Here is a 126025-nt window from a genome sequence, read left to right as displayed (position 1 = left end):
AAAGGGGGGGGGGGGGAAAAAAAAACCCTTTTTTTTTTTGGGGGGGGGGGGTTTTTTTGGGGGGGTTTCCGAAATGGGGGGGAAAAAAAAAAGGGGGTTTTTCCCAAAAAACCTTTGGGGGGGTTTTTTCCAAAAAATTTTTTTTAAAAAAAAAACCCAAAATTTTAAACCTGGGTTTTTTAAAAAAAAAAAAATTTTTTTTTTTTTAATAAAAAAAAAAAAAAAAATTTAAATTTTTCGGGAAAAAATTTTTTTTTTAAAAAAAATTTTTAAAAAAAGGGTTTTTTTAAAAAAAAAAACCCTTTTTTAAAAAAAATTTTTTTTAAATAAATTTTTTGAAAAAAAAAACCCAAAACCTTTTTAAAAAAAAAAAAAAAGGGGGGTTTTTTTTTTTTTAATTTTTTAAAATTTTTTTCCAAAAAAACCCCTTTTTTTTTTTTTAAAAAATTTTTGGGGGGGGGAAAAAAATTTTAAAAAAAAAAATTTTTAAAAAAAGGCTAAAGAAAAAAAAACCCCGGAAAAAATTTAAAACCAAATTAACTTTTTACCCCTTTTTAAAAAATTTTCAAAAATTTTTTTAAAAAAAAAATTTTTTTTAAAATTTTTTTTTTTGGGGTTTTTTAAAAAATTTTAAAAACCCCCTTTTTAAAATTTTTCAAAAATTTTTTAAACCAATTTAAATTTTTTAAAAAAAAAAATTTTTTTTTTTTTTTTGGGGTTAATTTAAAATTTTAAAAACCTTTTGAAAAAAAAATTTTTTAAAATTTTTTTTTAAAAAAAAAAAACCCCTTTTTTTTAAATTTAAATTTTTTTAAAAAAAACCCTTTTTTTTCCCCTTTTAAAAAATTTTTTTTTTTTTTTGGGAAAACCCCCAAATGTAAAAAAAACCCCCCCCCCCCTTTTCCCCAAAAAGGGTTTTTCCCCCCCCTTTTATTTTTTTTTTTAAATTGGTTTTCCTTTTAAAAAAAAAATTTTTAAACCAAAGGGAAAATTTTTTTTCGGTTTTTGGGTTTTTAAAAAAAATTTTTTTTAAAAAAAAAAATTTTAAAAAAATTTTTTTTTTAAAAAAAATTTTTTTTAAAAAAAAAAATTTTAAATTTTTTTTGTTTTTTTTTTTCCCCCTTTTTTTTTTTGGGTTTTTTAAAAGGGGGTTTTTTTAAAAAAAAAAGGGGGGGGTTTTTTTTTTTTTAAAAAAAAAAAAGGGGGGAAAAATTTTTCCTTTTTAAAAAAAATTTTTTTTCCCCCTTTTTTGGGTTTTAAAATTTTTTTAAAATTTTTTTGGGGGGAAAAAAATTTTTTTTTTGGGGCCCTTTTTTTTTTTTCCCCCCCAAAAAAAAAAAAAAAAAAATTTTTTTTCCAAAAAGGGGGGGGAAATTTTAAAAAATTTTAAAAAAAAAATTTTTTTTTTTGAAAAAAAATTTTTTTTTTTAAAAAAGGGGGCCCCCAAAAAAAAAATTTTTTTAAAAACCGGGGAACCCCCAAAAATTTTAAAACCCCCTAAAAAATTTTTTTTTTTTCCCAAAATTTTTTTTTTTTTAAAATAAAATTTTTTTTTAAAAAATTTTTTTAAAAAAAAATTTTTTAAAAAAAAAAAAAATTTTTTAAAATTTAAAAAATTTTTTTTTGGGGGGTTTTTAAAAAAAAATTTTAAGGAAAATTTTTAAAATTTTAAAAAAAAAAAATTTTTCCCCCAAAGGGGGTTTTTTAAAAATTTTTTAAAAAAAATTTTTTTTTCCCCCCCGGGGGGGGGAAAAAAAAACCCCCCTTTTTTTTAAAAAAAAAATTTTAAAAAAAAATTTTCCCCAAAAAAAATTTTTCTTAAAATTTTTTTTCCTTTTTTAAAAAAAAGGGGTTTTAAAAAAATTAAAAAAATTTTTTTCCCGGGTTTTTTTTGGGCCCCTTTTTTTTTTTTAAAAATTTTTTTTTTTTTTTTTAAAAAAAAAAAATTTTTGGGGTTTTTTTAAAAAAATTTTTTGAAAAAAAAAAAATTTTTTTTTTTAAAAAAATTTTAAAAATTTTTTTTTTTTTTTTTTTTTTTTAAAAAATTTGGTTTTTGGAAAAAAAATTTTTAAAGGGTTTCCCTTTGGTTTTTTTAAAAAAACCCCCCGGGGGGGGGTTTTTTATTTTTTAAATTTTTTTAAAAAAAAAAAAAAAAAAAAAAAAAATTTTTTTAAAAAAAAAGGGGGGAAATTTAAAAAAAAAATTTTTTAAAAGGAAAATTTTAAAAAAAAAAAAATTTTTTAAAAAAATTAAAAAAACAAAATTTTTTAAAAAAAAATTTTTAAAAAAACCCCCCGGGCTTTTTTTTTTTTTTAAAAAATTTCCCCCCCCAAAAAAAAAAAGGAAAATTTTTTTCCCCAAAAAAAATTTTTTTTACTTTTTTTTTAACTTTTTTTTTCCCAAAAGGTTTTTTTTTTTTTTTAAAAAAAAAAAATTTTTGGGGTTTTTTGGGGTTAAATTTTTTTAAAATTTTAAAGTTTTTTTTTTTTTTAAAAAATGGTTTTTTTTAAAAAAATTTTTTAAAAAAATTTTTTTTTTTGGGGTTTTTTTTAAAATAAAACTTCCCCTTTTTAAAATGGCCCAGGGGGGGTTTTTTTAAATTTAAAAATTTTTTTAAACCCCCCCCAAAAAAAAAATTTTGGGCCCTTTTTTTTTTTTTAAAAGGGGGGTTGGTACGGGGTTTTTTTCCCAAAAATTTTTTTCCCCCTTTTTTCCCCCTTTTTTTGAATTCAAAAAATTTAATTTGGGAAAAAACCCCAATTTTTTTTTAAAAAAAAAATTTTTAAAAAAAAAAGAAAAAAAATTTTGTTTTTTTTTTTTTTAAAAAAAAAAATTTTTTTAAAAGGGGAAAAAAATTTTTAAAACCCCCCAAAATTTTAAATTTTTTTTCCATTTTTAAATTTTCCCCAAATTTTTTAAAACCCACCCCCCCCCCAAAAAAACCTTTTTTTTGGGGGGAATTTAAAATTTTTTAAAAAAAAAATTTTGGGTTTGAAATTTTTCCAAAAATTTTTAAAAAAAATTTTTTTGAAAAAACCCTTTTTTTTTTAAAAAAAGAAAAAACCCAAAAAAAAAAAAAAGGGGTTTTTTTTTAAAAAAAAAAAAAATTTTTTAAAAAAAAAAATTTTTAAAAAAAAATTTTTTAAAATTTTTAAAAAATTTTTTTTTAAAAAAATTTTTTTTTTTTTTAACCCCCTTTTTTAATTTTTGGGGGAAATTTTTTAAATTTTTTTTAAAAAAAAAATTTTTTTTAAAAAAAAAAAAAAAAACCCCAAAACCCCAAAAAATTTAAAAGGTTTTTTAAAATTTTTTTTTTAAAAAAAATTTTTTGGTTTTTTAAAAAAATTTTGGGGGGGTTTTTTTTTTTAAAAAAAAAATTTTTTTTTTTTTAACCCCCAAAAAAAGGGGGGGGTTTCCCCTTTTTAAAAAAAACCCCCGGGGGTTTTTTTAAATTTTTTTTTTTATTTTTATTTTTTTTTTTTTTTTTTTAAAAAAATTTTTTTGGGGGGGAAAAAAATTTAAAAAAAATTTTTTGGGGGTTTTTTTTTTTTAAAAAATTTAAAAAAAGGGGAAAAAGGGAAAAAAATTTTAGAACTGCAGTCAAAACTGGACTCCTTACAGCAGACAGCCGGGGAGGCTCGACTCCTGAAAGACGAAGTAGATATCCTTAGAGAAACTGCTGATAAAGTGGAAAAGTACGAAGGAACGATTCAGTCATACCAGAAAAAGCTAGAAGAACTAGGTGATCTGAAGAGAGAATGTAAAGTTTTAGAAACGAAAAATCTCAGTCTTCTTGAACAAAATGTAGAATTAGAAAAGGTAAAGGTTTGCTTCATACTTCTAGAAATAGTGTTTTATATTCGCTGCTTTATACCCCTTCAGATTCACATAATCATGATTTAATCCTTTTAATGTGTTACTCATTTTCTCCTCCCTGCATAACTAAATTTGGCTATTTTGGCTGAATTCTGTATTATGTATATCAAAATAAATCACACACAATACATTTTTGTCACTTCCCATGATAATGTTCCATATATTTTCATGTCATAGTAGGTACAGGCTTAGGCATGTTTCAATTCCTAGAAATAGAACCATCATCAGGGCTTTGTATATTAATCCCTTTTTGTCACCTAGCGATACTATTCATGAAACTTATTTGACTGAGCGAAATTAATTCACCAATTTGAATTAAAATTGAGAGAATTGTATTTAAGTTGGTTTTGTTGAAGGATTAAATTGTATGTTCGTTAAAACAGGAATTGAAGAAATCAGCTACGTGGAAAACGCAGGTTGAAGTGTATAAAAAACAAATAGCAGAGCTTCATAGCAAATACAACGAAGAAACTAAGAGAGCAGATAAGTGTGAGTTTGACTACAAAAAGGCCTCTGAACAATTAAAAGCGGTTTAAAAGAGAGAAAGAGGTAAGTGACATTCACTTCTTTATTCTATATCCTATTAGTATTCCTTAGTTATGATGTTACTGTGAAAAATTAAAAGCCGGCTATATTGAAATTACCTGGAGTTTTCCCCCATAAGAAAGTTTATACTTTTTAAATATTTGAAAAATATGGGTAAGAAACGTTTTTTTAAAGGATTATGAAATATTTATTAAATTCTAAAAAAGCGTTTGGATGCTTATTAATTACATGTTTTAAGTGAAACATCACTCATAATTCTACAGTAAGGTTATGAGGAGGAAGTGCATGTGAACTAACTTTAATTTTATGAGGGTGCAATCCAGATAACCGCCAGTGAAGCTGCCTCCTAATTATGCCATAGAAATAATTAATTATAGTCACACCTCAATACATCAAACAAATTCCTCAATAAATTTAATTTTCAAAATTGAACATGGACTCTCTTCTTCATGTTATTTTTCCTCTATCAAAGCTCATACAGATAAACATCTTTGATAAATCATATTTTCACGTCTGAAGCATGAGATCAACATTTTTAATATATATATATATATATATATATATCAAAGTTTTAGGAGGTAACCACTGTTTGTATTCACTATGTGATTACAAATTTTTGATGTTGAAACATGCAGCCGCACCCCAACTCACTGCATGCTATTATGTACTGCTCCAGTTTGATACTGAGCTTAATCGAAGTCAGTTTATTGAAACATTTGTTTTACTAAGATAAACAAAGGGACAATCCCCTGAAAAATATTGAAAACATAAGGTCGTAAAACAGTACTTACTCGTTTCTGAGGTGCATTAGAAAGCTTCCCATGCAAACAAAGGTGCTTTTTTTCAGTCAGGGGTACCAGAATATCGTCCCGGGCGCGTTCCCTCTTAAATTGAACATGGTAAAACAGCCCTAGGGCTGTAAAGGTGGACAGGAAGAACTAGAATATTTACAGTACTTCAGGGCTTACTATTCTGAATGAGACAGGGAAAGTTGAATCAGGTTATATCCCTAGGGCTGTAGCATTGGGCTGGTGGGCAGGAAGAACTAAAATATTTACAGTAGTTCAGGGGTTTTTTTTTCCTTCCTGAGGGAAAAGGACAGTTTGTCCCCCGCGCTTAGTCCTAAAAGGACCTTTGCGCCTCCTTACTTTAATTTTGTGCCCTCAAAGACCGAGGCTTTTGCAAAAACCAATCAGATTTAAGGGCTCCTGTTCTCTAATGTCCTTGGGGCTGAGGGGATATGCTCCCAGGTATCTTTTCCGAGTCTCTACAATGGCAGGACAATCTAACCAAATGTGCTCCGCTGACTCCTCCTCCTCTCCACAGAGTCTACATTCGTTACTTTGACTAAGGCCTACCTTGATCACCTGGACACGGCCACTTCAGGAAACACACCTAAACACTCTAGGTTTACGAAATGAGGACTCGGAGTGTAGACTCTGCAATAAGTCTGAAGAGACTGCAAAACACATAATACTGGGACTGTGAGAGACTGGGAAGCAAGGAGAAGGGCTCTTTTCGGTGACAAACAACCAGGCGGACGAACCAGATGCTAGTATCGTGGGAAAAGCTTCTTAGCCTAATTAAGGGCACGAAGATAGGCTTACCCCTCTAACATCAAAGGGGCACACAATAAGCTCAGGTTGACGTGTGAGGATCTATGAATCCACCCCAAATATCCCAAAGGAAAAAAAAAAAAAAAAAAAAAAAAAAAAAAAAAAAAAAAAAAAAAAGGCCTACCTTCATAGGTGCTTCCTCAGAGGGCCATGTCCTGTCAACACTCCTAATATCAGTCTTATATCCTCCTTATTCTGGTCTAGGAGAGCTGTTCACCCTTTAGCGTAAGGAGAGATAAACAATTTGGATAGTCTTAAACCTGAGGCTCTACTCTAGTTTAGGGGTTACTATTCTGAATGAGAAAGGGAAAGTTGAATCAGGTTAGCGAACTTAACAATCTCTTAAACAAGATACTTGTAGAGGCCATTGAACTTCAGTGTTGTTTCCAAAATTGTATTGTTCTTTTATTATAAACTACTTCAACTTGATGTGTAAGGTACAATCAGGTTATCATTGTATCTATGTCTGTGTGTGTAGTGTGTGTAATTGTATCTATCCTCAAAAATCTCCAATCCGATCTTATATTCCTAACAGATATTGCATTTAGTCATCATTAAATATTCTTTAATCGTTTTACTGCCATTGTCCAATATATCAGGTGTCATTAGTTTTTGCCAGAAACACTAATGCGGAATATATCAGATAATTGCCTTTTTTATTGTCCATGGCTACTTTATTTCCAAACGCTGGAGTATTTGGAGTTTCTGAGCAAGGATTGATGAGAAATCCCATTCTATTGGATTTGTATTTTTCCATGTTATGTTATTCTATCAGTGGGAGTGTCCAGAAACTGAGATTTATGCGACATGTCAAGTAGGGGGAAAATATTCATAATGCAGTTATTTTTCAAGGTACGGACCTTCAAACATTGTATATAATTTGAACATTTAATCTAGTTTATAATAGTATCATTCTCATAATTTTAGTATGAGATAAAAAATTAATTAACATGTGCCAAACATATTTTAATTAGATTTTTGTTTTTCGTGGCCATTACTTTTTTAATTAAATGATGAGTTTGTTTCACATTGAAACTTGTTATTATTATGTGTGAAACATCATTTAATTATAAGTAAGTAACATTTTTAAAATCGAAATTTAATAAAATATATAAGAGATACAACATTTTTCATAAATGTAAGCATTGAAACTATGTTTCCTTCAGCAATCCGGCCACTAACAATAAAAAAAAGCTGGCAGTTAAGTGGTTAATGAAATTTAACGTATGGAGAGTTACTTGGGTGCAAAACTATAATCTTTCACATATAATTGCTATGACATACAGTAGAAGTCAGATATCTGAGCCGCTTGGCTAACCGAGGCCGTTTTAAAAATGAACTATTTTTTATAAGAATGTACAATATTACGCTTGGGAAAATTACGGGTTACGGAAAACTGTGGTGTCTTGCCACTCTGTTTTATTGCCTCTACTGGCTATTGTTAATTTGAACAATAATGATACAGGGTTAAAACGCACCAGTGGGTTGCAGCCAAGTAGTAAGTTACATTTACTAAAGAGTGGCGTAATGATGATAATCATAATCAGATGACAGATGAGTTTATTGTCATTTTGGTCAAACAACAACAAATATGAAGAAGACGATACAGACGTAATGATCCCTGAATTTTCTCGTACTTTTATGATCTTAGAAGCAACTATAGGTTACATCAAATAGCAAGAGGAGACCACAGGCCGTGATCAAATGTTTCTTCAGCATTGACACAAAATTGCGGCGAAGAGGCAAGAGCTTATAGCAAAAATCGATAAAAGACTTGCAAGTAGTAATATTTTTATTTGTATTCAATGTAACAGACAGTAATTAATTAATTTATTGTTTAGATAATTTTGATTAATCATTCTTGAGTTTTTCTGTAAATTAAGATATTTTATTGTTATCTCTGCATCATCCGAATATTTCCGTATCTGATGTATTCCATTTTCCCTTTAATGGTCAAATCAAATCAAAATTCTTTAATTTACATATTCTTTGAGAATAGTATTTAAGTCAAATTACAATAATAACAGTAACAAGAAAATAACTTTTAAATACATTAAAAGTCAAAAATCTGTTGATAAAATTCTTCCATAGAATAAAATGGACGTTCGATAAGCCATTTGTGTAATGCAGGTGGTAGCTCTCTTTCATTCTTGCTTCTCAGATCTGGAGGTAGGAGGTTGTGAAGTTTGGTTCCCATGTATGGCGGTTTCTTCTCAAACTGAGTCGTTCGGTGTGCTAGAAGATTGTACTGGGTGCTGTTTCTTAGGTTATATTGGTGAACTTCGCCTCTTCTAGTAGGGGTTTTTGCTATTGCATGTATCACAGCTTCCTCGATGTAGAGAGAGACAACAGTAAGAAGTCCAAGTGATTTAAAAAGCTTCTCTGCAGCTGTCGAGTCTTTGCAGTCCCGCGATAATTCTGATTGCTTTTTTCTGTTTCTTTGAGAACCTTTTGCATGTTTAGTGGTTGAAGTTCCACCCCAGGCTAAACAGTCCGTATCTTATGTGTGACTCAAAAAGCGCAAAGTATGCCACCCTAATTGTTCTCTCATCTGTTGTATCCTTTATCCGTTTCATCGCATAGAGGCTGGAGCTAAGCTTTGTGCATAAATTATCCACTTGAGGCGTCCAAGAGAGGTTCTTGTCTAGAGTTATGCCCAAGAATTTATGCCAAGAATGGTCCGGTTCTGGTTCCTAGAACTTCTACTGCAACCTCCAACCTACATATTGTGTTTTGAGTGAATCAGCTATTTTATAATCATTAGGGCCTTACAATGTTACAATGCCTTTATCTTAACTCTCCAACTGATGACCGACGGCACAGACGTTCATTAATACCACTTGTGAACTGATAAAGACGGCACAGCAGTCTGTCAACTTTCCATTATTATTACCCGAAAACCGTTTAAGTTATAAAGACATAACTTGCACCAGTCGAATCCTCTACATATAAATACCAATTCATTTGATATAGTATAAATATTCCTAATATTACTCGTTGTCAGCTGATATCAATCCAAATGCCGCACGGCATACAGCTGACGGACTATGCAGCTGATGACGCGCTTCACGGCCTTGACTTTCTTTGTTGCTACTTATTATGTAGGCTAGTTGTTTATAATTAAATGTTATGTTGTGAAATGGGTGATACTCGTTGTTTCAAATTATGTACGTGAACTATTGGATGATGAAAATATTAGTTCTGATGATGAAAGTGGCATATCGGCAAATAAAGTGTATGATGATATTTCATTGTCAGATTTCTTGTCAAGTAGTCTGGATGATTATAAACCGGTGGAGTGTAAGTTCGGTTGTTGAAATTGATTGTGACAGTGAAAACAATTAATCCTCTTCAAAAACAATCTGATATTCCTCTTGTCCAAAGAATTCATGAAACACCAATATTGATGCTTACTGCCAAAAAAAGTAGTACTTACTTTACATTTGTATCAAAAAATTGTTTTGTTTTGTAAATAAGTGTATATATGTTACAATATTTCTGTACACTACAAAACTATGTATATTTTTTACAGTTACAGTATCTTACTACCTCAAGCCATTTAAAAGTTTAAATTTAGAAAACAAAAAATTTACAACACACATTTTTGAATTACAGTATGTACAAATAAAAAAAAATAATACTCTAGTAAGTGCATATTTGTATTATTTGACATTTTCCTCTGATTTTCTAAACAAAAACTTGGTATATAACACTTTTAGCACTTAGCATATATTTTTGAAAATGTCCAAAATATATACTGCGCAAAGACGAAAACCAGTGTTTCATTCTGGGAGTTCCTTATTATCAGTCGGAGAGTTAACACTATTATTAAATTCAACTGAACGTTTTAAAATCCACGTGATGATTTTCAGTGGGTCAAAATGTATTCATAGTAATTTGTACTTCCATGAAGGTTCACTTTGTTACAGAGCCTGATCAGTGAAAGGGACCTGCTGCGAGAAACCAACGAGGAGCTGCGATGCTGTCAGTTGCAGCAGAAGGAATGTGGAAACCACTCCAGTTGGGCAGCTACCTGAAAACATCATTTCAGTGACAGAACTCACGTTAGTTTTTTATTTTTATTACAGACATGTGGTTACAAACTCTCATTAATATTAAACATTTAAACTCAACTCATAAGTCTTATTGATACATGCTAAATATACAAAAAGCATGTACAGTACATACCAATTAATACGGCATTTAAAACCAGCTTTTGTAACTACTGCCTATAAAGATTCCTAATAGTTTTAACAGCTTAAAACATTTGTAAATAACATTGTCCATTGAGAAAATTATATTTTCTGTTTTGCTATTGTTTACAACAAGCCTGTTAGACTGAAACCACTCAGTTGCTACCTTCATTGCATTTTCTTGTTGTTTTATTAAACCATTAAGTGTACTATGGTGATTTAGAAGAGTAATATAATCAGCAAACAAGACTGACATACAGGGTAAATTGAATGCAAAATCATTAACTGCAACGATAAATAAAAAAGGACCTAGAACCGAGCCTTGTGGCACGCGAATTTGAATGGTTTTTTATGAGAGGCAAATTAGAACCCTGAACAACCATTTGTTTTCTATTTTTCAAATAAGATACTAACAAATTCAACTCACTACCTTGCACACCATAGCAATAAATTTTACTTATAAGTAACTCATGAGGTATGCTGTCGAAGGTTTTAGACAAATCAATGAAGGTTGCAGATGATGTTGCTTTATATTCAAAATTATGAATAACATTACCAACTAGAATTTCTACAGCTTTTGTAGTATTCAGTCCTGGTAAAAACCCAAACTGCTCTTTACATAAGAGACCATTTAGCATGAAAAAGTGTTTTGTAATTGGTTTTTGATACAGTATTCAAATATTTTGCTAAAAATAGGTATTAAAGATATGGGACGATAACTGGAAGGGTTTGTTTTAACACTCTTCTTATAGATAGGAACTACTTTTAAGGAAATGTGTTTTCAATTAACATTCGATTAAATAGATAAGTTAGTGGTTCAGCTATGACACTGATATCTGTTTAGTAATCTTATTCGAAAAAACCGTTAGTAATCTTCACAACCAGATAGATTTAATTCAGAAGCACACTTTAGGACATCTTCAACAACAATTACTTTCCAAGCCAACAGTTCTCTTTCACTATTTTTTACATTGTCATAACAAACTAAAACAAAGCTTCTAAAATTCTTAAGTTTTGGCGTAAACCAGTTCAATGTTTGGCCTTTTTGGATTTTTAACTATAACTTCTTTTAAATAACATGTTTCTTCATATACACTAGTCAATCAATTAATAAAATAAGACAATGCCTCATCAACTATATAAAAAAACTGAAGCCTAGTCCAATCTACTTCCTAGAAGTAGTTTATTAGAACTATCAATAGCGATAAACGTCATCACTCTTATTGTTTTGTACATGTTATTAGTTTTTTACAGCACATTGTATGTTTGTCAGATTAGATTTATATAAGCTAGCTAAGATGCCAGCATGGTCAGACAGGTGAGGTTCTACTACTCTACATTTAAGTTTTCCTGTATTTATATTAGTGATAATGTTGTCTAAACATGCCTCTCTTTTGTTTTTTCCAGGTTCAAGCAATACATATTGTAAGTGTGTAATAAATTAAGAAAGGACTCCTTTTCAAATGATTTTGTAATTATATTTATGTTAAAAATTTCCTGAAAAAAAACTATGGTTTCTTTGTATGTTTGTGATAAAAATTGTAAAAGTGTATCTAGTAAACAGAAGAAAATCTTAACATCGGAATCAGGTGTGCGATAAATAGTTACAATTAAGAAATTTTCTTTTTTTAGTAAAATTGCTGAAGCTTCAAACACAAGAGGAAGACAGTAGTTTTCCAAGCTAATTATCTGAAATTCCATCCCTACCCTGGCATATACACTGCTTCCTCCTCTTATGAGGGGAGGTTTTCTGCAATAACTACTGGCCTAAATTAAAACTTAGTGGAGGATATAAAAGTAATTCCTCTTCAACAAGCCAATGTTCATTAATTGTTATTATATTGATATTTTACCAAATAGTAAACCTCTACTATTAAATTATCCACACAATATATATATATATATATATATATATATATATATATATATATATATATGTATTGTGTGTCAAATTATTCCTCATACAATCCATCTCATTTCTGGTGGCAATATCATAAATTTCTTATACTTGAGCATAGGTATCTTTTAGAATCTGACATACTGCCAAAATCACATTTATGGAAACTTCCACAATGTTAAACCAAATTCTTTGCTATTAAAAAAACCGTGCTAAAAGTTTAAAAAGCTCTGGAATCGAGTCGGCTGTTTCCCAGCTATCCAAGGAACGTTTTCGGTGCGAGGCCAGTTAATATACAGGGTGACCATTAAGTCTTAGGACGACTTTATAACTTTTAAATGACAAGAGATATCACAACCAAATTTGGTATACCGTTACTAGAAATTGTAAGCTACTTTTCTGTGTACATGGTGGTCCGCTTAGTTCCTGCAACAGGGTAACACGGTATGCTTTGAAACCAGACTTCTTTAATAATTTGCGAACTGATTCACGACCTATTCCATGAGATTGTGCTGCTGATCTAACTGATTTGTTTGGATTTTCAATGAAAGACTGAAGAATGTCTTCGTCTGTCACAGTACTTGGTCGTCCACATTGTCAGACGGCCGAAAGGAAACGTTTTGAACATCTACTTTTAAATGAGTTCACTAAGTATTCCCCTTAACTTCTAACAGCTACAGTATTAGTTATTTCTTATGTAATAATAGTATTAAACATTTTTTAAACTTTGAACAGCGATTTCTTCCGACTGGATCAACCTTTTGAAGTCCGGTTTGCGGCATTGTTTTCAGTTCAAGTAGACATTTAAAATGATGTACAACTCAACATAGGCTGTCATTAAAGATTTTCTTATAACCCCCGACGGGCCGTCCCCTAAAGGTGAAAATCCGACCACCATGTACACGGAAAAGTAGCTTACAATTTCCAGTAACGGTATACAAAATTTGGTTATGATATCTCTTGTCGTTTAAAAGTTATAAAGTCGTCCTAAGACTTAATGGTCACCCTGTATGTAATTCAAGGTCAAAAAAAGAATATATGTAAATACTTTAGTACAATGTGGTTACTCTTTTCTTCATTATAGTATAGTTTTGATACTTATTGGTGCAATAACAAAAATTCAGTTTGAGCTGTAGGATTCAGTATTTTTACATGTAAGAATTTTCTTATGTTGCAGTCAAAAAGTTCTACTCCTTGAGCATGAAAAACAAGAAGCTTCGCCTGAACCAAAGAACATCAGAAGATGAGAAGCTGTCAGTGGTACAGTCCCTGCTGGATGATGCCAAGCAACAGATTAACCAGTTGAGGCTTGAGAACAGGTAAAATGGTAGTAGACTTAGATACAGTACAGGTCTTTATCGTATAATTGTTTTAAGTTTAGATGTGTTAACAAAACTAAAGCCTAATCGAAAAGTAATAACTTTATTTAATTAAGATTAAAAGGTTAAGTACAACACTAACACAATATTTTTACAATTGCAGACATTTTAATGTGGTGTTTTTTATTACTCAGAGTAAAAACAGTAATCAAATTATTATTAGTATCTAGGCCAAGTGCATTTTGTTGAATGTTAGGGTTAGGCTTAATTAAGTTTTTTATCAACTATAAAAAATCCTAGACACTGTATTTGCAAATTTAACTTAACAAAAAATCTAACTTATTTACAACATGGTGGATGTTTTTGAACCCCAAAAAATAGTTGTTCAATTTTTTAAATAACAAATTTCCCCAAATTCAAAGTGTGCACTATTTTACTGATGGCTGTGCAATGCAATACAAAAAGTGCAATTACTTTTAAACCTTTGTCACCATCAGGAAGACTAATTTGAAAGCATTTTGGCCGGTCTTTGCATCAAGTCATGGAAAATTTCCCCGTGATGGAATAGGGGGAACATTGAAACATCTAACTTGAGAAAGTTTGCAACTTTGGCAGTCTAGAGTAAAAAAAATATATCTTTCTACTTGCTGAGAATATAAAGCTTATCTACTTGCAGGCAACATTACATCAGCAAGGTAAAACAGTACCAGGCACTCGAGGTTTCCACTGCCTTGATCCTCTGTCAGGCAGTGAAGTTTGCACAAAAGAAATAAGTGCAGATTCAGATTTGCTTTTGATTTTTAAGTTCAGTGGGAAACGAAATCTCTCTGAGCTATAAGTATGGAACAAATTTCTTATGTAGCTTGTGTATATGGCAACCATTGGTTTATTGGGATTATGGTTTCAAAAGAAGAAGACTGATATAGAAATCAAATTTACGCATCCTTTTGCCTGAGCCGCATAGTTTTACTGGCCACATCAAACAGAAGATAGGTTGTACATTATTGTAATGTATTTTAATTTAACCTAATCCTACATTGCCTTGTTTTTTTTCTAACTTTGTACTGAAAGGAGTTACAAAATACTGAAAAGTTGTTGTTATAAAAAATATTGTTATGGTGTATGCATCCATGGATGAGAATTATAAAGGTACAATATTTTGCCAGTACTTAAGCATACACTGAAATCTTATCACCATGTTGTACATGACGAATAAGTTTGATTTTTTTGTTAACATATGCAAATGCAGTGTCTAGGATTTTTGTATAGTTGATCAAAAATTTACATTAATCCTAACCCTAACATTCATTTACATTGCTTTGGAGCAAGAAAATGCACTTGGCCTGAGTACTAATAATAATTTAAAATTATTTTATTTATTAGGCCACGTTATAAGGCTTAAGGCTACATTAATATGTCTGTGTCTGTAAAAAATATTGTTTTGGTGTTGTACTTAACCTTTTAATGTTAATTAACTAAAGTTATTACTTGTTTTATTAGGCTTTAGTTTTGTTCAAACTTATATCAATCGTACGATAAAGGTTTTCTGTTTTAAAATTGGTTTTACATGGTGAAGCTCAAAAAATGCCATGAATTGTATTGTTTTATGTGATTCTATGCTTTTTGTAAATATGAATTTTTAAAAAATGCTTGATTATTACTCTGCCTTTTTAAGATATTGTGATTTTAATAAAGCACCTTTTCCGTCCCTAAAAACACTTAAAGCATTACCAAAATATTTTTTTAAGCCACATAAATAAAGATAGCTAGGATCTATATATTTTTCTGAAAGCAGCGCGGTTTTCTTAATAATATTGTAAAGTTTCCTTATATTTACGCTATAAATGATAAAAATACAAATTCTTTTAATTGAAAGTACAAGTTCTTCTGGAGTCCTCGGTATATGTAAAAACGCTTGCCCAACCTTTAACAGCCTAAAACAAAAACGAGTTGATTTAATTACTTTTTTTTAAATTGCCTTTTTTTACACGTATGGTGATATCACACTTTGGCTTTCCAAATTTTTAGCCTGCAAAAATGATACTGAATGTAGTGACGGTAGTTAATAGATATGATCACTGTATAACAACTTTTGCTCAGGTGAGCATTTAACAGTAGTCAGTATTTATATTTGACTGTCTATTGTACATTATAATCGGTCTCAGTCAATTTAAAGAATGCATCAGGTCATAATCATCCATGTCACAGGAATGATATTCTTACTAATTTTAACTTTTACAGCTATCCCTTCAAACGTTTTTCTAATAACATTAAAGTTACTACACATGTGCTCTGCCATGTTCCATAAATTTGTAAATGTTAACCCTCTCCTGCTCGCAAGGCATGAATCGGCACGGCCACCACATAGCCACTGCAGCTTAAACGGCACAGATCGGCACGCACTGCTTTACCCACTAGAGCCGATAAGTGCTGCTCTCGAGTAGAAATATTTTGTACTACTACGGGTTGTTTGCTATCAGGAGACCATTTACTTTAATTTTACAGTAGATTTATTCCATTATTTTGCTATTTATATTAGTTTTGCGGAAACAATGGCGGGTTGTAGTCGTACACTTCGTGACAGTGAAATCGATCTCGTTATTAGTAGTGATTGCGACGATTCAAGTGAGTGTAGTGATGTATCACCAGAGCCTTGTGAAGTGATTGGTGGCATTGAGGATGTAGTTCGGAGTGATCACAGTGGCAGTGGCAGTGACGGCGATCCAGACAATGACCTTCACCAAGTAACTGCGCAACAAACAACCCGGCGCGGCGCCCAGATGTCCGTGTGTGCCCACTCCCTGGTCTCGTACAATCAACTTCATTGAACCAATATATAGTAAAATAGTTAATATATATAATTATAGTTAATTACAATGTCAGAACGTGTGTAAGTTGAGGCGCCGTGTATTTTGACCGAGCGCGACCGGCAGAGCGAATTAATTTAGGTTAGAAGCACTGTGAGCGCCTGGAAACAATACGAGCGGGGAGAGGGTTAAAAGAGGTATTGATCTGTTGTTGTCTCCTCAATAAAGTGAATTCATTGTAGTATTATTGAAACGAGAACAAGATATGTTTAAAATAATTATTTCCTATGGATCATTAAGTTTGAATCAATTTTTTATGTATGTATTTAATAGCTTTTTTAAGATATTTTGGATTATGCTTTATGAATTGCCATATAAAACTAATCTTGATATATAATGTTCTCTTTAACCCTAGAAGTGGTACATGCCACACATGTGATGCATTTACATACTTTCGTGTTGTATACTTTATCGTTTCTATATGTATTTGAAGTAGTCAATTTTATTTCATCGCAATTTTAACCTTTCAATGTGGATCCTGTTACGAAATGTCAAAACTCCCAAAGAATTGATAGTAATATTACATGATCAATGTTTTTAACCCTCTAAGTGGCAAGCGCCGTCTGAGACGTATGATTCACGCCGCCGCGAAGTGGCAAGCGCCGTCACAGCCGTCGCTTCACATTTAAGGCCGTTGCTCCGCAACCGTCTATTATTTTTAGACCTAGTTTGGACTATCGTATTCTCCATGAAATTGCCTATACATATCATATAGTATAGCGTGTATTCATGTTACTAATGTTTGCTGGCTTAAATGATTCCGACGGTTTTCGTATGACCTGGCGGCAGACGAGAGAACAGCTGTCTACTCGTCTCGTCACTGTTTTGTTTGGCGACTTTGCGTACTGTTTATTGTCAGTATATTATTGTTTATCGCGCTGATCGTGTTACCGGGTAAATGTTTAGGTTATTCGTTCGTCATGGAAAATGTTGGGGTACTTTGGGATTATACCGACTACACCAGTATGAGGAACACAAACAAATAAATTTTATAGAAAAAAAAAACATTATAGAACGAAAAAGCAACTCTTCACTTACAAACTTACAATGATTATTAATTATTAATGGGTTTCCTGTGATGCCCAGAAAGCAGCAATATCAAGGATGAGTGAGTCTAGTGGATTTCCGCCTTCAGCAGCAACTGCCGAGCCGACCGCAACGCATATTTTAGATGTAGGCAACTAGTCATGATCTTGTAAAAAACGAATGGGTAAATCCCAAATTCTCATAGTGTCATCCATCACCAATCTATTACACACACACAGTAAAACACGGAAGTACAACAAAGCGACAAGACACTTCGGCACGAAAAGTACAAGAATGCGGCGCACAAGCTGAACGGGCGGCGAGAATCTGTAGTCACGTTATCTACTAGATCGCTCGACTTTGACCTCTATCTAAGGATGGGGAGGGGTTTGCGATAAGACAATTCCTGTTTTAATATTTACGAAATATACTGTGCTATGACAAACTAAGCCACTTTATACTATTATAGGCCCTACACTACTGGGAGGAAAATACAAGCCCCTTCTAGTGACTCGGGAGTAAAAAAACCAGTTTATACATAGATTTAGTTTTTCCCATCTAACTTTTTTTGTTGTTGTAAATAGAAAAAAATGTATAAGAGGTAATTTGTTTAGAATAAAATTGTGTATATTCTGTGAATTTGACATTATTTTGTAGCTCCAGTAGTTTCAAAAGTGACGGACAGTAGAACTTAAAAATTATTTTTTCTAAAAAAACTTTTTTACACATGTACAATGATATTAATCTGAAAATAATGGTAAGGCAACCAAATATTATATTTATTCTTATTTTATAGTTCATAAGGAAAACAAAAATATATATAATGTTGCTAGGTTATCACTTAGATAATATTTTCTAAAAATAAGTTTTACGATCACGGCAATTTACCCAAAAAACGGCCTGCCACTGAGACCACAAATGACCGCCACTTATAGGGTTAAATCATATCTTGTTGTGCAATTGCTAATTTAATGTTGCAATCGTGTATTACTTAATTTGACCCCTACTTTGGTATTAATAACACAGATCCCCACTAGAATTCAAAAAACTGTATCAAATAATTTTGTTTATTAAAGTTTTGGGTCAAATATGTATTTGAGATTTTTTATTTTATATACTCCAAGTTAGATATAAAACGGAATTTGTAGTTGAACAAAAACAAAACGTTCACTTACTTTTTGAAGCGTTAAAAAAATAATGTTCATAATATAAACATAAATTGACAAAACTTAGTTCTCTGTTCTTTTTTGGGAAAAAATTATGTATAATATGTTAAATTTGTAGTAGTGGTTGTAGTTATAGTAAGCTATATATACGTTAACAGACACCCTGAAACACTGTGCCACTACAGTAAGTTTGTGTACCACTTCTTGAGTTAAGCAACTAAGCGTCCTTTATCATTAAATAGCAGCCAAACTAAAAGCTAACACAATAACGAACTTACTTACAGTGTTGTAAGATAACAAAAAATAACAGTAGTAATAATTTACCATTTTAGTGCTTTCATCATAACATACAATTATTTCCACGAGCATAAAACAGTACAAAGTCAGTGTAAGCAATGCTACTGTATGTTAAACCATAACATCAGCTTTCAAAGTAAATTGTCGTCACAAAGACACAGCAACTCACAAACCAAAAATATGATATAAGAATACAAAACTTTCATGTATAAGAGAGTACATATAAGTGAAATTCATAGTGTAGATGTCAGCAATTCCAGTATTTTTTCGCTTTAATACGGAATATCACTTACAGCAACCCTAGGCACTTAAAGGGTTAAAACCTGGAAGTAATTTTTTGTGTGAGTTCTCACATTTTAAAATCTGTGGAAATTTTTTTTGAGAGTTGTCAAAGTAAATAACATTAAGATTAATTATTTTTCTTTTACAGACAAGCTAACCAACGAATAATGGAGCTTGACGGGGAAGTTAAAGATTTGCAAGAGAGAGATCAAGAAAGTTCATCAAGTCTGAAAGTGAAAATAAAAGACTTGGAAAACAAACTTCAGCAGGAAAAGGAGCAAAAGGCAGCTGAGTTGGAAGAACGAGACATGGCTCTTGCAGAAAAAAGTAAGCTAATTTTACAAAGTAGGGTTAGTTCCCTGGATTTTGATACCAAAAACCAACTAACAAACTTTAATCTAGGGATTTTAGAATATGCTAAGAAAAATTCAATGTTGATTGATACAAATATTTTATTTATACAGTGTATGTCCCTTAAATACAATAAAAACCATATAAAATATTAGTACTTGCCATAAAATTCTTTGATCGATTTTTGCCACAAGCTCGTGCCTCTTTTCTCTGTCACGATGTTGTGCCATTGCTGAAAAACATGTCATCGTGGGTTGTGAATAAGAATCAGAATAACAAATTTTAAGAATGATTTTGTCTGTTATCTTGTAATGTTGAAAGGATAATAGGATATCATACGTTTTCCACCCCCATACTGTTTTTGCTCGGACTAGCAACGTGCAGTAGAGCAATGCAAAGTGTTCTGTACCCACGCAAATCCAAAACAAACTCATTATCTTAAGCATAATAATCTGCAGTTCGGATAATCTTACTTCTACTGTTCTAATCTCTTTAAGTGTTTGCTGACAAATCACTTTCATTACTAATCCTGTTAAATTACAGTAGTTTATTTATCGTAGCTGTCAGTAAATAAATTTCATGTTTTGCTTACACAGAACAAATAATAACTTTGATGCAAGAGACCATTAGCCAGAAGGAGCAGGAAGTCCAAGAATCGGAGGATAAGCACAAGAAGTACATTGAGAAAGCTAGAAATGTCATCAAATCTATGGACCCAAAACAAGTGTCACCCGTGGACATCAACATTCTCCGCAATCAGCTGCTCGACCGCCAGAAGATGTTGTCTGATCTCGAGGTTTGTGGCCAGTCATATTTGATCTTTTTTAGTGATTACATGTCACTACATACATAGCTGACACGTATTATGCTTGGAAAATAATGAGTTTTAGTGGTCAAATAGATGCAACTCAACTGTGTTAATAACTGTGAACAAACAAGGTCTTTAATTTTCATAGATTAAGTATAAGATAGTTTTCCTTTGCCATAATATTGACAAAGCAGAAATTGATATAATTAATAACACTTTATAGTATATTAACTGCAGTATGTGTCAAGTTTATCCTGAAAAAAAAAACAGAAGAATTTTAAGAAAAACATATCAATTTGTCACAGTAAGTAACCAACATTAAAAGAGTAACTGATCTTTGTCTTAAACTTTTGAGGACCAAAGGACACATTACCCATGTTAGTATCTGCAAAAACAACCACATGAAAAAAATCACCCAATTGAGTGTTTTGTTACAAATACCTTGGGCCTTGGAAACTTCATTTCTCTAGGTCGTAATCATTCTGATTATTTTTTTTTATTAAGAAATGGAAACAAGCAATGCTCTATATTTTGGATTAAACAGCTGATGATAGTAACTGATTATGTATAGTATGGTTGTGAATCTCTCTCTGTGGCACATTTAACTTATTTAATTGCTGTTTGTTGTGGTTGTATGCTTTCTTTATCGTACTTTACTTTTATGCATGATTCGTCTAATAAGGATGCCATTCAATTTTTTTTGCATACAAGATATGTATTAACAGAGCAGGCAACAAATAATGCGAGATTTAAATTGATGTCTAGATTATTTCTAGAAATTTATGATGTTTGTAAAAGTTTTTCTGGTTTTTTGCAATTAAAGAAAAACATGTTTAGTCACAAGACAGCAAGGACACAACTAAAAACTCCATCTAGTCCGTGCTCTAGCCGTTGCATCGCCAACAGATTTTTCATCGCCCAGCTAGTACGGGGCCTAATAAGTTTAAAGATCTAATAGTGAACTTTAGAAGGTTGCGAAAAATGAAGAAACAAAAAGTAAATAGTAAGGTAACAGTTTTAGCCAAAAATATTGTTTGGTTTATCTAAAAGATCCAAGAAGGTGAAAAAAACTCGAAAGGATGGCTGATGAAGACTTAACTGACAAAAATACTCAAAAGGTCAATGAGGAAACAAACAATTAAATGAGGTAGTTGAAAACCTGAATTTGAGGTTTCATTTAGTTTAAAAGATTCTTTAGGTTTTCTCAGTCCATTTGGCGTTCATGTGACGACTGGAGAAGATATAAAAACAAAATCGAGTGACTTAGTTCTAAAATATGAGAGTGATTTGCAAAACTAATAAGTAGATTATAGTATTTAATTCATAATCTTAAGTTAATATATACTATAAACTTTGTAAAATTGTCTTAAGTTCCTTTTCTAAAAAATGGGCAGTCGCTTTTTCTAAAACAAAAGCAAATTGCTGTTGATGTTCCCAAACCTGTGAATTGCACTGCTATTTTTTATATTATTGTTACAACTATTGCAAATGCAAACATATTGTTATATTTTACTTTTAAAATATCAAAGCTTGTGCTGTGGTCTACAATGGCATAATAAAGTTAGTCAACCATGGATTTGGATGAGGTAATCCAGTGAAACTATACTTACATTTTATAAGTTAAAAATCAACTTATATCTCACTAAAGGCATATAATTAGGGTTACATAATACTATTGAATGGCCATTTTCGTGTTTTACAAAATATATTTAAAAAACACTCAGAAGTTTTAAACTGTCTAAAAGTAAACTTAATGTCTATAAATCTGGAAAATTAAAAATTCAGTATATACAAATTTGTGAATCTATCTACGCGTGTTTAATTTTGGTTAGGTTAAATTGACTCTTTTAAGTTTAAATTTGTTTGTTCGTTATTTACATGAGTCTGCATTACAAATACGTTTCTTTCATTAGGCTTCAGGTTGTTTTATATTAGAGTGTGTTATACAGGCAGGGTGTCTGTCCCTCGACGAAAACTTTTCCAGATTTTTGAAACTGCAATACAATACTTTAAATGTCTCCATAATAGTTTAAAGAAATGAGTTGAAATTTTGCAAAACTCTTACATTAACACACCGTTATACTAACATAAAAACGTTTAGGCGTATTAAAATTACAGCAGTTCTAAAGCCAATGTAATTTTCGTAACTTGTAAAATGGCCAATTAAATCGTGTTAACAACGTTTTGACGCAGTGTGAACAGGAAAACAGAGGGAAATCGTGACACAGCCTTGTTAGCTTAAAAATAATATTTTTATAATTTAGAACACATAAATATTTCTGGAAGCAAGTATATGTGTAGTTTTAAACATCTTGAAAACTTTAAAAGGTAATTAAAAAGGGTTTATTTTTTATTTGATACATATTTATTCAGTATACTACATGGTAAAAACGTAGTAATGGATCAATCACTTTATTTAATTATAACACAAATATTACCCTTTTTTGGTTCTAAAGCATTTTGCATTTTTATACTCATTAACCCTCCATCGGGCGCTAAACGGAGTTTTCCTCCGTGTATGTTTTATTATTAAAAATAGTACTACTTTTCTGATGTCGGCAGTCGTTTCCCGCAGTGTACTTCACGAGCATCTTTCGGGGAAACGAAACAATACCCTCCCGCTTTTATTTATCAAAATGTGTCAGTATGAGGTCTACTTCCGTGCGTGACTGGACGATTCCTCCGTGAGCGCCCGATGGTGTGTTTGTAGTGCTTGGACGAAATCTCCGTGAGCGCCTTATTGTGTTTAGTTTTTATGTTGTAATAATCCGTGTGCGCCTAAATGTGTGACCTGTGATGGTTTCTTTTTAAATTATACCATATATTTTATTTGAATTTTTTGAAATGGAGAATGAAGACGAGAGACTTGTCAGTACAGTACCAGTGTGCTAGGGAACATTTTAGTAATGATTATGGAGTGAACATTGCCGTTATAAGAACCAGAAGGAAAATTTTTTTTGAAATTTTGTGCAGTGTGTAAAAAAATTTTTAGTAAAGAATAAATTTTTATTTCAGAGCAATAATTGACATTACAATTGTATAATATCTCAAGAATTGAAGTAAGTTGTTTTGTAAGAAGTTAAAAACTAAGTTAATTTCCATACATATTTAAAGTAGGTTAAACATTTTTACAATTAATTGCATTATTCCTTAAAATTAATCATGTTGTTATTATACAATAACATTTTTTAAGATTTTGAATTTCTTATTTCGAAAATTCATTACATAAGAGTGTAATTTTTATTATATTTCTAAAAATGAATATATTACATTGTAATTAAATCAGTATGAATATTTAAACAAATAAAAACAGTTTAAACGACTATGATATCCATTATTCGCCAACCTGGAGGAAACCTCCGTGAGCGCCTGATGGTGTTTCTAATTTTAAGCGCCCGATGGAGGGTTAATATTTAATATAATATATTAATACTTTTATAAATTTATTACAATAATTTACACTGATGATATTTCGTATATACTATAACAGGTATTCACATCATTTAAGTACTTATTGTAACTTCATTTTACAGTAATGAATTGTTTGTGTGTTGTAAGTATTCTCCTTTAAAACCATCAAGCACATGTCTTACAACCAAAAATGCCAAATTGAATTGAAAAATAAATATTCAACAAATATAATTTTTCAATTTCTTTGTTACAGAAAGAGTATGAGAAAAGTAAAACCTTAAAAGAAATGGAAGAAAAACTTATATCTACTGCATTTTATAACCTTGTAAGTAAAAACAATTCAATTAAATGAAATACTGCAGTGCTTTTATATGTTTTGTGGCGCTTTCTTACAAGAATAAAATGACTAACAATAATTTAGTTTAATTTCAATATTTGTAACATAGCTGTTTTTACTTATGTACTAATTGAATCGGATACAGTCCAAATTGTTAAAATTATTAGGGAGAAAAATACACATTTTTACTTTAATTTACTTACTTTTTTAAATATTACTAATGTAATTGAAGTTATATGGATTTTATTAATATAGCTACAATAATGCAAGTAATGTGGTTATGTTCTTTAAAAATGTAGATCTACAATTAAATTGATTTCTAAGTAATTAAATGTGAATCATAATTGTAACGGTACAGAAAAGAAATCCATCACATAGTATGGCATGCGGTTAAAATTATGGCTCTTTCTTTTTTTAAACAGATAGTTTAAGGCTAACCATTTAATTCTTTTGTGACCAAACCCCCCCCCCCCCCAAGCACCCAAAGCTGCTATCCTTGTTTTGTTTGTGGCATGTCTATAAATAAATTAGCGATGAGTTTTCTTTACAGAGACTGAAGTGATTTCATGGAAAATGTTGTATTCTTTGATATTATATGAGGATGACTAAAATATAAGCTTAAAATTCATGCATTTTACTCGTATTGCTTAATGAGCTGCCCAGTGCAGAAACTCCCATATCACTGTTTAAATTGAGTAAAGGTTGAGCATAGGTATTAACATTATCCATTTTGCAATCTTTAGTTGAATTCTTCACTTATAAAGATAACACAGGAGTTATCATTCTGCTCGAAACCCAAGTGTATGCATGTTGTAAGCAGTTCAATATGGGGCCAAAATGCAATGAAACATGCAAACCACAGTCATTTATTTATATTCTAGCAGTAATAACACAAAACTCGTGCTTGGAAATTCTTTAAAAATGATTTAGTTTGTGATACTACGGTTCAGCAAGATATTAGCCAGGTGAAACCAATAAATCTTAAAATATTTTCCTGTTAAACTTATTTCTTAGAAGAAATAAATTATTATTAGTAGTTACCTCTTCTTTACTACGTAAAAAATCTTATCAATGCTGTTTCCAAGGAGATCAAAGAGTAAAGTAGTATGGTATTAGATGGCGCCCAACGTAACCTGCGTCAGCTGTGTCACATTGCTGTAGAAGTCTTATTTCCTTGCAGATCAAAGAGTAAAGTAGTATGGTATTAGATGGCGCGCAACGTAACCTGTGTCAGCTGTGTCACATTGCTATAGAAGTCTTATTTCCTTGCAGATCAAAGAGTAAAGTAGTATGGTATTAGATGGCGCGCAACGTAACCTGTGTCAGCTGTGCTACATTACTGTAGAAGTCTATTTCCTTGCAGATCAAAGAGTGAAGTAGTATGGTATTAGATGGCGCGCAACGTAACCTGTGTCAGCTGTGCTACATTACTGTAGAAGTCTATTTCCTTGCAGATCAAAGAGTGAAGTAGTATGGTATTAGATGGCGGGCAGCGTAACCTGTGTCAGCTGTGCCACATTACCCTTTAGGTCTGTTTTCAAGGAGATCGAAGTAGTGTGATATCAGGGTGACGACATGCAATGAAATCTGTGTCAGTTATGTGCCTTTACTGTATAGGTCCGCTCCAAGATTCGCATATCCAAGTACCCAATCTTCAGTCAAATAATCTGATGTCTTTCCAGGGTCAAACAAGACACAAGGAATTGGTAGACCAGAGGCTGCTGAACCTTAGTCAAAGCCAGTCCTTCCTCGCCAGACAACGACAGCCCACCAGCCGTCGCACGCAGCTCAATTCTAAATAGCGGTTCTCCACACTTGTAAACATATTCTTGTAAATCAATGTACTTACTCTTAGGGGCATCACTTCACTTAAAAGTGTGTATTGTAAGATACGAGGGTCGTCCACAAAGTAACCTCCGTTTTGGAATAAAAAATAAACCAGTTGAGATACAAAAAGTTTATTATATAAGTGTTAAAACTACAGCTTTTCTCTACTTTTCTACATATTCACCATACAAATTCAAGCACTTATCATATCTTTTAACAGTTTTTGAAATTCCGTCTTTAAAAAAATCTGCCGCCTGAGAACGTAGCCAACCTATCACAGCGTTTTGAAGCTCTTCATCACTCGCAAACCTCCGAGATGCAAGCCACCGCTTCATGTACGGGAAAAGATGGAAATCACTGGGAGCCAAGTCCGGGCTGTAGGAGGGGTGGTCAAAAACGTCCCATTTGAACTTTTCCAAAAGTTCTGTTGTTCTTTGAGCTGTATGAGGGCGGGCGTTGTCATGGACAAACACAACACCAGTTGTCAGAAGACCACAGTGCTTGTTTTGAATCGCTCGTCGTAGCCGGAAAATGATCTGAAAGTTCCGAGATTGTGAAGCGACGGTTCTCGCGAATTTTCTCATCCACTTTGTTCACCAAGTCATCACTGACGAGAGATGGCCTACCACTCCGGTCTTCATCGTGAACGTTCGTTCTTCCATTTCTAAAAAAACGAACCCATTGACGGACTACATCTTTGCCCATAATGTTTGGGCCATACACCGCACTCAATTCACGATGAATTTCAGCTGCTGTGTAACTTTTCGACCACAGAAATCTTATTACACCACGCACTTCACACTTGGCGGGATTTTCTATCACGGCGCTCATGTTTTTTACGTTGTAACAAAAGAACGCGCGATCGCACGATGCTCTCCCTTGCACAGCTAGAAGCGTACTGAACGGCTGCGCACGCCGATGTAAGAATGGCGGCGCTACCCCCACTACTTATCGCGCTACGCCCAAGCGGCGGTTACTTTATGGACGACCCTCGTATAATGATTTCTTTTAAGTCGTATAATTTATCTTGTATCATATTGCAGATATTTGTGTATCTCTTCAAATGCAAGTTATATTCATTGCATATTTAAGATGATAATGTAGTATCATATTATCGACATAATACAACTGTATTTTTATCAAGTAAGACAGTGTTTAAAATTCAATGAATTTATTATTTTTTCACTCCGTTTCTTCTCATGTTACAATTACTTACCTACAGTGATAGTGATGTCCCTATTTATCCTCCGATGTTCTAACTGAATGTACTGGTGGTTTCTTCAGTGCTTCAAAATATATCTAGTGCCTTACGTCACTAGTGATGTGTCTTCACCAGAATGACTACATTATTCAATGTAAAATATATTTTTAAATTTGACCAAATATCAAAACAATATCAATTAGACGTTGTTGGGAATAATTGGTATTTTGTGATTTCATGTAATACATTGTAAAGTGTTTAAAGTTTGTAGGGCGTGTAAAAAGTGTAATAATCTAAAGTTTATAGAGTACGAAACAATAAGTGTAAATAAAAATATTACAAGACTTAAAAACATTAGGCCTACTAATTCTATAAAAAGTGTAACTCAGTATTCGTATACATTTGTTTTTTGCTGATTTCCAAGCTTATAAATAATTAACTAGTACAGTAATAATAAAAGTTTTTCTATGTTTAATTGTTGGTGTTTAACTCACCAATAAATTTCAAGTGAAAAGTCAAAAATCACTAATCCTAATATATTACAGGTAAAAGTAACTGTGTAACTAGTATTCAAATGAAGAATAGCCAATTTAGCATTCAAATATGGATTTCAGTAGCAGTACCCGGCTGTAAAGCTTTTGAGCACCGGTTACGATTCCCTCTTTCTGTTTCATAGAGAATGCAGAGTATACATACCATATATATGTGTGAGTAAGTGAATTGTAGAAACAAATCATGTGCTTACACAAAATTTTAAATAATTTGCTCTGAAATAAGGAGACTTTGGTGATATTTCATAAAATTATGGATCTTAATGATATTGTGTTATTAGGCCTATATGGTATTTGTTATTACTTCATTCAAATTCAAGAACAGTTCAAAATGTTATACAGTGGAACATTTGTAGTACAAGCCTCAAGAGATGTGTGGATAAAATTGAATTATCCATAAATTAAAATTACAAAAGTTTTTTTAAAGTAACTGAAACGAGACGTTTTAACTCCTTGATATTTATCATCAAAAATCTTATTGTTATAAACTTATGTGCTTTATGCACTGCATTTTTAATCTGTACTAATATATTATTACAAAAAATACACAAAATGTAAGTTGTTATCCAATGAGAAAATCATTACGCACTCTTTGACAGAGTTTTTAAGCATTCACTTTGACAGACGTGTTGCAACATTGATTGCTAAACAAAGATATAGTGAGAAGGGATTGTGTTGGAAGAATTGAACTATTCACGATTCTGATTTGTACATTTAATTAAAATTATCTATGTCCCACTGTACAACAATGCAGTTCGGGTTTATCTTATTAGCTTTTAGATCACTAATTTGATGTTCTTGTGGTTGTATGTAACCTAAAAAAAGGAACACTCGTATGTAGCATACATTCCTGACCCAGTCATAAATTATTCTTTAACTTCTGCCTTTTCAACTTAAATTCCCTGTAAGACCAGATGTCTATTCAAATTTCAATTGCAAATAAATTTACGGGTAATAAATTTTAATTGTAATTAAAAGTATCCATCATAATATTGTTTTTTCAAAACCATTACAAATGCTGTATGGGAAATTTCATAAGCAGTTTATATCCATAGTTATGTTTACAAACATTCTGGAATCTGGAAATAGATAAACTTTTACCTCACAAATATGTTCTTTACTTTTAAAAGAATCCTTGTCCACAAATATGAATTGCAAAATTTGTTTAACTGAATTTGTGTCTTCTTTGAAAAGTGTAAAGGATTACATTTATAAAAAGTCATTCTTGTTTGAAAAGCATTGGAATTTTAAAGACCGTTGTTGATTCATCTTATTCAATAAATTTAATCTCCAATTGACCTAATGGATAGACAAACTGATTCTGGTTTTACAAAATTAATTCATCATTGTTATATTATGGTCATGTATCCAAATTATGAACTCAAATTAGAATCCATTCTGGTAAAAGCATTTAGGTGCCCCCTTCTATTTATTTATCTGTGAAAAATACTGGTGTTCATGGTATAGTCATAATCCTAAGAGTTGTTAAAAAAACCACATAGATGTTTTTTTTTGTATTTTGATCTTTTATTTTAAATTCCACTGGCATGTCTGTTTATAGTTTTGAACTGTTTCTCTATTCTTATTTTGAAAATGGCTTCAAGTGACGTTATTTACTACCAACCCTCAAAGAACATTAATTTCATAATTTTTCTTTCATTATGAAATTAATGTTATTATCTTAGCGATAATTTTTTTAATTTTGTAGGTAGAGGCTAAGGAGCATAATTTAATACAACGGTTTTGAGGAAAACGTTATATACTTACTTGTAGTTGTAAGACTTGAAAGAATTTTTAACACTTGTTAGTCCTTTTTTTTAATCATGAAGACATATTTTATAGCGCAATTTAAATATCCGTGTGTTAAAGTATAGAGAAATGTGTAACAAAAACAATGTATCCTTATTCTGTCTTCTTAGCCTAAAAGATTTATTGTGAAATTCCCATAATTGGTCATGAAACGATTCTACAATGTTTTATTGCACATGCACAAATTTACTATTTTGTGTATTGATCCTCATTGACTATTTGATTAGCCATCACACTATTGTACGTTAAAATAGTAAGTATGTGCCATATAAAATTGCAAGAAAATATTCATTACCATACTGCTAGAATTTCGGTATTTATCCCTTTTGGCTTAGGAGGACAGAATAATGAGGTTGTGTTACAACCCATGAAGGACTGTATAAATTGACACATGTCACAAATTATTTGTTGATCAAGAAGTTGAGTAGCTCTGTGTATAATCTTAGCACTTGAGAACTTGTGGTATTGTGCTGTTTACCTTATAAGTTTATTTTGTTAGTTCACTGTCACTAAGTAAAGTCACATAATTACACAAACACAAAAAGTACGTTTCAGATTTGGGCTCTAGGCCTGTTTATTTCCATCTATTTTGATTGATTGACCCACAAAATTGATGTGCGGCATCAGAATTAATTTATTGTTTCATAGATCTTGAGAAAACTCAAAATCAATTCAATGCCAACAAAATACCTCAACAAAAATTTTTGGAATTGGTTGGCTAATGTGCATATGCCTTAGAAACCCAATTTTTAGGAAAATTACCTCACTCAAAATTCTTTGTTTGGAGTTTGTTTTTGACGATGGAAGGATTGTGAAGGAAACAGGATTTTTTCTGGACATTGCCATCGTCCAGTGATATAAAAAATCTATGATTTTTACTCCAAATGTTTGCTACAACAGCAGACTATTTTTGTTTTCTTCAAAAGATCTAAGCAGAAGGTTTTGAGATCTTTGTTTGTTTTTCTTTTCATCATCAAACTCCATGCCTAATTAAAGAAAGTATGTTGGAGGGTACATAAATTTATTGTTCAAGGGTAACATGATTACTAAACTGAGGGAGGTATACAATAACTCGTTGAAAACCAGAAGAGCTTGCAGTTCAACAAGTCTGTAGCAATAATGATAAAAAACTTTAGGTGGTTGATAAATTTGAAGTTACATTATCATATTTACTTGTGCACTATTTCTTCCAAATTTTTTTGGTTTATAGCAATCAATGAGGTAAAAGATTTCCAGGAGTGATCAGAATTTGCTAAACAACTTCAATATGAAGTTTGAAAGACTTCTAAGGAATTTGTGAGTATTTGCTTTTTCAGTTTCTAAAAGAAATATTGATAGGACCATTCGTACTGTATTAGGAATCAGTTGAATAGATATAAATAGATAGACCTTGAAACCAAATCTGAATTAGCTTTTTTGAATTTTATGTTGTGCAAATATTTGAGTGTTACATATGTATATATTTATTGTTAATGTGCAGTCTAATTTATATTAGAATTGTGTACAATTTAATTTATTAGATGTTGGTTGTTTAAATGTGCTGTAAGGGTGGTGATATCTTTCTTCTTTGGATACTAGATTCACATAAATACACAAACTGCCAATTTTTAGTCATTACAGGTTGCTATATAGGTTGATGACACTAAAACTCTTTTGATATTCCGTCATTGCATTTCTTTGTAGAAGAGTGAAAATTTCTAGCAGGGTGCATAAATCTAGAGAAAACTAATAGCCAAAAATAGTTTTTTCTTGCCCATTTCCAATACTTTACCTTGTTATAACTAACATTAATTTATTTAAGACTGCTGAACAAAGCCTCCTTTAAAGAAAGTCAAATAATACATAAAATAGTAAAGGTGGACTTAATTATTTACTTTTGAATCTCCACAGTAAAATATTTTTAGTTCACATGTTATATAATCTGTACCAATACTATAAGATTTGGTGTATTGTTTGTCCTGTGTTTTACGGAGCTTGGTTTTATTATTCATAAATAAACATTAGATATGTAGATTGAGTATAAACTTTCATGAACTCATCCTAGAAAATTAATTTAATAATATACTCCTGGACAAGTTTTGCACCACTATCATTTTATATATATATATATATATATATATATATATATATATATATATATATAAAGTTTATTACAGATTTATCAAATAAGGTTACTATGAATCTTTCTCTTGTATTTTGTACTTAGTAAATAAAAATGGACAGAAATAAATTACAAATGCTATTTTATTACATTCAGAAAATTAATACAACAAATAGGTTAACTAAGATAAATCAGGTTTAAGTAGGAATACAGATTTTGAAGATGATCTGGTTTACATTTTCAGTCTATTTATCAGTGTCTCTGTTGCTCTTCAACCACTGTAGTTTGTTGCACCTAGGTTGGTTTTTTATTCAAAGTGCCCAACATGTTTCCGAACTCTGATGGCTACTCAATCATGTCTATACCAACCTCCCTCAGATAGTCTCGGACTCCTGCAGCATTTCCATGCATCAGTTTGAAGTGAGGACCAGCAAATGAAAATACAAGTTCTTCTTCTAGTATGTTTGCGACATATCTCTGTGCATTTAAAGCTGGTGTAGGAAATGCTACGAGCTGTGTGCGCGTGTCAAACTAATACTACCCTAAAACGTAACTAAATCCCCACTAAAGGGTATCCTAGACAAGAAACACGCTTAGGTAATCTCTCACCCCGTCTTTTCCAGAAACGCTGATGTCCATCTAGAGAAGCTACATTATTTACAATATGATTTAAATTATTAGGATGGTATGAAACTTTTGTCCAAGAGTGTACTTAAAGCTTAAATAAATTAAAGTAAATTAACTCTATAATAATAGCTTTAAAATTAACATTATTCATTAATAGGCAGACATAAATAATAGCGAATAATAAATTAATACATTGAGCCTATTTTATAGAGACCCTTCAGTTTTATAGAACGTTCTCTGATTAAGTATGAAGTTGTAGTTTGACTGTTATTGCAATTAATGGAAATTACTAATGGGTGTTCCTCAACTTAATTATTTCCCAGTAATTTAACAGTGTATTATTGCTTATGTATACAATTAAGATGAATATGTTGTATGATTTTGATGTTTTTTTGGTTGTTATTCTCAAAATTATATGGTTTTTCAAACACATTAAGAATAAAATTAAGAATCTTATAAAAACTATACAATATTTTAATGAGTACAGTCTCTTGTGAATGTCCATTGTAATGTAATTATTTGTTCCTATTGAGACATTCTCCAATCATATAAAACAATGTTGTCAAGAGCATTCTACTCAGTATTGTCTTAGATCAAATCCTCTACAAGATCTAAATAAATCATTTATGATCTCTTTCAATAATGGTTAAATTTATTAGTTGAATTATTTCTGCTATACATTTTACTTGTTGAATGCAACACAGTATTTTATAATATATATATTTGTTAACAATAAAAATATGTTTTTACAAAGTAGTTGTGATTTTTTACGATTCTTCCTTTTGTTTTTTTTTTTTTTTTCAGGTTTAATGGTTGTTATGCGTTCAACGTTTGGTTATAATTAAACATTCATGAATTTAATTTACCTGGTACTGATTACTTGTTGTAAAAGTTCCGTAATATAGTAAATCAGTAGTGAAGAAGCAGATGTGTACATTACACCAAACTGTACGTTTGTTTAAATTGTGAAATTGAATTATGTACGAGGGCTGTTCAAAAAGTATCGGCCTTTAGTAATTAAAAGTGCATCATTGAACTAGAGCTACAAACTTCTAATCCCCTTCAAAGTAGTCTCCTTGGTGATAAACACACTTCTCCCAGCACTTCTGCCACTGTTCAAAACATTTCTGGAAAGCATCTTTTGGAATTCTGTTTAATATCTTCTCTTTCTTGAAATCGAGTCCCTTTCAGGGACATTTTCAGCTTAGGAAATAGCCAGAAGTCGCAGGGAGCCATGTCATGGGAATACGGAGCTTGGCGAACCAGAGGTGTTTTGTTTTTTTAGCGAGAAAACTCTAAATTAGATGTGCAGAGTGGGCATGTGCATTGTCGTGATGGAGCTGCCAAGTTTTTGTTGCTCATAGATTTGGTTTTTTGCGCCGCACAGTATCACATAGGTAACGAAGAACCTCAGGATAGTATCTTTTGTGATGGTTTGGACATATGGTGTGTACTCATGATGCACCACTCCGCTGGACCAAATTGCTGAGCTTTTTTTTGGTCTTGGAGATGTGTGCTTCCTCTGCGATGATTGCATCTTGGTACCCAGGACATATCTATAAATCTAGGATTCATCACCAGTGAACACTGTGTTCAGGAAGTCAGGGTTACTGTTTGCACTGTCCAGCATGTTTTATGCAATTTCAAAGCGAAGTTGTTTATGCTTCATTGTCAGCAAGTTTGGAACAAATTTATCGGACACTCTTCTCATTTTCAAATCCACGATTAAAATCGAATGTACTGACCCAATGACAGAAGGTCCGATACTTTTTGAACAGCCCTCATTTAGTGGAACCCAATAGCTTAAATTGCAATGCTAAAATCTGCTCAATAACAGAATATTTTCAGTTTTGATAACACAGGATTATCTTAAAAGTACTTCTGTAACATTTTAGTTGAAAATCTTGGTAAACTGAGTTTTTATCACATCAAGACGAATATAAACTTTATAAAAGAAATTAATTACAGAACTCTTATACAGTAGAAGTTTGGTTATCTAAGACACTGGATTAATCGAGGCTAATTTGTTTTAAAATTTTGCATTGTTCAAAATTAAGCTGAAGATACCATGTTCGTTTTTGAACATTACGGCACCTCACTGTACCGTTTGCATTGTTGTATTGGCCGACTGCGAACAGTATAGAACGCGTTCTCTTATTAGTTGCAGCCGGGTAGTAAGTCACGTTTACTTACTTCACAATGAATATAAACCAGAATTGACAGACAAGGGTGTTGTCAAAGTCGTTAACCATCACCAAAAAGTAAGAAGAAAGTGTTTAAATCATTCCTAAAATGTATCAATGTGATGGTTTGAAATTCTTGGAAGCAGTAGATGACATTGAACAGCCTGTGACAAAATGTTTCTTCAGCACCGGCACGTAAAACTCATCGGCAGTAAAACTTTGCAGCAGAGATAGGTTGCAAGAGCTTATAGCAAAAATCAACCGAAGATGGTTTTGCTGGTATTAATATTTTTTACGATTTATATTCTAAGTAATACAGTGATTTATTTGATGTATTGATCAATTAATCTTGATTTTTTTACTGTTAATTAAGATTTGTTCAATCTCCATGTAATTTGAATATTTCTGTATACAAGGTATTCCCAGTCCTATTTAGCTCAGTTTCTTAGAATTTTATTTATTTTGAAAAGGGTGTCCACCCTACCCGGAATTTAACGGACCGGGAATCTCTTACAGAACGGGGAAATTCTAAAAGAATTTCACTTCCAAGAACTTATGAAGTCAAAAATAATTGGTCCTCCTTTGATTAGGATGTGATTTTCTCAAAACATCGACAATAGACGATAGACAATTGCTTTATTTTCGTATTCATTAAGAAAAGAAATGGCGTCAAATATGATAAGACATATAGTCAAATATTACTAATTCAGATAAAAGTTGCTAACTAAATTAACATGTTCAACTGACACAGTTTAGGTAGCTATTTCTTTAAAACATGATAACAGTTTTACCCAAATAACAATTACAAAATACACATATAATTTACGTAGTTACATTGGTTATATTCTTGAACTCTTCAAATATATATTGACCTTCCAACAAGCCACTTAATAAGTCTTTTCTTCAGAACCTGCGGTGTGCTGGTTTTGAAGTTCTTCGGAAGCATATTATAAACCTTCACTCCAGCATAAGACGGCTTCTTGGCAAAAAGAGCTGAGTGATGTAAGGGAAGACTGAAGTAATTGGCCCCCCTTGTGTTGTAATCATGGATGTCACCATTCCTCTCGGGACGTGGTGTGTAGGCGTGTAGAATCACTTCAGTAATGTACAGAGTTATCACTGTAGGAATTCCCAAGGTCTTGAAAGCCTCTTTGCAGCTATCTCGAAAGTCTAGATCAGCCATGATTCGTATTGCACGCTTCTGTAAAACCAACACTCGCTGGATATTCCCTGCAGATGATCCACCCCACAGTACTATACCATAACGAATGTGGGTCTCAAACAGAGTATGGTATGCGGTTCTTGTTGCAGTAGGTGTACCAATTGATTTTATCCTCTTTAGCACAAAGAGTGCTGAGCTGAGTTTTTTGCATAAGCCGTCTATGTGGCAGTTCCAAGTCAACCGGTCATCGATCACTACCCCAAGGTGTTTTGTGGTTCGTACTCTTTCAAGGTTGGGTGGAGCATGAACTTCATCATTATATTTACCAAAAGTAAGGCATTTTGTTTTTGATGCGTTGAAAATTAAATCGTTCCTAAGGCAGTATTCCTGAGCCATATTTACAGATTTTATGGTGTTCATTTCTAGTCCTGGAACTGACTTCCTGTTGCTTATTAAAACTGTGTCGTCTGTATAAGAGACAGGGTAACAGTGGTTCCCCAAGTAGTCAGGCAGGTCACCAGTGAAAAGTACAAATAACACAGGTCCCAACACTGACCCCTGTGGAACCCCTCTCCTCATAGTCATTGGCTTAGATTTTTTCAAGTTTCCCTCAACAACTTTTTTTATTTCAACGATCTGCTTTCTTTCGTGCAAATAACTTTGAAACCACCTGAGTGGTATTCCTACGACACCTAGGGAATTGATCTTGGACAGAAGCACTGCATGGTCAAGGCTATCAAAAGTCTTGCTCAGGTCCAAGAAAACACCAGCAGCCGTATTCCCATCTTGATGTTCAATAAGATGTATCAGTCGTATTGTCCATAAGATGTTCAATAAGGGCACTCGTAGTTGATCTTCCTGAGATGAAGCCATGTTGCCTTGGAGGTAGGAGGTTGTTTGTTTCAAGGTGTTGCAAGAGACGTGAAAGCACTACCTTTTCAATTATTTTCGGTATTGTGGGAACTAAGGAGATGGGCCTGAAGTTCTTTAATTCCTTTCTACTTCCTTGCTTGTATAAAGGATAGATTTTTGAAATTTTTAATTCTGTTGGGAAGACACCTCGAGTCAGCGACTTGTTGATAATATTGACGAGAGGTTGACTGATTTCACTTCTACAGAACTTCAGCACTTTAGAGCTTATTCCATCAATTCCACTAGATGTTTTTGATTTGAGTGATGCAATTATTTTAAGTACTTCTTCTATTGTTGAAGGTTGATATTCGAATAATGTTGTTGCTGCATGGAATTTTGGTTTATGGGTGGCAGGGGCCCTTATCGGGATGTTGTTGGACAGGGTCGTCTCTGCAGCATTTATGAAATGCTCATTAAAATATTCTGCAATTTTTCCCAGATCCTCAATGGTCTCATCTGCAACGTTTAACTGCCACATTACATCTGAGACATGTCTTTTTGATGCCCTTTCACTGTTGATTATATTCCAGATCGTCCTGCTTTTGTTATCTGATTGGGCAATAGCCTCTTCATTTGCTTGTTTCCTGAGGTTTTTTAACTTAAGATCATATGCCTTTTTCTTTTGAAATGCATTAACTTTATCCTCTACTTTTCCAGTTAGCAAATAATTGTTGTGGGCTATAATGAAAATAGATCTTAAGTTATCAGCCTCTGGATTGCTAACCACGCAGTTGTTGCGTTTCCTTTTCTTGTTTCGGGTTTTCTTCAGTGGACAGGCGACATCAAGTGCAGTTGTGAAAATGCCAATAAAAGTAGAGTAGGCTTCCTCTGGGTCAGGTGCTGAATAAACTTTTTTCCCAGGATTGTAAATCACGGAGTCTTTTAAGGTTCAACAGGAAAATTCTTGTCCAAAAATGTCTTGTACAGTGTTTATCTGAGTATTTTTCCCTTGTTCCACACGATATGTCTAAATCTACAGATTTGGGCCAGTATGGTTCTTAAGATTATGTTGTGTAAAACTTTTACATCAACTTTGTCTTCATCGAGGTCTGTCATACCATATCGATTGAGGTAGCAATGGTTTGCAGTTTTACTCTTGTTGGAGGCAAAGAAACTCTTGAAATGTATGAAGTGAGGCAAGTAACTCACCAACCGCAGTGCTATTCCTTTTGTTTAGCACAAGTACTATTGTCATTGATGTCCCCTAAGAATGCAGAATCCCACAGTTCATGCGAAGGGAACGTCCCCGAGTGCAATTGGCCAACTGTGTGAAGCCTCATCTAATGGTGCAGAAGGAGAACGGTATACCCCAATCACATTCAGTACCATGTTTTTTTTTTCTAACTATGATATTTTTATCCTTGCCATTTCCAACATAAGTTTCAATGCAGTGACTTGATATTTGAGACATTCCACTGTCAATGGCCAATTTGTGGGTGTTTTGTAAATAGCTGTGCCTCTCCCTTTCAGATGGGTTTTTTTCCGCAATACACAGCTACAAGTGAGTAATCAATCAAGGCGAACATCCTTTGCACTTACAGAAGAAGCTTAGCCATGCTCTGTAAGAATAACTATGTCCGCTGTTCGATTTTTAAAAAGTGATTCAATCTGCAGTCGATTTTGTTTTAAGTCTGTCAATAGTTTGGTGAAAGATTTTCAATATATCTTTTTTAGAGTTTTGTATTCAGGATCAACTCTGTCACGGGATTTCTTGCTTTGTTTGGGGGGGGTGGACGTGTGGGGGGGGGGGGGGGGGGGGGGGGGTGGGGGGGGGGGGAGTGGGGGGGGGGGGAGGGGGAAAGGGGGGGTGTGGGGGGGGGATGTGGTTGGGGGTTTGGGGTGGGGGGGATGGGGGTGGTGGTTGTGTGGGTGGCGAGGATTACCCTTAAAGGGGGGGGGGGGGGATGGCAGCCTGAATGTCAGTCTGCTCCTTATCTGCTGTGTCGGATTGATTTTTTAGTTTGTGTCAGGTGTATGGGGGGTTCTTTTTGGTGGCAGTCGGGTTTCTAGTCAGACCTTTCTGATAATAATTATGGTTTGTCCTCGGTCCAGGAGGTTGCATTTACCTTATTCCAATTTATACCTTGCCTTAGTTTGGTGGTTAGTCCCTGATATTTTATCAGTAAATTATGATTTTTTGAATAGAGAAATACACCTTGGTCATGGGAACCTTACCCCAGAAACCTGTGAGTCACCTCTTCGGTTTTGGAGGTGTATATCCATCCTCCTGGCCAAGCATGTGTCAACAGGTAAAGTATTTATTATGTGTCTAGGAAAATAGAGCCAGATGTTGACGACATAATCCATCGAATGATTTAGAATTGGTTATTCTTGATCAACTGGTGTGTTGAATGTTCAACGTCTCTTCACTATACTGTTATACCAAAACAACATAAGTTGAGATTAGGGAAGCATTATTTTTGCTGTGTTAAGTAAATACAAGTGCCTTGGCGTCAGGGGGGGTAGAGGGGGGGGGGTCGGGTTGGGGGGGGGCGCGGGGGTGGGGGGGGGGGGGGGGGGTGCGGGTGGGCTAGGGTGGTGGGGGGGGGGGGGGGGGTGGGTTGGGGTGGGCTGGCTCGTTGGTGAGGCGGGGGGGCTGATGGGGGGGGGGGGTCTGAGGGGTGCCGTGGGCCTCATGACAGAGTGGGGAGTCATGCGAGGTGTCTTCTCTGGGAGGATTCTGTGAGACAGGCTGAGGTTGCCAAATCGTTTAATGATGTGGTGAGTCACACTGGGGGGCTAGGGGGGGGGGTTCGTTTGACTCATTGGATATAATAATATATTATGATTGGGGTGGGTGCTCACAGGCTACATATAGGAGAAGGTTGCCAGTTCCAATGAGTTACTTGAGAATCATGATATATATAATGATAGGGGGGGTGGATATGGTGGTGGGTGGGTTTCCTTTATTGTCAGAGCACTGTTGTGGCCTTTTATTCCTCTGTTAAACCCTGGGGTCAGCATTTGGGAAATGAATATATTACAGCATTGAATCGCTGAGAACACAAAACTGGGTAGCCCAACCGAGTTGTTATCTTTATGGTTTCTAGGACCATTGGTTGTTTTTACTTATTAGGCTTCAAGGTTGGCTTATTACCAGCCTTGAATCATGTTTTTGCAGGTCTTGGATCACGAGGTGCACTGGGGGGAGGGGGGTGCGGGCCTTTGGGCTGGGGTGGTGGGGCTTGAAGTGTCTGAAGAATCTATCAGCAGGTGGATAACGATTTGAATGAATCAAATTTCTCTCAAAGTTGTTTTTTCTGATGTTTTATATCTGTTTGTGCATTTTCCCTTTTTATTCCGATACCTCCAATAAAGCCAGTTGTACTGTTCAGAATTGTAAGTTACAACTAAAATTAGAGTATCAGTAGTAGATTTTTTTGGTATGAACTTAACAATTATTCAGTTATTCTAAAGCGAGCCAGTTTAGAAATTTAAGAGGATTCAATATTTTAAAAAATAATTTTCTGTTATCTACTTTAGTACATTTTGCTCAAATTTTCATCCATCAAATCGATTGTATTTACATAATTCAGGGTTGGAAGGAGGATATGGCTATTTTGAAATAAAAAAAAAAATAGTTATTCCCATTAACAAACATTTCTCTTTTTCAAAGCACTTCAATTTTGTTACGAAGGTTTGTGCTTATTTGTTTCACACTGTTACCACATTCTTGAGTAAAAAAATTTAAATTCTTATCATTTGTTTCATTGATTAGTTGCATTAGAAGAGCCACATTTACTTGACTTCTAGTTAAGCATTCCAGTTTGGAGTTGTTCAATCTCTATATCTTTTGTCCTATTGTTTTCTTCATAAAAGAAAATCTCTTTTTTTCAGAGCTTCAATCTCCCTTTGTAGCCTCAAAAATGTTAGGTTCCGCTTCTCGGCTACATGTGTAATGTGTTTCAGCCGTTTTTCTTTTCAAACTGAATTTCATTAATTGTCCTCGTGAGAGTTCAATAATTATTTTTGGCTAGTTCAAACACATTTGACGATTATGGTTGGAGTATACCTCCTCCTACCACATATACTGTTATTCTGGACTAGGCTCCACTGATTTCAGAGTTGTAAATGCAACTGCAGCACTCCCAATTCCTATTTATGTTCTTTAATAGCCTCTTTGTATTCATCATCAGGCATATTGATCATTTTATAATGAAACCAATTCGAGAAGCAGAGCAGCATATTGGATTATATTGCAACCAATTTTGCAAAATACCACAAGGTAATTTACTCATTGTGATTCAGTGAACTGTGCACAAGGCAGAGGGAGAGTAGCTGAAAAATCAATGTATCAATTTATTTTAGAGGAACTGGGCTAATTGAAAGTCTTTGCCAATATTCATTTAATCAGTTGAGTTTGCTGATGATAAAGATATACAAAGTTTGTGTACTACTATCATAATATACAGTATATTATACTTAATAATTATCATGACTTAATTGGAAGTCAAGCATCATATTATATAGCAATGCAAAGATCTTATCTTGGGCCAAGTAAGTTGTTTAGTTTCATTGTTGATAGCCAGCTGGGTGGATAAAAGCCCTAGTTTGTGTAAAGCTGTCCTGCAGCTGCCAATGGTTGGGCCAGGTTTGGATAGTGGTGGGAGTGACAGTTCTCAAACAGGAAAAGACTACTGCAGTCAATCTCAGTTTATCATACATTACTGCCTTCTGCATTTCAGAAAAATAATTTGAGGCAGTCTTTCATAGCAACAACCTGGTTGTTCTTTTAATTTCCTAACAAAATAGTCCACTCATTTGTTGTGGTTTATTTTGTTTTCAGTGCTTTTTTTGCTATTAGTTACCAGTTTTTTGCTCTGCATAGAAAAGAACATGTGCCTAAAACACACTGAAAATTAATTATTTATTTTTTATATTATTTAGACTATCAATGCCTAGTTAATGAATGAATAGTTTATATTTTCTGTCTATTCTAAGTTCTTATCACAAGTTTTTTTCCATTGTTTTGAATATAAATTACCTGCAAGAAAGGTGTTTTTAAGCGAAAAAACTGCACTGTGTTTTAAACTGTCACTGTCACTTACATCGTATTTTACGCTACGTTCTCCGTGAAATTGTGAATGAAGATCGACATATGTTCGCAAGCCTCATCTGACGCCGTCTGCCTCCGCTAGTGTAATGGAATTTATCTTGGGGAGTTCTACCCCTGTGTCGCGGCATGCCCCCAAATACGTAACTATCCAATGGACAATTAATGTCAGTCGACCGACCGATCTCTCGGGCCTCGACCACTATACAAGCGGTAGCTGTAAACAGCAAAGCGGTAGTAACAGTGATACAATCGGTGTTTTTGTGTCTTAGTTTTATTCAGTCTCAAAAATGCGCCTACGAAAGAAGTTGACCAACTCATTCTTGAGTGAAATAGACATTTGTTAGATAGCTTGCACAAGGCTAAAATGAACAAGTTCACCCTAAAAACAGACTTAGAGTTCTGTTCGGTGAATATTATCTGTTTTACTGTGTGGTAAGAGATGCAACCAGGTTTTTTAGTACACCAGAATATCAGTTGAATTTTACCATACCTGATAAGACAACTTATGGAGAATACAATAGTGGGTTTGCGAAAAGTCCTCCCGAGAAGGGGACGTTTGGGTCTTCATGATGCACAGCAGTGACAGAAGGGCTGAGTGGGAGAAGAAAAAGTTAATGTCGAATAGGCGACGGATCAGCGGCATTGTGTATTACCGCCGTGCTGCTCACGTCTTTACACTGGCAAAAGTTGTGCAAGTTTTGTGTCCAACAGTGGTAATCGCTTCTCTAAACGGGCGCAAGAGCTCTCGCCACCGCTGCCGTAATGACGAGCATCGTCGGACTGTAAGTTGTTTGTAAGAACTGAGGAGCAGTTTCGGCCATTAAAATTTAAATTATAAACATTGCAGAGACGTCACTGCCGTGTGTGAACAAACTTCGTATTGACTCCCGCAGCAAGTACTTGCGACAGTTCTCGTTAGTAACATTGCCTATCTCGTTCACATTGTGCAACTATTGTTGCAGAAGTTCACTCGCAACTCAATTGCCAGTCTAAGCTCAGCTTAATATTGTCGCCAGCCTGCAGATGGTCGAGTCTACCACGCACGTCAGTGTTCGTTGTCACAGAGGCATTGGCTGGACGACTGCTGGTAGATTCCATCAGTTCCCCGATTCATCAGAACGACTTCACACGTGACGATCAGTCGGATAGTATTCGAACTGTTCACATAAAATAGTCCAACGATATGAAGTGCCTTACACCATGTTGATTCCGTAGTTCAAGGCTATAATCTTAAAGTTGTGACTTCAACTACATTTATTTACTATTGGTAGTTATGTTGGGATGGGGTCTATTCCCTAATTCTTTTATTGTCTTAAAGGTCAAACAACAAAATATTTACGAGCCTTTAATTGGATGTAACATTAATTGTGGCTCTGTTTCTGGGGGGCAACTGTGGACGGTTCTGTTTCCTATCTAGCAACTGCTGTGTACTTATCTCAATAGATCGCGAATTAAATACACTTCGGTAATTTCAGTACCAAATAAATTTGTGATGGATTCTTCATATATTAGCCGGCAGTGGGATAAAATTCAGAAGGCAACGATAACTTTGGCGGGTCTGTAAACAGGGCAGCCACAAAGATAATAATCTGGGAGAACGCCGAATATGTATGCATTTCGGGCTCCGGAAAATTTGCGTGAATTTTTATGATATCCTTGGAACTTTTTAACTAGGGAATCCGGGATCGATTCCAATACCCATACCGCGCTCTTGTCACTTAGCCGATTCCAATAGCTAGATTCGCGGCTCTTGTCACTCGAATCCAATACTAGATACCGCGGCTCTTTTCATTCCGATACCGCGTTTCTTTGTCACTCTCGATCCAATACTAAAAAGAATTTTTCCGCGGCTCTTGTCACTCGATTCCCAATACAAGAATCCGCGGCTCTTGTCACATCGAATCCATACTAGATACCGCGGCTCTTTTCATTCGATACCAACCTCGTTTCTTGTCACTCGATTCAATACCTAGATTCCCGCGGCTCTTTGTTCACTCGACTTCCAATACTAGATCCGCGGCTCTTGTCACTCGAATCCAATACCGATACCGCGGCTCTTTTCATTCGATACCAAGCTGTTTCTTGTCACCTAATTTCGATTCCAATACTAGATTCCGCGGCTCTTTGTCACTCGAATCCAATACCGTAACCGCGGCTCTTGTCACTTCGATTCCAATACTAGATTCCGCGGCTCTTTGTCCCGAATCCAATACTAGATACCGCTGCTCTTTTCATTCGATACCGCGTTTCTTGTCACCACGATTCCAATACTAGATTCCGCGGCTCTTGTCACTCGATTTCCAAATACTAGATGTCGCTGCTCTTTCATTTATCCGATAACCGCGTTTCTTGTCACTCTCGATTCCAATTACTAGATTCCGCCGGCCTCTTTGTCACTTCAAACCAATACCCGATACCGCGGCTCTGTCACACTCGATTCAATACTAGATCCGCGCTCCTTGTCACTCGAATCCAATACAGTAGATACCGCTCTCTTTTCCATTCGATACCGCGTTTCTTGATCACCTCCGATTCCCAATACTAGATTCCAGCGCTCTTGTCACTCGAATCCAATACTAAGATACCGAGGCTCTTTTCATTCGAAACCCGCGTTTCCTTGTCACTTCGATCCAATACTAGATTTCCGCGGCTCTTGTCACTCGATTCAATACTAGATTCCGCGGGCTCTTTTCATTCGATACCGCGTTCTTGTACATCTTCGATTCCAATACTAGATCCGCCGGCCTTCTTGTCACTCGAATCCAATACCGAGACCGAGCGGCTCTTGTCACACGATTTCCAATACGTGATATATCCGCGGCTCTTGTCACTCGATTCAACAGTGATGATGTGAAAGCATAATCTAAGATTTAAATAGGAAAGGATATCGGACAATGACTTGTGGTTTTTAAAATCCATTCATTTTCCCTGGTTTATTTTTTTTTTGTTGTACGAACCGATCTGTCAACGACTAAATCGTTGCTTGTACGAAAGTTCCATACACCGCAGACCTCTGACCCCCCATGCCTGGACTAGCAAGACTGCCCACGTAGCGCTCGTTGTCATTGTTTGTTTCTGTTTATTTTCCAGATAGGATATCGTATATTTTCTGAATACCACATAAAGGAAAGTTATATGTATATACGAAGTTATGTCGACACATTAGAAATACACAGAGATAAAATACTAAGGAGCTTAAAGTAATGGTATTGATGAATTATCATCGAATTCTTACTTATCACTAGCGACGATTATTTTGTTCATTACCGTGCAGCTTCGTGAATTTCCTGCAAATACTGCTGGACGATAAAACCTTCACCTTTTCACTCGGCGTAAGGGTTAAATAGAGTATTACAGTTATTTATTTGGTTTGAAAATAGACAAGAGAATCGGAATTTTCCGACTTGTGAAAACCGGAATTTTGATAGAGAGGTTTTGGAGTGGCCACCCTGTTTGAAGTTTAGTGTTTAAAATGTTAATTGTCGAGATAGGTAATAAGTAGGATGTAGTGCATCCCAGCAATTGATTACATGTAGGTCTATACACATGAAACTTGTGCCGATATATTGGGCGCACTAACCCTTAATAACGCATTCAGCGGATTGTGCCTTAATATGGTTAAAATAAAAAAACTCCCCACGTATTAATAATGTTTCAAAAAATTACAAAACTTACTTTATTTTTAAAATTTAAAATGGAGCCCCATAAAGTCCACGCGATGAAAATGCATTAGATTTTAATGATGAGTTTACTCTCCATCAGTCCCTGATCGTAAGTGACATCCCTTTTGGTTGATTTGCAAAGGTTTTTGAAACTGTCATAAAATATATATCCTCTTGTGCAATGGTACTGTTCGATTATAGTTTGGCCAAAGTATGCAGAATACTAATAAAGCAGTATAGCTGGACAAAATTTTCCACTCGTATAAAAAAACATACTCTTGCGGAAAAAAAAAAAAAAAAAAGGAAAAAAAAAAAAAAAAAAAAAACAACTTAACTAGTATAGCGGTTACCGATCAACTTTGCGCAAAAGAAACAAATATCGAGTTACCTGGTTGCATGCAAATTTTATTTTAAAAATGCAAATAAATCTAGAGCTGCAGAAATTTTTGCTTCAGATAAAGAAGTACGAAATCACTTAGTGTAAAAACAAGGTGTTTGAAAAGTCTGGTACGGCTTAATATTTTTTACAAACCATAGCAGAATAACAGCTATAAACTTTGCACAGTGTCATATGGCTATGAAACTATTTTCCTTGCTAATACCATAACATGCCAACCCATGGGGGACGGCCTCACAGAGGAAAACCACGAAAATCTTAAATTAAAGCATGGTCGAGTGATACCTCATTTTAAAGAGCTCACTTAGTAGATTTAATGCCGCAAACCCGCATCTTCAAAAGGTTTATCCAATTCAGAAATGGCGGTTTGTTTGTGACACCATATGTGAAAGTTACCTACATTTAAGCCCTGGCCAATTCTGACTGGATCGACGTATTGCTGATGCGGTAGCGGCCGTTTCACTCTCACTCAAAGGAAAATAGTTTACATAGCCATATGACACTGTGCAAAGTTTATAGATGTTATCTGCTATGGTTTGTAAAATATTAAGCCGTACCCAGACTTTTCAAACACCTTGTATATAAGATGTATGTAATATACAGATTTGAATTTGAATCGGTTAATGGTTTTTTGTCAGGTTATAATGCTTCTAACTGATTGGAAAAACTGAGTTCTTGGCATTTGGTTAAATAAAAAATTTGAATAAACCCATGTCGACTTTATTCCTAAATTTACGTCGAATTTGTAGTTGAAACAAAAAAATACAACCAAATATCTAGTGGTGTACCGTAGGTACACCAATTAATGGAAATAAATTTTTTTGTCACGTAACATCGTGGCAATTCTCCGTCCTGGAGAAATCCTAGAAATTGGCAAGAGTTCGAACTTAGTCCCAATTTTGTGGCTAAACCGTGAGAGATGCAACAATCAAGTACGTAGGTTTATTTTTTGTAGCCTGCCTCATTAAAATTAAAAACCACTTCGTTATTGTTGACGAACAACGCAACTAAGAGCGCATGCTTCGTGTTGCTGAGGTTTGTTCTTTTAGCGAAACGAGCCCCTGTTTACAATGAGTGTTTCCGGCGCTACCGCGTCCGCCGCGCCGTGCCGGATATGTTCATTGAGGGCCACCTTACACTCTTTCCGCCGCTCCGTGCTGTGCATGGTTCGATCTGTGAGCACAGCGCCCCCCTCCCCCCCCTCACCACTGTAGCGCACAGATCGTAATTTTGTAATAAAATATCCATTTTTAACAAGCATTCAGTCATGTGTATGCTTTTTACAATACAAATCGTTTTACAATAAAATGTAGGATTCAGGCCTTTACAGGGTTCGCCAATTTGATTTTAATACTTCACAACATCATGCTTCCAGGATGAATTAGAACGCTAATACTTAATTCAAAATTAATCGGCCAAGTAAAAAAACCGAATAAATAAAAAATCTGCCTCTGTTTCGGCTACGAATCTGAGGATCACGTCTGTTGTGTAAGATTCTACAGACATTAGTCGGGGTGGATATATGACTTTCTAGGAGTACCGGTTGCCTCCGTAAGTCGTATAACTCGTCCCAAAATATTACCAGTTCAGGGGAGGATTTGTAACATTTTCAGGAGTGTCAGTTTTATCTGTATGCAATTTGATATGCTATTTTGCATAATGAAGCAACTCTCCTCCCATGACCAGTTCTGGGGTGGTTTTGTAACATTTTCAGGAGTGCCAATTTCATCTGTATGCGATTTGATATTCTTTTTTTGCATAAGGAAGCAACTCTCCTACCAAAACATGGCTAGTTCTGGGGAGGATTTGTAACATTTTCAGGACTGTTAGTTTTATCTGTATGCAATTTGATATGCTATATTGCATAATGAGGCAACTCTCCTCCCATTACACGACCAGTTCTGGGGTGGTTTTGTAACATTTTCAGGAGTGTTAGTTTTATCTGTATGCAATTTGATATGCTATGTTGCATAATGAAGCACCTCTCCTCCCATGACCAGTTCTGGGGTGGTTTTGTAACATTCTCATGGGTGCCAATTCCATCTATATGCGATTTGATATTCTGTTTTTGCATAAGGAAGCAACTCTCCTACCAAAACATGGTTAGTTCAGGGGAGGATTTGTAACTTTTTCAGGAGTGTTAGTTTTATCTGTATGCAATTTGATATGCTATGTTGCATAATGAGGCAACTCTCCTCCCATTACACGACCAGTTCTGGGGTGGATTTGTAACATTTTCAGGAGTGCCAATTTCATCTGTATACGAATTTAGATGCTAGTTTGCATAAGGAAGCAACACTCCTCCCAAAACATGACTGGTTCTAGGGAAGATTTGTACATTTTAGGAATACCAGTGGCTCTTTACTGGTATGCATTGTATGCACGAGGGAGGGGGCTCGCTACCCTTTGTATTGTGGCGAAGGAATGGTCAACATTCCGGGGGGTTAAAGCCATTCTCGAACTCTTACCATTCTCCAGAAAATTAAAACGGTTTAACTTTTTAAACAAACCAGCCTTAATATTAATTTCTCTATTTACAACAAATAATATTAGTTATACAAACAACGTGGAACACATATAATTTATGTTCTGTCCGGAATATGACAATTGAAAAAATAGTGTTTTTCACTAATTTGATTTTCTTAGTGTTTTGGTACTAATAGATATGTTTTAGGGAAGTAACTTTGTTTGCTCAATGGCTTATAAACATTTTTCTGTTGTGTTGAAAGTCTTCTTGAGGCAAGTTTTTCAGATAAATTATCTGAGTTAATTTTGTCACTTATCACGGGGATGATGTCAACATTCTTTCTAGTAAGATGTTCTACTTTGTGAGAGAAGTTAACTTGCTTGTCTCCTTCTTTAGAAATAAATGTTTGCTGTGTTAGATGTCTATGTTTTGTTAAATCAATAACTGATTCTTTATTTAAGTTTGCATTTACTTGGCATTTCATTGCCATCTTATCAGTTTCTAATGTATGACATATTGAGCTGCCATGTATCTCTGTAACACTAGAAAATGTTGATTTTTGTTTATATTGTTCATTTATACTTTTTTTATTGACATATGATGCTATTTGAACACCTGAGTCGTTATTTTTCAGTAAAGAAGTAGACATCTTTATTTTATCAGTTGGTTGTATAAGTACGTTATCACTGTCTGAATTTATGTAGCTCACAACACTCTCTGTTGGTTTTGGTTGTGCAGTGCTTTCATTTTTTAGTGACAAGTTTAAAGAAATACTTTCATTATTAACTTGTGGGTCAAAATTTGATAATGAGTTTAGTAATAATCTAAACTGTGTCCTAAACCAACGGTATTAATTTTCTGACACCGAGATCCTTAGGATAACAGTGCTCATGTAGACATTTTACTAAGTGTAAATCTAACCTACATTGGGTAAATAACAATATCTCGGCAAATCGTTAGAAAATTACTTCAATTACTACTTTTCATGGTTTTCACAAGTAAATCCTAAACAACCTAAAATAATATTAAATTATAGATAAACGTAGTTTTTACTATTTTACGAGATTAAATCTTAATATCTTCCATACGGAGCTTTATGAGGTATAAAATGATAATCTATCTTTATCTTATTGGAATAAATGAATCGAGTTTTTGAGCGCTGTAACTCTATTATTTGAGTTCATATCAAATAAAATTAAGGAACAAACAACATATCTTTTTGAAATTGGCCAAGAAGAAGTATGTTTAATCAACATTTGTTATCATGTCAAAAGTCTGTTATCATGTCAACTAGAAATTAGGATTTCGGACATTTGCCATTGCTATATGTTACAATAAGTAAAGTCTAGCACTACGTTTCGAGGATCGAAATCTAACTACTTCTTCAGGTGTCCCAAATACCTAATACATAAACATGCACAAAAGAGTTTAAAACAAAAAATATTTGACTCCAGAAAACAAAAAATATTTGACTCCAGAAAACAAAAAATATTTGACTCCAGAAGAAGAGGGTCCGTATCGAAACTTAGTGTGTTATACTTTTTGTAACATATAACGTTGGCAAATTCCCGGAATCATATTATCTTTCCAAATCATCAATCACCAATAGCACACTTTATACAAAGAAATGATTAGACTGATGGTAAGTAATAAACTTTATTTAAATATATATTCCGCTAAAGATCCTAAACGTTGTGAAACATAACGTAGCTATGGTAGGAACGGGTTGATTCGATGTGAATGTTGAGTTTAGATCAGTTCAACTTCCTCTTACGTTCAGGATCTGGAATCTGACGTTGTCACAGACTTGACTACTGGAATCTGGAGTCATGTTCGTCTGAAGATATCCATAAAACATCGGCGACGAAGAAGTCAAAACGAACTCTTTTCATCGCTTCGACATCAGCGTCTGTGACACCGTCTGATTCCAAACTTTGCTAAGAAGGAGCTGAACTGTAGCTAAACCCGTCATTCACATAATTAAAAATCTTTAAAATGGAAAACAACTTGAAATTATACTTTCATTTTAACGACTATATCCATCCAGCACTTGGCCACATTCGTTCTAATAGCAAGGGCTGTTTATCCCAGGCATCTGATCTTTAAAATACTGTTACTGTACTTTCGTAACAACGTACGTGTGTTAATATATCACGTGTTCGAATCTCTTATGGGCGTATTGAGTTTATTTACAAACGCATTTAATCTGCTATCTCTTTACCTTCATGGTTATCCAAAAGACCATTGCAAAAATATTCGCTAACGCTCAGCCAAACGTCAAAGGAGTGACATGCACCATCATCGAACTCAAAGTTCCTCATATAGAAATGAATCTTCATGCAAAATATGAAGTCTATACGTCTGTCGGTCTTCGAGACGAGAAATTTTCCACCCCCACGAGTAATAGGCTTCGCTAAAGCTCAGCCAATTCACAATAAAGTCGAACAAATGTTTTAAATATACTTCTACTCAATCCAGTGTGAACAAGGTGGTTGAACACTCCAAAGCAAAATCTTTGTATTTTAACAAGACCTAGTGATGTATTTTAACAAGACCTAGTGATGTATTTTAACAAGATTTTAACAAGAATATGCTTATTCTTTTTGAAAATCTGTATAAACTGAGTAACTTGTAAAACGAAAGAGTTTGGGTTTTATCTTCTGATATGAGACGTAAAATAAAACGCCTCTGGCCATCAGAAGAGGCAGTCCCGCTCTGATGGAAAACATTATAAAAGACGGTGCCTATCACGTTATTCTAGAGGGTCTGATTATAAATTCCTGAGAGAGCGATCACATATTAGAATGTATAGAAACCCACAAAAACGTTAGTGTGATTTGGTGTGGGCTAACAAAAAACGCAATGAAAGAAATATGTAGACGAAGAAAAATACTTTATCAGAAAAAGCTTTAATTTAAACATTACCATATGTTATTTTGGAATGTAAGAACCCGCTTCAGGTCCTCTCCGTTCAGCACTGGTGACCTTTCTTTCCATTTACTTGATGATAATATTCAACAGTTACAAATCCTATAATAATCATATAAGACCAATACGTAAGCAGAGCTTCATGATATTCATAGACTTTCGTAACACTTCCAGGACAGAGATATCAATACCAACGCCTTGTTATCGTTATAGACCCTGTGAGTAAATCACCCAATGCGGGTGCAAATAGAGTAATTACAACTCAGACCGTCGCCTCTCTTATCATGTGAATGGTGCCACCTATGCTTTACGTCAGCTATCCTCGTCCTCCATAACTATTGGACATCTCCATTCTCATTTCACAGTCAAATCGGCACTGTCCGTAATCACTAGCAAACCACACGTAGTTTTAATTTTTTGATCTACCTACCACAAGGTTTGGATCTTCTACTGAATACCTATAAAAATCGATAAAAACGTAAAAATCGTCTAAATGTGTATTAATTATATCTTTATAATGAAGCATGTGATATAATTCTACGATAAAAAATAAGGGTGCCAAGGTGTTTGAGATTCAATATATTTTTATGGGATTACATTCAAGATGGTCGCTCGAACATCCGGTTCTTAATCATTAGACAATTAGAAATCCTTGAGCTCTGAGGAAATTATATAGACGTATAACACTCTCGGTAAAGAAAACAAATCCCCAAAAAGAAAGCAAATCGGGACCTACAATTCAGTAAACAAGCCAGGGCATTTAGACAGTTAGAAAGGGGGTTTTTTTAGTGAGTAAGAATCTCACACTACCACCTACTACGGGCTAGGTGGTGCCTATGTAAGGTTTTTCCCCCATCTCGAAAGAAAGAAAAAAAGGGCATTTAGACAGTTAGGGGTCCTTCTACTCTGAGGAAATTAATTAGGTGCCTGACACTCCTAGTAAAATTGAGTCACCTAGAAAAGGACAGCTAGCCGGAGGGAAAATAGACTGAGGAAGATGAGATACCGTAACCAAGCATTAGGCAGTAAAGGGCAGTTCTGTTCTGAGGAAATTTATTAGGTGACTGAGACTCCTAGTATAAAGATGAGACTGGCCCGGATAGGAAAGCCAAGCCGGGGGGAAATTGAGGAAGTTTGGCTATCGTAACAAAGCATTAGGCAGTCAAGGTCATTCTGTTCTTAGGAAATTATGTAGGTGACTGAGACTCCTAGAAAAGATGAGACTGGCCCGGATAGGAAAGCCAAGCCGGTGGGGAAATGAGAAGGTGGGTTATCGTAACCAAGTATTACACTAGGGGTCTCTAAACGTTTTCGTTCGAGAGCAAAAGTAAAATATTTTAATTTAGAAGGCAATTGGCCCAAATACTTTCTCTTGTACTTTATTGAGTAACAGTAATATAAGCTATATATTACACATATCAAGAATTTAAAGTTCTCCATTCTATTCTATTTGGATTTCACAAAACACGTTATTTTCTTGAATTTTTGTTTACAGATACATGTCGATCTGAACTGAACACCTGCCTGTGAAGGAAAGTATTCACGAGCTTCCGCCCTATGCCTCCCAGTCAGGTAGTAACCTCTGTCTGTAGTTTTGCATGAGTGTACATTCCGGCCGTTAGTTAAAGCACATTTAGACATAGCACACAACGTTGTTACCAAAATATAGATGCTTGGCAGAGTGAACAGTTACAATTTTTTAATGCTTCCACGACTTCCAGTATAAGGACAATATTTGGCAAGTAACTTACTTAGTATTTAAGTTTCTGGAGGCGATAGAATCACCAACTGAAATTGATTCCTTTCTTTATTTCTCGTAGCCGAGGACAGTACGATAAGAAATAAATATCAATTTTACACCAGAAGTGTTTCTTCAGAACCTCCTACACCCAAAAATAAAATAGTGCCGATCCACCCCCCCCCCCCCCCACCAATCTCATACTGGATGGGAACAATTCCAACACAAAATTCTTTGTTTGGAGTTTATGTTTGAAGGATTGTGAAGGAAACAGGACTTTTCCGGACATTTGCCATCGTTCAGTGAAACAACAAAATCAGTAACACTACGTTTCGAGATCTGAGATCTGATACCTTCTTCAGGTAAATAACTAACGTAACACATAATTACAAACTAGGCTAAAATAAACAAATCATACCAGAGCGTTGAACAAAACTAAACACAATACCTACTAATTTTGTATTAAGTGAATGTTTTAGAGTTAGTGAAGTTGACACACAACATGGTGGTTGTGATTCCTGACTTAGGCGTGTCACAACGCTCTGGTATGATTTGTTTATTTTAGCCTAGTTTGTAATTATGTGTTAGGTTAGTTATTTACCTGAAGATCAGATTAGGTCAGATTGCAGATCTCGAAACGTAGTGTTACCGATTTTTTGTTTCACTGAACAATGGCAAATGTCCGGAAAAATTCCAACATATCGGATGGAAACTATTTATCCCAAATATGTTTCTTTCCTTTCGTCAGCTACAACGACACTCATCGTTATCCAATCACTTATACTTTCCTCTTACTATTATACATCGCTTAAGGTTGAGGTGTTTCATGGATTGCCAGAGTACTACCAGTGTATAGCCACCCCTCACCCGACTTGTCCTTCAGGAAAGGCCAGCCTGAAGAGATTTCAGTTCGGCCGGAGAGTAAGAACGCTGAGCCAAGAAGAGCGACACACATCCCGGAAGCAATTAGTGCCCCCTCTGCGCTACTCGCGAGGCTCTCGATGAAAATGCAGTCCAATAATTTAGCTTAGTCCGCACTTTGACAGCAGCCTCGGTAAGTTCAACTTTGACACTAGCAAATCTGTAGCCTTTGTGCGGAACATCTCTTACAGATAAGTAAATTTACAATAACTTTACTGCTTCCTCTGTAGAATATTGGGCGTAATAAAAATATTTATTGAACATAACTTTTGTCGGATGCTCGAGTACAATATTTTGCAAGCGAGTAACCACTAATTCTGTAATCCTTCTGCTGGGTCCTCTTTACTGCACAAATACCTCTGAAGACCTAATATACATAAGTACAGTAATACATGTTTATTGCATATTGCCTGTGAGACCCAAAATTCCAAATTTATTTATTTCCAACATGTTATTGGAACCTTCTAATACCATCAAATATAATTATGGTATTGAATGAATGTTGAGTTATGGATAGATGTATTTGTGTTTGTCAAAAAATGTATTGTATAAATAGAATACTGTGATGTATTTTCTATTGTATGACACTATCTCTTTTATGCTACTGTTTTGAATTGTGAAACAAATTAGTAAATTTATTATTTTTATTGAATACAGTTATTTTTTCACGTAGTCTACATAATGTGCGTTTTTACAGGTCTAATTCAGAGAGTAATGTAATATTACATCCGTAAACCCAGAATACAATATACATAACTTGTACAACCGTAAAATGTATGTATTGCATGTAATCAACTTATTCAACTAAACGCTGTATTTTTACAATTAAAATGTTTATGTATTAAAATTCAGTACTTGTGCAGTGTTGTACATAACAGAGTCACTGTGCGTAAGCTGATCGATCGTAGCTACTGATAACGTTTTAAGTCGCACTCCACGAAATGCAGCATCACTTCAAGAACACTGTTGAATAAGATCGCGCGAGTGCTCTGGCTATTTATTTATATTGCAATGTAAATATAAGTAAGTATTTATTCTGTAGGCACGTGACTCAGTAGATAGGTCACGTAAAAATACGTCGTCAGCTTTGCTCAGAAATGAGTTGTCTTCGTATTGAGCAAAAATATACGCTTTGCGATTCCTCGAATCTCTTCTAGAAATATAGGCTTTCTGATAGTATAAAAGTGGTAACTGAATGCTTTGGTCAAGGAGAGTTACCCACCCATTTCAAAGGGTTGAAGCATAGGGTGTGTTCAAATTGTAATGTAATACGTTGATGTAATTATTAACAATTACAGACCTCTCGTAATACCATGACTTTACAAAATTATTTACCATGAACTTATTTACTCACAAAAACGGGTTTCTTAAATTTTCACATTAATTCTGAAAATACAGATTTCATAATAACAATAAAGTTGATAACCGAAACAGTTTTTCATTCCTATGTAAATAACTTTAAAAAACTTGTTACATTATATATTTTTAATAGTGACATAAAATAAGGATTTATGACTTCTAAAGTATTTACATACACCTTTTGGTAGTATAATCTCGGGCCAGTGACGCATCTGAGGCGTAGGATGGCACATATAAATATTACAAGTAAAATAGACCGATACGAAGGAATATCGAAAATGGTTGTGGACAGACCGACAGACAGACAGGGGCGGACCGCCATTTTGTATTTGTTCCCAAATCAACCGAGTTCTTCCTTAGACCAGGAACGATATACATACCAAGTTGCAAGTTTCTTGGACCTTTCTGTCAAGAGATATTGCACAGACGAACAGACGATTATAAAATTGTATAATTCTACTTCTACAACCACTATCTTGTGGGGGAGGGGAGTCCTTGATTTCCGGACCTTCCCCCCAAAAAATGTAAAATTATTCTTATTCCATTGTAATGTCGTAACTTCTCATTGTGAATTAATAATTTAAATTTAACTAATAAAATAAACTTTGAGTCTTAGTTGAATTAGATACAAATAAAAATCGTACGGCAATAAACGATTATCTTTAAAAAGAAAAAAATACCTTTCTTGCCTGAACTCTAGAGGCAGGTTCGTATGGTGCAATAGTTAATATTCTGTTATGATGAAAATATTGTTTTTTTTACTGACGCAGGCTGTTATTTATAATATTACTTTATATTCGTAGAGCAGATATGTTATTAATTACATGTATTATTGGCACTACCTGTTGTCAATCTTGTACTATTGGAAACAAATGAAAAAGCAGTTATAATAAAAACGACCAGATGAAATTTTCTTCTATTTGCTACGCCTTCCGAGTCAGACATGCAACAGGCAACACGCTTCTGCTTAATATTTACCAGAGTTATGCTCTTCATTTTCAGCTTGGATCCTCACTGCGGCATCCATGTTGAAACCTACTTCAGCTACTGTACAGATTTAGATGTAGTGGCAAAAGAACACAAAAAGTTTTTACTGCTTTTTATAATCGAGACATTTAACCTCGTAGTAAGGCATTAAAACTGTTTCCAGCAATGCTTTTATACAGAGTGTGTAAAATGTCTGGAAACACATTAATATGTTTAAAACCGTTAAAGATACAATCTACAAAGTTGCACAGTGTTGTACAGCTATCCTAACGGTGTTTTATGCAATGACAATTCCATGCCTACACCATTTTGTTCACGGGCCAGTGGCACATAAAGTAGGAGGATGACAATCCCTAAATACCACAAGTAACATAAACGAATACAAAAGAGTATCGAAATGGTTTTGGACAGACTTACAGACAGAGGGTTGTGCTGCCCTTTTGTCTTTGTTCCCAAATCAACCAAGTTCTTCCATGGTTGGGAGTAATCTACATACCAAGTTTCAAGTTTCTTGGACCTTTCTGTCAAGAGTCATTAATACTTAATAATTAATTCTTTGAAAGGGGTCCATTCTTCTTCTACAACCACTAGCTGGAGGAGGATTCTTGATGTCCGTACCCTCCTACCACCCTCAATATTATGTTATCAATCTTTACATCATACTATCCTGAAATCTCATTCTATTATTGAAAATTAACCACTAGGCCCAGTACAAGCTGCCTCTCCCGGCTCTGCCAGTATGATGATGCTGCTCTGAGCAACTATGATTATTGAAATTCTTAGACCATGCTATCAGTGTTATTAGTGATTTATTTATCAAGCGAAAACCTCTCTTGAGTATAAATGAAAGGCTTTACGTTTATGTTCGTAGAAAATGCGAGCAGGATTTACACTGTAACTCAGAAATATGGCATTCAAAATAGGAGGGAAATTCAAATTTAATCTTAATTTATTTTAATAATTACAATATGAACAATTCCCGTGTAATGAAATATGAGTATATGTGTTACAACTACTACTGTTCCATTCGCCATTTATTTATGTTTTAATACATAGCTATTGCTACATTAGATAATCGATACTATATAATTGTTAGGCATTATACCCGTTTTCTCATTGTATTTATTTGTTTCCCGGAAGAAGCTGCGGAAGATTAGTGAATACTGGAATAAATGTAAAAGCTCAGATCAGTAGTATTAGATCAGTTTTTGTGTGTCAGGATAAACAAACCCGCGTTGAACCTCAAATGGTTAATACTTTTCACACTACATATGTTAAGCACCTAGCAGGATAGTGTTTGGCGTACTACATACATTCCGTCTGAGTCGGAAAAAGGTAGGTTCCGTAGGTGGCCGTCATCTTACAATGTAAAACTGAAGAGGCACAACATTGTGTATTAGTTGCACACTTATGGTACAACACTTATGATATGACGCTCAATGTTGACGTGTTGATATATTCGAAACACTTGCAAAAAGTAAGCACGCGATGACACAAACATCGTTATAAGCATATATATATATATATATATATATATATATATATATATATATATGTAATATGTATTGTTTGTAAGATTAAGGACTTCGTTCAGCTACAATTTGTCCAATCGAAAACATACGCGTATGAACCTTCAAATTAAAAAAAAGAATTTAAATAGTACTAAGAATAAAATTTCTCCAGAATGTGAAATTTTCAAAAGAAAAACACGTATTTCAAAGAATATGAAATGGTTTTACTATCTAAGATTTCGGAGTAACGGAGAGGATCCCAGATTTTGCTTTCGAGACAGAAGTCGTATACCTCCAAGTGCGGTTCGATACCCAAGCAACCCGTTCACCCACGTAGTAACGTTTGGGAAAGGATACCAAATCAAAAGAAATATTACAACTTACACTATAACAAAGAATTTCTCATTATAATTGCATATAATACAAAGGACGATACCACTCCATTTCATCATTAATTTAGTGGATTCTGGATAGCTACTGCGTTATAAACACTGCGTTCCTCCTCTGTTCTTCTGTAAACTGAAGTTAGACTCTCCTGGTGATTCAGCGCCTCCACCTCGTGTTCCTCCTCTGTTCTTCTGTAAACTGAAGTTAGACTCGCCTGGTGATTCAGCGCCTCCACCTCGTGTTCCTCCTATGTTCTTCTGTAAACTGAAGTTAGACTCTCCTGGTGATTCAGCGCCTCCACCTCGTGTTCCTCCTCTGTTCTTCTGTAAACTGAAGTTAGACTCGCCTGGTGATTCAGCGCCTCCACCTCGTGTTCCTCCTCTGTTCTTCTGTAAACTGAAGTTAGACTCGCCTGGTGATTCAGCGCCTCCACCTCGTGTTCCTCCTCTGTTCTTCTGTAAACTGAAGTTAGACTCGCCTGGTGATTCAGCGCCTCCACCTCGTGTTCCTCCTCTGTTCTTCTGTAAACTGAAGTTAGACTCGCGTGGTGATTCAGCGCCTCCACCTCGTGTTCCTCCTCTGTTCTTCTGTAAACTGAAGTTAGACTCGCCTGGTGATTCAGCGCCTCCACCTCGTGTTCCTCCTCTGTTCTTCTGTAAACTGAAGTTAGATTCGCCTGGTGATTCGGTGCCTCCACCTCGTTTCCTTCCGCCCGCGTATCATTATGATAACTTGGGCAGTTGTGGTTCGGATACTTACATCTTATTATTTGATTATATCCAATTTCTTTTCGTTATAGACATGCTTGCAAATATCATCCAAACCTGTATAAATAAAGTTAGACTACTTCTTGCATGTATTGAGCTTAGTAATTTAATTTTGCTACAAATCGTTTCGGACGTATTGCTGGAGCCGACTGTCACTGATTATAACAAATAAATATATCGGTTAGTTTCGCTACGTAGTGGATAAGGACATATCTTCATGCACTTGATTAGTTACTAATACAAATACTCATAATAGTTAAAGAATCTGATCTTTATCACTGGAAGGGGAGCTTCTGAGAAATAGAAGTTTACACATATCTAGAAGGTTTGATTAATACTGTGCAAACATAATAAACCTTTAATGCGGTATTAAAAAAATAAATAATCTACTATCTCCTCATAAAATATGAGTTAATGTGTTTGCCTGTCCCAAACTCAAATCGTGCTCTGTAACTCATTTTCCACTCATAGTAAAAATAATTGTACTAAAACTATAAGTAGATGTTGGGTAGTTTGGTGGTATCGTCGCTATGGAGCCACCACTATTTATTATTAATAAACTAAACATATAGTATCAAAAAAATAACTCTTATGGAAAAGTCATAAAAATGGGTTGGGTGTAGGAGTGTAGGATTGGGGGGGGGGCGAAATAAGGTTTTGCTCGGGTTAAATTTCTATCTTGGGGCGCCCCTGACTTCCTACAATAGACCCCATCAGTCGGACCTCCCCCCCTTAAAAAATAAATTTCTGGTTGCATGTCTCTAATTATAACCTTGACACTAAATAAAATTCTAAATGAATCAGGTACTTAAGTTAAGGTCAGAATCAGGTACTTAAGTTAAGGTACGAATCAGTACGTTAGGGTAAGAATCAGGTACGTTAAGGTACGAATCAGGTACGTTTAGGTAAGAATCAGGTACGTTAAGGTACGAATCAGGTACGTTTAGGTAAGAATCAAGTACGTTAAGGTAAGAATCAGGTACTTAAGCGACTCCACCTCGTGCTCCTCCTCTGTTCTTCTAAAAACTGAACTTAGAATCTCTTTTTGATTCTGTGCATCCACCTCGCGTAAGTAAGTGTAAACATTTGTTGAAATAAAGTAATAAGACATAATAGGCACTATTAATTGCCTGTTTGTATAATCTACCGTGCCTTAGTTTGTTAGGTGAGGAATTTTTATTACACCACAAATTCTATATATGGAGGTGTTCTCAGAAACAATTTCCACTGGTGTAAAATTATACAGCGTAAATATATCTGTTGGTTCGCATTGTTTCCGACAATATAGTAGATAGGAACGTATACCCGGATAAAAAAAGTATAGAAACCCGAGTTTGAACGTTGATCATAAACTAACTCTCAAGAGCTGCAATAAAGGCAGTTACATTAGAATATAGCTTGTTTATTTCTGCGTTTAGGCATGTGAAGTATATAATTAAAAAAACAATAACTTCTAGTTTGTTATGTCTCTTTTGGCGCACCAAACCCATAGTTTCAACCACACTACAACTTTGAAATTTCATAACTCAGAAACTTGTGATTCGATTAAGACCAAGCTTTTCTACAAGAGTACTGTTTTTAGTGTACGAGTTTATAATTTGATTGGTTCATACACTTTATTTCGTAGCCGTTTTTGTTCGGTTTCGTATAATTCATTTGCAACACCAAAACAGTGTGACTTATTTGAATAAGATCTATTTTCCATTTTCGTCGAACATATTTGGATACATCCATCCCGAAACGGCCCCACTTTCATTCCAACCGGCGAAATAATTTCATAACGTATTTCTTTATTTTATTCTACAGGCCTTCCTGATCATTTAATATTTCATATGGAAAATATACTCAAACATGAGTTTATTCAATAAAACTAAACGTCTCAGGGGCGGATTTAGGAGGGGTGCATGGGGCGACCTCCCCACCCCCTCCCATAATTACGTAACATCGCAGGATGGTCACCCGACACGGAAAACGGGAAATGGAGGGGGTCTCGTTGTAAGACTTAGGAAAATTTAAATATCGATTTGCATATCTCAAAGAGTTTATGAAATCAAGAAATAATTTGAACAGCTTTTGTAATAGGGGTGTTATTAAATCTGTACATTTACGGTTCTTTAGTCCGTTTAACTGTGAATTAAGATAGTGTCAACGAATTGTTTACAGGATGTGTCGATAGCGCAAGGTTGCTGCTTCAATCGTGGGGTGTGATTAGCGATGTGTTCGCGAGTCCCAACTGAGACATGTAAACCCACGGTTGCCTCCACTATTGTAGTTGAGTTTTTCTTGGTCAGACCTACACCTATGTCGTATCACGCCCTGTACTTCCAGAGTACACGACTACAATGTAGCGAACAATGTGCTGTGACCAGAACAACAGACTTTCTTGTATTTATTTACCTCATAGCTGAGTGTGTTAGTTGCCGAAATAAACGTTTAGTTCGGTTGTGGTGGTGTGATTATATTCTTTTGTGAGTTATAATCAGGAGCCGAATACAAAATTTAATATTTAAGAGACAATTATGCTCATATTCTGGGGTATCTGTAGAACATGCTAGTCGTTACTGGAGTCTCCTTATTACTCATATTGCTAATTAACTGACAAACCCAATCGTACACAGATCGGAACATTTTTGATTCGCGGCGCTGCACAGTGAACAATCATTTCCAACATCTCCCTAAGATACTGTCGATATACAGGGTGTTAAAAAGTCCTGCACTGGCTTGATAATTTCCGAACGATTACAGGTAAAGCAATAAAACCTGGTACATCATTACTGCACCTATAAATGTACTTTTTGAAGTAACTACCATGTTTTTGTCATGTCATGGGGATTGCCCGCAAGGAGTAAGAAGGTCTTAAATGAGAGCATAGGTCGAGTAGTACATCAAAAGGTCCGACCTCAAAGGATTCACTCTTTAAAAACTATACTGGTTTAAAAGTTTGAAACATTTACAATTTAGGTCCTGTTCTAGGTGGTTTAATATTCTTGCCTTGGCTCAAGTTAGGAAAGTTAAACTTAGTAAATGAATACTGGACTTATGAAATAGTTTTTGAGTTCATGTACCAAGTTTCATTGCTGTACCTGTAAGCGTTAGGAGTTACCAAGCCAGTGAGGGACTTTTTTACACTGTATATTTATTGGAAGCCGTCTTTAACTGATTATTAAAGGGTCTGATAATTATCATATTTGAAATATCATGTTTCCAATTTTTCAGCAAAGTCTTCCTTGAGTAACTTTTGCAATGATTTTTCAAATTTTATTCCCACGAGTAACTTTTTCTGAATGCTGCTCAATTTGAAAAAAAGCAGCATAAATCATCTCAGGCCCATAAATATATCATTTATGAACGATTGGACGGATGTAGAACCATGGATATAAAACTCACTAATACCTTTGTCGTATCTGTTCTGAATTTGTTGTTATGTCGAAACCACTTGAAATTGTTAGTAAAACTGTTCAGACTCTGTAATTAACTCTGCATTAACACAAGTTATTTCTGAGAACAAATTAGAGTGTTCGAAATATCGCCTGTCTGTATCTGATGCTGTCTCAGACTTGACTCCTGGAATTTGGAGTCATGTTCGTCTGAAGAGATTCAAAGAAAGTCGACGACGAAGAAGCCCAAAGCGAAACATTTACATCGTTTCGCCATCAGAGACACCTACCTATAAATAGGTGAAGTGGTAATCTCATTGTCTCATCAGGTACACAATTGAGTGCACTACGATGTGATAGACGCGATCTATAAGCACGGTGGAACAAGCGAGTTTTCTACACATAACGTAGCTATGGTTGATTCAATTAAAAAAAAAAACTGCTTTGGAGCTAAACTTAAAATTCAATTTAAGTGTAAAAGATTTTTTAGTACTGTTTTCACCTATAATTAATAATTTACTCGCCATTTCATTGTCTTTCCTATTTTTTCAGCCAAAGAAAGTCCATTGATGCTTTAAAATGCAAATTTTTAATAAGTTTTTGCTGCTATCAAGGGTTTAAACAAGCCTGTGAAATCTTGTGTTTATAAAAAATTGATATACTATTTTTGACAGAGCTATGTATTTTATTTTTATTTTTGTAATGCGTACGTATGCGCAATTGATTAAAATTCACCCGCAATGTACATAATTTATGCTACACAAACATAACAAAATGTAAGCCGGGGACACCAATCTTATTTCAAAATAATTTATTTCGAGTTCAAAATCTTCGAGAGCTTCCAAGCCTAAAAATCAGTTTGAATAATAGCAACATGATTTTTTGAGAGTCTTGCCCACCAGCTTCCAAAAAAATGCAACTGTTCACTCTACCATGTTTCTACATCTTGGAAACAATGTTTGTATGACTAAATGTGCCCTGACAAGGGCTCGAGACATTCACGGGTATGAAAACAAGAGGCAGAAACAACTACTGAACTTGGAGATAGAGAACGGTAGGTGACGAAAACAGCCTTCCAGGCTCGTGTCCACTTTAACAACAGATTGCCAGATTCGTAAAAATATCCTCCAACGCCCAACGTGTTAAAAAATCGCCCAAAACGATTTTTGCCAAAGTCATTTTATAATGTCGACGAATTTTTGACTGATAATTTTGAGACTATCCTTTTAGAAACACTGGTGTTGGAAGGGGAAACTACTGGCCAATAAACGGATTGCAAGAATGTAAAATTGTATGTTTGAACGTGTTATTGTGGCATGAGAGCAAATAGTTTTACCATGCAAAATGACTTTGGTATATAATGTTAATTATTACTGACAATAAAAAGTATGAGTTTGACAATAATTTTATACGTTTATTACTTCAAATCAAGTATCATTTACATAAATATTGTATCAACGACGCTCATAATTCACAAAACATTATATATATATATATATATATATATATATATATATATATATATATATATAAATTACATTTTCTATATGTAAATTAAATATACAAGAACTTATTCTAGGTTCACTTTCGTTTACATGACATTTTACCTGATGACTACAAATTAACCTCAAAAGAGCAGTTACAGAAATTTAACGTAGTTGTAGGTTCTATTGAAATTGTGCTGGAATGTTTTAAAATCAATGTTATAATAAAAGACATTCATAATAAATATCCAGGCATTGGGGCCTTTTATTTTTTAATTCTATGGCCTGGTTAAAACTGTAAAGTTTATTTTATTAGTTTCCTTTCATCAACTTATAATAATTATAACTTTATAAGTTTTTTTATTGTAAACTTTGTATCCTAATATTTCTGCATTAATGCCAAGCATCATCAAATCAATTGCATACATCAATTAATAATTATTAATTTATATATATATATATATACTATGCTAGTTTCCGTTTTTATAACACCAAAATATTTAAATTTGAATAAAATTGTCTTAAAATCGTTTTCGACTTGAACCGATACAGGAAGGAAATAAACTTGTACATATCGCGTTTATTCTTGTAAAAAATAATACGCAGTTCCGTACCCCATTATTTGGATTTATAAATATAATGCGGAAGAGTCTTCGTGCTGGCGTAACACAGAAAAAATTAGTTTATGTTATCTGAAAGTGACTTATGCCTCCTAACGTGTTAATGCTGTTTTGCCAAATGTGTATCTGCAATGCCTTAACGCTTTGGCAAACATTCAGTGTTGGAAATTAGTATGGCCTAATTGTATTGGAAAGACGAAATCCCAGCATATCAGTAGTTTCGCAATAATCTATTTACATCTATTTTGTAACACATTTCGATGAAATGTTCACAAAAAACTGTAGGTGGATAGCAAAATTATGGACATATCTAGGTTTTTAGATAATATTTGACTTTGTCGCTAGTATTATGTTTTGCCTGTCTTGCAATGTGTCTGCAGCTTCTGTGCGTTAAAATCGTCAGTTCAGACGATCGCTGTTGTTTTACGTCGTACTTTATGGTGTCATGGCGTACGTAACAAATTAATTCGGGGGGGGGGGGGGAGGTGACACACTGGGTGTTCTACAATATGTAAAATATTCTCAATAAATAGATGCTCGCGAATCTTCCCCAGGGAAATCATTAAGCTTTAAGAGCTCATAAATGTTTTCTAGCTTAAAACAAAGTACTGGGTGCAATTTTAATGTTTACCTTTCAAATTTCGGTTGGGGCGTGGACCCCCGAGTCCCCCCCTTATGTCTTATATAAATATATTGCCTATAAAACATATACAGGGTATCCACAAAATACTCTATCAAACTTCATCATTTAGTTTTTTCCGACTAAAATTAGTAAAAATGCCATATAAAGTATTGTCCTATCTTACTTCGTTTACCGTCTAACTGTCTGTTTGTGATTTCAGGGTGGAAATTATACGTTTAAACTCGATAAATCTATAAAGTTTAAACTTTACAAGATATTTAGTGTAATTAAGACCTTTTCAAAAATTTTTCAGAAAAATATATTACGTTTTAAAATAGCGGCCGTACACAACTATCAACTGTAATAACTCAGACAAGGAAGATTTTATGACTAATTTACAAGAATAGTAAAATATGGGTTAGTTTCATGTGAATGTTTTGATACTAAATTTATTTCATTACGACAAACAATAACGGAATAATAAAGGTTTTAATATGTGCTATTTTAATACACACTAATCAAGTTCTTAATGCCGTTTAGCAGCTGATTAATGATCATCTAATTGTTGTAACTGACGGCTGAAATAACTTTCTCATTAGTGTCATTTTGTAATATCTTTGAGCATTTGTTTATTAAAATTCCTTGGTTGTATTACATGTTTTATTGCTGGATTAACCTTAAAATTTGGTTTTATTTGTTTAAGTATTGCAACCAAATAAGTTATTATGTGTACAATAGTCAGTTTACACGATTTAATTGTTATATTTTTGTTCTAACACTTATCGTGTTGGCAGTTAGATGGAAACCAATATCACCCTGTGGCAGTTCTTACTGGAAATACTACGCAATGAAGACTACGGGGACATCATCCGGTGGACCAACAGTGAGGGGGAGTTCAAGCTGGTGAATGCAGAAGAGGTGGCTCGGATGTGGGGCCTTCGGAAGAACAAGAGCAACATGAACTACGACAAACTGAGCCGTGCACTCCGATACTACTATGATAAGAATATCATCAGGAAAGTCCTGGGCCAGAAGTTTGTCTATAGGTAAGTAGCAATGTAAATATTTAAAATATTTCTCATCTGTAGAATTACTTAGAACCCATATAAATTCATTTGACACGTTGTAGAGACAAGTAAATTATTCAAAACTAGGATCGAAAAAAAAAATTAATAGATGTTATATAGTATACACTGAAATGCAAGGGCAGGTCCAGATCCTAACTTTTGGAGGTGTTTTAGTTTACCATTATTATTACTGTTACAAGAAATGTAACATTTCAATACAACAAAAATTTAAATTTTTAAACAGAAATTTACTTATACTAAAAGTTTAGTTCATAAAGCTAAATGAATTGTAGTTTTATGATTACAATACAAGAGTAATTCAGTCTTATTCATAAACCCGTCTTTTTTTAAATCTCAGAGGGGGTATCGGCCCCTCCCTTGGATCCGTCACTGTTGAAAGGAGGTCCTCAAGAAACATCAGATCAACCCCAGGAACCAGCCAAACCTGTAGACATAAACTGAAGAAAACTAACACATCATTGGTTAGGAAAAAAACCAATTATTTTAGCATCTCTTTACAGGCTGCTAAATAAGCTGCGGGTAACAATACCTCTCAAACTATGTCCAACCTAACACGGCTAATATTAGAAAAGAAACCACCAATGACCGCAATAATTCGCCCAGACAACGACAATTTGGAGGAATTCTTCATGAAAAACATAAATTTCTATAAAAGAGCCAATAAAAATTTCCTGAACAAGCCAACCACACTGCACAGTACACGGCATGACCTCTGCTACTTCACCAGCTACACTTTTCCTCCACTAAAATATGGACAGAATGGCAAGCAAAATTGAGCGGCTAGAACACCTGATGCACAATACAAATCCAGATTTTATAATACTGACAGAACATGGTCTAAAAAACGACATAATAGATCAAGCCAGAATAGCTGACTACACACCAATCAGTGCTTATGGCAGAAGTGAACACATTAAAGGAGGAGTCGCTATATATATATATAAACATAAACAAGTTTCCCATAAAACCGAAAGCTTAGGGTTAGAACAATGTAGTATTGAAATGACTTGTGAAGTATCAGGTATAAGAATTAAAATGACCAAGAAAAAGTACTTATACTTACTTGGAGTGTACCGACCACTAGGATCAAATTTTGACACTTTACTTCAAGTTCTGTCTGAAGTTGTGGACAAACTACCATTGAGTGGAAAACAACTTGTTATGGGGGGATGTAAACATTGATAATCTTGATGAGATATCAAGAGAATGCAGTGCATTCAATGGACTACCAATAGGATATAACATCCAGAGATTAGACCTCCCACCTACCAGAATCACCGAAATCTCTATATCCTCAATAGTCATAGTATGCTTAGATTTGGATCAAGACATGATAAGTGTAGAAGTGACTAACACTGGGCTATCAGACCACACTGGACAATACTGTACACTTGACATGCCGAAATAGACCATAGGAAACATATATAATTCACAAAGAGGTCTTACACATAATAATCTCCTGAACTTAAAGAACCGACTGGCCATGGAAACTTGGGACTCCGTCATTAATTCAAACACGATAGACGAAGAATATTTCCACTTTGGCGCATCTCTCCAGTTTGCACTTGACTGGACATGTCCCAAGGTAAGATCTCGTGCTAAGCAAAAAAGGAAAAAATGATTATTTATACTAGAGAAATGTATATCCTTAAAGAAGAATTCCTGAAAACACAAGATAAGTTTTTCCTAACTGGAAATGCAGATGACAAATGTCTGTCACCGAACTTAAGAAAACATATGACCAAACACTTAAACAGTCAAGAAAGGAGGCCAACACTACATACATACACCAATCAAATAATAAATCCTAAGCTATCTGGAACACCATAAACAACGAGAGGCAAAGGAAGATAGGCTCTGAAACTACTAAAATAGAAGTATATCATGACGGAGAACTGTTGACAGATACTGGAAGAATAGCTAATTGTTTCAACGAGTATTTACAAACATAGCTACAGAAATGCTTCAAATAAATAACATAAACAATGATTCAGCCCCAGTTTTTCAACATGTCCAAGCGGATCTAAGAGAAACTCTAACAACTTTGGAACCAACTACGGCTGATTAAATGTACGAAATTGTAAGGTCTCTAAGGAACTCATCTTCTTCTGGAGTATATGAAATATCAACAAAGATCCTAAAATGTTGTGCTCATGAACTCATAACACCCCTTGTAAAAATTACAAATTCGTCTATTCAGAAAGGCATTTTCCCATCCAAATTAAAAATAGCCAAAATCTATCCAAAATTTAAACAAAGGTGACCCTCAAAACATTGCCAATTACAGACCAATCTCTCTCTCTCTCCCATCAGTCTCGAAACTTATTGAAAAAGCAATTCTTATTAGACTCTTAAAGTATCTAAGAGAGAACCAAATACTAAACGACAAGCAGCATGGATTCATCTCTGGAAAATCTACCTCAACTGCAATTATCGACCTAGCTGAATATATAATTGACAATATGGAGACCAGCAACACCATCACCAGCTTATAACTTGATATCAGCAAAGCCTTTGATTGCCTTGGACATAAACTCATATTGACTAAACTTCAAAACGTTGGTATCCACCATTCAGTTGATTTGAAAGCTATCTCAAAGGATAAAAGCAAGTAGTGGAACTGAAGGAAATAACAAATGGACTCACACATTCAGTTCAATCTCACTCCCTACCAGCAGGAACAGGAGTTCCACAAGGCTCAGTCCTTGGACCAGTTTTGTTTACAAATGACACACACACACTTAAGAGAATATTTTTCAAATGATCATGCACGTAGACGACACAGTTCTGATTGCAGCAAATAGAAATACTGAACAACTGGAAATTAACACATACATAGCTTTCAACATGGCTTCAAGAATATACAATGAAAAACGACCTTGTTCTCAACACATTAAAAACAAAACAAATGACTTCAGGCAGTAAAAAAGCGCTTGTAACCGAACTGCCCAATATCCAAGCATCTGATGAAGTTAAACATCTTGGCCTAATACTTGACAAGAACATGTGCTGGAAAAACCATATAGATAGCCTCTGCCTGAAGCTTAACTCAGCGTTGTTTGCATTAAAGAGAACCAAGACAACTAGTACTCATGAAGCCATGAGAATAGCATATCACGCGTTATTCAAAGACCACCTCTGTTATAGAATAGCAGTCTGGGGTGCTTCTTCAGGTGGCAATGCTACAGACTTCTGGTAATGCAGAAAAAAGCAATAAGGTTAATGGCTGGAATAGGACCTAGAGAGAGCAGCAGAAACATTTTCAAAAACTGGAATATATTGACAATAACGTCTATTTACATCCTAGAAATCATACTTTACTGCATAACTAAGGATCCTCTAAACAAAGAGACCTACACTGTCATTACACTAGACAAGCAGGGGACTACACTCTACCAGCTCATATAACAGCATTGCTCGAGAAAAAAAACCATCATATGTTGGAATGAAACTCTTCAACAAGCTACCAGATCATCTGAAAGACAATCCAGGATCTATAAAGAGAAACCTACGGTGTTGGCTGCAAGACCACATATACTACACACTCGATGAGTTCTTCTCATGGAATGATGAATCTTAATTAGATCTCTCATTTAATAATAGAATTCACTCTGAAACATGTCTTGATATTGTTAATAAAGCATACTGCCTATTGTCTATTGTCATATATTTCAGGAGGTACTTTTGTCCTTGTTTTACTATTAAAATATAAAAGTGGTTATATATGTTTGAACAATGCACCTTGTTTGCAGGTTTGTGTCCATACCAGCATTTGTGAAACTAAAATCGTCTGAGACCAGTTTGTGTGATCTGGTAGCGGGCAGTAAAGACTTCCTCTACCACATCAAATCCAAAGCAAATGTGCGAGGTAAGATGCCAACCTTTACCTGCCAAAGTGGTTTTTAAAAGTTCCTTAAAAACATATTTTAGTATGAAGTACTGTATTAGAAAACAAGCGGATGTAACAGTATAATGATACAGATAATAATTAATTTATACATATTCTAATAATAATTTATTGACTATTGACTATAGGTAAGAGCAGAGGCATTGTATTTTACTGTTTACACACAACAATAGAATTATAGAAACTCTTAGTTTGGGCGTTAGAGCCCTTAGTTGATTCAATGGTACTTTTACACAAAATTGATTTCCATGTCAAAGAAATCGTGTAACGTTGAATATGCCTTTTCTAATCATCAACTAATCTACAAGTGGTACATATTCGGTCAAAATTGCTTAAAGTTTAAAACTTATAAAAAATCAATTAGGACAGGTAAAACAGTTCGTAGATATAAATCATAATTTAATAGCTTTAAACATTTTTCTGCAAAAGTTTTTATCTTAAATACATTTAAAACAAATATTCATTAGACATTAATTGAACTTAATCAGTCCAATTATATGTCTCTATCATAAATTAAACAGAATAGTAACCAAAGGAAAAGTCCACCTGGTGTTTATTGTTTTGCCTTCAAAATCTATAACATGTTCTTGTTCTTCTTGTATGGATGAATATTAGTTTTAGCTCAGAATTACTATTTGTCAGTTAATACCTCAAAATATGTGCTATAATGGCTACAAGTTTCACACCTTCATGTGGGAGTTGTTATACAATTCATTACTTCTGTGAGGTCTAATAACCAATAAGAATACAGCATGATGCAATTTTATGTTCAGTACACTATTGTGAACACAAAACACGATATTGTTGCCGCTCCAGTACAACAATAAACTTGAAGGTGGAGGGGGTAAACTTGGTGACGCACACGATTTACTCTGCTGGCAATAACTTGAGAACTATTTGAGATGAAACATTTGAATCAAGATATGTTAATAGGGAGAATTACTTACAATCCAAAAGATTGTTATATAAATTAATATCTTTTATGGTTTACTAGTAAAAAATCAGAATTCATAAAAATGGCATATCTTTGTAATAGTTTTAAGTTTAATTAAGGTTTAATTTTTTACTTTATTGACAAAGCTGTAAAAGTCACAAATATATGTCTCAAATACCATTCAAATATCATAGGTATTGATAATAACGCCTGTGACTTTTGTTTGTGTAAAGGAATATCTAAAGCTATTGTGTCTTAGATTTGTCCGTAACGGGTTCGAGCAACCAGCGTGTCACACGCAGATTCCACATTTTTCCACTATATTTTTGAGTTTATTCCAGGTTTCACTTATTTATTTGTTTTAAGACTTTTAATCCAAGCACTAAAAAACATTGAACACATTTTTTACACTAGTAAACATATTTAAGATAAAATATTATAATCAAAAGGATAATATGGAGAAACATTCGTTATCGAAGAGCATCAGATAAAGGTTGTCCTTTATAGTTTATTAATGAAAATTAAATTTTTTGAGCAGTGCATTTTTGACAAAACAGTTTTAAAAAAGTTAATCAAGTTTTATTTTTCAAATTAATTGAAACTAAGCTGTAAAGATAACAAGCATTTGCCTTAAGTATCTCATAAATTAGTTTAGGCATCTTTAATACTACATGTGTGTTGTTTTGTGGGAACAATAGCCACGTCCGCATCGTAAAGGGTTCGAGTGAGCCGCCACAATACACAACACAAACAATGAAACATATTACATTGTTGCTGTCTATCGCATTAGATCAGTCCTTGTTTGCTTTTCTATGGTTCATCATGTTCTTGTTAGAATTAACATCAGTGACATTGTAACGCAGTGTTGGTGTTCGCCATAACACATCTAAAAGAGCATTTATTTTTTTAATTTTTAAAGATTTTCCAATTTATTTGAAAACACTCCTAGTTATATTTGTTAAGTTATTAAGTAGAAAAAGATAAGATTACTAAATCCTGTCCAAGGGTAAAGAAATAAAAATAATGTATTTTGATAAACGCCCTTGCTTCTAGGTGGAGAGGTCAGGACTTTGATGCTGTGACCTCTGGGAGTGTAGCTGAAAGCGGCCTTGGGGTGTAGCACTCAGGGTATTAGTACGCAAGTAGGATGAAGACAAGTATGACTGTTAATATGAGTGGAAATATGTGTGTGCTTTAATCAGTCATTGGGGGTTGTTTATTTTAAGCTAAGATTTATTTTAATATCTTTGGTGTCTTAAGGTTGAGACAATTCTAACATTACAGAGTTTGCACCAGAAGGATTCGTCTTAGTACGAGTAGCTTTAGAGACAAATAAGAGATACAAAATTTGATCAAATTCCTTAGTTGAAGATTTAAAACTTTTATTACATAATGTAGTATTGGAAACCTGTCTTTTATACATAATGTATCTATCGTGTGTGTTCCAGAATCATCCGCAAGTTCCCATGCTTATGAATCTCATATCTATTAGCAGCCTGCTCGCTCGGCAGCTGTTTATCACGACTTTTATACATAATGTATTTAACTTGTATGTTCCAGAATCATTCAAAAGTTCCATAATAATTCGCAACTTCCCACACCTATGACTCTTATTTGTATTGGCAGCCTGATCGCTCGGCAGCTGAGTATTACTACTTTTATACATAATGTATCTATCGTGTATGTTCCAGAATCATTAGCAAGCTCCCATTCTTATGACTCATATCTATTAGCAGCCTGCTCGCTCTGCACCTGTGTATTACGACTTTTATACATAATGTATCTATCGTGTATGTTCCAGAATCATTCGCAAGCTCCCATGCGTATGACTCTCATATCTATTGGCAGCCTGCTCGCTCGGCAGCTGAGTATTACGACTTTTCCCTGTGCAAGGAATCCCATAGGAGTCAGTCCAAGTCTGAAGGCACTTCAAGCTCTGTCAAGCCGGCTAAGACTGCATGGAACTCACAAGAGCAAGATAACATTGGACACTTTCCAGCTGCTTCACCTTTTGTGTACTTTCCCCTGCATCTGCCAGTCTGTTATTTCTCTAACTGTTAGACAACTTTAAACCTGCTTTGTCTCACTCGCTGTGCTCCAAACCAAGGAAATGTAATTTAATCTAGTCTGGTATTATCTTGAGTCCTAGAATTATAAGCTATTGTATTTATTCTTGTATCAGGATAAGTGACATACATATAAAATGTACAGTATAAATATGTGTGTGGCCGATACAAATGTTAAAGTTATTGATATATAGATGTATTATTCAATAAATAATATGGAACCAAAAGTCTTTTCTTTTCTAAACTTAGTTCAAATTAAATAATAAGAGTGTTATCAAATTGTGAATGTAATGGATGCAGGTGTGCACTGCTGAAACCACAGAACTCCTATGTCTAGCACAAGTCTAAATTTATTACAAAAATGAAAGTATAAGATTTTTTAATTTTAGCTCATATTTTCGAGGGTTGCTTATTTGATTATTTGTTAAAAAAAGATTCTCCAGATTTATTTTCACTGTGTTTTATTTTTTCAATAGCTAAATCTTGTTTTATAATTGACTAATGATAAATAAAATAGATAAAACAAAGAAATAATAAAAACCAATAACGTGAACTACAGTTGAATAAACAAAACGTATACATAGTTGAAAGTTGATAGGGTTTTGTTCATTGAACCAAAATGTGTTTTATACAATTGAAATTAACAAGTCTGATCAAGTATTTAATCAAATAAAGCATATATTAAATTATCCAATATCCACACTGACTGTTCACTGAGACGCTTATTAGACAGTCTGACATGAATATGAACATTTGCTGTAAACAGACAAGTATAATTTGTTAACAAATTACCAAATCTATTAAAAATGCATTTAAAATTAACATGAAAATAACTTTCAATGTGGAAGCATTTTGCATTTTACGGTACAGACTAATTTATGGCACGCCATTGGGATACCACAGAATTGGAAGACTGAGCGAAAAAATCTAATGATTGCTCACAGGAGTGAACTGTTCGGATATTGTATGTTGGAAAGTGATTCAGATGTAAGAATGAATGGAATATTTAGGCTTATAAATATATGACAATTTCTACACAATGTAAGTCATTTTTGAAGGGGAATAGCGACAGAGGGTTTCATAGTAAACCACCCGTTGTCGCTAAAACCTTGGGATGTACAAGCCATGTTTTGGTAGAGCACTGGCACTGCATCCCTTTGAATGGTGCCAGGTTTAACCAGGTCATTTTCAAGGACTAGATCTACCCTTTGGGGATATAGTTCCAGTGTTGTACATGTACACTGTCCAAATAATGTTCTCTGGATAGTGTAGATGTAAGTCGTAAACAAGACTATACTCTGGCATTACACCTCCAATTGCAGTAAATGGGGAGTATTTTCCCAATCCTTGGAGGAAACAGACTCTGATGTTTTACCTCGAGGAGTGGCGTTAGGCTCTAGCAGTCTACAGTTTCCGGGGGAGATGCCAAGGCAACGAACCCACGTATATTTGGGGTTGCGAAAAGGTGGCTCTCGTCGAAAGAATAGTACTTCCACTAAAGGCAAAAGATAATCATGCAAAAAATGTCGATTGTTAGGTTTGATCGATAATTATTATTTACTTCGCCATGTGCAACAAAGCAAAAGTGATATGGACTGCAAATTAGCTTAATCCCAGACTGATCCATCTCTGTATGGATGACCTGAAGCTCCAGCCCATAAGCAGTTAGGGGAAGGTGTTATAGCGTTAGAAATTATTGGAGTGAGGTGTAGGAGGGGCTAGCTGTGCTGTCGTCTTCCGTAGTGCCGAGTAAGGGCTGGAAATAGCCTCATCAAGGTAATAGTAAAAAACTCCGTCTTCCAGTGGGGTTGATATTTCATTCTCTACCTTTCAACCGCGCGCTCTTTCTCGCACACTCACCCTGCGGCCTCTCTATCCTCGCATCCGCTAATCGATAGAAAAATAGTGTCTTCCTTTTTCAGCTAGCTCTGATTCCAAATCGTACGAATAATTGGGGCGGTACATCTGTCAAAGAATAACGCAGGTGTCCTAAGGCCAGCTCAGCGAGGACAGAAACCTCGCGTAGAGCAAAAGGGCAAATGCTGGCTTGATCCCGATGTTCAGTACGCATAGGGACTGCGAAAGCACGGCCTATCGATCCTTTTGGCTTGAAGAGTTTTCAGCAAGAATTATATATATATATATATATATATATATATATATATATATATATATATATATATATATATATATATATATATATATATATATATATATATATATATATATAGCCTACATTTAAACTTATATTTCAAACCCAATTGTGATGACAAAATCTACATTTCACACAATTGGTGTTGGTAATCGTCACAATTGTCGGATATGGATTTCACAATGTAGATTTTTGTATCTCTTGTTTTTGGCCGGCCAGTTTAATGTCCCTTAAAACACCTCCTATGTCACGAAACTGGTTAAACCAACGACGAATTGCTTTATCATCTGGCGAATTTTGACCTCGGTACGTAACTCGAAAACGGGGCTGCACACTAACAATCGATTTCAATTCTGCTTACCACAGAACATACCGTGCCTTCTGTTGCGCTATAAACGTCGTACTCGCGACTGGCTTTAGCCGTGTCAGTAACAATAGCGGATTGTCACCGCGCAGCTGTTCTGCGCAAGCAAAGATAAAAGCTTCCTCCCATGCTACACGGAAAACAAAACTTAGTTATTTCACCTTCAATTTGACGTTTAAATAGTTTAGTTATCTACATAGCATCTTCTAGCCATTTCGAGGTTCTAATATGCATACATCAGATTTTTATTGGATGAATTATTTTAAACATCAGACACTCCTTATAAAATGATGACAAAAGTTTCCTCCATATGGTTGTACTAGAACACATCGTCTCTCTATCCTTTCTACTGTGATACTAGGTATCCAAGCAACAAAATTGCGGTATATTCTATCTGTTATGTGCAACTGTCCTTGAATATCATAAAAATAGTCATATTTTTTATTATGTTCAAACAATTTCTTCTAGAATGAGTTAATTCTGCTGATGATTGACATTTTATCTCAACTATACACAATCTTCAGAGATCGGTCCACCTAGCGTATGAATAAGAAAGAATATATGTGTATCTAGGAAGAGGCTTCATTCAGTGACATCGACCCTCAATGCCTTGAAATGTTCAATGGTAACTGATTTATATTATTTGCCATAGTTTAAGCTTGGTGCATCGATTTCCATGCTGTAAAGTAAACTGTTCACCAACTGACAAACTTTCCATGGCTATTTACATACTACTCAAAAGTTGATGCTATGGACATTTTTCACTAATTATCTTTCCGCTATGAATTTTCACTTTGCATGCGTGCTTCACTTTCAATAAGAGAAATTTCCTCACACAATTTTTTAACATTTTCAATAATTATGCCTGCTTTATATATAAAGCCGTCTTCCACGAGAACGAGCTTTTGATTTAATAGCCCATAATGATAATGTGGTTCAGTATTAATTTGTGATAGGGAGTTTTTAGGGCTTCTACGCCTGGTCCCGGCTTTAGTCAAAAATCTTGTAAATGTTTTTGTTCACAAATTTTGTAGCACAGAGTGCCAGTTGTTTAGGCTTAGTAGAGCAGCAGAACATCGTGCCTGGCGCTAGGAATGGGTGCATTGAACAATTACCCATGTCGCCAAATTTTAGAGGGCGCAACATTTTGGGTTACCTAATGGAAAAATTATTACAGTTGTTATGAAATAATAAAGCAAGGTATGATAAAATTATCTTAAAAGTATAGTCAATGTCAATTATTAAAAAAAACGCGAGTTATATTTAATACACGTGAAGTTAAAACATAGAATTATGTTTTTACAGAACTTTATCGCTCACAATATTGTTGAGTGATGGTGATGGCGACACTAACTATGGTATAGTTGTAGTGGCAGCAATGCATGACAGGCGGTCAGACGATTCTGTTCTGCAACTGCAACACTAAATCAGTGGACTTACGCCTGCGTTGGAGCGCCGCGCCACGACATTACCTAACACATCCTGACCTCATTCTACTTGCCAAGTTATGTTTGATTGTTAACGTGAAGGTAGTGGGTTGTAGCGAAAACAGTTTGTTTTTGTTTCATAATTTGGATTGTATGCTGTAATTTGAGTTGATCCGCATTCTGCCTCCATACTTATATTTTAATGTTTTAATTTAGTCTGTTTGAATTAAGTTTACAGTTTTATTTCAATATGAGCGAAAAACAAAATGGTGCTGAATTTAGGAAGCGTGTTACAAAAAAGCAAAGAGAGTAACAAGAGCTTTTAAAGAAAGTGCGCAAAATTATGTCCTTATTTACTCAGAGATTCGTTTCTACCTCGTTTACAGCTACGTAAGTAATTTCTCCCTTGTGCAGCACACTCACTTAACCTAGTTGGTTCTGCTGCTGCTGCTGAGTGCTGCACAGAAGCTGTAGTGTTTTGGGAATTTGTCCAAGTTTTGTTCACTTTTTTCAAACTCATCTTGTAGGTGGGGAATTTTAAAGACATATTTGGAGAAAAATTAAAATCCTGTAGTGAAATCGTTATCGAATACTAGGTGGTCCCCAGTATCTGATGCCGTGAAGGCGCCTATCAAATCCTTTTATGAAATTAAAACATCACTCAAAAACATTGCTGTAGACCCCACTCAGATGCCTGATGTTCAAGTGGAGGCGAAAATAAGTTTCAAATATTCGAAATAGCCTTTCTTGCCAATTTGTGGAATCATATTTTGGAAAAGTTTGATAAATTCAACCTACATTTACAAAGTAAAACCCTAAGTATCGTAGCAGGCATAAAGCACCTTCAAACTTTGTAAAGCTACTTAAAAGAAAAAAATGAGTTTGATAAGTACGAAGAAGCAGCCAGAAAGTTGTTGCAAATTGAATCTGAATTTCCCAATTACAAAAAAGTCAGAACAAGAAAACCTTTGTAGATGAGGGCCATGTCGCTGAAGCTAATCCTAATGAAAAATCCATTTTCAAAACTCAAGTGTATATAACAATCTTTGACTCATTAATATCCAACATGTCAAGACGAAAAGTAGCTTATAAACATGTTGCCAACAGATTCGAAATACTTTGCATTCTCTAACAAAATGAATCACAGAAAGAGGACATATAACAGGCTGCAAACAAACTATGAAATGTACCATAATCGATAGTGGCTTGGAAAATGAGTGCCATTACTTTAAAATGTATGTGGGAGAGAAAGATGTCAAAGGAATACGTGACCTATATGGTTACATTACAACGAATTATCTGAAAACTACATTTCCCAATTTTGAAGTATCCCAGGATTTTTCTTACATTACCCGTCACTAACTGTACCGCAAAAAGAGGGTTTCCTGTTTTAACCCGTATCAAGAATGCGAACTATATCAACTATTTCACAACACACACTAAATTCTCTAATATTGTTGTGTTGTGAAAAAGACTTAACTCACAGTACAGACTTTTCTGGCATTATAAACAAGTTTGCAAAGTCGAAAGCCAGAAAGAAAGCTTTGATTTAAATGTGTTCAATAAATTGTTCAATATTATAGAAAATTAGTTTTACTGTGTAAATAAATAACAAAAGTTTAATAAGAAAACTCAACCAGCCTTTGTTGTTATTTCCTGTTGTATATGTACAAAATTAGTAGGTCTAGTACTTGTAAAAAGTATGAATCTTTACTGTTATACGTATAGCCAACCAGTTTTTAATTCTATACACATTACCTAACCTAACTTTGATTGATAACAGTAACTAGGACAGGTAATGTTAGGATGGATTATGCCATTAGATTAGATCAGGCTGTGGTGTGTGTAATCTATAAGGGAAAAATCTAAAAGCTCGTCATGATAAATGAAAAACAATATTATTGAGTGACTGAGTGTGAAGGGAGGGCGCCAGTTGATAATTTTGCTCAGGATGCCAATCAGCTTAGCCCGGGGTCTGGTATACTATAATTAATCCTTTTACCTTTAATAAATTTCGTGATTGTCCAATTAATCTACTCTACCAATTTGATGTTCACATCTACGAGACTTCTGTCACTATGTACTAAGATAGCTGCAACAATCTTACTGTATAATCTTAAATCTTTAAATTTTGCAACGGGTTGACTTGAAACAAGCTACTATGTTTCAATTTAGATTTGAACTCGTGCCCCTGTGTGATAGAATAGCTCAGTTCAAGTACCGGAGATGAAAACTACTTAGCAGCAAAATACTGGATTAATCGACAGGCTTAATGGCTTAATTATATTAAGCAGATGACTGCTCTCTGTTATTTGGTTAGCTCAGCTGTCAGCCTACTAGTTGGTTATAGTCAGCTGTTAGAACCTCTGCTGCATTGTGTTTAGTTTGTTTATTTTCTGACGTTCACAATTTGCAGTTGTTTTAAATTGCTAAATTGATTTAACCTTTTGACTGTTGAGTTGACACTCTCATATTAGTTAAACACTGAGTCTATGATAAGGGAATATGTGACTGCAACTCCAAGTTTATTTCACGATTTTTTTAAATAATATAAATGGTTCAGTAGCAACGTTAAAAACTTAGAGGGTTAACATCTCATACGTCTAGGTCTGTGGCTTCTTGTTCAGATTGTTTAGTATTCACAGGAAATTTACTAGCTCTACGAAAGTTATAATTTTGTTTAAAAATGTGGTCCTTAATAGCAAGAAAAATTACACTGAGAGCCAAAATTGAGGTAAGCCCTTTTATGTTGAAGATTTCTTCAGGTTTCATAACCTAAAATGTAGGTTTGCAAAGATTATGTTTTAAAACTTTTATTTGAATTGATGCATTGCATTATGTTATACAGAAACTTAGAACCTACTTAAAAAAGGTTATTTATTGAATCTGCAATGCCATAGATAAAACCATGTTTACAATATTCCTGATGAAGTATGCTGTCTACAGCAACCGTAATTTTTTAGCACGGAAAGGGTACTGACTCATTTTATTGACATTTTACTATTATACAACTTACTTTTTGGTTAACATACCTAACTGACTGCCACACAAATGCGGTTGAACCTCAGGTACGATAATTTGAGGCATGTGCATTTCATTCAGCTAGTTAGGTACTAAGGTAAATTTTTATTCTTGGCTGCAGTATGATAACGGCCCAACACTCAAAGGGAATCAAATATAGATAAGAACAATTTAAATGCTGCCAGACATGTTTACTCTGTAAAATAATTTTATTGTAAGTACTATGCTTCTCAAACTCATTATAAATAAAGTTGAGTAATATTTTCTATAATGTAAAATACTTATATTTCTTTTAAATATAAAAATATAGCTTCACTATAATACAATCTTAAAAGTTATAATGTAATTCAGTTCGACATTATTGTGCCAAATTAAGTCAAACAAAGTTAAATCAGGTATATAGTATTTGAGTAATGGCTACTAGAGATGGAAAATACTGTTACTTCTCAATAACCTATTACAAAATAACGTGTTGAGGTATTATTGTCATGTAACCTGTTACTGTTATCAGCCGATCCAATCTTGGTATTAGCATCATGATGTTACTGAAATGATGTTACTAAGTTGTAAGTAAACTGACTCTAAATCTATATAAGTATGAACGCATACGTGATCTGAGCTAGATTTTAGGTATATCTTGAAGGATGTTTTTTTTTTTTTTTGCCAGAAGTGTGGGGTGGCACCAGCAACCTAAGCCTGCAGTGATTGCTAGGGGCATTTCTGATCATACCAAATCATCCAATGTGATCTGACGTTGGAGAAGTTGGATGATCTGGTATGTTATCTGAGGTCGTGAAAGTACCGATCGGAAATGCCCATGGCTATCAGAGTGGGCTTCGGTGGTGCCTTTGGTGCCCCTGCACTTTTGGTATAAAAAGAAAAACATCCCTCTAGATAGTACCCACATTCAAGCTCAGATCACGTGAGTGCTTGTAAATGTTATCTTTAACATTGGTACTACTAGTAATAAGTTTAAAATAATCTAATCTTAACCTACTTTTATTGAATCATAACATTCCATAGCATAAGTTTTCCATTCATAGCCTCATTGCTTGCACGAAATCTCGTAGGCTGTTACTGGTTACCAAGTAACCTAATACCAGAGATTCGTTATGAGAAACCCTAATCATTCAGCCCAGCTTTTACTAAAATAACAATATTCCAGTAATAGGTTACCAATAATCTGTTATGGACCCTAATACTGTCCATCTGTAATGGTCCCAGGTACAAGGGCGATGTAAATTTTCTTTTTTTTTGTCATAAGGTGTCAAACACGTTTATGCTTCAAGACAGTAAAAGTAAGTAAATGTGACACTATTTGTTTGTTACATTTTATAAATACACATATCCTAGATAGTTCTTTATTCATCATAAAATTTATCACTTTTTAAGATACAAAAACAACCGAACTATACTGTAATTTGAAATAACTGTAACATAATTTGGTTTAAGTAGGATTCCTTACTCATGTATATCGATGATTCGATAGTCATGAATATTGACAATTCGAGTGTTGGACGCTTATCATATTGCGGCCTTGTTCTTTCTCTAGAATATTTGCTCTGTGTAGTACAGGTTTAAGATATGAGTATTAGATATGTTTATAATATGGGTTGTGTAGGTTATTATACATGCAGTAATTGGCATTACACCGTACTATAATACTGCTGCAAAGCCGATTGCCACACCAACAGGTTTTTTCCATTTCATCTGTTTTCAAAATGATGTCGGCTATGTAAAGTCTCACTTTCCTGTTATGTATACGATCTATGGCGTTAAATAAAAAATGAATAATTGCATTCATGATCAACGAATGGATCTGGAATCATTATCCATTACCTGTCAGTTATTATCTTGAGACATTTTTTTGAATCATTAGCAGCAGTGTAGGGGTAGCAACGTAAAGTGCTGCAGCAGCCTGCACTGCTGGCCTGAGGCACCTGTTATCAGATATAAGTCATGTAAGGGATAAGTATCCAGGGAGGTCTGATTACAAATGCCTCTGATGAGTAGTGTGGCCTGCGGCTACACCATCAGGATCTCTAACTCAAAACTAAAAACAGACCGATAGGCCAGATTACACATTCTCTTGTGAATAATATATCTCAGTTTGGTAATTCTAAGCAATATATGGGTCAACCTCGATTTTTCTCATATTACAATATAATGTTCCAATAGTCAATTAGAAAAGGAAATGACTAGAATTTCTTGCCGGAAAGCAGTTATAGGGAGCAGGCAACCGCCAGACGGTCATATATTGCTTAGAGTTACCTATTAGTGATCAGGGGCACTGACGTGATCTGGGCTTCAAATTTGGAACTACTCGAGTTAATTTTTTTTCTAAAAGAGCAAGCAGCGCGAAGCGCTGCGCAGCGGGCAGGCATCGTGCGTGATCCTTTTTTTATTAAAAATGTCTGATAAATTGTTATTACATATTACAATATAATGTAGGTAATGTATGTAAAACAATTTTAAACACATAATTAAATGCTGGAAAGCAAAGTAAACCAATATAATCCGCCCAATACAAAATCTCCGTAAAAATCTGGTAAAGGAATCTGTGTCATTCCTTTGGCCTGAATCAATTCAGTATAGACGAAGATCACGCACGATGCTTGCCCGCTGCGCAGCGCTTCGCGCTGCTTGCTCTTTTAGAAAAAAAATTAACTCGAGTAGTTCCAAATTTGAAGCCCAGATCACGTCATTGCCCCTGATCACTAATAGGTAACTCTAAGCAATATATGACCGTCTGGCGGTTGCCTGCTCCCTATAACTGCTTTCCGGCAAGAAATTCTAGTCATTTCCTTTTCTAATTGACTATTGGAACATTATATTGTAATATGAGAAAAATCGAGGTTGACCCATATATTGCTTAGAATTACCCTCAGTTTGAAGAGATTTAAAGGTGACAACATAATTTTATACATTACCCATATATTTAATTTCATTTGTGAAATTTTTATCTTTAAATTATATTTATTTATGATCAATTACTATTGTATATACAGAGTGAAATTTATGACCTGGCACACCTGGATATAATTTAAAAGACCCGAGATATCTATGTGAAACCTTGACCCTACCTATTATAACATATTTTTTTTAATTTTCCAAGTTGTTGAAAATTTTGCCCCCCTTTTCTGAAGGGGGGTAAAGGGGAGCAACTAAACATTTTCAAATACAAACCCCTAACATGTGACCGCTCATTTTAAAGGGAATAAAAAAAGAAATCCAATAATGCAAACTCGAGGTCTCTACGTTTATTTTAACAGATTTTATGACAAATTTACTATTGAGTAAAGGGGGGCAACTAAACATTTTCAAATACAAACCCCTATCATATCTCAAGTTTTTACACACGTCTAGCACACTGTCAAACAGCGGAAGGTGAACAGTTTGAACACCTGCTACATTAAAACAGGTAACTGTTTTTAGAATTTGTGTTAGTGTTGACTCATGTTACGATAAACAGGACAAGACAGTTACTGATTTTACTATTGTAAATTTGTCATACAATCTGTTAAAATAAACGTAGAGACCTCTAGTTTGGATGATTGGATTTATTTTTTTATTCCCTTTAAAATGAGGGGTCACATGATAGGGGTTTGTATTTGAAAATGTTTAGTTGCTCCCCTTTACCCCCCCCTTTACTCAATAGTAAATTTGTCATAAAATCTGTTAAAATAAACGTAGAGACCTCGAGTTTGCATTATTGGATTTCTTTTTTTATTCCCTTTAAAATGAGTGGTCACATGATAGGGGTTTGTATTTGAAAATGTTTAGTTGCTCCCCTTTACCCCCCTTTAGAAAAGAGAGGCACAATTTTCAACAACTTGAAAAATTAAAAAAATAAGTTATAATAGGCATGGTCAAGGTTTCACATAGATATCTCGGGCCGTTTGAATTATATCCAGGTGTGCCAGGACATAAAACTCACTCTGTATATAATATGGTATATATAATATGTGATATATATAATATCATATGTTAGTTTGGTAATTTAAACACATATGAGAAAGAAACGGCCAAATACAAAATAATTGAATCGTAAAAAGTGAGGGCTCTGTGGTGTAATGGTAGCACATTCACCCGGCAAGTGAGAGATCTGGGTTCGAGTCCCGGCGGAGCAAGTACTTTTTGCGATTCAATGTTTATTGAAATTAAATTAGGCTATTGCCACTTGTACAAATTTAATATTATATATATATATATAAAATAATAATAATAATATATATATATATATATATATATATATATATATATATATATGTTTAATGGCATTTAATTTTTTTTTACAAGTTTTTAATGACGTCCTATTTTGGGTGTGATGTATAAAAAAGACCGCCTATTGAATGGGAAAGCTACACACTGCCTTGAAGGCCAATACTTTGTTTAGTCAAAGAGCCTAGTTAACAAATACTCGTAATTACTACTCTTATTTTTTGTTAGAGGAAAATTCTGCTAAGGAAGTGTCTTATCAGCTCTCCAGGCCTGCGCAACTGGCAACAGATGTTGTCCCCAACACTCTCCTGTAAAGTTTCTAATGCCACTGTACCATACTTATGTTAATTCCATTATTATATTTTTTATGTATTTTAGAAGACTTATCAGTGCTATGTTCTATTGGGAACATTGTAGAATATTTAAACCATATGTTTTTCATAGGTCCTGATTGGTTTACATTCGGATTGTTTTACCGTGTTTCTTGTTAGATGCTGTAAGTTGTAGTTTAAATTGTGATATACATTTAAAATCCTCTTCCTAATTGTGTGTTTGCCATTTTAAAATGGAAATGCTCTGGTTTCTCAATTATAGTGTTATATTGAGTCTTGTAGTTTTTCCATGCTTAGCTCGAGTTGTAACATTTGGATTAGTAATATATAAATAAAAAGGAAAAATGTGAATTACAGTGGTACCTTTGAACACAATTTATTGTGTGATTACCTGAATTAGGCCATGAGTGTAGATATAACCATGGGTTACTGTTGTGATTGTCGGTCTTAAAGGGGTTAAATAGAGTGTAATGGTATACGTTTCTTTTACTCCTGTAATATACCATATTTTTTCTTTTTATTCAGACTTTAGGCTCGAGACATTTGAGTTTATCAAGCAATAAAAGGAGTCAACTGAAACTGCTCAAAACCAAAGGATTCATCAATGGAGAATGGGTGTCTGCCAGAAGTGGGAAGACATTTGAAGTAACAAATCCAGCGACTACACAGGTGATAGCAAGTGTACCAGATATGGATGTCACTGACACAGAGACAGCTATAGCTGCAGCCAATGAGGCATTCCAATCCTGGGGAAACACAACGGCAAAGGTAAGTGTAGAAGATTGGACTGTCTGCTGTAGAATATTTTTTATTTCAATCAATACTAATGGTGGTCACAAATTGATGTTGAAATTTGATAAATAGGAGTTGTAAAACTGTTTGTATTTTATTACATGAAGGACTCAATTTTGATTTTGTTGACTCGGGCTAGTAAAAATGGAACGTTGGAATAGCAATAAAACTTAGGATGAAGAATTATCAATCACTTTCCTATTGAAAATCCATCCTGATTGGACAATTTAACGCTATGAATGTCAGCGTCCAAAAGGCCGGCACTATTAAAAACTGACAAGGCTTATTTTTTCACCTTTGTAATGCTTTACGTTTCTCTTTGTACCACCCTTAGTTTTTATGTAAATTGAATGATTTCTATTTTGTTTTGTAGCTGTTTAGATTGACTATCCATTAGCGTTAATTAAAAGTCCACTATGTGGACATAACACATAATACATGTACATAATATATTAAGTGTTTTAATTAGAACAATATTTTATTGTATAACATTTTGTTGATATAGTAATTCGATTGTTTGATTAGCCAGCTGTGAAGCCTTGCCTTCAGATTGTCTCTACTGAATCCTCTTGTAGATGATTGAGGAATTCAAACACTGGAATAATATAGAGATCAGCGTGGCATGTGTTGTACGTGTGTAGATCAAAGTCAGATATCCGTGCTGTCAAGTGTAGTGGGTGACTATAACAATGAGCAAATCCAATCTAGCTAGTTTTCGTGAGGTTGACTACCAGGACATTACAATGGCAATATTGAAAGGCCGAGTGGATAGATACGTATGACTTGATGGCTAGATTATTGGTTGTTTTGTCATTATATAGTAGGGTGGTGTCATCTGCATTTATGACTGTAGTCTTGAAGATGTTGGCAGTCATTCTTTATTTCTTGGAGAATATGTAAAGCTGCCATTTTGGATAGAGTGATCTAAAATAGGTTTTTAATATTATTTAGCGATTAGTAGAAATGCGTCCTAAATATGTGACCATATAATAAATACACAATTTTATACGACAGTTTATTTTCGTTCATTTATATTATTTCAGTTCTTGTAAGCTTTTGTCATAGATCATTAATCCAGTTTCATCCTTGTATAATTCATGTGTAAACACAGCCATTCAGTCATATAATCAATTAACCTTTATCACTTATCTGGAGTGTATTAGAGGTTGATTAGAACAAATGCTTATCTAAAACCCATTCTAATTATTATATCTGGAAGTCATAAATTATGGGCATATCAGTAAATGAAATAGGTGAAAAATCAGTTTAACGTATACTCTAATGAAATGTTAGTATTCCTATAGAGTGGAACTTTGTCATCTGGATAGAATACTTATTAATTTTATATTGTATATTTTACATGTTCACTGTTGGCTGAACATTGTCATACTCACTGCTTGTGCTGAGTATTGTTCCTAATACTAAACCAAAGAGAACAGAACTTTGTAGGCTTGGTTTTTTTAAACATTCTCATATGTGCCTGTACACATGGATGTGTATAGGCATCCGTATCACACAGCATCAACTTTCCCACCCTGTACTGTGCGCACCTATAGGCTTACATCCGTGCTATTCATGCGCACTATTCTCTATTTATATTTTCATATATATATAATATGTTTCTTTTTGATTCAGATATTTTACCTCCATTTTAAATGTTTACTTACATAACAATTTTTACTTTGAGTTTTAACTTAAGCTTAAAAGTACGATGTGATTGTCAAAGTTTTAAATTATAAACGATTAAATTTTTATTTTGAGTAACAGTACTATTTAACCATGACAAAAACTGAATGGCCTATTTGATTTCAATAACCTGTACAGTATTGTGAGTTGAAATTTAGAATATAGACATATTATTTAGACTTTTTAACGGTTTTAAATTATTAATAGTTACCATAATTTTATGTGAAGAATATTTCTTTTTATGAAAGCAAAGTTTTCTACAAAATTGCCTAATTGGTTGTATTTTTATCACTTTTGACCCATTATGTGAAATATAATGGATATCGGAGATTTGGTTAATCTTGCTTGCAAAGCTGGTGGTCGCTTAATGTCTTTGTGTATATGGCCAGATGGGATAGTAGGCAAAACAAGTGTATTTTAATCTGCACCATGGGGTTGGTAAGGTATGGTTGCCAGTGACACTGGTGTATTCGTAATATTATCATGAGTGAGAAAGTTCCATTGGTGGTTTGAGTATTCAGTGCCTAGCTTTGCTAGGTAGAGTTGCCAGTAATGCTGATGGATTCAGGTTGTCACTTCAAGCCGTCGGTGGTTTGAATATTCAATGCCATACTCTAAAGCTGACGGTATAGGGTTGCCAACTGGCTGGATACTGTTGTCATAAGAGCTGTTATATTCAAATGTCACTTTAAAACAGGTGAGTGATTTGCCTCAGTTGTTTGCATATTTGGTGAAGTCGCTTAAAGTCGGTGAGATAAGGTAGCCAACAAAACTGTTACATTCTCAATGTCACATTAAAATTGGTGAGTATTTGCCTCAGTTTGCATATTTGGTGAAGTCGCTTAAAGTCAGTGAGATAAGGTAGCCAGCAAAACTGTTACATTCTCAATGTCACATTAAAATTGGTGAGTATTTGCCTCAGTTTGCATATTTGGTGAAGTCGCTTAAAGTCAGTGAGATAAGGTAGCCAGCAAAACTGTTACATTCTCAATGTCACATTAAAACTGGTGAGTATTTGCCTCAGTTGTTTGCATATTTGGTGAAGTCGCTTAAAGTCGGTGAGATAAGGTAGCCAGGGAAGCTGTTATATTCACAATGTCACCTTAAAATAGGTGAGTGGTATGTCCTATTAGTTTTGGTATTTAGTGCAGTCTTCTTATGCTGTTGTTTTAGGGTTTCGAGCAAAGCTTTGTAAATTAGTACATTCTTGATTTGGTGGTATGTTAAGGTAGAAAAGACTGTAAAAGTTCTACTGTAGTAATATTTTATAGTAATGCAGAAAGAATGGCAGAAGGTTTATGCATGTTATAAAGTACTATTTATTTACAAGTAGTATAGGATATCATAATCATAAATTAGCTAAAAAATGATTGAGTAGGGAAAATAGGCAAGGTATTTTTATGAAAAGTTTCACATGATTTTCATCAACTTCTGCTGTATTATAAAAATAGAACTAATCAATATAATGAATCAAATTTACTATCAAAAGATGTATTCATGGTTACTTTTCAGTAAAATTACAATTTAAATCGAGCTTTTGTCATACTGGGGTAAAACTTTCCAATACTCTCTTCATAGAACGTTGCCGCCAGTGACTTGAGATGGGTTCTTGGCGTTTCGTGTATGTAATCTGATCAGAAACTCTGCCTTCTTAGCCACTTCTTAAATTTAAGGAACAGGTGAAAGTTACTAGGTATTAAGTCAGGGCTGTAGGCTGGATGGTCAAAAATGTCCCATTGAAATCCATCAAGAAGCTTTCTTGTCAGAGCAACATTGCGAGGACGGGCATTATCATGAATACAGACAATTCCAGAAGTGATCATTTCTCTTCTTTCACTCTGAACGGCTCTCCGCAACCGTGTGTCACTGTAGCCTTCTGCTTTATCAAGGTTCCTGGCTGTAAATGAGAATTCCAAGAGCAAAACACCTTTCTGGTCCCAAAACACGGTACCAATAATTATTTTTCTTGAAGCTTTTTTTTTATTGTTTGGGTTTGCTTAGAGAATTTGAATGGATCCATTTTTGTGACTATTCTTTAGTTTCTGGTCTGTCACACAGAACCTCTGTCTTCTCCTTGTCACAATTGTTTAAAAATCTTCATCACCTTCTTAATGGTTAAGGAACCATAATAGAGCTTTGCGGTCATCGTACAATGATTTTTAAACCCATTGAGGACAAAGTTTTTGGAGTCTGAGTATTTTGTTATGATATTGTAGAGAGCTGATCTTGAACTTTCAGGAAATTTATCAGACAACTTACTAAAAGTAAATTGATTGCCTTCAACTATTTCATCAATTCGTTCAATGATGTCTTCTTTTGAGACAGACTTGGTCCTTGGCCTCTTTCATCATGAACATCAACTCATTCATCTTTAGATTTACTGCAACACACCATCATTCATATAGTTCTCATCATATACTCATGACATTCTTTGATGAATTTCTGCTGCGTTCAGCTTGAGCAAATTTTAGCTGAATTTCAGCTTTGCCAAAATCGAATAACACTTCACATTTGGCAGGAGAATCAATTGTATCTGCCATGTTTATGCGTTGTTAGATGAACTCAATATGGGTTCAGACGCTCAGCAATGCGTGAAGTATTAGTGGAAGAGGTTCGCAGTAGACTACTGTGCATTGTTGTATTGTACCGTTCGACTTGCTGTTTCATAACATGATCGCAGGTTGAAAAATAACAGCCCTCATATAATGCTATGAGCTGCAATGCATATATATTAAATTAATTTCTATCATGCAGAAACTTTATCATTAAAATAAGATTAGATTCTTCAGAATACAATTATATAACTATGACATAAGTATTGACAATAATGTAAATTCATATCACTAAAGTGATACAAATTCTGACACCAAAAGGGATTATGCAGCAGAAAATGGCTGTAGGTATATTTTTGCGTAGATGTATTGGTGGGAATGATTGGAGACAGCTACTACAGTATTAATAATGTGGTAATTCTCTTCGTTGTCAGTTAAACTCATAACTGCAAAATGCTAAACTCTTCGGGAGATTAAGGAAAATTCTTTAATTTATCAGTTAAATTCATTTTGGATACTCCGATTGCATAATTACAACAAGTATTGGCTAAAACGTACCTTGTTATACAATCCAGGTATCTTCATATGGAATCGCGTTAGCAGTTTTTAATATTGGATTTGTTTTAGCCTATAATGGTTTTAATACATCTCTTTAAAATTTGTATTCTCAGTTATTTTTAGTTATAAGATAAAGTGTATCGCACTGTACTGTAAGTTAGCTAAAATACAATGAAATTATGCAATATTATGCAGGACCAGTCCCAGGGATAGTGCTTGCTGAGGTGTGAAAACCCTACTATCGGTGCAGGGTTTCTTGGGAGCCCCTGTAATGTGACAATACTGTATTATGTGTCTGGCAGGAGAGAGCCACGCTTCTGCGAAAATGGTACAACGCCATGCAGGACCATGCCTCAGAGTTGGCTGCCCTGGTGACCGCAGAGGCGGGCAAACCTTTGCCTGAAGCTCTTGGAGAGATCAACTACGGCAACTCTTTTGTAGAGTGGTTCTCTGAAGAGGCTCGCCGTGTACATGCAAGTATACGTTTTTATTTTTTTTTTAACTAGTATTATACCTTCTAGTCAATTATTTCTCTTAAATTTAATCCTTTATCCATTTAGTTGTATGTCTGATGTAATTAAAATCTGTTAAATAAATGTTTACTAATGTTATTAGTCATTCTAAACTCTTTAGGCATTCCTAGTAATAATCGAACATTAATGTTAGGGGTTTGTCAATGGAAAGTTCCAGGATTCAGTCTTTGCTGTTATGTTTTTCTTTTCTTCTGTTGGGAATTTGCGTGTTAAACTGAAATTCGATAACTGTTTCAGTTTAACATCTGTTGATTGAAGGTGGCTTTCCAAAGCGAAACCGAAATATGTCAAGAAGATTGTTTCAACGTGAACCGGAAGACTTTGATGTTACTTAGCTAACTGTTCTGAAATAATATGAATTTCATATACTTTAACAAACCTCAGATTGGGATTTGAAAATTTTACTTAGTTGGGTTAGTGGAGGGATATTGTAGGACCGATTTCATAACAATGACTTTTTCTACGAACATTATTAATATCTTGGCATGCACATATATTACTTTATGTCATGTAGTTAACCCTCAGCTAACATTGGGCATGGATAGGGCCAATTATGTCATACATGAAATAACCGTAAGAGCGAAGTATGTGCATAGAAACAACTTTACAAAGTATTATTTATTTTCTTTTTGACACCTTACACATATCAATATTCTGAACCATAAAATAAGAAGTAATAATCTTGTGACAAGAGCTCAGAAGCGTAACCTTTGTGCAGCTGGCTAGTAGCTTGTTGTCTGCTATACATCCAGTTATGTTTAACCACGCTTGTGACAGTTGGCAGACGTATCCGAGAATATTTGCTTCTATTCTCTGAAGTGCAGCTACATTATCTTTTGTTTAATATAATGTAGTTATCACTGGCTGTAATTGGTTATAAGGTAGGTTATCGTTGCTGGTAGGTTATGTTGTAAGATGTGCTGTGGTTGCAGGGTGACGTTGTGCAGAGCCCCCAGAAGAGCAAGGAGATGATCATGGTGAAACAGCCGATCGGTGTGGCAGCCCTCATCACCCCAGTGAGTATCCTGCTACTTGATGCAGACAAAAGTCGGAAACTTGATGAGAAAAATGTAAACCATAATTGGTTATGTCTGTTCATGCTTATTGTTTACAGATACTACAAGGGCTATTCTGAAAGTAACTATCGTTACAAAAAAAATCAGATTAACATATTTTAGTATACTAATTTGAAAACCACATTTTTTTCTCTATTTTTATGTATAATTGGCATTACGATTTAAGCACTTACCATATCTTTTGACTAACTTAGAAATTGCTTTGACTAACTTTATCCAGCCAGTGACATCATCTTTAAGTTCATCATCGTCATTGAAACTCTGATTGCCAAACCACTTTTTCATGTGCATAAAGAGATTATAATCACTTGGAAGCAAGTCTGGGCTGTAGGGTGGATGGTTGAAAATGTCCCATTTCAATTCTTGCAGAAGGTCTGTGATTTATCAAGAAGAGTGAGGCAGAGCGTTGTCGTGTAAAATGTCATGCTTGTTAGTGCACTTATACTCATTCACGTACACTCCCTTCACGCATAATGTTTGACCTATTAATCCACAAAGTTCCCTATGAAAAGCTGCCCCCAAATATTTTTTTGCTGTAAAAAACCTAATTACAACACGAACTTTGTAAAAAACTGTAACTGTAACTGTGTGTGTGCTTTTATTGTAAAAAATACTCAAGAAACTTTGAGCTGGATAAGATCCATTTAGTATAGCGAACAAAGCAAACGAAAAAGGAGAAGAAGACGATGAAGTAGATATGGTGCTGGAAGAAAGTGCACAGAGTTTCATACAAGCTGGAGGAAACGTCGTCTACCAAAATTTTACTTCTGAGGAGACTGCGAGATTTGGCAGCCACAAAACAACAAACAGCAGTAGAATAAAAGACAATCACTTTTAATTAACTTTTTTACCCAAGCTTAAGTTTTGTTTTGTAGTTCATGTGAGTATATATATACCTATTATAAACATGTTTTATTACTTTGCCTTAAGTGCATTTTGATGTGGAAATAAAATTAAAAGCCCCCACACACAATCCGACCAATCCACGGAGACGTCTGTCGAGGCGTCCGATCCCGGGTCAGTCGATCCCACACACTGCCTGAACAGGCAGGTCGGATCGGTATGGGGGCCTTTACACAATTTCAAAGTCGTTTTTATCATTTTCCATGTGATTTGAACTTTTTACTTATCCGACCCTGCCGTGACCAGGTTTAGGTCAGATAATTGAGATTGCACTATACCTTGAAGAATGTTATGCTACCTAATTATATCAGTATAAATAAGACAGGACAATTCCAATGTAAGTTTATAAACCAGTAAAAATTGGCAAAGTTCCAAGGTAAGTTCATATCTGTTAATTAGAGTTATATAAGGGCTGTTCCAAAATTAAGCACCGTTTGCTTATAGGGTTGGTAGTAGTGGAGGTAGCACTCTCTCTCACACAATGGCGTGCGCAGCAGGTAGTCGCATTTAGCCCCATGGCACTTAGAAGGTTGATTGACCAATCGTTCATTTTCTATAGCTTTGCAAAATGTGTGCCGCAATTAAGCTGCCCGCAAAATGCAAAGTAAAAGTAAAGAATGTCTTATTTTACCAGGCGAAAGTAAAAAAACTGTTTGTATTTACTTTTGTGACGAAAATAGCCTTGCTATCGAAAGGCCTCACAAAAATAAAAGTTTTAAGTGTTGGTTTGTGTGTTTTAAATGTAATTAAGTTACTTTTGGATCTCTTCAGACGCATGTGGAATCCAGATTCCAGGAGTCAAGTCTGTGGCAGTGACACACTTCAGACACTGTTCTAAGCGGAATGTGAAATGGAATTAAACTCAATATTCGCATGGTTTATTTCACGATTTGACAAAAAGTATTTGTTGTTGCTCCTAAATTTCTGAATTAGCCTGTATTGTATCTAAGGAATGTTTAATGTTTCAGTGGAATTTTCCACAAGCCATGATTACCCGCAAGGCAGGGGCGGCACTTGCGGCTGGCTGCACATGTGTCATCAAACCAGCCGAGGACACTCCATTCACAGCTCTGGCTCTCGCAGAGCTAGCAAATCAAGTTGGTGAGAAAAACAGATAATTTTAAAACGGACATGAGCATTGAGTCGGGACTTGGAATTTATGGTAGCTATGGTATTCTCTGGTGCATATTTAGTCTTATCAAGGAACAGTCTATATTTCCGTGCCAACCACAAAATTTGCAGCCTTATTTTCTAGTTTTTTAAATAAATTTATGCGTATTTATAGTGCGATTTCTGCATTTTATTTTATTTTTACTATCTATTTTTGTTTTTACTTGAAACTATAAGTAGTGATATAGACTTAACAACTTTCATGAAAGCACATAACGTAGCTTTGCCATTTGATCATGAATGGTTAGTCTCATGAGTGGGTTTGTCTAGTGGGTACAGTGGTTATCACAAATTACCGAATCAAACAATGACAAGCTTGGTAGCTCCTTGGTTGGGTGACCACTGAGTGATCCTGTCCTTGCAAGCAGCCTACCTGTCTATCCAACTTTAATGGTGCTTAAAAAATGACATTAACCCTTTCATCCATTTTGGCCACAAAATGCACCAAATAATAATAATAATTGGTGGTGCAGGTCTATTGTGAGGTTAATTGTCCATTTTTTAAGTCTCTCACCACTAAAACCTGTAAAAATGTATTTCATGACATTTGTTACATGATTTAACAACATTGTAAATTTTACTTAATTTTATTACACTTAGCAAACCACTTTTAATGAGTCATGATTAAAAGCATTTTCAAGTCTTCTAAAATGTTAAAAATTCTATTATATTTTAAAATGTAAATTGTGAGCTGTAAATTTGCTAGAAAAAACTTGAAAAAACAGTGGTGGATTTTACTAATTCTTTGTAACATGAACGATATTAAAATTTGTCTTCAGAGGTCTGGAATATTTTTTATTTTCATAAAATTTGGTGAGAGTTCTACCATCTGTGTAAAGCTATCCAATTTGAATGTTTGTTGCTTAAAAAAAAAGTTAAAAAGGATAGTTTTGATCTATATATCTGAATAACAATATTAATTACTATCAATTCTGTTTTACGAGACCTAACGAAAAGTTCAGAATCAGAAGAAAATAAACATAAACATCAGAAGTTTGTGGAACATGTACTTTACAGAATAAAAAAATATTTTGTAGTGGTCTATGAATTTTGAAATTGAATTGAATACAATTCAGTTTGTTATAGTACTTCCAATCAAATATCTATTTTAATTAGATAAACTCTTAAATTCTTCTAAAATATGAATTCTCTTGAAATGATCTAATAGCTGATTTATGTGTTGTTACAGTTTTCTTCTTGTACATCCTGACTTATGGTTTTGTTGGCGGTTTAAACCTTTTACTCTTATATTTGGAGAATGTATATACAATTTACAATAGCAGTAATCTTTCCAAATAATTAAAAATCTTAGTTTAGTTAAAGCTCATTCCTACTGGGGTTAGGAATGAGCTTTACCCATTTTCCTAGGTGGTAATTCCATAATATTAATGAATTAAAAATTCACCTTTGGACGTTCCTTACTATTGCCACATTATTTTGGTTGCAAAAGTAAGGTTATTAAACGTTGCAATAGTAAGGACTGTTAGAAGGTAAATTTATATAATTAATTTCAGTTTTAATTATTGCACTGTAAAAGATTTATATTTTAATACCATTTTAGTTTTCAGTCACACTGCCAAGAGTTTATTTAAAACTGTTTTAATGCCAACAACTTTTAATTTGAATCAACAAACCAAGTCTTTACACACTTGCTCTTACGAGTCTCCTCATTCCTGAAAATCATGATTACTTTGTTCTTATTATTATATGTAAGGATATACAAAGTCAGGTGAGTTAAGAATTATGAATACCACATGGTATGTCAGTATTATCCTGGTAGTAATTATAATGTCGCGTTGTAGGAATCCCCAAAGGTGTGATCAACGTTGTGACAAGTGGACGCGCCAATGCTCCAGCCATCGGTAACATCCTCTGCACCAGTCCACATGTCGCTGGGCTTTCCTTCACAGGTACTTAAATGTTATCAGTATAAATCACAATTTATTGTGGCCTATATATAATAGTGGTCACCATCTGGGTTTAAATCCTTTTATAAGAATCCCATGGTGAAATGTTTGTAACACTTTTCCAATCTTGTTGTTTTTTTTTGCAATGTTTGTAGTATAGGTTCAATAATAAACAAAGTCAAAAATACATGACACAAAATCACATGAGAATAATATTAAACACAATTTCAAACTAGGATGTGGAAATATCTGTATATCTGACTACTGGAAGGCAAATGGACAACTGAGACAACTTACAAAATCTCTACTTCTGATTCTGCTCTGTTCGCATTGTTATCACTGTAGTTGTTCTGCCATTACCACCACCACAGCCTAGATGTAGATTTGTGATAATCACGTTTGGCATCTGTACTTTCACAAGTGTGTTTTGTATTTCAAAATGAATTTACTGAAAACTATGCCTTCGCACTGTAACACATGATTTTTATATGAAGGTATGAACAAGAATTTGAAACATATTCTAATGTAGGATTTATGTACATTAGTGATGTGTTGAAGCCGAATTTTGAATCCACCAAATCTTCAACCAAGTTTTGATTTGAGATAGTTTATTTAAAAGAAAACAACATTTCATATATCTGCAAATATTTGAGCTATGTATTAATTTATAATAAAATTGATTAACTATGTAATATTATAAGTACAAGCAGCTTAGAATGAAAATATCCTCTTTAGTCCTATGTTTTTTGTAGTGTTGCATAATTTATGTGGAATGTTCTTGTAGATAATATAATGTTTAAATAACAGACTATAGATAATTAGTTAATGTTTTTTTTTAATCCTGGTTCTTGAATTCCGGATTTAACTGCATTTCTTGTTTAATATTTATTTCTTACACATAGGTGCATGGTATTTAGATGACTAAAGATAAGTAAGGCTATTGTATTATGAAAGGTTTCCTTGTGTCTAGAATTTTCATCACCCCATGCCTTACCGTTTTCCATAATCAATTGCATGTAAGGAAATGTACTGTATGTGTGACTTGAAATTTTAAATCTTTGAGTTTGATGGTTGCAAAATTTAGCTTTCATGGTTTTTGGTTTGTAAATATTACAATGACTTGAACATGTCAATTTGTTGTCAAACATTACTCCTAGTTATTCGAACTCATTGATTCTACTGATACAATCACAGGTATGATCTACGTAGAGTGAGGGTGTCGCATAACGTGTTACTTCTGTCCTTTAGGAATATTGGCATAAATTTAGTGTGTTTTATTTTTATAAAGTTGGACACTTTTGATCAAACCACTATGACAAATTTTTACTAAATTTCAAACTGCCAATTGAATTACTTATTTTAAACTTTGTATTTCAGTGTCGTCTGCAAAGAAATTATTTGTTTTCTGATACATTGATTTCAGCCATATTATTATGCATACAAGGAAAAGCATTGCCCAATGTATTTGTCTAGATGACTCCATTCCCTGAACAAGCTAGTTATTCCATTGGTGGTCATGAAACAATACCATGTACCTCAACTAATTTCAATTTTTGCAAGACCTTTATTCTGTCTACGGAGTTGAAAGCCTTAGTAAAGCCAACACATATGTTACATACAACAATTTTGAGAGTTGCACTGGTTTAGTCGGCAAATCACACTGAGCAAAGTTATCTAGCATTTTTAGTGTGTCAAACTTTAGTGTTGAAAGATAGAAGGAATGCAGGCTGAAGTTTGATTAGTGTTGAAATTAAAATAATTAATTGAAGGTAAAGGGCGTATATGTGGAAAGGAGCAGGTTCAGACACATCCACTAATAACACGACGGATAGATAAGGACTTGAACTATCTCACTGCACTAGTTTTTAGCAAATCATCACATTGCCCTACCTGGCACCTTTTACTCAACTGACAACCTTTGACCAACTTCGTAAATATTCAAGAACAATAAGACTAAAATTACGCACAAACCTCTCTAAAAAATTAGCTCGAACTAAATATCAAACTTTTCAGATGACTGATTACACCAAACTAGCAATGGATTGTTTACTGCATACCTACAACGATAAAAGCACATCATACATGCTCTACCAAGTCCAGCAAGAGTTTGGAAATTGAATACCCTCTCGTGCATGTCCCACTTATTGAACCTGTAATATTAACATATTGGCTTATACATATTTTTATTATCAGCTTAACTGGAGTTATCCTATTAAAATGCTAAAAATGTAAGTGTTCTGTTATATGTTTATAAAAATGTATTTTTCAAGTTATTTGGTTATATTTTACATCTTTTTGGATTAACATGAAATGGGCTTTAATGATAAATAGATAGTGATATATTTGGTCATAATTTAAAAATAATAATGCTGTACAAACTAAAAAAGTTTTGGAATTTTTTAAATTTTTAAATTTTTTTACTCAAATAATATAAAAAAAATACACCATTGTTGCTTTTATTTCATTTGAAATGTATTTCTCTACCTAGCAATACTAGAATATGTGTGTATATATATATACACACATATTCTAGTAATATATATATGCATAGTTTGTCAGAATAAATGTTTTTTCTAAATACTGAAATTTCAAGAATATTGATTTTTTTTCTTGTAGTACACTAATATTCTTATAGTAACTTATTAATCATTTAAATTTCAATTAACTGTAGTATTGCAGTTTTTATTATGTGTTACAACAATATTAGTCTAATTTATACTAAAATTTGGTTGAAAAAGGTGTTAAAAAAAATTATTTAGATGTCACGGAACGGTTCCGTAATATAAACTTTGAGCCCAGACTAGCTGTCACAGAACCGTTCCGTGATAAAAGGCCAATGGGTTAAACCAATAGGATCAAGAATCAAGAGTATTTATTGCCATCCCACAAATATATTGTTATAACAAAGTCCTTATAGCAGAAAGGTTATACATATATGCAATATAATACAACAGTATAAAAAAAAATATAAATATAAATACATACTACATACATATGGTAAATAGCACAGGCAAAGACAAATTTTTAAAAGAATAAATTATATACATTACACATAAGCATTTTGTTAACATTATAAAAAGCTTTTTGTTTTAACCACTTAAGCAGAAAAATTTATTTTTTACAGGAGACATCTTTGGCATTTACAGACAGCTTTTTGAATAATTTAGTACCAACATAAAAGTAGGAGTGCTGGGTTTTAGTCAGCCTAGCAAATTCTAAGTCAATAAGGTTTCGGTATCTAGTGGAGTAATCATGATTTGAGCTTCTAAGGTTAAGTATGTCTAAATTTTCTTTATATACATTAAAATCTGAAATATAAAAATGCAGGGTACAGTAAGTATATTATGATCTATAAAAAAGGGTTTACATGAGTCAGTAGTACTTACATTGAACATTGTGCGTAATGTTTTCTTTTGACATAGAAAGACCTCTTTAGAACCACTTGAGTTACCCCTAAGAAGAGTTCTGTACAAAAGATGTGAGTGAAACAGTGCAAAATATGCTTTCATTATCAAGGTGGAGCTGGTACAAGTTTTTAGTTTTTTTAAACAAAAATACTACTCTAGATAATCGGGTGCAAAGAACATCTGTGTGGTGTTTCCAGGTAAGATTTGAGTCCAAGTTGATACCAAGTAGTTTGACTGATTTATTTACAGAGTTATTCCTTAAGCTAAAAATAATATGCTCAGTCTTATCTTCATTCACAAGTAAGCCATTAGCGGAAAACTAGAGGTTAGGATAAAAGTAAAGGTAAAAAAGAAAAGAAAATGGACAACAACAAAAAGTATGGCTTTTTGTACTAGAAGAGAGGACAACAAAGATATTAAAACTGTGTGTTTTGTAATAATCTAAATAAGTTTTTTCATAATGATACCAAATAAAGTTCCTCAAAAGTTTTCCTGCTAAAATGAACATTTCAATGTTTGTGGACAGGATCCACAGAAGTTGGGAAATTGCTGTACAGGCAGTGTGCATCCGGAGTGAAGAGAGTTGGACTGGAACTGGGTGGTAACGCACCTTTCATAGTGTTCGACACTGCAGACTTGGATAAGGCAGTGGAAGGAGCAATCGCATCCAAGTTTAGAAACTGTGGCCAGGTAACATTTAAAGTGTGTTCTTGGTGTTCTAGGAGTGACAGAATATAACTAAGACCTACAGTAATTGAGTCCTGTGCTAGTGAGAGTAATATTTTAGTACCAGTAGTATTTAAATCTCAATTAGAATATCATAACTCTAAATTTGAATAGAGTGTCAGTATTGAGAAATAGTCCCATTTTAAGTGTTCATTAACCCTTTGAGTGCCAGTCATTTTCCAAAATCATGTGTATAAAGTTCCGGGCCCGTATTCTGCAAATTTTCAAACGTTTAGGGAAAAAGCTATTGTATGACAACTGTCCAAGAGATTGTCATAATTCCCTGTTGTTTTTCAGTAATAATGTGAAGAATATGACATATACTCCATTGTTATTGAAACAATAATAAAGAAATTGCAATATATCTTTTGTGTTTCAATCAGTTGTTTATATCTAATATTTTATCATAATATATGAAAGGCCATTAAAAACTAACCAAATTCCATGCAGTATACATTTTTATAGAGTGGAATAAAACATAAAACAGTAATGTGACTGAAAGTAAAATTTTACTTTACAACCCAAGGGCCTAGAAAGGAAGTTGTCATTAAATAATTGTACTGTTAACTACATCCTTCTCATTTTATTGAGTATTGTTTATAGAATATATCGGGTGTTCAAAATTGTAAGAGTACTGAAGGAATCTTGGAAACCATAAGAGATTACATACAGTAAAGATTAAATGGACAAAGTTGTGTGTAATAGCGAGATCAACAAATCAATGTGATCTAGTTAATTATAGGCTGCATCATTCACTCTCTGCGTTCAAAAAACTGTTATTGGTTAACGTTTTCAAACCGTCACAGCTCTTTTGTTAGTACCTGTAATAGAACGTTTTTTACATGAAATCTGCATGATATTTCTTCTAGTTTTTGAATATTATAATGAAAAACATTTCAAGATAAGTATACGAGTAATTTTAAGTAACATTTCAAGTAGCAGGAAGTGTAAAGTTTGAGTAATTTTTAAATGCATCGACCTTAATTTTACTGAACTAAATGAAAGTAGATTTTTTACTGATTTTAAAAGGACTTTGAATGTTATACTTTCCGTTATATAACCGTCACAGCTCTTTTATTACTATCTGTAATAAATTTTTTTTTACATGAAATCTGCATGATATTTCTTCTAGTTTTTAAATATTATAATGAAAAACTTTTTAAAAAAGCAAGCAGGTGGTGTAAGGTTCGAGTCATTTTTTTTTAAATGCACCAACCTTTATTTTGCTTAACTAAAAAGAAAGTAGATTTTTTACTGAATTCAAAAATTCCGTAAATGTTATACTTTCCTCATGAGTTTCATCAAATAATTAATAAAATCCAGTTTTTTATGGTTGTTTGACGGGAATTTTTTTATACTATTCAGATGGTTTGGGACACTTGACTGATATTTCACTGCACATATTATTGGAATCAACTGTTTAGTAAAACAGAAATTGTCTAAAACTGACTATTATTGACATTTTTGTGACTGATGAGCAAAATAGCTTGTTAGTTTCAAATTGTATCTTATTTATAATCAAATAAAAAATAAAAATCATGTAATAATGACTAAACTTGAATAAATTGCATAATGAAATAAAAATAAATTCATTCTAAGAGATTTGAGAGTTATGTCCAACCTACAAAGTGGTTAGCTCAGGTGTTGTTGGCATCTCTTGGAAAATGGAGTTCGTGTGAACTTTGGGTTTCTCAGGATATAGACAGGGAGTGTTTACAGATGCTATGCCCTGTCTTGCAACCCTGAGATGTAGCCATTGTATAGTGATGCATTAAAAGCTTTTATTGTTGTACTCTTGAATGTTATGTTTCTTGTCTCTCACCAATGCATAAGAAAAAAGGTGGTTGGTCACATAATCCACAGCCAAAAACATTACAATGTGTTGTAAATGGTAATAATTGTAAAAAAACATTGATTTTTAATAACAGGCAGATGAGAAAGTTTTTGACATTGTTGGAGTAGGATAATGCCCTTTTTACTGGTTTGTTGTATTAAAAGATCAAAAGCCAAGCTCTTTAAATTTTGTTTTTAGCAATGGAAAGATGGAGGATTTTGCCATTGATCAGTGATACAAGAAGTCAGTAACACTAAGTTTCGAGATCTGCAATCTGATCTCTTCCTCAGGCGAATGGCTAATATAATATAACATATAACTATAATCTAGATTAAAATAAACAAACCATACCAGAGCATTGTGACACTCATTAGTCAGGATTCACAGCAAACATGTTATGTGACAACGCCATACACACCCTAAAACATGCACTTAATAAAAACAAAACACTAATTATGAAACCGAACTAAAGAATATAGGTCACAATGGGTCTGCACTAACAGATCACAGACCTCAAATCTTGTTATCACTGAACGATGGCAATTGTCCAGAAAAATCCTGTTTCCTTCAGAAGCCAGGTTTTGCATACCTCTACCAAAATGAAAGAATGGACTTCTACTCAAGTCCTTTTTTGTTGAAGAAAATGTAAAAAAATTAAGTTCAAATTAAAATTTAAAAAAAAAAAAAATGTATCTCCTAGAGTACATGGGGACGGGGGGGGGCACCTGCCCATCATATGATTGTAGTGCAGACTGTAACCTGAACACATCTATTTTTGTTGCCGCTGCAATGTCATAGTCACCCCACTCATTGGAAGGATACAATGGGAAAGTGTCAACAACAACACATGACAACTGAGTGTGCATGCGACAGCTGTGATTCACTTGATATTTACATATCAGCTGTTGTGTAATGCATTATTTTAAAACTGAGAAAATAGCCAAGAGATGAAGCAGTTTTATTACATTATTATTGAATTAAATAAATATCATGCGAGACACATTGTCATTATTTGAATTTCCACAAACTCCTTAAAAAGTTAAGAATTTAGGAGATCAAGTAAGCATTTATCGCAGATATGTAAAAAGATGTGTAATAGTGTATTTTTAAGGCTTATTTTTAACACTGAATGTAATAAAATATCTGTTTGTATTGTATAAAGTTGTAAAATATAAGCTCTTTTTTTTTCCAGACTTGTGTCAGTGCAAACAGATTCATCATACAAGAAAACGTGTTCGAACCGTTTGTGAGGAAATTAAAAGAAAAAATGGCCGCTCTAAAGCTTGGAGATGGAACAAAACCGGATGTGAACCAAGGACCTTTAATCAATATGAAGCAAGTTGAAAAGGTTGGTTTGAATGATTTTAGACTTGCTAATAAGGCAAAAGGTTTATTTTATATAAGCATATCTTGGCTAATCCTTCTCAAAATTGTTGAAAACTCTACGGTTAATGACATTATCCGTAAAAAATCTGTGTAAAAGGGAGCCACTTTTACAATAGGTTGTCAATTATTCTAAACTTTAATTTGAACAAATGCTTTTAGGAAAACAGGGATTATCTCTTTGAGCATTTTTATATAACAAATTACTTTATGTTGCTAAAATATCCTATATTTTGCAGGTGGAAAGTATCGTTAAAGATGCAGTGGATAAGGGTGCCAATGTAGTGTTTGGAGGCAAGCGAGCTACACAGATCGGAGCACAGTTTTATGAGCCTACTCTGCTGACTGGAATTAAGCCAGACATGGCCTGTTACACGGAGGAGATTTTCGGTCCAGTGGCTGTCTGCGTGAAGTAAGTGAATTTCACAGTATTTATGGTGGTGTGTGGAGATTTTGTTTGCGGGGTATGTTTTTTGGTGAAAGTTTAGTGCAGATACTCATAAAGTTGGTTAAAACAAAATTTCTGGTAAATTTGAATAAAATAACTAGTTATAAAACCATTATTGGAAATGTTCGCAGAAAGTGTTACACTGACATTTGTGATTGTAAATTGATTTGGGCTCATGGGACACAGCTCTGTGCAAGGATCTTTTGAAACAGAATAATGGGAAGAGTTGATACAATATAAGGTTGACAGTACCGATAAGATAAAAAAGTGCAACGGTCACAGACAGGATTCGAACCTGCATTATCTCTTAACTCAGACGCAAAATCTGATGCTCTAATCTGCTCGGCCATCGGCACTCCTTAAGAGAAACCTCTTCCAACGGTTAGTCAAAGAAAGAAAATTGTCAAATTAGGTCACTGCAAATAAATGGATAATTTGACTAATGAGAAAATAAATTGTGATAAGTACCAAATAGAAGCACACTTATACACAATGTAACTAATAAAAAAATTTAAATAGTACTATTAAATAAACACAAATCAAAATACAACACTTCAAGTGAAGTTTACAAATACTTTGATTGCAATCATGACAAAACAAATAACTTCTTGAACACAAAAAATCAATATTCGAAATTATTGTAAATGGATTTAAGTAATCACAGAGTTTCTGTTTTCTGTGAATTTTTTAAAGTACCAGATTTTATTTTGCATAAAACCATTTTATCATTCTTTAAAACTTCTTCATGACCTTCAGCGTAGACAAGCATACACTCAACGTGGTCAAGAGTAACTTTGCAGTTAGTCCTCGCTATTTTTTTCATAAAAAATTCCACTCTGATACAATGATTTTGTCGCTATAGGAAAATCCACTGAAATTGTCATTTTTGATGTCAAAAATATTTTTCTATGGGGTCTTCAGAAAGGATTTTGTGATGCAGCATACTTGTAGATTACTTACACCTTTTTAAAATGGCTTCAGAGTGCTGTTATGGTTTCATTACATTCTTTTAGTTCAACAGTACAGTATATTAGGTCACACTTGTCATTGGTTGAATTAAGTATTTTGTGGAAAATACTTTTTATGAAAATATTTTACTTGAGCTTTTTTAGAAAATACAAACAAATCACTCTAAGCAAATTAAATTTATTGTCACTTGGATATGACATGTGCTATATCCAGAACCAAGATTGCTTTTACTAGCAAGTTTTTAAGGTTCAAGAATAAACTAATTTAAATTTAACTCGATGTAAAAATTTATTTAAAGTTTTTTATTGAAGATGGAAGGTTTGAAAGGATAACAGGATTTCGGACATTTGCCATCGTTATAGGTTATAAAGGTATAACACAACGTTTATACATCTGTTCCCTTAAAATAAATGTGGTTTTTTTATTTACCTGTGACAAATCTTAGTTTATTTATGATTAATGGCTCCAGACTCTTTGTTTGAAGGTTATTTTTGACGATGGAAGGATTGTGAAGGAAACAGGATTTTTCCGGACATTTGCCATCGTTCAGTGAAACAAGAAATCAGTAGCACTATGTTTCGAGATCTGCAATCTGATCTCTTCTTCAGGTAATAACTAACCTAATACATAATTACAAACTATGTTAAAATAAACAAATCATACCAAAGCGTTGTGGCATGCCTAAGTCAAGAATCACAACCACCATGTTGTTTGTCAACTTCACTAACTCTAAAAACATGCACTCAATAAAAAGGTTTGTAAATTATGTATTAGGTTAGTTATTACCTGAAGAAGAGATCAGATTGCAGATCTCGAAATGTAGTGTTACGTTACTGATTTCTTGTTTCACTGAACGATAGCAAATGTCTGGAAAAATCCTGTTTGCTTCAGACTAATCTACATTATAAATTTACTCTGGTAGAAAGAAGTTCAAACAAATTGTTGAAACTTCCTGGAAAAATTGTTCGGCAGCTTCCTGATTTTCACCTTATTTTTCTCCTCGAACCGCTGACTTGTGAATTCTGTGGAGTTTGAATCATGTAAGACAGTCAGAAAACACATTAAAATAACCTTCAATTCTGAGAGCTTCAAAAAGGTGTAGGCTTTTCCTCATATATGAGTCTGTCAATAATATTTTCACCGCATGTTACTGGGTAAACAATTGCAGCATAGCTTTCTTGAAATCCTCTCATTTAGATGTTTCCATAGTTTTTCTCCTCGCCATTCCAACTGATCAGGCATACTAGTGAATTTAACCAGTTAATTTAGCTTCTATATATCTTACCATTGTAATATTATGTCTATGTTCTTATCCACCCATTAAAATTATTGGATTCTTTCTGTAGGGGTTTTATTTAGGTAAACTTTAGATACTTGGACAACTTAGTTCAGGTTACTGCTGTTTATTTGTTTGTAGAAATATACTTCATTAGTAGAGCAAGGGGACTCCGGTACTTTAACCTTTAAAAATATATAGAATAACTAGTTGACCATCACATTATGGTCCTTTCTTACAAAGATCTCTTTTTTCTTGTCACTGTGTAGGTGTTCTTAACAGGATGACAATATAATGGCCTATGTATTAACATCATTTAAGGTCAATGACATTTTGGAGTTGATAATGTACTATTCATTTAATTAGTGAATCAACTGAAATTAGGCTTAAGAGCTGATATGAAGTGTAGCTCAGTTTTACTACCCAGTTCTATTGAAACAGTTTTGAGATAAAATGAGTTGGACAGGAGTCAAATGGTTATATTAATACCTGTAGTAGTGAGCTCCATTTTGTTGAAATTTGGCTCGGATTCACGGTTTCTGTTAATTTAATTTTCTCTTCACATTAAATCTGGTTAAGTGCCTGTTATTCTATCTATACACGCCCGGGAATAAAAGAGTCCATTTAACGCGTTGCACTCGTTTCACTTTATTAGATAATTATTTCAAAAGCAGGTGTCGGACTTTACAACTGTTGAGGTTCTAAAATGGGCTATGGTAGGTGCTCGTATGAAGGAAGTGGGTTTGGGTTTAGAAGTACAATAAAAATAATTACTTCTGCTTTCTCAAGTTTTGTAAATATAGAGAATATTTAGGAGATAAAATATGAAAAATATATTCAAGCTACCTCAAAAATTGAAGGATTGTTTGAGACCTGAAGAGGATACGGTTCCACTGCGTATGCCTGGAGTTTATAAAATTTCATTGTTGGTGGCTCAGTCTACGTTGGAGAAACAAAAACATGTAATATCTAAACGATTTTTTGAATAAATGATGTATATATGAAACGGGAGGATACAGGAAAATGAGTCATAGCAGAACATAATTATAAAACTAAACTTGTAATAAATCTGACAAAAGTACTTGTAAAAGAATAAGAGAAACATTAGGAAAAGCTAAGAAGGAATAGAACTTCAGTAAAGGAGATAGTATTAGATTATCTAAAATCTGGTAGTCTGTGCTTGAAGCAAAAATTACACTGAAGTAGTTGTATAAATTTAATCAATCAATCACTTGGTGAATAATGGTGGGTAAATAATTAGGAGATTTGTTTATTCACCTCGCTTACCCGATAGAGGTTTTATTCTTTACGGCAAAATTACCTAGCTATAATGTTGACGTACTAGCTTATATTGGCTTCTTATATACATAACTAGCTACAACTAAAGTAGCATTAATCGATTGACTCAGTTTTGTGATAAAAAGGTAACTAGTGTTCGGGTCGATGATTTCCTCTATTGTTGTGACTATGTGTACATGGGTATTAACAAAGGTTTGTGAAAAACTGATGAATTGAGTCATTTTTTTTGCCATGTAGTACTTATTAATTTTTAAACCTTTAATTAATTGTAAATTCTAGAAAAAATAATTGGTGTTTCTAACAATAATATTTGGTTAGAATAATATCTTCCATGAACATGTAAAGAGTTAAATATAGTGAAGTCCCGCTAATCCGAACACGTGTAATCCGAACGTCGGTTAATCCGAACAGGTCCAGGAGGAATTATTTATAACGATAATGAACAGTTATAGGAACTAATTACATAAAAAATGAAAATGGGTGCATCATTTCGTACATAAACAAAGAAGACTTTAATTAAATAGACATACAATATTTTATTAAGACAAATTGTGTACGGTACAGTACATAAATAATGAAGTTAAATACAGTACCAAATTGAAACTTATAGGTTAAGTATGAGTTAAATTACTGTATTAAGAAGTGAAATCAAACAAAAATTGGACGTACAGTACTGATATTATTATTGAGTACAATATTAATTGTTAAAAGACATAAATTCAGTTATTGTCTTCTGTCGCATTGAAGAGTCTATTGGATGACGCGTAGTTTCGTACAACTATTGAACGCGTGGACCCATACAATATCCAGTACGCTCACATTGCTTAAAAATAGAACTCTCACACTAAATACGGTAAATGTGCTTAGTATTCGCAAACACGTTTATTTGTCAAGAAATACAATGCAACAGTCAGAAAACATGTTTTAATAAACAATGTTGATAATTCTATAACAAAATAGACCCATCTCAAGTTTAAAACCGTATTTTTTCTGTAATTCTGACTAATCCGAACAATCACATAATCCGAATAGGGCTCGGTCCCAATTAGGTCGGATTAACGGGACTCTACTGTACCAGGATTTCACTGTTCACTGTTGTTATGTCTTTATAAAAATACTGTCGAATAAAATTTTAGAGCGACTAAAAATGTGTTCAGTTTAAAAAATCAATTTTTTAACCTGAAAATCTTTGATTTGACACAATTTGATTTCAGTATTGTGGACTCTGTTTGTAATATAAATTCGCTTGACATGAGAACCTTACTTGACTGTTTGAATTTGACTTATTTTTTCAAAAAAGACTCAAGAAGGTGAGTCTGGCATTAAGTCATTTATCAATCAATCATAATTTTTATTTAGATTTTATTTAATAAAGATAATAGCGTCAAGTACATAAAGTAATGATAATGGGTTTTCATCAAATTCTTGGATGATGTCATCTGGTAAGAGGTTGAAAAGTTTCGTTCCAATGTAGGTTGGCTTCTTTTCGAACAGAGCTGTACTGTGTCTTGGTAGAGGGATTCTTGATAAATTCCTTGTGTTGTGCCCATGGTTTCTGATTTCTCTGAGAAGGCCAATTTTGTGAAACAAGAGTATCAATTCTTTGGTGTAGATAGGGATGACGGTCTTCAGCTAAGGATGTTATTATTACTTTTGTGTAGTGAGTAATCAGTTCAGGTTAATAGCAGAGGTGGTACCCCAGATTACAATACCGTATCGAATGTGAGATTCCAGGAATGCATGATAAGCTACTTTTGCTACATCTGTTGTGCTTATTTGCTTCAACCTTCTTACCACATAGACAGCAGGGTTCATTTTTTTTTACATAGCTCATTGATACGTGTGCTCAACGTCAATTTGGCATCAAGAATAAGAACATCAGGTAGAGCTACAATGTGTTTTCCCTTCTTGCCAAAATTTATCTGTTTGGTTTTTACTGGGTTTGCAGTCAGATCATTTGAATCACAGTAGTCGTCATATTTAAGGCTATGTAAGCATTTATGCTTAGTTCTTCGACTGTTTCCTTTACAAAGTAAGGTCATTTCATCAGCGTACATGACCACAGAGCCGTAGTCTCTAATGTAGTTTGAGAAGTCATGAGTTAAAAAAATTAACAGCAGTAGGCCCAGTACCGAGCCTTGTGGAACCCCTCTTGCAATAGGAAGGTATTTAGATCTAACAGTTTAGTTACACTGCTTGTTGTTGTATGCTTATCTTAACCAATTGTGAGCATCCTTCAAGATAACTCCTAAACCAGCAGGATGCAGTTCCCTGTAACCTGAGATTCTTGAGCTTCTTTAGTATTATCTGATGTCCCAGACAGTCAAAGGCTTTACTATAAGGTAATGTTATTGTTTACATTTTTACCATCCACATAGCCTGTCCTAAGGTGTATGTTGCAGCAAAAATCTGCTGTTTCTACGCACAAACTCCTTAGCTGAAGAGACGAATCGAAGTCAAAACAGAAAATCCACAAATATGTCAACTGCTCAAAGAATAAATTTGCATTGACACGCAATCCATAAGCGTTTTGGCCATCACGGAGTAACAGATCCCAAAAGAGTAACTGGGCCCTATGAGCTTTTGTATCCCAAAAAGGGTAACCGATCTCTTTGTGACAAAGCCTTGTCACCTGGACAAAATGTGTTGCATAATGGGGAATTAATTTATGACCCAGTTTGCATTTGAACCTGTTCTTTGTTTTAGTTTTCGGAACTCATCAGCATGGCGAAGTGGCCATGGAACTTTGAAATTTGCATTACAGCTGGTACGGTTTGTATTTATCAAAGACAAAGTCAAATCCCTTTTGGGATCCGAAAGCTCGAAGAGCCTGGTTACCCTTTTGGGATCCACAATATGTATTGTAAATTAAGTGTAACAAAAATCTTAATTTTCATATGTAAAAGACATATTTTTTTAGGAATTACAAACTTTTATTTCATTTACTTAAACCTCATAAGCTAACTTAGTTAATAGTATAAAATCATAGAGAATAACTTTTAAAAACTATATAAAAATATACTACATATATGAAACAATTTTGTTGAAATGGAATTATTAAAACTAGAAAATTGTGAATTCTCCCGTGGCAGAGTGGCCGAAAAGATTGAGCCCAATAGTACTAGAAGAGTGTCTCGATTGATTGAGAAGGTATCGTGACATGTCATCTGAAACAATGAGACAAGAAGACATTGGTCAGGAGGGGGAAGGGTAAAGGCAACTGCATCCGTCCTTACGTTCTTGTCCTAGAAATCAATGTCATGGTGTGTGTACGAATTTTGTTAGTTTAAATTTGTTTCATTGTTAATCAGGTTACCATTTTGATGTGGAGCAGGAAAATATGTAGTTGGTACCTTGCTGAACAGAAGTCACTACTTAAATTAATTAGAAAAATAAGTATTACAAGTTACTAATGGCAGTTCCAGACTTCTAGCCAGCTTAGAAGAAATCTTAATATACAGTATTAAAATCATCTGGTTACTCTATATACAGTTTATTTACCAGAACAATAGACAAGATAAATATCCGATATCCTCCCTTGCTGTTACTACTGACTAATCTAACTACTCATTCGGAAGTTCTAACCATTCGAACTTCATGTTTGGCCTTACTATACAAATATTGAATACTTTCATGTAATTGCATAACTTTTGCAATCATCAGCTTTATGCCTAAACCCTAAGATTATAATTTAGGAATTCATATTATAATGTAAAGTTAAAATAAAATTTGAATAAAATAAGCATACCATATTATAATTGTACTTATCAATCGGAGAAGTTCATTGGGCACGGTTACTTGTCAGTGATTCCTGGATCCATGACCTCACTTCATCTCTGCCAGCACAGATCAGAACATATCACCTGTTTATCGGAATTTTAACAGCTGAGCTATTCCATAAATACAGATTTAATATAGCAGCTTCTGTTCTATTATTCTAAGTGATCGTATAGTAGACATTGTAGTTTGTTCTACAAGTACAGATTTAATATGGCAGCTTGTGTTTTAATTATGCATCAAACACAAGCTGTCACATATACAGGGTGTACATAAAGTCCTGCACGGGTATAATATTTTCTGAACGATAACAGATAAATAAACAAGATTTGGTACATCAATACTACACCTAAAAATCTACTTTTTGAAGGAACTATCAGTTTTCTGTAATATCATGGGGACGTCCCGCAAGGAGTCAGAAGGAAATCTTAAATAGGAGCATAGGTCAATATGGACATCATTTTAAAGGGCTTATCTAGCAGAGTGTAATGCCGCAAACCGCACTCAAAAAGATTGATCCAGTAAAAAAATGGCGGCTGTTCAAAGATTTTACTTGGTTACATTTTATTAGTAGCCATAACCCCAGTAAAGCAAAACTGCAACCAAACGAATACTGCAGCTAACTACTACATTATGCTTGTCAGTTGTACAGAAGTGAATTATGACATTAGTTATCCTCAAGGGTTACAAATTTGGTCCTAATATATTGATAACGGGGAAAACCTGATAACAGTAACAATTAGAAATCTCTTATCTTTGGGTCGCAGTTAGGACTTTCCTATTAGCCAGTCTATTCATAGTAGGCTATTCTAGTTTTCTTGTTTTAGTAGTGCTGTCCATCCATTTTTATCAGTGCGCTTTAGTACAAAAGAGTTTGTCGTATTGCTTGTAGTTCTTCAACTACACTATGTCGCTTGACGAACGTGAACGTATAGACGATCACACGAGGAAGCATGCCATTTATTTAATGACTACTTTCACGAGAGGCAGCCAATTTCTAGAACAACTGTAGGGAGAACTGTTCAACACTTTATGAAAACAGGAAGTGTTTCCGATCGTCATAGGTCGCTGAGATTTCTAATTGTTACTGTTATCAGGTTTTCCCCGTTATCAATATATTAGGACCAAATTTGTAACCCTTGAGGATAACTAATGTCATAATTCACTTCTGTACAACTGACAAGCATAATGTAGTAGTTAGCTGCAGTATTCGTTTGGTTGCAGTTTTGCTTTACTGGGGTTATGGCTACTAATAAAATGTAACCAAGTAAAATCTTTGAACAGCCGCCATTTTTTTACTGGATCAATCTTTTTGAGTGCGGTTTGCGGCATTACACTCTGCTAGATAAGCCCTTTAAAATGATGTCCATATTGACCTATGCTCCTATTTAAGATTTCCTTCTGACTCCTTGCGGGACGTCCCCATGATATTACAGAAAACTGATAGTTCCTTCAAAAAGTAGATTTTTAGGTGTAGTATTGATGTACCAAATCTTGTTTATTTATCTGTTATCGTTTAGAAAATATTATACCCGTGCAGGACTTTATGTACACCCTGTATATATATATATAAGATATCTAGGTTTTTTGTTGTATTGGCTGACTGGTTTTCAAATCACCATTAGTTCGCAAAAGCCAAGAAAAGTCAAGTGTCGTAATACAGCTTGAGATTGAATTTCTGTATCTTTTTCTGGTGTTGGTTCAGTTATGGAATGTGATTTACATTCATCTGAGGTTGACCGTTTATCATAGTGACTGTTAAGAGTGGTAATGAGGTTAGTGGAAGTGATTGTGACACATATAGTTGTGGTGGTATTGTCAAACTTTGTCTGCACTTGTATTCCGCTGACGTTATTTTGGGATAACCTTGATATTTTGTCTACAAACACATAAAGGTAAGTATTGTTTTTTGGTTACAATTTAGTGTTGAATAGTTTAATACAATCTATTTATAATAAAATGGACAACAGGTTGTAGATATAATCTTAAACTGTTAATGTTGCAATGTTTAGAGTACATCCTTGATCCGGAATGCCCTATTGCTATCCACTTTAAGCAACGACATTTGCAGCAACTTTTTGACCAGGAATGACTTACTTGTTAGCACAATAATTTGTACCCGCTGTTGCCAACTTCACCACATCAAATGAATCTGTAATGGGTTAGGCCAGTTTTTGCCAATTAATTATGAGTAAATACATTTGTCATATATTAATAATTCAAGAATCTTTTCACATAACCGGCGATTAATTGTATGCTGTTACAATTGTACGATTCATTACAAATCTCGAAAGCAACCTATGCGGGGGGAGATTGGAATTGCATTGGAAAATGCTATCAGCCCACAATAACACATTCGAGATGAGTATTTAACAATACTTTTCTTCAAGATGCAAAAAGCACACAAAATCTTTTAACAATTTTTTTGACATATCATATTCTACTAATTATTCTTCCATGAGGAAACGTCACGCTATTTTATAATTAATTTTGGTGTGAAAAATCAGCTGTTTGAACACAGGATTGTCAAAAAAATAACGGGATCACACTGGAATTTCAATTGTTTATACAGTGAAAGAGATGTTGGGGTAAAGTAATGTTTGGGATCGGGAAAATCATTTGACTTAGCTACGAGTGAATGATTTCCACAGATCTCAGCTGTATTTGAAAGTAGCCACACAGAGTGATGAAAAGAGATTTTGATAAAATGTAAATGATGCGATGAAGTATAACTTAATCAAGTGCCAATGATAGTTATAATTTGCTGTGATTATTTAATCATATAATTTGTATATAACCATCAGTTTAGGCTATCATGTTTCTGTTTAAAGCAGTAGAAAGAATTTAGTTATATTTTAAAGGGTAGGTGAATTTTGAATGCAAACTTTTATATTTATATTTATTATGCATTTATTGATACAAATAGTTTATGAAGTTTTATTCAGCTGATAATTGTTTTTTAACTGTAAGAATATTTATACTGTTTCAAATTGTTTGAATTCACACCTGACGATAGTGACGTACCCTATCCACTGGATCCCTTGATCCTTCTACTTCATATTTTACCTACAATATCTGGCTCAGTAAACAGTTCTCTCAATTTTCGATTGTGCTTCACTCTATGTGTACATACAGTTCAAAATACTAGATATGACTGCCAAATAATTTAAACTATGAATATCGAGATAGTTACAAATGAGTTTAGAAATTATTTTATGTTTATTCCTAATTAACTCTTGTCTCGGACAGCTCTTGACACTTTGGTTGAACACATTTAAATTAGCATATGTTGAGTATGTATAATTTTAGATGTACTGCATATATTAGAAGTAAGCAACTATAGGAATTAAACCTAGCTTGTAAAATCATTTACTACGAGATACTAGTGTAGGCCCAATGTATACAGTTTAGGTCAAGATTATCAAGCATGTTTTTTATTTTCAGATCACTAATTTTTGTTTTTTCATTACAACTTAAAATTAGATATAGTACGCTACAGTTTAAAGTTGTTCCCTGTTAACTTTGTATACTTACAACATTGATATTACGCTATTTACAGTGTATTGTTTTATAAGCTATAAAAACATTGTATAAATAATTTTTGTGCAACGTTATAAAAATTTGAAGCCAGTCCAGTACTTTTGGCTCAGCATGATCAAGATACAAATTTTTTTCTGGACAATACTGTCTATAATGGATAGATCTTAGCACGTTCGTCAAAAAATATCAATCTAAGTCTGTTGGTTTACATTTTCACTGTGTTCTAATTCTCATTAAATTTTCTTTAGATTGTATTTTCACACATCAATAGGAAACATTATTATCGACCTATTTAAAAATAGCAATAGGAATGAGAAATGCAAAGCTAATACAACGGCAGAGCCCTGCATGTGTGATGTGAAGAGGCCGAGGAATGTGGTAACTGTGAAAGCATTGTGTATGACAGCCTGATATTTGATAGTGCACAGTGATGGAATCTATTCTATTTTTATCATTTTTGTTAGATTCCAAACGGAGGAGGAGGCAGTGGCTATTGGGAATAGCACGAACCGTGGGTTGGCCGGCTATTTCTACTCCAACAATGTGGGGCAGGTGTGGCGTGTAGCCAGGCGGCTGGAGGTGGGGATGGTGGGGGTCAACGAGGGCCTCATCTCGGCGGCGGAGGCGGCGTTCGGTGGCATCAAGGAGTCGGGCATCGGTCGTGAAGGTTCACACTATGGGCTCGACGAGTACATTTACATCAAATACATCTGTTTCGGCAACTTGCAGTAATACCATTCAATTGCTGCGGAAGTCATTTTTATACTCAAATCTTGTGTTCGTTTACCACTATCTGAAAATGTTTGTTTATTAATATATTTGTTTAAAATGCGAGGAAAATTATAATTTAATTGTAGAAATGTTAAATGATTTACTTTAATTATGTTGCCTGTAAATTTACAAGTAGAGATAAATATTTATGATTATACATATTATACTAATTTATATGGTATGCTAGTTTTAATGAAATGTAAAAATATTATTAATATTGTTAAGAAAGAATGGGCTAGTCCTAATTTGTTCTCCTCAAAATTTTATCGTAGTCTATGCAAGCTTGAATATTCCTAAATAGTATCATTTTCAGTTTTTATTATTTTTACTAAATTGACCTAATAGCAAAATGTACAAAGGCATTGATCTCATCTTAGTATATTCTCTGGTTAAGAATATGCTGTGAAATAAAACTTTGATAAAATAAGTCTGATTTTACCAATTTAATTATATGAAAAATAAATTTTATATCCGTTCAAAGCAGCCAGTAATTTGACACGTTTTAAGGCGGTTTAAAGTTGTAAAGGAATATTGGGAAAAAATGTTAGAGGAATTCAAGAAAAGTGTAGGAAAGGTGCCATCTTGCCAGTTACATTAAAATGTTTAATGTCTTTCACTTTAGTCTGATTTCAAATGCGTTTCTTTTTCCTTTGAGTCATTGTCTTTGATGTTTATAATACATTATGGAACACAAAAAAAAATTAATTTACTGTATTTATTTTAAGTAAAGCAGCTGGTAGGTTTTAGTGGCCAAATTTGTACCAAGGAAAATAAGAACAGCCTCTCAAAAATGGTTGTTATAATTAATAAGAAAAACTGTAGAACTTATTTTGTTTACACTTGAGACTGATGTTCGTAGGACGTAGACTCATAGCCCACCATTCAGTCGTGCAGCTGTAGCCTTATGTTGTGCTAGGTTGCGTCTTGAATCAACTTCAACGAGCAATAGATTAACTTCAATCGATATTTCATGTTGTTGTTGGTCAGTTGTAATGTTGTGTAGAGTAGGTAGAGTACATTCCTTTGTTATCTCCTTGTAGGGTAATCATTGTTAGTAATTGTAGGTTATGGTGGTAATGAAAGTCAGTCAGCCACTTACTACCATGTAGTATGTATAATTTGATGTAATACGTGGCCAGCCTGAAGTTTAACGAATTATTTTGTATATTGGGTGTTGGGTTGGGTTAATTTTCTAGTCACTAGATTTCTAGTCTCAGCTCTTGAAGATATCTTTCCCCAAGACAGTAAAAGTAGAAAATATTTTTCTAATTTCAAGAGGAATTGTGGGTATTTAAAGTAGTAACTTGGACATTTTCTGAGAATAAGGATAAAATCACTGAGGATTAACAAATTATTGCCCTTAATAAATAATTAATTTAAAACACATAATTCCCTAAAGTTATAACTCATAAACATACTGTAAAAGTAACATTAATTTTCAGGCGTTTTCCTTGGTTTTTATCATAAATTGAATCAAAATTCCCACTTTACATCCCAAAAATGTTCGGGTGGTTAAAAAATATTTCTTTCTACTTTTTCCACAAGGTATCTTAAAATGCTGTGACTAGTTTTTTGAATTATTAAAATTAAACCAACAGATCAACTCTTTGTAAACAATTCTGTTATTTCTAGAATTGCAATAAAATGGGCAGGGCTCTATTTTGTGATATAATAATCAAATGAAGTAATGCAAATACATTAAATTCTGCACTACGTCCTAAAAATCTCATTGATTTACAGTACGTAGTTTATTCAGTAGTATGCATATTTTAGTGTATTATTATATTTCCTTCTGTTTGTTTTGTAATTATTGTTAAATGACCCATAATGTTCATATAAATTATTTTAACAATTCGATTATAATTATAATATAATGTAATTAGAAGTTATGATCAAGTAAATATTTTATTTAAGAAAGCTCTTACTTTCTATAATTTTCATTTGGAGATTATTAAATTAAAGTTCTTTTACGCCAATCAGAGTGAAACATTTTTTGTTTCTGAAATAAAACCAGGTTGTAATGAATAGCTTCCAACTAATAATGTATACTGTTTAAATATGTTATTATAATAAATAAGAAGTCGTTTATACTGATTTTGCTTTTGATATTTTTATATAGTTATAGTATGTTAGAAGTATTTGTGTGTTGTTATAATTTGTAGAGCGTTTATGGGTGCAGCTAATGTACTGGACAGTTTAATAACTTTTTGATGGTTGCTCGTATAAAAGTGAAAGTATAAAACTCATCATATAATGGAAAAACACATTTTGTATTGTAATGTTTATAAATCATCGTAATTTGTTCGGAGTGTTGGGAATTTGAAATGAAATTAAAAGTGAAGGTAAAATTGCTTGGGTTTTAATTATCTCAATTAGAAGAGAACAGTAATTTTTCCAACCCTGATAATTACTGTTTTATAAAACAGTGCATGAATAATTTTCGTATGTGAATGTTTAATTTTGTATTAGTTTTTCAGAAACAGAAATGACATTGGGTTACGAATGAAACGAGCTGGAACATTGTTATTTAAGAAATAATATTTATTAAAAATGATTTTTGATCAAAATCGTGCAACAGCCACCAATTTTGTTAGTTGCGCATTTTGTTATTCTCACACAATTCAACTTACTGAGACATTTAAAATGATATGTTACTTGACACACTTATTCTTACTTAAACGAATTTATGAATGTTTAGATTTGCTGTTTATGAGTAAAACTGTTATGAAATTGTTATACTGCTGATACATTAAGCGTGTTCAGTGTATAAAACTCCACAGTGGTCTTATTATTTATACGAGTTACCATGTCTCGTTGGGTAATCATGTAAATAGGACATATGCCAATAAGGCATAGTTCACAAGGTAAAGCAGAGTCTTCCACACTGACTTAATGTGATATAAAGTCTTCCAGCATAGGTTTTACATGCAGTAATGCTTTACACAACTGTTGTTAAGTTGCTCATATCCCATTTGTATAGTCAAATATATACTTTGTTTTAAAAGTCTCTCATGTGTGAGTTATTATTACAACCTACTGTCTTCACTGGCATTGTCCTGCTTTGACCCTCCATTCCCTCATGTCTTCTGCTGGCCTGTTATTATGTGATCTTCCGATCCTTAAGTAAGGAGTCATAAAATTGCAATGTTCTACGGCTGTATTGTTTGTAGAGATACCCCATACAGAACTTGTTACCGCTTTTGTTTTAATGTTAAATCTCAAGAAATGATGTCCTCTAGCATAGCTGGAGATTTTGTCTATGACTGTAATATATTCTCCGCTTTCTCTTCTGGCATGAGGGTAGGAGGATTCATTTGAGAATATTTGGGTTTTTGACTTGTCATTTTATTAATTTTTTTTAGTGGGAAAATTTATTTTTCTCATATTAAAACTTTGGTCCTGGCTTGTGTCCATTTGCTTTTGTTCATATATTAATAGACTATTCTGTTTTTATTTATAAATGTTAAAATTTTCCAAGTGTTCAACACACACACACACACACACATTGTATTTTTTAAAGGATCGACTTACAACATTTACTTGCTCCACCAGAATTTAAACCTGGATCTGACACTTGCCTGTCAAGTACTGTATGTTACCACTACACCACAGAGTCCTAAGTTTTTGTGATTACATTATTTTGAATTTGGCTATTTCCGTTATGTTGAAAACATGCAAATAAACAAACAACCATGTTTTTTATATATATCAAATAATTTCACAATGGTACTGAATGGATGAACGTTACCTTATTTACAACAAACATGTTTTTTGCCAGTCTGAGTTTCTGCTAAAACTTCCAATGCCTCACGTGTAGTGGTTTTTTTCTACTGACTGCCCACACAATCCAAAGGTCAAAAATCTGCTAAAAAGGTCATGCACTTAAGGTTTAACAAAAATTACATTACCTATCCTAATATTAACGAGATTATTTTTAAGGTTTAGAAAAATTAGCTGGCTTCCTATCCATTAGAAATAATTCTGGTTTATAGCCATATCGATTGAAAACTATTACCAAAATTACTAATTAAAAATACAAGGCCTGTAATTTCTAATATTAGTCTTTTTCTTTGTTGAAAATCAGCTCTTTGCCCTTTATTTTGTCACTCTAGAGAATTTCCATAGCAACAATATGCTATTAGAGTGTAGTAACAATGAAGTCCAGAAGAGTAAAATGTAGACTGATCCTAGTCTCTTTTCATGCTTTTTTATTGTGTGTTAGTTATTTATTTGTTATCAGCTGTGCCCAAACAAACAATACAATTTCGACCAATTATGATATTGTAGTGTAGTTTATAAAGATCTGTATATTTTTCTACTTGCTTAAAATTTTTTATCCAAATAACCACTAATGACTTTTGCTACTTTTAGCCCATTATGTATTCAATAAATTTGTATGGATCATACTTCTCTAAAAAGTTTTGTTCACAGAGTAAAACAGATGTAAAAAATATATAATTTTAAGTTCAGGTGAAATGCAATTGAAACAGCAGTGAACCTTCCAATGATTTTCTGATTGTTATTAAATTTACCATTTAAGCCTAAATTATTAACATGTACAGAACACAAATTTGTCTATACAATTTTAAAGAATTAATTTACATCAATAAATCGTGGTTTTTACTTTAAATCTTGATATATTTTGTTATGAACTGGGTGTCTTAAGGTTTCTTGAGATTTTGAATTAATTTTTACAAATTATAGGCTATTAAGTGGTTAACAGTTGCATAAACCACATCTGTGGAACATTTTTTTTAAAGGTTAGATTCTTTATTCTTATAAAAATGCAATTTAAATCCTTGAAAAAAAAACCAAATGATATTCCAACATACTTTGTAGATGCATTCTGATGTAGAAACGGTAAACTACAAAGTCTTGTGTCGTATGTAAGAATATTTCTGATATATTTTGGAATTATTTGTTGACATTGAACACAAGAAAACAAAAATCACCATCGTGTTAAATATTGTGTGTACTGTTCTATGGTTTTTTTTTGTTAATTTGTAACTTAAAAGGCACAACAAGTATTTTGGTGTATTTTATTACTATAAAAATTGAAAGAAAGATGCTCTTTATATGTTATAAATATGAAAATCTGTATTATGAAGGAATTGTACTATTAATTATATTAGTACCTCTTGGCCAACATGGGATTTAATTTTTGTTGAACACAATTGTGTATTTAATTACTTTCTAATACAGAGATGTAGTAGGAAATTTTGTTGTGGGAAAACAATATTTCTGGGGGGGGGCTTCAAATAATTAACTAATCAGGAAAATGGATTTACATATCATAGAATCTGAATGAAACCGCACCAATGAGGACTAAAAATAGGATACTTCAAAGTTCCATTTAGAGCAAAGAATATCTGTGGAAACCTGTGACGGTAAACAATCAGATATGGTTAGATCAGAGTATCAGTGTGATTCATATTTTCTTTTCTTCAGCAAATCATTATTCAAAATGGAAACAAAATCGTCAGTATTTGGACTCTACTCGTATTATGAAAAACTCCCAGTACATCAAACATTTCAATATTCTTTGTGTCTCTATATTTATTTGTCCTGCTTCTTATAGAGTCTGGGAACTAAAGGTTATTTGCTAAATATTTCTCACTCCATTGTTTTCAGCACTGAGTGTGACAGTTGGCAGGTATGAATTTTCTACTCATGATGGATGACCACGTAACTTATTTTTAAATATCAGTGTGCTGTTTTTAAAACTGTAAATGTAAAAATATATCATAAATTTGTCCTGTCCAACTGTCTTATCTTTCAAAATCATTATGTTGAATAAACTGTTCATGTAAATGAATTTATTTGTAAAGTTTTGTTTTTAAATATAGTTGTAAATTAAGGAATCATGGGCCAAAACCAATTGTTGCAATACTTGTATTGTACTTTATTGGTTGGAAAATATTGTGCTATTATTCAAGCAACTGAAAATTGGCATTAGTTGAAATAATCATGCATATTTGGCCCACAGAATATAATCTTTACAGGAATAGCAGTGTACATTTAAATTAATTTTGCAACTTTCTATCATGTAACAGCCAAAACAAATAATTTTTGTTTCAATGCAACAATATAATGTAAACATTAACCCTTTTAGTGCCATGTCTATTAATAGTAGATTGTGTGAACAGCCGGATTGGTGTTATAACAGTTTACATTGTATACTGTAGCTATTTGGGTATTACATTGTTAAACGTTGTTATTGATGGTAGATATGTTGTGTGAAAACGGGATTATGGATATTTGAAATCGTTAAGTGATATAATAACAGAAATAAATTTATAATAAGTTATGTGCAGTGCCAAGAAGAGGTTTTATCAAATGATTTTTAATTAATTATTTCTACCTCCGAAAAATGTGTTAGGGCATATATAATTTTAATTTTAAAATGTCTCAAATTTTAATTATTTCATGATTATTATTCTTATGTTTTCTGTCTGTCTTATTTATTTAATTTAATCAGTACGGATTTTGGAATCTGTAAAAAAGGCAGTAGCAAATAATTGAAATTGGTCAAATGTGGTGTTTTAAAAGGAAACAAATTTTTAGCAGAATATTTGATGATCTTTTATTTCATTCAAGACTTAAAATTAACATATTTGTGATCACTTAAAAACATAATGCACATTGTATAAAGCAGAGCAATATGGGTGGAACTTGTTAGCCGAGTTCTGAGTGACTTCAGGCGAGCTATAACGTGTATACAAATAAAAAACAAGACAACTATTACAGTTTATAGTTGGTCTATGATCTCATTGTTTCTTTCTAGCGTACCTGTTAAAGATGGGCAAAATTGAAAGCTTGAAATTTCACTATTGGAACACAAAGCACAACAATGCCAACCACACGTTCTTCTTTTGCAGACAGTGGGAAAACGAAAGATTACTATATGCCAATTCTCACTGGACACCATTGTTCGGAAAATGGTCTCTGATAGATAGACATGAGTCAGTGTCTCTGTATATGTAGAGGGAATGCTGAATACCAAGGAATTAGAAGAAAGGAAATACAGTCCCGGTGTTGCCCAACCAATGGCCTAATACTGTAGGAGCCCTATGTTGGCTTAAATAGGCATTCTCTTGAAGTAATACAAAAAGCAGTCCTGGGAGGGAATGATTCTTGGGCCAGTGGGGTTTTTACTGGATCCCACTCACCCATACACTTACAGTGTACTATGGAGGTGCATTAGCATTTCCCGATCGTCAAAAAAATTGTCTTATTGTTTGGGAGAAATTAAATGCAACATCAAGGCCTCTTGAATCTAAAAGGAAATGCATCAGGATTGTGTCCAAGAAATAGCTATAGAACTGCTCTTGTTGAGCTTTCAAACTTCATTTTGATGTCTTTATACAGGTAGAAGTAATGTTTACTCTTGAGAAAAATTTGATCAGAACCTTTACATACACAACCCTTGTCAGATCAGTAGCTTCTACTCTATCAGGATAGCGTTCTGCACAGTATGAAGAAAAGCCGCCCTATATGGGTGCAAATTTGTTCAATGCCCTGCCTAAAGACACAAGCAAACTCTGAGAAAACTGAAAAATTGCTTCTTCAACATAATTTCTACTTAATTTATGTTTTTTTAACTTAACGACTTATAACATCACCAAGGGCTTTACTCTTCTCAACAAAAATTTTAGTTTTGATAATTTGTGTTTTTGCTGGACGTTTGCTATTTTCAGTGAATATGTAAGACAAAGAATATTGACAATTGAGTACAAAATGAGATAGGTAATTGTGATTAAAAAATGTATTTTCTTTTTATTGTGACTAACAAAAAAAAAATGAAAATGGTATTTAGTCAAAATGGTTAAAGCCTATAGCATAGGAGAACACTATTTCCCCTCCATTGTATCCCTATTCTAGAATAAAATAAAATGAATTCCAACGGGACATGAGAGTATATTATGGAACAGGAAAGTCTCACGAGTTCTATTTGTACAATATTGGGACATGCTATCTTTACTGAAATGCCCTTATTTTTAACTTTGTGCGTTAAAAGAACACATTTAATGTGCTATTTACAACCCTTCCTGCTACAAACTAGTGCGCTGTGTTCAGGCTTTATTATATCAAGCTTTTCAAAGTCATGTACTCTGACAAGTTTTGCAGCTTTTATTTTATATTTCTGTGTGGTAACCTCCAGTCACATGTCACCAAAAATAATAAAACGGAGTACATCTAAGTGCTTGTAGTGTTTGTCTCAACACTAACTAAAATAAACTGGAGATCACTGCCAACACCTGGTTGGAAAAATATGAGCTGTAATATCTGATTTCCCAGCTCACTGTTAACACATTCACCACATCCCGTATTCTCTCTATTATGAAAAAACCTGTTTATGAATACAATAGTACACATAAATGTGCGTTGAGTGATTTGATAGAGGTTTGAAATGTTATTTTGTTGAAATCTTCAGTTATAGGCCTTAGGCAATTTAGGTCACAAGTTTGATTGCTAAACCAGCTTTCCTCATTATCAACATAGTTGGTCTAATTCTTGGTTTTAATAAGATTATAGAGTGATAGAAAAATAACCGTATATATAAATTAAAAAAAAAAAAAAATGTTATGCTATCTTGTCAGGTTTCTGGAAGTAACTTTTTTGTTCTTGGTTCATAATTCACAAATCATATTTAGTTATGTAAACATAGCTCAATTTGAGCTTGGTTTTCAAATATTAATTACAAATATTAAAAGTAATAAGTTATTAGCAGGTGGTTTAGTAACCAAAATTGTGGATCACGATGCTCAATATCTTAAGATAATGGACATTCACAGTAGTCATAGAAACAACACTAAAACAGTATGTAGAAAGTTTGATAAATGTAATTATGAATTATTTTTCAAATATCTCAAAGCTGAAGAGTGGTTGGAAGTCTATCAAGCCCCTGTAGAAAACAAATATGACATATTTCATAACTCGTTTTTCTATTATTTTGAGGTAAGTTTCCCAAAATAACAGTTACAGAAAAACCATTCAAAACTCAAAATTGGTTAGCAAATGATCTGAGGAATAAAAAAACTGAATTTAGTGGAACTAAAAAAAATGTTTAGATCCTCAAAAAACTTAAGTCTTAAACCAATCATTGATGAAAAAAGGAGATCACTGAATCAAGACATTACCATCACACACAAAAATATTATGAGTAACAAAATTTTAAGATCCTCAAATAAAGCCAAAACCACTTGGAGTATAGTTAACTCATATTTGAGAGAATCACAACAGAAAATTAACAACATAACACTGCGCAAAGAAGGGTTGCTAATCAGTAATCCAAGATTAATTTGTGAATTTTTTAATGATTTCTTTATAAATATAGTTGACAAATTAATAGCACCAAATATAAAGCCACAAAAGATTAGTCAAGTCCAACAAAACTTCAATTACAATATGGAAAAGACATTTTCCTTCAAACCAGTAACTGAAAAAGAAGTAGAAAAGATTGTTCTCTCTTTTGAAAGTAAGTACTCTGCCGGTGTAGATGAAATTCCAATGACAGTAATTAAAGGTTCAGTAGAATTCATCAAGAAACCTTTAACACCTTCTCTTATTTCGGGACATTTCCCCTCAAAACTAAAAATATCGAAAGTCATCCCAATCTTTAAAAAAGATGATACAAAAGAAATTTCTTGTTATAGACCAGTGTCGATTCTATCCTCCTTCTCAAAAATCTTCGAACGTATTGTTTATAATCAATTATTTAAATTTTTAGAATCAAATACATTATTAGATGAAGAACAGCATGGATTTTTACCAGGCAAATCAACTATTACACCAAGTATAGAATTCATTGAAAATATTATAAATTCAGTTAATGCCAGAAAAAAAAGTTATAGGTATTTTCCTTGATTTATCACGTGCCTTTGACAGTGTATCCCATGCGCTGTTGTTAAACAAACTGAAAAATGTAGGAATAGTCAAAAAAAGAGGTGGTGTATACATCAACGAATTCTAATTTCAGTTGGAATATACCAAAACGCGTTCAGATTTGAGGTGGAATATATCAGAATACGTTCTAGCAATTTTCTCTGGGAAAATATAGACTTTTGATTTGTGTTGGAAATTTTCCCCTGCATCTCAGAAATGCATAAAAACACTGTCTACAGCGTATTTTGGAAATTTTCCTAAGGAGGGCCCCCAGATTCCCTTTTTTCTGGAAGGTATTCCATACTCCCAAGGTTGCCAAAAGGTCACAGTTCCTAGAAATTGAGCCCTGTTTATAAGTATTGTGTCTCCAGCAGGGTTTACATCCGGTTGTGTACAGGATGTCCAGTAATAGCACATCACTTACTACAATAGTGAGTTATTGGGGATGGAGATAACATGGTCAAAAGTCTTTTTCATCGCAGGGGATGATGGATCAAGTATTGCCTCTTCAATTCCAAAGGAGCCTCTTCTTTCTCCCTTTGCATGTACTTTTGAAAAGAATTAAAGAGTCTCAAAGGTGAAATAAAAAATTTAATTAAATTAAACTTGGGTTTATTAGAGGTGAAGTTAAGAATGTGAAGTCCTCTCTTCCACTTAACCTCAAAAAAGGATGAGTCAGGAAAGATCATGTGATCAGGAAAGATGTGTTATGCAGGCTGACACATTTATGTGCCTTTGATCAGCTGTGGATGAACTCTTCTGTGATAAAGACAATCTCTTATTGAACCTTTACAATTTATATGTTCTGATTTCACGTTTAATTTTGTCTCCTTTGAACAAACTATAAAGCCTTCAACAAATCAAACATTTTTCCAAAAACATTCGCAGCCAGGGACAGGGACATGGAGAGCTGCAAAGTGAACGTAATGAGCAGATGTGTGAGCACAGAAAACTCTGTCATGGGCCAAAACTCGACCAGCACAGCTGTTACGCTTCACGAGAACTCGTCCTGACTCATACCACAGAAATAGATTGACTTGTTTCTTCATCTGTTACGTAGTTAGTTTAGTAAAGATAGTGTTGTACTGTTTATTAGTTCTTCTGTCTCAGCATAAGTTGTACTGTATATACATTCCGCTTCATTTTAACCATGGTTTGGTTTTCTTTATACTACAGATTTTAGACATTTACCTCCCCCTCTTCCTCATTCTTGAAAAATCGTTATTTATAGTTTAATCTACTCTTTTTTTGTTTAGTTCTAAAAAGTGCTGCATGTTGCATCAAGATCCATGTGGAACTTCGGAACTGAACATAATGTTTTGTCATCCTCCGTTGTACTTCTCTAAATCCAAAAAAAATTGAAATTATTTTAT

The 126025-nt window shown here is 33.9% G+C and overlaps 3 protein-coding genes across 4 annotated transcripts; all 3 read left to right on the top strand.

Annotated features, from left to right (window-relative positions):
* Positions 1 to 3573: 3573 nt before the first annotated feature.
* LOC124369379 (protein Hook homolog 3) lies at positions 3574 to 27495 on the top strand (the record flags this gene model as incomplete). The annotated part of the gene is given in 11 exon segments (XM_046827380.1): positions 3574 to 3819; positions 4260 to 4429; positions 9970 to 10036; positions 10038 to 10102; positions 13306 to 13333; positions 13335 to 13447; positions 19234 to 19412; positions 20033 to 20232; positions 23909 to 23980; positions 25675 to 25882; positions 26814 to 27495. Coding segments are annotated over 10 exon segments (1260 nt in total), but the record flags the coding sequence as incomplete, so codon positions are not given.
* Positions 27496 to 53608: 26113 nt separating this feature from the next.
* Positions 53609 to 72870, top strand: LOC124368482 (ETS domain-containing protein Elk-4-like). 2 transcript variants are annotated; one of them, XM_046825728.1, is made up of 4 exons: positions 53609 to 53667; positions 65447 to 65694; positions 69489 to 69604; positions 72379 to 72870. In XM_046825728.1, exons 2-4 carry the CDS (start codon positions 65447 to 65449, stop codon positions 72636 to 72638), a joined length of 624 nt encoding a protein of 207 aa, XP_046681684.1. In that variant the 5' UTR covers positions 53609 to 53667; the 3' UTR covers positions 72639 to 72870. The 2 variants fall into 2 exon arrangements, with proteins under 2 accessions (XP_046681684.1, XP_046681683.1); XM_046825727.1 differs by having other exon boundaries at positions 65443 to 65694.
* A 6067-nt stretch (positions 72871 to 78937) lies between these two features.
* On the top strand, positions 78938 to 114927 carry LOC124368749 (succinate-semialdehyde dehydrogenase, mitochondrial). The gene is made up of 10 exons (XM_046826092.1): positions 78938 to 79320; positions 84686 to 84928; positions 90051 to 90221; positions 91214 to 91297; positions 93229 to 93361; positions 95233 to 95340; positions 99271 to 99434; positions 102497 to 102652; positions 102927 to 103099; positions 114461 to 114927. The coding sequence occupies exons 1-10, from the start codon at positions 79273 to 79275 to the stop codon at positions 114726 to 114728; spliced, it is 1548 nt and encodes a 515-aa protein (XP_046682048.1). The 5' UTR covers positions 78938 to 79272; the 3' UTR covers positions 114729 to 114927.
* The last annotated feature ends 11098 nt before the right edge of the window (positions 114928 to 126025 follow it).

The sequence above is a fragment of the Homalodisca vitripennis genome, chromosome X (assembly GCF_021130785.1).
Source record: "Homalodisca vitripennis isolate AUS2020 chromosome X, UT_GWSS_2.1, whole genome shotgun sequence".
In the NCBI taxonomy this organism is placed as follows: Eukaryota; Metazoa; Arthropoda; class Insecta; order Hemiptera; family Cicadellidae; genus Homalodisca; species Homalodisca vitripennis.
The sequence above is the reverse complement of the archived record's forward strand: the minus strand, read 5'-3'. Positions and strand labels throughout refer to the sequence as shown.

What these genes read in the sequence shown, in the direction of transcription:
- LOC124368482 (XM_046825728.1), top strand. Translation starts at nt 65,447, where the DNA reads ATGGAAACCAATATCACCCTGTGGCAGTTCTTACTGGAAATACTACGC. An exon ending in GGCCAGAAGTTTGTCTATAG is followed by an intron (nt 65,695 to 69,488) that starts GTAAGTAGCAAT and finishes CCTTGTTTGCAG; the next exon opens with GTTTGTGTCCATACCAGCAT. An exon ending in ATCCAAAGCAAATGTGCGAG is followed by an intron (nt 69,605 to 72,378) that starts GTAAGATGCCAA and finishes TGTATGTTCCAG; the next exon opens with AATCATTCGCAAGCTCCCAT.
- LOC124368749 (XM_046826092.1), top strand. Translation starts at nt 79,273, where the DNA reads ATGTGGTCCTTAATAGCAAGAAAAATTACACTGAGAGCCAAAATTGAG. An exon ending in AGTTTAGAAACTGTGGCCAG is followed by an intron (nt 99,435 to 102,496) that starts GTAACATTTAAA and finishes TTTTTTTTCCAG; the next exon opens with ACTTGTGTCAGTGCAAACAG. An exon ending in ATATGAAGCAAGTTGAAAAG is followed by an intron (nt 102,653 to 102,926) that starts GTTGGTTTGAAT and finishes TATATTTTGCAG; the next exon opens with GTGGAAAGTATCGTTAAAGA.